This window comes from Leptinotarsa decemlineata, unplaced genomic scaffold (genome assembly GCF_025532065.1).
Source record: "Leptinotarsa decemlineata unplaced genomic scaffold, Ldec_3_MD MMD2_tig00000090_RagTag_RagTag, whole genome shotgun sequence".
Taxonomy (NCBI): domain Eukaryota; kingdom Metazoa; phylum Arthropoda; class Insecta; order Coleoptera; family Chrysomelidae; genus Leptinotarsa; species Leptinotarsa decemlineata.
In genome coordinates this window covers 6,522,727-6,666,905 of record NW_027412541.1, presented here as the reverse complement: position 1 = coordinate 6,666,905, position 144,179 = coordinate 6,522,727, and the positions used below count along the sequence as shown (strand labels likewise).

Here is a 144,179-nt window from a genome sequence, read left to right as displayed (position 1 = left end):
TAGGTAAACAGAAGTACTTGTCGAATTCCAAAGTGAAGACAACGAGTATCAACCCATCCGAGAGGGCATTTTCGTCAGTGAGGTGAATATATATTTTATTTTAATTAACCGTAATTTCACTATATTTATGAATATGGATAATTTGAAATTTGACATTGAAAAAATTAATTTTTCTATAATTCAACAAAGTGAAGCTTTAGAGCAGAAACCTATAAACGCTCTGGTTATTGATAAAGAATATAAAATTGAAAAAATGTCAATGTATTCCACACGATATGGTAAATCAATTCAAGTAGTTTTATTGGATGAGGAAAGTGATACTCCTTTTAAAGCATGGCTTCCAAAACGTGTCACAGAGCAATTACCAGAAGACTTCATTCGTGAAGTGAATTCATCCAAAGCCAAATTCACACTTACTTATATGGGTCAAAGTTCGCAGGATTATCCTGGTGCTAAAACCCGATCATTGATGAAATTCAATGTTTTAGATTGAACATTTTGAAATTATGATTTTTTTTTGTAAATAGTGAAAATATGGTAGATTAATATAAAATATGTATCAACTTGGTCACTTCATAGACATAGTCAGATTTCAAGTGAGTATTTTTTTTTATATTATTTGCAAACTAATGAATGCCATTTATGAATTTCCAGAACTCACCATTCTATAAATATGTGGATGCAATATTCAGCCCAAGAGTGGCCGGAAGCAGTGGATTTGGATTCCGCCATAAGAAAAATGGCTTGGGAGATGGCTGATCTGAGTTTTGATGCTCTACATTCATCAAATTATGATTTGAGTGTATGTTACGATGCTGAAGAGGTGCGAAAACTTTTGGAGCTTAGTGAGAAGTATGAACTCGGTGTGGCATTGTGTCATAAATATTCATATGGGAGTAGAAATTTGGATGAGTTCTGTGAGTTAATAATTGAAGCAGACTTGAAACATTTTCTTCAAGACATATGCACCTACCTACCGCAAAATATCATAGAGAAATATCAATTGGAACCACAGAGTCCCAACCCGCAACTGGAAGAAGCGATAAATGATGGTGTTGTAAATATTTGAAATCTGTTGTATATGTTTGTGAATAAAATAATGTTTCAATCCATATTTGTTTGTATCTAATTGTTTGGTGAATAAAAGATATAACATAATTATTGAGTGTTTTATTATTCATCAATATCGAATATTTCATAGCATATTACATGTCAATCTTATTACAATCCAGTTTGAACGGAGCCATTAAGAGCATTATATGATAGAACAGCATCGTGGAGGATGAGTGCATATACTTTGGTGTTTGCTGGAAACTTCACCTTGCGTGTTTCGAATTCTATTTTGATGTCGACAGTGGATGACTTCATAGCTTCGGGTTGATGGGAGCAGTCGATAATGAATAGTGGGTTGTTGCGAAAGCTACCAATATCCATCATCGGTTCACTCATAGTTTTATAATAGTAGCTACGTTGGAAGTTTTCATATGCATAGTAAGCTGATGAGTCTAACTTCTTGTCGAAATCCAGATTCCAACGCTCATATGGGTATACTTCAGAGTTCAGAGATAGTCGAATATTATTAATATTCACATGTGTGAATTTCGTTACATCTTTTGATATATTTTCGGATTGGTCGGTGTTTTGAAAGCCGATGATGATATATCGTGGTCTTTCGAGGCTGCTGGTTGTCTTCACCGCCCATATATCCGAGGATGTATCACGAAGTGTGGGTAATTCATAAAGGTCCCACATACGATAAGCCACCTTCACTTTAGCATTATTACCATTTTTATTTATGCGATTCAATAGTTTCAGTTTCTGTCGATCTTCCGGCACAATGTGCCTGATTCTCCATTCTATTTTATTGATTTCCAAATCTGCATCGACTTCCCCAATGAATGAATTTTTGAATGAGCGAGCTATAATCAAAATGAGCTCCTGCTTCACATTCATTATCCCCTTATTGTAATCTTCAGCAAAACCCATGAGATACTTCAAGGGTAATTTACCACTAAATACATTGCTAACGGGATCGAATATATCTTGTTTATTCACATCGAGTCCCCATCCTATCGGTAGTAGCGAATTTGCATGCGTTTTTCCGAATGATATCATCGTTTTCATTGTGGTAGTTATGCCGGGTTTTCGAACAACAACCACTTGCTCACCACCCATTTCATAGCGAATTTCGTCGAAGAGAAAGGCGAGAGCATTATTGGATAGGTAGCACCGCTTTGTGGCATCAGATGGTGTGAACTTCCCCTCGATATAAATGTAACTATCTGCAATATCGAGTATGAGATCTTGATAATTGATTGGAATTCGTATTTCATCTGAATTTTTGTAATATGGTGAACCATACGGCTTATATGTATGCTCATGAAGGCTGATGAGAGAATGGTCGAACATGGGCTCCTCGAACACTTCCAATTTATCACTTGTGGTGATTGTCGCCATGTTATTACTATTTTTTATATCGCACCTTCAAGCCAATAGATTTGAGAAAGTTCAGGCTACTAGCACTTATTCTATATCTTGACCGTTTGGCAGATATACGTGGAATGAATCGACTGCTGGATTTTCGCTTCTTTAAATGCACATGATCATAGCCTCCACCAAATACATTATGCTGACTCAACTGCTGCCGCTGCGGCAATCGCTGACTATTGAAGCACAACCTCATTTTTAGAAACGATAATCGCAGAATTTATAGTTCCATCAATGAATATCACCTGCTCAGCGTTAGGAAGTAACAAATACTGAGTAACAATTTGATCAACTTCAGCTTTATATTGACTTTTTTCACAGATGATCATCGCTCACCATCGTTTTTGCTCGATCGTTTGAATGCTTATCGAGGGTTGTTTTTTCAAATCAGATTGCAGCGATTTGATATCCTTATCCATATGCTCATACTTTTTTACAAATTCTACTAATTTCAGTCCAAGCGTAATGAGATCTTCTCTCACTGATACGGAATATTTTTCTACTCCATCTAATTTCAAATTAATTTTGTCAATATCAGTATCTAATTCTCCTCTCATCTTTGAGATGTAAAAACCGACATATCCTCGATTAACACAATCCGTACTCTCTTCAGGCTCTGCTATATTTTTCAAACGTTTATTTTCCATATCAAAGTTTCCATCGGTTGTTAATTTGAAACCAACTCCAGGCTGCCCACGCAAAACAGTATTTGAAACTGCCTTACTTCTGCGACCAAACTTATCGATGCTTCCTTTACTCATTTTCTTTATGATACACTAATGACAGTCATCGATGTTCTGAATCAACGTATGAGAAACGATGATTGTTACTAATGACTGTCGTCGATGTTGTGAATAAATATATGAGAAATGATGATTATTATAGCTTTATCAATTCCAATTTGACTATTATTTTTTCACCATTGAAATTGATCAGATTACCATTATCATCCAATATGCGAAGAGTGATATTGTCGAGGTACTGACGACCACCAGGTCGGATTGGCATATAAATAATATTTTGTGGCTCCTTGGTGAGTTTGTAACCGGGCTCTACATCAATATCAAATTCAAAGATGCTATGGATTTCATCGCCATTCGAATATGCTCCAGCTGTGACATTACAATCCACACGAATAATCCTCACCTTATTGATATTCACGGGCAATGTTGATTCATGTATTTCACCACAATTGAAAACATTGTCATCGAACCCTAGAAGTTCAGCAATGCTGTTTTCATGTTTGAGATGAATGTAATATTTCGATCGCATTTCACATTTCAGAGTGTTGTTGTTTGCACGTAGGAGAAATACTTCGTCGATATTTTCTTCAATTCCATTTTCTAGTTGCACTTCTTTGGATTTCATGAATCTTTGAATCACCTTATTAATTTCATCAATTTCATATGCCCCAGGTGGAATTTTTATAATAGTGGGGGGTGAGATAATTGTCTTCGAATAGCCGATAACATTATTCTTAGCATCTACATTGAATATGGAATTGTAGGAGTAGAAACCATGTAATCCCAGACCATAATTACTATTGGTATCCAATTCGATGGGTGGGTAGAAGTTGGCACTCAACTCGCTAGAGAATCCCGACAATGAAAACGTGCGTGACATGACTGACGAATTTTCGATGATTCATGTCTTTTTATTGCTGACAGCAGAAATTGTGGACCAATCGTCGCTTTTTCGGTGGTCTATCCATATCATTATGTGTGACTACATTCACATCATTCACTTTACAATAACAACAAAAAATTTTTCTTGTAGGTGGACCATCATTCATATCGGAATTACTACTGCTACCGCTGGAATCATTGTAATGCTCTTGACAGTACTGATACTTCAAGACATCAATATCATTTTGTAGGTTTTGTGGTAACTTATCCCATACAGATGCAATTTCATGTGATGCACACCCAATCAACACCTCTTTCGGCATATCAGCGAGTTGTTCTTTACTCATTTTTTGTAAAGTGCGTACTCTGGAATATGCGATCAATGAATGACTCATCCTCTTGATACTCTCCCTATCCTGTACTGGTGTTAACTCCATGTCTTGTTCTGAAGAAACTTCAAACACAAATGGCCACACCATACTGTGTTGAATCGTTGTTCACGCTTATAGTTATATGTGATAGTATTGATAGGATTCGAACCCATATAAAAATAGTGAATCAGTTCTTTGGGAGGGGGTAAATCGCCAAAACTATCAAAATATTTTATCGAAGTTCCCCTTTTTCTATATGCTACCCAATGTGTCCCTTGACCATGTCGACTATCCAAATTTACTATGGCAGATTCATATCGGAGTGGTCCTGATTTTGGTAAATCGTCACGCATATATACCCCCCGAAAATATGGAATCGTCATTTTCTTAGCGTAATAGTTGAGGTCGATATTGGAGAGAGCTTTTTTAGGTAGCAAATTTATGAGTTTTTTGAATTTTGAGGTTTCAAATAGACTCCTAATCCTTTGCGGTAAGGCTTCAAGTAGATACCACTTCCTTGTTTACCTATAGCAATTGCCTCCATGTGTTTATTATGGCGATTTGTCTCACTCAACTGCTCCCTACTCGCTTTTGCTGCTTGAACTGCTTTCGTTATACCAGCAGTAGCACCGGCTAAACTACCTAGTGCTGATAAACCAGCAAAAATTGGAATGAGTGGTAGTATTCCACCAATTTTAGGAATCGGTATGATTCGCGGTGTGCGAATTTTCTTTTTCCCACCTGCAGCCCTCATATATTTGCGTGCTGCTTTGAGTGCAATTTCAGCTGCTCTTTTAGAATTTTTGACAACAAATTCACTTCCACCCGCTTTGTGTAGAACATCACGCACTTTCTGAACGATCCCAGAACCAAAAGCTATCACCTTAGAAGCTTTCAATATTTTTTTAACTTTTTTTTTCTTAATAGAACGCTTTTTCTTCGGAATGTGTGACTGCTTGGGAGATGAGTCACAACCCATACCAAATCGGCGTTTCCCTTTCATTATATTCGTAACTAGCCAAGCAGCTCCTTTTTCTCCAATAGTAGCGTCTTTTGCTTTGACACGATTCCAAGCACTTTCTGCAAGCTCCTTATCCGCTATGTGTCTAGCTGCAAGATTATCAGGGTTCTGTGAATATGCAATATCGTGTTTTTTGCATGCAAAATCCAGCTGATTGACACCCGAATCACCTCTCAACAATCTTTTCTGCAATTTGGTGCCCGGACCGCAATACTGATAGCCAGGTAAGTGTAATTCAAATGGTAGATTATTGATGAGGGAATTGATCAATCCTCTACCAGTTTTATTTGAATGCAATTCAGTAGATCTGCATCGACTCATAACCCTTATTTAAATAAAGGAATCGATGTGGAACCCTGCTTATATAGTCTCCAACTGTCATACAATGCGCATATTGAAGCAGAAGCAGCAATTTTCCATCGATAATTTCGATGAAAAAGTGGGTGGTGGATCGGGAAGCGGTGTCAAACAACGTCACGGATCTTTACTTCCACTTTCTATTCGCGGCCTGATTATTGGACCTTCTAACTGTGGCAAGACAAATGTTATGATTTCTTTGCTAACGCATCCTTTAGGATTACGATTCGCAAATGTTTATCTTTATTCAAAGTCTCTTTATCAACCTAAATACGAGTATTTACGTGAAGTATTATCTCCAATCGAAGGGTTGGGTTTTTACACTTTTGCCAATAATGCAGGTGAAATAGTAGAGCCTTCAGACGCCAAACCTGATTCGATATTCATTTTTGATGATGTTATGTGCGAGAAACAGGATGTTATACGATCATATTTCAGTATGGGTCGTCATAAAAATGTGGATTGTTTCTATTTAGCCCAAACATATTCACGAGTTCCGAAACAATTGATACGAGATAATGCAAATTTTATCGTAATGTTCAAACAAGATGATATGAATCTCAATCATATTTTTTCCGACCATGTATCACCAGATGTAACATATAAGCAATTTCAAGATATGTGTGCGAGATGTTGGGAAGATAAATATGGATTTTTAGTAATTGATAAGGATCGAGAAGTGGTAAATGGACGTTATCGAAAAGGATTCGACGCTTTCATATATCCTTGACGTTCTTGAAGAATTGAATCACTTGAGTGCTAGATAGTGGAGATAACACTTCATTATACAAATTCTTGGAGTGAATTATGGAGGGAAAAAATGATGATGAAATATGTTTAAAAAGAAAGTTAATTGATGCAACGGATGCCGTTCGGAAGAAATTCAATTATATCAAAAGTAGTCGTCTAGGTGATCAATCAGCACTCGAGAGGATCTATGAGCCAATAATAACACCTTTGAAAGTAATATCTGCCAATACTGAAGGAGCATCTCAAATGAATCAAGTGATGCAGAAAACAAAGCCTGCTACACCATTAACAGCCAAAACTATAATTGAAAGTGAGTGGAAACCGAAATTTGAAGGGGCTTCCTCGAAGGATCTTCAAACCTCTCAATTGACAACTTTAGATTCACAATCACCTAATGTATTCGATGATGGTGATGAAGTACAAAAGCATATAAAAAAGTTACTATCAGGAAATCCCTCTTACGATACAGTCTTTGGAGTACACATGAACACTGAAACGGGAAATTTACAAATGGGAGTAGCTGATGTGGAATTTATCGATGAGAAAATTGTGTTTATGAAAAATGGTAAAACTATTGGCTCTTATCAGGGCACTCCAAAACTATATAACTTGATATTCATGAAAGTACCATCGAGAAATATCCCCTCTTCCGATATGACCACATATGGTGATATACTCAAATTAACAAAGGCTGCATATAAATACAATGAGAGAAAACAAGGTCTTCTATCGAATAATTGGAAGAAATATAGAGAAATAATCCTACCATTATTATCCAATGGAAACCCTAGTAGAGAAGGTGCTGGCATGATCAAAATACCCACCCAGAAAAAATATATCAGAAATAAGCATACAGATTATGTTTATTGGAATGAACTCGAAGAATTGATTGATCGCCTTCGACTACTTTGGAGTTCACGACTGGCTGGACATACCGGACATGATAATGAAATATTAGCCATAATTGAGGAATTACGTGAAGAAGGATTAGTCTATTGACCGCAATATCATGAACATGATGTGTGAAACTGGCTCAGTCGATCACAAACGATCTAACTATGCATACCACAATTGATAAATTTGGTCGTAGAAGAGGTGGTGTTAGTAAACCAATAGTTGGAAGATCTGGTGTTGGATTCATTCTCACACCAAATGGTGATTATGATATTCAGAATAAGCGGTTTCAAAATGTTGGTGAACCTGTAGACAGTAAAGATTCTGTTACTAAAGGATATGTTGACGATCACATTAGAAAAGTCAATGAGACAACTCTGAAGTATTTCCAAGAATTCATTGCATCAACGCTACGTAACATCGGAAAACATATTGATTCAAAACATAATGAGGTGCAAATAATCATTGACAAAAATGCACTCATCACTTCTGCATTAGCTGATCAATTGAGTAATGTGGAAAAGCGAACTGACGTAATAGCTAAGTTGGTTGATACTTTTACTGAGCGAGTCATTGAAGTTTAATAGTCAATCGTTACACTTGCACCTGAACAGTAGAAAAGTGATTCCTCAATTTTATCATCTTGAAGAAGTCTTAGAGCAGTAATATGAGTAATGCAAAATGGCAGGTTGTGAAAGAAATACACAAGCCGGCGCGTCGAAATTTCCCCCGTCGGAAGACAATAATAAAGGGTTTTTCTGACTTGTGGCAGATGGATTTGATGGAAATGCAACCATATTCTAAAGAAAATGAGGGATGTAGGTACATCCTTATAGTTATCAACTGTTATTCAAAGTTTGTATGGTCAAGGCCGTTGAAGAATAAAACTGGTGATTCAGTTACTGCAGCTATGGCAAGCGTGTTGAAAGATGCTAAATATACTCCAAAAAATTTACAATCTGATCATGGTACTGAGTTCTATAATTCGAAATTCTCATCGTTAATGAAGAAACACAGCATCAATCATTACTCAACATTCAGCACAAAAAAAGCTGCAATTGCAGAACGAGTAATCAGAACATTGAAGAGTTGGCTTTATAAGGAGTTTTCACTTCAAGGTCATTACAAGTGGTTGAACATTCTTCCTAGAATTACTCGTCAGTATAACAACAAAGTTCATCGTACGATTGGTATGAAACCTGCAGATGTGAAACAGTCTACTAAATTGTCAATGTATGCCGAATCTAAGAGTCCACATGTGAAACGTAAAAAAAATACGTTTAAGATTGGGGATAGTGTTCGAATCAGCAAATATAAAAATGCATTCGATAAAGGTTATACAGCAAATTTTACAGCTGAAATATTCAAAGTTGTGAAAGTTAATAATACAGAACCTATAACTTATGCATTAGAAGATGTGAATGGGCAACCAATCAAAGGCTGTTTTTATGGGCTGGAGTTGAATAAAACGAAAGATCCCAATACGTATTTGGTGGAGCGAGTTTTAAAAAGAAAAGGACATCGCCTCTATGTAAAGTGGCTGGGGTTCTCTGAAGATCACAACTCATGGATCGATGAAAATTCTTTAGTGTAATGACATTATCATGATTGTACTCAATATTAGATAAAAAATAAAAAAATAGTGTATTAAAATTGTTTTATTTATTAAAAACTAAATAGAATAATAACCTTAGAAATGATGCAAGTAATATGTAAACTATTGGTTTTATTTTTCATAAATTCAACATATTGAAATCACTTCAAGATGTGTATGTTAGCATAAGATTTCCATGAATCCTCCGTCTCTCTATCCGCTCTTCATGGGTTAGACACCAGCACTCTCGAAAGTGGACATCTCTGTTGGGGTGAAATTGGCCGACATTCTCACACAATTGCCAATCATTTCTACAAGCACTGCATAAATTGTTCCAACAATCCACACTATATTCACCACATTGTAGACATCGCTGGACTAATGTATCGCAAGTCGCTACACAATTTATGCATATATTCCTTGAAATGCCCATATTATTACACATAATCTCTTTCGAACATTCTCTGCACTGCTGGCGGTAGTCACTTACTTCTAGAGTTGAACCATTTATCCTCTTCCGAAGTGGGTCTGGATTCCTTGCCACAACACATCTACGACACAGGCCGGTACATGGGTTGATATATGTTTCAGGCCAATACCCATGGCAGTTGTAACACACTATATGTTTGCCAATTTTGATTGGAAAGCCGCGTATTGTCGGTTTTGTATCCCACTCTTTAGGGAAAGACATATTCACTGATAGATGTACAAATATTCAATCGATGAATTTAACTACACTCTCACGCTCCCATGTTTCCCTCTTATAAACAGGTACCGTGAAGAGTGGGGTAGAGTGGAGGGAGCTACCACCACCACTGTCAAAAATCATATAAAAATCGGTGAGTGATTGTAAACTTCAGTCAGTATTCAAGTATCACCACAAGAATACATTAATATGTCTGCCCAGAGAGCTGCTGTGTTAGCATTATTATCTCAGAGAGATATTAATAACCATGAGCTGGTGGAAGAGTTTGAAGACGTTGGACAGATAGTGGGTGTTGACGAAGAAAATGATGGTGGAGATATGCAGTATGAGGTGAATGAGCAAGGTGCAGAAGGTGGCTTAAATATCGAAGACGATGAGGCAATTGAGCAAGGTGTTGGGGATTTAGACATTGATGATGATGAAGAAGGTCTTGTTGAAGAAGAAGATGAAGGTATCGCAACAGATTCGACTCACGAGACTGACGACAGCGGAGTAGTTATTGGCAATGTTGAGTGGTTGAATATCACTGAGACATTGGATGATCCGTTAGATTTGTATTGTGTAACGGATAGCCATGTTAGGATCAAAACGATTGACGGTGAAATAGAGAAGTTGTGTTGGTGTTGCTTCCGCTTTTATTCTGTGCGGAATAACAATGGAGGGTATTATGAGCACGTCGACATTCATTACACCGTCCGCTTCATGGAGATGGGGCAAACATGGTGTAAAGCATGTGATAGGCCTTTGACCAACTTTAGGAGAATAGCCGTCTGTATCATATGTAACAACACCCCACCTCTGGAGATGTAACCGTGGACCTTCGGGTCAACAAAAAAAACAGCCCTTTTCAGGGCTACATTATTTAAACAAAGAGTAGATATCTCATAATGAGATTGCAACAACACCCCATCTGCGGAGCAGTTACCGTGGACTTTCGGGTCAACAAAAATACAGCTCTTTTCAGAGCTACAAACAAAGTGTAGATATCTAATAATAAGATTGATCACTCAGTCAAAGAAATAGAATATTTTGAGTGTCACATAATCATACGAAGAGTAGTTTGTAATATATGGATATACCTCTAAAATGTACATCCATATACATATGAGGTATGCACAAATGTGTTATAGAATATGTAAGTTCTCTGAATATCTTATCTTTGTAAAATAAATCACATTGAAAAATGATTGTTTAAGCGTCCGAGTGGATTTGAATCTGTTTGATAACATACTAGCTCTCTCTTATCTGAACAATTGCAGAATTCATGTCAAGATTTGGAAATATAATTTTCATAAGACAATATTTCAAATTCGAGGGGTGTTTATTCAGAGTAGTCAATAAGAGTAATTGGTATTGTAATTCAGAATATTTATTTCAAAGGTGGAAAGGAGAGAGGGAGGTAGACACTGCCCCAACCACGCAGTGTCTCGTGTACACCAACCAAACAAAATGTGTACTCCGAGGAAGGATAAAGGATGGGTGAAATAGGGAAAAAAATAGGGAAAAAAAGGAAAGGATTACAAGTCGTCGTCGTCGTCGCTGTCATCGGGTCGGGGGAAGTACTGCCACATCACCGAACCCTCAGAAAACGCCATTTCCTCCGCAAATGCGTCGTCGTCCCAGAGATCGTCATCATCATCATCCGAGCTGCAAGAGTCTTCGGAGTGGTCTTCGGTACTGGTCACATGCAGTACCTGGACCGAAGATGTGGAAGGGTGATGAGGCGTGGTGGTTGAATCGGCCTCCATATCTGGATTCTCCATATCGGAATCCTCCAACTGAAGATCCGGGAGTGGCGCTGTAGGTTCTTCCGCCTGGGGTCCGGTCGTGGAATCGGCTTCCTGGTATGTTGACATGCTGACGATAGCTACTCAACTGAAGATTACATTGAGGAACTCCTACATTTATACTCTTGCACAGGAGGGGGTATAGTGGGAGGCGGAGTGGGGGGGAGGTGGGGGTCGCAAAAAACGCGCCCCGGATGCAAGTGGTGGATGTTGAGCGCCCCAGGCCGCGAAGCGGCCTGCTGAGCGATCGCTTCACGATCGCGAAGCGATCGCTTCGCGATCGCCTATACAACCTTTCCCTTCGTTACTTATCCGAATATACATTGCTTGAAATTTCTTTATGATACGAATTTTTATCAACATTATTGAAATAATGTTCCAAAGATATTCAAAGATAATGATTAACTGTTTCCATTTTCTAATTAGTTCATTTTATAGCGAAACAACTAACGTTTCACCGCAAGGGTGTACCGATATAGCCCTATTTTTTTCACTACTACCAAATAGAGTGGTTAGGTTGAATGCTGCCCCATCCACGCAGCATTCCGTGTGCACCAACCAGGTACTATGTGCACTCCGAGGAAAACCTAACCTAACCTACCTGATCATCATCATCATCATCTATAATGATGATGTCAGGTTCGGGAGAATCAACCACCACGATGATATTTGGTGGAGCGATTTGATTATCTTCGAGCCACAGTTGATCCACAAGTTCTGGGCTGGCAAATTCATCATGTTCAAATTCATCTTCGTCTGAGGTTACATCTTGTTCTTCATTCAGCTCTATTGTTGTATCTGAATACCCATCGAATTCATCATCGGGAGATGTTGAATCAACTACAGCAACTTGAATGTCACCATAGGACCAATTCTCTGGTGGGGCAAAATGAGGTTCACTGGTGGAATCAGCTTCCCGAATAATTGGTGTTGCTTGATTCATGATGAACGAACAAGTTGAAGAATATTGAGAATACAATCTTATTTATATGATTTGAAGAAAGTGGGGTAGAGTAAGGGAGGGGGAATATGTGAAAAATAAAGACCCACTAGGTTATTTATTCAAGTATTGATGTGAGAATTGGGGAATAAATCCAATATAATATTCATTAGATTCATGATTTCATTTTTACACATTCACATAAATGAAATTTGTTTGAATAATGTTGAGAGAAGTAATGATGAGAGAAGTGTCAAAAGTTTTGGAATTATACTCAGAGCATTACTAGAATCACTTTTATTTATTCTCTAGAAAAAATAACTATTTTACAATTCACACACTTTCAAATGATGGAAATTCTATACAATTATTCTATTTAACTAATTTTATTCTATATACTACATGTGACTAGAAAATGACTAGAATGAAGGAATAAATACTGCCCCAACCACGCAGTATTTTGTGTGCAACAACCAAAATAGATATGCACTCCAATATTCCTTATTTTATTTTTTCATTCATAACATTCATAACCTTAAAATTAACATGCAAGTTTTCATTATATTCCTAAAATTACAATTTTTTTATTCTAAACATACATCTAACTTAAACTAAACAAAAATATATTTACAAAAGGGGTTAGGTATTAAGGAACCCCTGGCACATGGCATCCCATTCCTGAACAAGAGGTCCATATTTTTGGATGTAAGCCAAACTCTTTCCTTGTTGCGAATCTTCTTCTTGAAGTTTCGCCCTAAGCATAGAGAGTCGCTTCTCTAATTCCAGTTTCTGGGCCTCGATGGTGGAAATATCCGCCATCAAGGCCCTTTTTCTGGAATCAGAACCATCCACAACCTTCTTTTCCCTCAAATATCTCTTTTTCACAGACTGTGCATAGGTAATAGACTCTTTGAGTTTATTACCCTCTACCACAGTCTGTGAAAGGACATTTTCCGGGCGAACCTCTTGTTCGGAATGCTCAACACGTACCTGGGGGGTGACTGGAGGGGGTGACGCATTCCGATGGACCTGGGGGGTGACTGGAGGGGGTGACGCATCCCGATGGACCTGGGCGACGACTTCCACCAAGTTCTGCACCTCCATCACTGGAAGGGGTGCTGTAGGCCAACCACCGTAAGGTGAGTTCTTTTCACACTTTTTGCGAAAAGCACTCAACTTACCACCCCTCCCACCTTTGGCTTTGGATGCCTTCACAGGTGCGGACTTCTTCACAGGTGCGGACTTCTTCACAGGTGCGGACTTCTTCATCTTCTTGGCCCTCTTCACCGGTTTCTCGAACTCATCCCCTGAATCGATGGGGGATAATGGTTCGATGGGCGATAAGAAGCTTTGAAGATGCGATAAATCCGCCAGAGACTCGTCCAGGTCCGGGTTGTAGACATTCAGTAAATCTTCAATTTGGGGTGCTGACGAAGAAGTTGGTCCACTGAATGTCGACAAAGTTGGTGGGGGGTCAATCTCCTCCTCCTCGGGGGTTGGTTTGAAGTCCTCGAAAAAGAACTTCAAGTCAGGAGCCGCCACTTCCTGGGTGGAAGTCATCCCCGGTGGTGGAATGGGAGCCGCCACTTCCTGGGTGGAAGTCATCCCCGGTGGTGGAATGGGAGCTGCAGCTGGTGTTGCAGCTGGTGGTTGTACCATGATGTCCTGTAGGACAACCACCCTCCTCCGCTCTACATCCTCCAATTGTCTCTCACTGAGAGTGGTAATCGGGGTCATCAGAGCATTCCTCAGAAAAGACATGATTCTAGAAAGAGAAAATGAAAATATTAGACAATATAATATAAATAGTATGGAAGTGTGTACTTACATCAAGCTGCTTGGAATTTTCAACTAAGTTGGCTGGCAGGTATCTCAGGTTGGCTGCTTCTTTCGAAGGAAGACTGCAATCGAATGATGAACTGTGGCCTCCTCCTCATGTTTTATAGCCGTATGCTCCCTACCACTTCGGGTGGGAATGGGAGTGGGGGTGGAAGTGGGGTAGGATAATTCGTTTGAAATATTCGACAAGTATGAATTTTACAATTTGTTGAACAAACCAGGTAATGAGTGAAAAAATTCAATTACTCGATTGCTCTTCCAATAAGGCAATGAGTAAATTTAATTTCTTGTCACTTATACTGTTTTCATCTTTCAGTACATTCAAAAGAATTCTTAAATTTTGTTCGGAACTTGTCTGATAGAATTCAATATCGTTGTGGCCCCAAGGTAATGTCTTGGTGGTATTAGGAATGATGAATCGCTTATCATCATTATGTGATAGCGCGACTTTATTGCACATCAACGTGTAAATATCATGTAAATCACTCCTGAATACATTCATCTTTCTAAATATTATACCGCCTGTTTCAACAATCCTAATGTAATCTTCAATTGAAATTTGATTTTTTATAACGGATTTTTTAATACCTTTTGCTTTCTTTATTTCATCAGACACACTTTGTACATGATATGCTTTCGCACCGGTGCCATGGAAACTGATGATGGGATCACTCGGAAGTTCATCCTTCATATTTCCAATCACCGATTTGCTAACTGGCACATTGAATTTATTACCCAACCTATAGTTAGAAGTGTCAAATTTGTCAACATTTGCAATCATAAAATTATAAAAATTATCCGTCATTATTTTCAGTATCAAAGAATCCGTATCGGTATAGAGAAGAGAAGCTTGTGGTCCGTAATGTTTTTTGATGACATCATAGAAAAAATCATAAATGACTGTTTTCGACATATCCAATATACTGAACCCCAAGTACAATGGTTTATTATAACAAACCTTAACTTTATCCATATGTATGACGACAAAGTCTTCCGAAAATATGGATAATGTTTTGAAATTGGGACGAGCTATCAAAGCATTGGCACCCATACCTCTTCTTATGGATTCCCAATGTGTGACAATTCGAATGTCTCTTCTATTGTTTACATTTTCCATCGTTTTGCCAAATATGGAATTTATATTCAATTTGAAGTAACCCTTCTCAAACTTATTGGTAGCCTTATTTCTCAAATTTGTATTTAAATCGATATATTTTTTCAGCCACGGTGACTGATTGAATCTGAGAATTCTATGAGTTTTCATCACCATCAAACCATTACGGACCGCTTGTTTCAAATTCCTATAATGAACGATATATTTCTTTTTATCATTCAAATTAGGAATAAGTTTGGGTATTTTGGACTTTGAACCAGGTGGTATAATACTTTCAACCAAAAATGGTAAATCCGAATGTAGATCGTGTAACTCGACAGGATAATGCACATCTACTTCAAGTATGTATCCTTGGGGGCTATCATCTGGAATACTATTGATATCCAACTGACATATTTCACTGGCGGTCAACCAAGTGAACCCACCAAAAGGTAATGATTGAGACATGCTATGACCATACAGATTTGTTGCATCCAAATACATTATGAAAGATGAAGGTTCTTCGGGATTATAATTTGGAAGAAACTGATTGTTTGCAATATGCTTTCTCTCCGAACACTGGCTTACACCACCACGTATACCGTTTTGGAGAAAATGCACCATATCGATATCAGTTAATAATTCCAAGTTGACACCCGTATACTTCAACATAGCATCCCAAGAAAGACCTGGAGAAGTGAAATAGTGAGCAGGATCCAATTTATATGTATCTAAACTCATATTTCTAAAATTTTCAAAAATATCGCACAACAGTAGAACATCAGATTTTAGGTATATGTCAGAATATTCACCCAAATCTTGACAATTGAATGTGTTCCATACCTGCTTTACTCTATCATAATCCTCATCAGAAACATGTTTTTCATTTAATTTATCATAAAAGTCCACCTTTGATGGTATACTAGAATAATTTAATTTATCTAAAGAATCGATAAAACTGTACGGAAAAACACCTTTCTGCCTCATAAGTTTGAATTTATCCTGTTCCGGAAAATATTTTCTTGTTTCCACAAAATGTTTTTCATCTAAATTGTCACCTAACTCTTGAAGGGAAGCAGCCATAAATTTAAAACTATCGATGAACCTTAATTTCAAAAACTTATTTTTCGTCACTCCATTGTGATCTACTATTCTCTCCATAATTATATGTTTCGTGAAGGAAACATACTTTTCTTTAGTTTGAGCAATGACATCAACTTTTGTTTTGTTTGTGCATAACTCTTTTATGAACAAATGACAGTCATACCCACTGAGATTATGAAAAATTATGGGTATAAAGTTGGGCAATTTGAAATTGAGGTTACAAATACTATGTGCAGCTCCATTTCTTTTTTTCCCCGTTAGATGGCAGTGGTCACGCACCTTAATATCACCATCACCAAATGGTTCTCCACATATACCACATGTGGCGGCAATATTGAAATCATGCTCTTCCTCATCAGTCAATGGACTCATTGGAATGACTTTCTTCAAATATTTGTGATAAATATTGGTGACATCAGCCTCCAAGTTTGACACAAACACTTTAGCTGCATCAGCACCTCTATATAGTACAAATTTAGATATAGAATCATCAAAAGAGCACTTTATGAGGTAAGAAAAAGCATATGGTTCATGAAGATATGTTCGATTTGTATAAGAGTTAGCAGGATTTGGCTCATTAGTATGCACTGGTTTCAGAATAGATTCGAAATCAGCATATACAACGAATGGAACCCTCAACTGTTTCTCGATATTTTCAAATTTCAAAATATTCTCAGGTACCCTTTTACCAAATTTATCAACCCTGAAATTTGTGGATGGTGTCGTTGTCGATATGTGATTACAATCATTCAACTGATGTCGCAATAAAGTTCGTTCATTATCAAAGTACAATAAACAACCATCACAAAAATACTTTTTATGACCACGGGCAGATATTTGTGATGATACTAGTCTCGATAAATCCTTAATCCAACAATAATGACTATTACCAGAATCATCTGTAATAATCAACAGATTAACATGACTATTTAATCTACGTTTAGAATAGTGTAACGGACCCACAACTTCATATTCAATTCTACCATTTTTAAAAACATTTTCCAACCCATAAACATTGATAGAGCAATCGTTCATAACCTCAAACTTAGGAATATCTTTCAACTTAACTGGAAATTCCATACCTGCTACATTCAAGACGGTTGAGAAGTGGGGATATGATGAAATTTCATTAAGTTTCTGACTGGCAGGGTATAAAGCTGAAGTCACAGCCCACGCAAAGCAGCACTGATCTTGATTAAGAACATTCACCACACTTTTCTTCAATTCGATGAACCTTGGCAATTTGATGTATGAAGACCCTCCGAAGGGGCTATACTTGTTGATATTCACCTCCAAGTACAAAATTTTCTCAATGGTCCAACCTGAAAATATAGGTTTTCTCTATAAGTCCATCATCATCAACATTTTGACTAGATCACATACCTGAATCCCGATCTTGAAATTCCGCTGCTTTAACAGTTAAACTATCTGCAAAACTGCTATAAACCACATCCAAATCATTCGATTGATCAATTACTTCATTGGGACTATTAAATGATTTGATGTCTGAAAGATCCTTAGTTTGCAGACTGTACCGCCCAAACACTTCCATGTTCACTTTCATGCATTTATGGATATCCAACACTTCTTCGAGTAGTTTCACTACTTTCTGCTTAATTTCATTGAAGAATGTTGGGTAATCCATGTGGTGGTTTTCACTGTCCACTCGGTAGCTCACAATTCGACACTTGAAAGCTGTATTGACAATTTTCACACCTTCCCCATATTGAACACATGCATTTGTTCTGTGCTGCAACGTCCTCCGATGTACATTCATCTGATCGCTTGCAATAGTCAAATTGCAGCAAACGCATGTTTGCAGTGTTGGAAGTGCTGGGGGTGTCAACCGTTGCCTCTTCGATGTTGGAGGTCCATCACCATTTGCGGGTGTGCAGGAATCCCGCTGATGACGACGTAGGTTGTCACTACGAGTGAAACTTTTTTTACAATCAACGCACGAATACATCTTGTATATAGAAATATATACCGTACGATAAGGAGAATTTGAAATGAGTGAAACGTTCACACCACACTCCTTATAAAAGCCCAACTCCTCCCCCCCACCATAACCCAAATGAGAGCTACAAGGTCAACATTCAATGCCACAGAGCAAGCTCAAGGTAGTCGAAGTGACGAACGTCAATGTCAAACCCCACACTCAAGGTCAAACACCGCAACGCCTAATCCCACTGTATATTCTGTACACGTCACGATTTCATTCAAGGTCAACATGCAATGCCACAGAGCAAGCTCAAGGTAGTCGAAGTGTCGAACGTCAAGGTCAAACCCCACACTCAAGGTAAAACACCGCATTCAATCTCATACTATGTGTACGACGTTCAAGGTTAGGTGACGTCATACGATATTCTGAACTTATATAGGAATTACCAACAAGGGAGTGGACAACGCCGAACGCCCACTGTTCAAGGTTATATTCTGTACACGTCACGATTTCATTCAAGGTCAACATTCAATGCCATGGAGCAAGCTCAAGGTAGTCGAAGTGTCGAACGTCAAGGTCAAACCCCACACTCAAGGTCAAACACCGCATTCAAGCTCATACTACGTGTACGACGTTCAAGGTTAGGTGACGTCATTCAAGGTCGTGTGACGTCTCAAGGTCAAAAGGGGTGGGGGGAGGCGTTCAGTCGGCATTAGCACCCTACTGCAACAGCTCTCATACTGGCACTACAAGGAAAGACCTCCGAAATTTTGCAAAATATTCTAGTGAATAGGCAGAAGAATTTTGAAGCAGTCGTTTGGGGCTGAAATCAAAAGATTGGTAAGACTCGCTTACCCAGAAGCACCTGATAACTCCACCCACTGGATTAGCTGCAGCAGTCATTGAGGGTGGTACGTCATAAATAATTGAATGAAGCCATCACTTATGCCCTAGAATTTGAAGCTGATAAGAATGCTTCACGACAACAACGGAAAGTTCTAGTGAGGGTCATCAATGAAAAGGAAGACGAAGGAATAGGTCGACTCATGGTGGGTCTTGAAGAACCCTTTAAGAAATATTTGATAAATGGAACTGCAACCAAAGCAAGAGGATGGCCTCAATGTTATAACTGCGACAGAGAAGGACATTTAAGGCGAAACTGTCTATCTCATTCAACATCCAACGAAAGAAAAGACTGGCGTTCGAAATCACCTGAACTGGAGCGTCGTGGTTTGGAAAAACCAAATTCAGTCTGCGTTAAGAGAAGTAGGTACATTGACTGCTGCATCCCAAGTCTCCAGGTATTCGATTTCCACGACAGGACGCAGCAGTAACATATCAGTTGTCGACGGATTTCTGAATAGTTACCAAAAGAAAAAAACTCCCACCAGACGTGATGAGGTAGCGGGCAGAGACTCCTTCGTGGACAGCTCTGATAGGGAGATAAGCTCCCCTACCTCCTGCCGCTTCGGGTTCCATCTGATCCGGAGGGTAGTAACCTGTAAGGGTCCCTTGTCTAGGGATACGTACAGACAATTTGAAGAATTACCTGACCATGGTGTGGTACGGTCGTTAACAGCCTCTGATGGTGACACTACCTTCATGATGAGGCAAGAGATCATCGTAGCGCAGAAGGAGGATCTCGTCTTGAAAACTGTATGAGAATGGTTTGACAAAGGAGTGAAGCTGGACTGACAAGAGATTTCCAAGCACGGTCAACAGGAAAAGGGCTACTGGCTTCAATGGGACTCATAAGCATTCGCGATGACCCACTTACTCGGAAATGGGAAAACCCGGATGGAGGAACCCACAAATACCAGATAATTTTTCCAAAGTCAACAGGAAAAGGGCTACTGGCTTCAATGGGACTCATAAGCATTCGCGATGACCCACTTACTCGGAAATGGGAAAACCCGGATGGAGGAACCCACAAATACCAGATAATTTTTCCAAAGTCAACAGGAAAAGGGCTACTGGCTTCAATGGGACTCATAAGCATTCGAGATGACCCACTTACTCGGAAATGGGAAAACCCGGATGGAGGAACCCACAAATACCAGATAATTTTTCCAAAGACGTGTATCCCGAGTATCCTTGAACAGTTCCATGATGGTCGCACTAGAGAGCATTTCGGAGTGAATATAACTCTAGCGAGAGTGCGCGATAGGTACTATTGGGTCAATTTCCACCGAGACTTGGCAAAGTGGTGTGAGCGCTGTGACCTGTGCTCTTCGAGAAAGGGCCCGAAGACAAGACAAAGAGAAAAGTTGAAGCAGTACCTCAGTGGGAGCCTTTTCGAAAGAATCGCAGTCGACATTCTGGGACCTCTCCTTATCACCACATCCGGTAACAAGTACCTTATGGTTGTGATGGACTACTTTTCCAAATGGCCTGAAGTAGTAGCCTTACCCAACCAAGAGGCTAAAACGGTGACAGAAGCCCTGTTGCAAAACGTAATTGCCAGACACGGAGTGGGTACCCTAATAACTACACGCGAATCGGGGGCGCAAATTCTAATAGGATTTATGGGGAGAAATGATGACTCTGTTGGGAATAGAGAAGACAAGAACATAATCGAGAGGCATAATCGCACCATCAATAACTACCTGTCGATGTTTGTTTCCGAAAAACAAAGAGACCGGGAACAATCTGTTGTACAGAATTCAATTGTCACCCAGAAGCAAGCCTGAAGTTGTCCACATAGAGAGGCTGATTTCGAAAATGGGTCGTGTCCTAAGGGAAGGGGGTAGTGTTGTAAATCACGCCCTAAAGAAAATAACTCCGGCCGCCACTGGTAGCCCTACACCAATCGTGACGTAGCTAAGAGAGATGTAGTCAGATGTAGTCACGGGGAAAAACGTAACAATATTTATATTTCAACAACCTTCGAGTCACCCAGGACTCTTAATACATATCAATACTCCGGGTACGTGTACTTGTGTGTTACAATATGAATATAATAATGGGGTTTTATATACTTCTAGAACAATATTTGGCAATCAATTTGATGAACTGAATTTTGATAAACATGTTTTGAATGCCATGAAATTGTCCAGAATCAATTTGCATATTTGAAATTACTATTATTACCGCTGAGGCTTCGTAGAAGCCCTATCTTTTTGTATTGTTTAGAATTTTTGTTTCAAAAAAAATGCAATAGATTTTGCGAATAAAAATGCCTATTTCCTCAATTCGAGTTATATTTCTGTACACATAGTTTTATTTCGATTCCTTAGTAATTTCGGAGCTTGATTTTATCTCATTTCCAATCACTGCATTCCATTTTCAACTGTACTTCGTAATTATTATTTCAGATCGTAATTTCCAATTAGAATATAATCATATCAGAGTAAATACTCGAAATTAATCATGTTATGTTCATTAATTTGAGTGACCTATCATTTGCATCATATACGTTCATTCAGAATAATTATATTTTTATCTTAATTTCATTCACAATTCCACTGTAAATGCCTGCCTCTTTCGATGGCATCAAACATTTAAAACTGGTTTGTGGCCATGCGGCAAACAAGTAGTAGTGATAAAGAGTCTTTTTTTTCAATCTTTGTAGTGAGCTTTGCTTCCCAGGATATACTGAGAATATTCAGTACAGATACCCTTGCCTGAAGTATAGAGATTGATTTTTGGGTAAGAAAGGTTTCAGCTTTACTATTCTCAATCTTTATACAAAAAATGTGGGAATGTTCCAAAGAAAGAAAGGAAGGAATCAATTTGAAAAAATTAACTCTATACAGAAATGCGTAGATCATACAAAAAAGTAACTTTCAGACACAAACTGGAAGATAAAACCCTCTCCAAAGAGCTATTTTCATATAAACATTGAATAACACGAAAGAAAAATACTTTCGAAACAAATACTTTTATATGAACGCTGAATTATACGAAATATACTTTTTTCTATTCCGTTTTCATTCCAAACATTCCGTAACAAAAAGTCGTAATTTTATGAACAAACTTAGTGTTTTTTCTATAATGTTATTCGTATTTAGCACTGACGAGCCGATAAGGGAAGTGTCTTACAACGAAACATCGGATGTCTACCAGTGAGGATGAGAGTGTTCCATATTGGGTGAAATTTTACGTCTTTCATTTATTATATTGTGTAGGAATCCTGTGAATGATATCTGATCAAAAATTAATCTCTCCTAAAAATATACCCTTACAATCTCTCCATATCAAGTACATCTTCAAACATTGCTTCTGGTACCATTTTCAAACGTCTTCTGATTTAGACATTGCCTACCTCAGGATTGCACTCTAAGGAACAACTTTGTAATAAAAACTGAATAATAATAATAATACTCACCGCAGTCGACCGAGTGTTCGAACGGATATATGAGCCTTGCGCTACCCGATAAAATAATGAGATGCATTGAACAACTGATACCACTTTGATACCATTTGACTTTAATAATAATGAGCATGAGCTCATCTTGCATTTGATTAGATGTCTTGCGGTAAACGACAAAATAGTGAGATGCATTGAACAACTGTTACCACTCTGGCGAACTCGATACACCATAACATCTGGTCAAGCCAGAGTCCAAATAGGGTGGGTCACTTTCAGAAGTGGGGTGTATTTCAGGGCGATTCCCTCAGTGCTCTTCTCTTCTGCATCTCACTATTGCCATTATCCATTGCGCTCAGAAATACCCGAGGGTATAACTGTGGCACCCCCGGAGGCACAAGGTCACCCATTTGTTTTATATGGATGATCTTAAACTTTATGTCTCTGGAGAGAAGGATCTCCATCAGACACATACTATCGGTATGAAATTTGATATAGACAAATGTGCAATGGTCCATCTCAAAAGAGGAGAATGCGAGGACTATGGAGAAGATTTGCAGCTCGTAAATGGAAGCATCCTACACCATCTCCGCGGCAAGTACCAGCATAAACTTCGACAGATCTGGTCATCGGATCTGTCGGGGAAGAACAAAGTTGCTGCAACAAATATGTTTGCCGTTCCAATCTTACTATATTCGTTTGGAGTAGTGAAGTAGACTTGGGAGGAGCTGTATTAACTCGACGTTAAGACCCGAAAAATGATGCATCTCTATAGGAGTTTGCATCCCAAATAGTCCGTCCCACGGTTGTACTTCCCCGGACAACAGGAAGGCCATGGACTTTTGAGTTTGGAGTGTCTACATGACAGAATGGTACTGGATATAGTCTGTAAAATCGTCAGGAGTTCGGATCCCCTTCTCTGCATGGTCCATGACCATGAGAGAGCAGGAATTGGAGCATTTTTCTTTAGGGCAGCTGCCCGAGCAGCTGATCAACTCGGTTTAGTTTTCGACACTGAACGAGGTGACCACAACTCTGTCACCGAGGGGGAACCCGTTCAACAAAAATCTGATATAGAAGCCGCGGAAAAGCTACGGAAACACAAGGATGAGCCAATGCATGGAGTCTTCTTCAATAACATTGGAGACCTTGGCTTGTCAAAGCGCCTGACGTTTACTTTCCTCAGGTCGAGTGAGTTGAAGTCGAAAACTGAGGAGTTCATCATGGCTTGCCAGGATGGTATCTTCAACACCTTAGTCTACCGTAGTCGCGTGATGGCTATAGAGGTTCCTGACACAAGGTGCAGGGCCTGCTGCGAGGCGCCCGAGGTCATAATGCACTTGCCACCAGCATGTCCAACATATGCGGTCTCGGCCTATATCCATCGACATAACGCGGCCCTATGAGAGCTATATTACCATCTGCGGCCCTCTTACGGTATTGACGAGACACCAGTGTTGCTCTACGCTCCGAGGGATATTGAATCCGTTGTGGGGAATGAGAAGTGTCGAATTTATTGGAACTATTCGTTCCCCACCCTCAGGCTCATGCAAGCTAATAAGCCTGATGTACTCCTTCTCGATCACCAGAGCAAGACGATATTTGTAGTGGAGTTTTCAGCTCCTGGCGAGACGAATATCGTGCGAAAAGAGGAGGAAAAACGGATAAAATATCAATATTTTCTCTTCGAACTCCGCAAACTCTGTCAATATGGTTGTTCCTTGGTGGAATGATGCCCTCTTTACTCTAGAATCTTGAAACCATACCGGCCTGTCGCACTAAGGCAGAAATTCTAGCCGGACAGATGCAGAAGGCTGTCATTCTTGGCTCACTGCGCTTGCTCAGGGCACATGATTTTTGGACCCAATGATCACTTATCCCACGGTGTGGGGAGTGGTCGTTGATTGATAATGCTGGCACGCCCTACCGTATGTATCTGGTCTTCGGGGGATAGGGCCTGACCAGCGCAAACTACGGTAAAAAAATAATAATTATAATAATAATTATTTATTCTCCTCTTGTTTTACATTATTGTACATACACATGACACATTGCAGGAGATTTAACTCAAACTTTCATTGTGACAACTGTGACTATTTTGACAACTACAACTAAAACAACTTTTCTTTGAACATCAACATCACTAAATTTCATCGACACAGGAATAAGATGTCAAAAAGCGATGTTAATAAAACAATAATACTGTGGTATTTTCAGCCGTTTACATTAAACTTATCATATACAAGAAATAGAGTTTTGTAATATACTTATAATATGTAGGAAATAATGAAGTTTTGTGAAAGATGTAAAATCAATGTACAGAATTAACAGTCATTGAATCACTATAAATTAGATTCAGTGATGGTTAGGTGAATTCATTATTATATAAATTATATATTGACATTTATAGAAAGAATATAGAATAAAGAAAATACTTTTGTCTAGTTTCTACTGCGTTTATTTATTCGTTACGACCGGTTTCGGCTTATAAGGCCATTTTCAAGTAACTACCACAAATTGACAAGTTACGTCTTAAATAGTGTGGACAGGTTGAATACGAAAAAGAAATATGGATGTTAACGGAATTAATGTTCAAAATGTTCACCGTGAACGTTTTGGCAACATCCTAATCTCAAATGAAACTGTCTTCTAACATTATTAAACATATCAGGCGTGACCGGCCTAATCGCAAGCGTTATTCGTTCTTTTAAGTCATTCAAATCTAAATATTCAGCTTTGTACACATTGTTCTTTACATATCCCCATAAAAAGAAATCTAATGATGAAAGATCAGGTGATCGCGCTGGCCATTCAATCGATCCTCGTCTCCCTATCCACCGACTGAGAAATGTTGTATCGAGGTATTGCCGCACATTAACTTGGTAATATGGTGGTGCTCCATCCTGCTGAAACCATAACGTGATCACTGGAAGTTGAGGGTTTCCTGGATCAGGATATAAATTTGCTAAACTTGGAATGATATCATTTTGAAGTAGTGCTAAATAACTCTTGCCATTCAAGTTGCCCTCAATGAAAAAGGGATCAATGATATGTTTCCTACAATCCCTGCCCAAACATTAACCTTTATTGCGTGTATTCTTCTCTCATCTAGTAAATATTTTCCGTTGACCAGTAGCGACAATTTTGCCGATTAGCATGACCTTTAAGAGACAAAGTACTCTCATCAGAAAATATAACGTCTCCTAATTGAATGATATTGTTATCCAACATGTCCATCGTTTGCTTGCAAAAATAAGTTTTTCTATTTTTCTGAGAAAGTATAATTTTATAGGCATGCATTTTATTTTCTTTTCATATATTTACTATCGATGTATGGCTAACATTGAATGTAGTGAATGCCTGTCTATTCGATGCTTGTGGCTTTTCCTCAAAATCAAGCATCACATGACCAAGCTCGCGAAACTGCTTCTCAATTTTTCTTATTGCTCATTGAAATATAGATGGTAAGTTAGTAGATTTCTCATGAAATAGTCAAGCTACTTCCTGTTGTGTTCGGGTTTCATCTCTATAACCAATCATTTATAAAACTGTTATTTTATGCATTTCCGTTAATCTAACCATTTGTCAGACTTGAAGTTAACGAACTTCAAACTTAAATTAAAATACTGACAACTAATGTAGTAACATATACAACAAGTTGAGAAGGCGTTTTAAACTAACGTTGCCACAGAAATTATTCACAGTTTTTAAAGGATATCATCAAAAAAGAACATTGCTATGGTTTTTGTTATTTTTTTATCATCAACATGAAATAAGTTTTGAGTATGTTTCAAGAAGTTTTCAGTGTATTTTATCGAATTTCGGTAACCTCATGATTTTAATTTATTTTATCTTTATTGTTGCAATAAACTTGAAAGCAATAACACTTTTGAATGGAGAATGAAGAGACCTTTCAAACGATATATCAGAAGCCTATACTTCCCATTTTTTTTAATCATATACCGTAACCGAAATAATGAATTTTCTCCATTTGACTTGTACACACTGTGTAGAAAAGCAAAGGTTTGATTTTTTTTTCACAATCAATTCCCCCTCTGAATAAAGTTCTAAAATCTGCGTTGTCGTTCACATATTTTTACAGATTTCATTCAATTATATGATGTAAATTTTAGTAGGTAGGTAGGAAACTATTAAAAAAATTCACTATGATCCCTTGTCACTTTTGCATTGTAATCAAAATACAATAGGAGGATTTTGAATAGGACTACAGATGTTGCATTGTCCCACTGTTAACGATATTCCCTACTCTCGTAAAAACACTCTCTTCATATCATAGTAGTCGACAAAGCGGAGAATTGAAAAAAGTACCAAAGAGAAACTTGCAACCCCAGAAAATTTCTTTATTTCTTTGGTGGAAGCGGGACATAATGATATAATTGTATCCAAGTAATGTAAACAGAATTTTAATTTAAGTTATTTAGCAAATTATATCTAGGCAGTGAAAATGGTAGCCGTTGTTTTCAAAATGAATTTTATGAATGACCGTTCAATATTATCTATTATACAAATTGGTGGTGGAATTAAAGAAGGATCATAGAAGGCATCTCTTCGTAACAGTTGCATTCTTCAAAACAATATGAGCATATTGAAAAAAACCGCCGCGACACGTGTTTAGAGCATTCTGCCTGAGGAAGCGTGTTTTTGTAAAACCTTATAACACTCTGGGTATTCTGTAATAAAAGTCCAATATTTCTTCAGTTGTTTATGAGGTGAACAGTTCCTGTAAGCATTAGGTCCGCAAAGGCTTCATTTTTGAGATACAGGATGTTGAAAATTTATTTTTATTTTGGTTTTTCGTAAATAAATTTTGAAATAATGTCGATATAATGAAATTGGTATTTGGAGACTTTTCAATATGAGAAATTCAAATTTAGTTTCAGTTTGGCACTTAATTGTAGGGGGCGTCACCTACAGGTCTTGGTCTTTTTTGGGGAGTCACAACTTTGTCGTGCAAGTATGTATCACATTTTCTAGAAGTGAATTCGATTCCTCTATTATTTTTACGTGAAAAAAATATGTCTGTCAAAATTATCTACAAGCAGCCATTTTGGAGATATTTTAATTTCAATTAATCGATGCATACGCTTGTCAAAAAATAAAAAAATTCTTCAGAAACATTTCAAATGCTAATTCTTAATTAACAATGAATAACTGAACACTAGATATAAATCTAATTCAAAAACATAATAACCCATAACTTACATAGGATAAATAATTCTTTATTCATGATGAATTTTTACTCATATTTATACATTTTACTTTATTCAACGAACCAATGTATAAAGTATTTCTGTTTATGTCTATATGTGAATACATTAAGCAATCTAGTCATCGACTAGATTGAAAAAATATAATTATTCAATTTGTCAGTTGACAGTCTCGCTTAATCACTACACATGTAAGTGTGGCATTGACATTCAAACGATAAAATTCTTTTACAGTGTTTATTAATCATCGTGAAAGTTGAATACATTTTATGATAAAGAACAAACCGTTACACTTTCTTCGTAATATCAAAATAAATATTAGGCCCACTATCAGCTCGGTACATACCAGAAACCATTTCTCAACCGTTACTTTGGAAAGAAAAAGTTCGAGTTTTAATGATGCAGTCACTCAACCAAAAAAACTGACGGCTACCATTCTTCGACAATCTTCAGTGTTTGTAGTTTACTAGCACAAGAGATCAAGTTAACTAGTTCATCTTCTGCACCGTGTGGTTTCCAATGAAGCATTTCTAAACGTTTCCCATTCACAAATATGTGTACATAGTAACTTCAGATGAGTTGAATTCGATCTATAAAATGTTGGTGGATATCATAAAAGTTCGTTCGATATTTTGAGTGAGTGCGGAAAATGAAATTGTTCCTTTGGGTTGTATTGTTTTTGGTTTTTGGGGGTGAGTTTTGAAAAAAAATCAATTTTTTACCTTCTTTTTAGGCAATTCATTTTGCAAACATACATAGTGAAATCCCCTTTCAGTGTTTTAGTAAATTTCGATCAACCATAAAAAAATCATAATTTAATTTAAAATCATTACATGTTTTTATTGAAATGGGTAAACTTTCAGTTAAGGTTAATTTTTGGGAAAGAAAGATTTTGGTCTTGTACTCGTCCATCTTTATACAGAAAATTGTGGGAATCTTCCAAAGAAGATTTTTATTTTAAAGTTCTGATGGTGTATAGAAGGAATACTAAACAACAGAAATAAAAGTAATACTTCATTGCAGCCAACATAAAGAACGATATGATATTATTATTTATTATTTATTTATTTACGGAATTGCCATTTGAAGATAAACATATAAATAGTGTGAGAAAAAATAAACATCAGAATAAATCGAATGAATCAATATAGATCAGTTGAATGAAACAAAATCTAAAATACACTACTATTAGCGAGATTTTAAAAATTTCAATAATGATCTCTTCAAGGTTGATTTGATAAGAACACCTTTTCATGATATTTTTAGTTTACAGGACATTGATGAAAAAGTCAATCATCTCTTCTCCCTAATTTTGTCATTATTCAACGAATATTCCCCTGTAAAAGTGGCTCATATGACTAAAAAACATGCTCCTTGGCCATGATGCTAAAAGAAAGAGAATCTGCACTAATCAAGTATGAAGAAATAAAATCACCTGCTGATCACCTGATGATTGGTTTCGGTCCTTGAGTTACGTACCTTACTCTTGCTTTTATCAGAAAGGAAAAAAAGCATTTAACGATAGACTTTTTTGTAGCCATGATTCTGAACATTTATGGACTGAGTTAAGGAAAATTAACAATAAAAGTAAAAATATTGACCTACCAATTAGTCTCCACAAACCTGAACATGTGAATGATTATTTCATTTCAGTCGTTTGCCGGTAACAAAAAAAAACATCTTGACAATTTTTTTAGGCTGAACATAGTACTATGCACATGCTAATTTAAACATAGAATACCACACTGAAAATTCGTTTTTCATCCACATTTTCATTTGAATGGTCAAATAATTGAATTGTTTTCATCTTTAGGTATTTTTCATTTCTCAAAAAGATTGGATAATTTTCTACGTAGCATCTGGAGATATTTGTCTTATAATTAATCAGTCAAATTATGGTTTTTTATTTTATGGTAATTCATGATCACTTTAATGAAATGAATGAAAACCCCATTATCAAGTATAAAACTGAAATCTGAAGTTTGAAACCTCGGTTATATAGAATTTTCAGGTATGCTGCATGGACAGGTATTTGAAAGACAGGATGCCAACTTTAAAATTCCACATTGAAAATTCTAGGGGTTTTTAAACTTATAAGTTCAAGAGAGGAGACCTACATAAATCGAGTTACTCGTTTATGGGTATATATTTCTGGTTTTCAATTGATTTGTTTGGCCTCCAACAAATTGTACATTTTTTGTCCAAAAAGACGTGTTCGCTCAGTCTTGTGTCAACATTTCTACCGGTTTGGCCTGTATATACTGCAGAGTATTTGCCACACTCTATTCTACATACCTATACCTGTTTTTTTCATTCTATCCCGTTTGGGTTTTGCATTAAACCTAAGTTATTATTATATACTTGTGAAAGCTGTTGATATTTTGTATTTAGAGAAATAATTTTGAATATTTTCTGTAAGTTTGCCTGAGTAATTGATGCTACTGAAAAAGATAGGATCTTTCATATAAAGAAATTTCATTGGAGCATCCCTTGTTAAGATACAGCCCCTTAAAGCGGGTACATAAAATTTGCATAACAATTTTTTTCACAAGCACTAAAAAAGTTACGATATTGAAATTGACCTATCGTTTTGTACTACTAAAAAGACAGCCAGAAATTTATTTGGTTTACCCCATGGTCGTAAGGGGTGGAAAATGCAATCCCTAAAATGTATTTCCAATGTAAATTTTTGTCACCATTTAAAAATTTTTTTCCGATAGCCTGTTTCATTCTAAACAAAAAATGTCTCTTGGGTTTTTTGCCCAAAATAAACCAGTTCGCAGCAAAAAATTGTCAGTTTGTGAATTTTTGAAATTGAATTAATAGTAATTGTTCTGTTCTTAATTTGTAACTTTAATAATTCACTTGTTATTAAAATGGAATACACAAATGAGGAAATAGCTGATATGCATTACGTTTACGGTCTGTCGCACGGGAATGGGTTAGAAGCTTCTAGAAGATATGCTGAAATGTATCCTCAACGGCAGCATCCTTCACATAGAATATTTGCTCGACTTCATCAACGATTACGAGAATATGGTTCATTCGACGAAAGAACGCAGGATTGTGGTCGCCATCGAAAAGTACGAACACCACAACTTGAGGAAGCAGTACTTAATTTGATTGAAGAACAACCTACTACCAGTACTAAAAAGATTGCTTTCCAGCTAAATGTTGATCATATGACGGTATTTCAAATTTTGAAGGAACAACTCTTATACCCTTACCATCTGCAACGAGTACAGGCACTGTTACCGCGAGACTTTCCGAACCGTCTTGAATTCTGCAATTGGATGCTGGAAATGATTAGAAGAAATTGTGACTTTCTAAAGACGATAAAAATCACAGACGAATCTAGTTTTTTTCGGGACAATATTATTAATTTTCATAATTACCACATATGGGCTGATGAAAACCCTCACGCTATTATCGAAACTAACCATCGAGAACAGTTTTCTCTTAACGTGAGGCTCGGTGTTATTGGGGATGATTTAATTGGGCCTCATTTTCTACCTCCTCGATTAAATGGTGAGGCATATGTTCAATTTTTAAGAGATGTGCATCCAGTACTGCTGGAGGAAGTTCCTTTGGGCGTCAGAAGAGATATGTTTTTTGTGCATGATGGAGCTCCCGCCAATTTTTGTCGAGTATCACGTCAGCATTTAACTGAAACATATGCAAATCAGTGGATAGGTCAAGGAGGACCACAGAACTAGCCCGCTCGATCCCCGGATCTCAATCCTCTCGATTTCTCTATTTGGGACCATTTACAGCATTTGGTTTATCGTACTCCTATTCTCGATGTAGATGACTTAAGAAACCGCATCATCGATGCGTGCAGGGTAATCAGAGAGACTCCAGGAATATTTGAGCGAATACTTGGCTCAATGCGCCGACGTCTAGACGCATGCGTAATGTCTGAAGGTAGACATATTGAACATTTACTATGATTTCTACATGTTGTGTGTTTTGTTATTAATAAATTAGTTTCGTTTATTACCCTTTAATCGTTTAATGCAGGTACTAACTACAAAATAACAATAAATCCAGTTCGCATTTATGACGATGTATCTCTGTAGTTGTTCGTAAAATAATTTTTTGCTGCGAACTGGTTTATTTTGGACAAAAAACCTAAGAGACATTTTTTGTTTAGAATAAAACAGGCTATCGGAAAAAGATGTTTAAATGGTAAACAAATAATAAGACAAAAAGTTACATTGGAAATAAATTTTAGGGGTTGCGTGTTCCACCCCTTACAACCATGCGGTAAACCAAATAAATTACTGGCTAAGTGTCTTTTTGGTAGTATAAAACGTCAGGGTAATTTCAATATTGTAACTTTTTCAGTGCTTGTGAAAAAAATTGTTATACAAATTTTATGAACCCCCTTTAAGGGGCTGTATCTTAACAAGGGATGATCCAATGAAGTTTCTTTATATGAAAGATTCTATCTTTTTTTCGATGAGGAATCACCTCTTTGAATGTTTTACACTTATTCAGTTACACCCTGTATGTTGAAGACGAAAAAACTAAAACTTTGTTAATACTCACACAGTCTATTCGTTTATAAACAAGTCATGAACAAATGGTGCTGAAAATGTTTTGTTCAACTTACCGAATGTCTTCATTCAATACAAAAACGGGAACATGATAATATATATGAAAAAAAATTATAACAATACGTCGATTATTCAATTTTTGTTATTATAAAAAATAATAAACAACATATTAACATTTTTCTAACTTTTATAAAGTGATCTGACAGTTGTCGTTCGTATGGGGGCGACAGCTGATTAACGGAAAAACAGATTTTAAATAGACAGAACAGATTTAAACAGACAGATCTAATTAACTTGTGATGCACTGTTTGATGTAGTAATGAATATTACGAGAGTTTTTTCCCAACACCAAATCGTTATTTTAACACCTCAACACGTGTTTCGATTACCAAGTGATCATCTTCAAGAGGAAGATTAAACTAATCATACTTACAAAGCTATCCTCATAGCTTTACTTGTATGGCATTCCAATGCCATACAAGTATACCATACATAGGTACAAGTATCTACCTGTTCTAGGTACCTGCGACTTAAGTGTCTTAAATTAATTTTACAATGTGTCCTTATGTAATAGTCAGGTGAATCTAATGATTGAAATATTATAAGCTATATAAAATTAATTTCACAATATTGCCCTATCTACTTGTCTTAAATTAATTTTACAATTTGTTCGTATGTAATAATATATTACATAATAATATATTACCTACACAAGAATACATTGTAAAATCAATTTAAGACAATATTGTTAAATTAATTTTATAAGCTTATAATATTTCAATCGTTAGATTCACCTAACCATTACATAAGGACACATTGTAAAATTAATTTAAGACACTCAAGACGCAGATACCTAGAACAGGTAGATACCTGTATCTATGTATGGTATACCTGTATGGTATAAATGAGGATAGCTTTGTAAGTATGATTAGTTTTTAATCTTCCTCTTGAAGTTGATCACTCGGTGATCGAAACACGTGTCGAGGTGTTAAAATAACAATTTGCTGTTGGGAAAAAACTCTAGTAATATTGATCTAATTGAGTACACTGATAAAAAGAGATCCACGAAGCGAAACATTTTTTGTATTCAAAATAGACTCTGATTTTTATAAATTTCAAAATTAATATTTAATAAATGAAAAACAAAAAAATTGTGTCGTACTCGCTTTAGATGCCGCATCCCCAAATTTACTCACGGAGGCCTATTTTGACGTTAAATTAAAATTATAAAGAATACAGATAGAGTTTCGGGAGGTGGGACTTTTTTTGGAAGCTTCCTCTTCTTTTTGGGCCCTTTTTTTATTTATCAATTCCGTATATTTTTTAAAATAGTTGCAAAAACCTAGATACCCCTTTTCACATCTCAATTTGTTTATAACTATTGCAATTTTGTATGTACATTTGTATGTACAGTAATACTCTATATAGTATTTCCAGCCTGCTATATTTTTTTCTATAATAATGTACATTTTCAAAATTCAACACTACTATTAAATTTGTGAATTTTTTCCAGAAACTTCAGGAGGAGTATGGAATATTTGGGACATACGATACTGGAGATGTATTTTGAAAAAATCATATCAGTGTCCAGATAATGATATACGATTTTATTTATACACAAGGTGAGAATAAGGTATGAATAGTAGGCTTGGCGCAGTTGTTGTTTTTTAAGAGTGATTCAAAACTTATTCTTTGGCCGTTACCTAAATCTAAGTTATCGTCAACTGTCTGTAAAACTTTTTCTGCCCAATCTTGTTTTCCGAACTTTTAACGATCTTGATCTGAATAGGTATTCTTTCGATATATTGAAATTTCAGAAAACACTTCATTGCGGGATTTACACTAAACAGTTAAACAAAAACGCAACTCGTGTTTCGCCATGCAATGGCTTCTTCGGGCGTGTCTTTACATGTAAACACGTGTTGCGTTTTTGTAAAACTGTTTAGTGAAAATCTCGCAACAATAAAGTGTTTTTTGAATACGTTAGTTATGGATTTTCATCAAGTATCGGCCAATTCCATCATATATTGAAAATTCTAAAACGTTTCAAACCTTTGTCGATCAATAGAGAGCAACGTTTGAGTGATCACGAGTGTGAGCCTCGATCATCCAATGGACATTTTCCCGATATCCATCCAAAGAGGAAGTGTATTTGTCAATTTTTTCTCAACAAATGATCCCGCTGGAACTCATCCTCCACTCTTCACAGAGCCACCAGACCTATATCATTTTAGGAAAGCTAATATTTTGAAAATGAATACAGTAATGAGTACTCAAAACTGGATGCTTACTTGACACTTTCAAACTGGCGTCCTCAATAAATTTCAGAGATCAAAATTCTAAAGCCAGATACCCGAATAAAATTCTTTTTCAGAAACTACACCTCACGATTTGATCTCCACAAACTTTATTTGAAAAATATAATCACAACATGTTTCGCTAGCACAATAGCTTTCTCAAGTGTATGAAAACCACTGTGCTAGCGAAACATGTGATTATATTTTTCAAACAAAGTTTGTGGAGACCAAATCGTGAGGTGTAGTTTTTGAAATTACTAGGTATGGATCTTCATCAAGTAACGGCCGAATCAATCAGTAAATATAATTCAATCTATTCTCTGGATATTCTGAGGATAATGTCGTTTCTCAATAACAGTGACCTGCAGTTAAGATATTAACCGACCAAAAAGTGTTCACAGATTTGAAATCTACAAGAAAAACAAAAGAAAATTATATACTAGGACCGAAATATTAGGATAAGTTAGTTGGATAGAGCTGAATAATATCAAAAAATATGATGAATAATCGGTGAAGAAGACGCCAATTCGCAAAAAAAACAAATTATTGTGAACCGAAAACTGAAATGAATTGATGAATGATGACTGATGAATATTGATACATAATGAACATCCATATCGAAACTTACAAATGATACTAAATCAAAATATGAGTTAAAATATGAAAAATGTCAAATAATAAAGACCAATAACAAAACATTTTCAAATACTGAGAATTGAAAAACAAATGTTCAATTCAAACTAGTTCAAGACGTTTAGATTGTCGGTATCCACAATCATTCTAATTCTTTAAACATTTTAAATATAAAAAAACAAGAAAATTGTTTTTCTGAAAATTATTCATTTTGAAGACAACAAATTAATAAATTTTTTTGATATTCACACAGTTTATTTGTTTATGAACAATTCAGAAATGAATGGCACTGAAAATGTTTTGTTCAACATTCAATACAAAAACGGGAACTTGATAATATATATAAAAAACTCCAAATCAAAATATGGGTTGAAATATGAAAAATGTCAAATAATAATAATAAAAACTAATAACTAAACATTTTCTAATACTGAAAATTGAAACAAAAAGATTTCAAACCAAACTAGTTCATGACGTTCAGATAGTCGATATCCTCAATCATTCTAGGGTGATAACTGATAGTTTCACTTCACTTTCACTTCAAGGGGGAAAGGAAAACACCCAAGTGGGCTCACTCTGCTTTCCCCGCTATTTCGAATTTTCAGGTTTCTCCTCTCTAGGTATTTCTCAAGTTCGCCAATTCAGACTTTCGACGTCCCCTTGGTTTCACTTATATGGGACTTACCGCACTTGCAGGGTATCTGGTATATGTAGAGTAAGGAGGGTGAGTGTAGACTCACAGCACTTAGCATGTGACCTATAGTACATCGTCCCGAGGAGTTTTCCTCCTAGGTCATCGTCCATTCTGTCCTTTCCAGGAAGGTGAATAGGTCACTAGGAGACATCTCTTTTATATTGGCAGGTGTAAGCCAGCGGTATTACTGTCGTTGCGCGCTTCTTATCTTCCTCTGCAGTTCGATGACCTCGTATGTCACGTTGTCGCACTTGTGCCACTGATAGTTGTTCGTTCTCCCCCTTGTTACCTTCGCCATGGACATCACATTGAACTCCCATTCAAACTATTCAATCCCGAGTAACAAGTCTGCTTGATTCTGTAAAAACCATCTGGGAGAATCACTACTAATGGTAGTAGTCTTTCAATGTCAACGGTCAATGGTTCACTCCGTGAAGTTGGCTCGTTGTGCCAGATTAAATAGTTGATCACCAAGCAGGCGCATTTCTGTCTCTTCTATAGTTTGGGGCAGAGCCGTTTGTTTCTTTGGGATTAGTAAAACTCATAGTATCCACTCGTTAGCTCCACTCGGCAGCTAGTAATCTGCAGGCGTTTTCTCAGTAACTCTTACCGTTCCCTGGTCTCCCCAACGGATGAGACTCTTTCTTTGAAGTGTAATGGTCTCATAGTTTGCACCACTGTTCATGTTTTAGCAATAGTATCTCTAGCAAACTTGTGACGGGGGCCTAATGATAGCGAAGTGTCCTTCTGCTCGACTTCTATTGAGTTGGTCCAGCATTTTCGAGGTGTTCTCTTGGCATGAGCAGATAGTGCACGTCCGTTGCGTTGTTCAGACATTCCTACTTGAAACGCAAAAGACCATTGTGAAGGAATGCTCACTGAACTCATTGAGCTCTGGCAACTGCCCATACTTGAAGACTCGTCGCCAATAAGATCGAATTCCGATGTTGAGTCATCTTCGAACTACTTAAGATTAAGCTTCCTTTCAACTTGCTAGTTAAGTGTCTTTTCTCTTACAGGCTCACGTCTTCTTTCCGCGGTCGGCGATCTGATGTTGACCAACTGCATCCTTTCTCAGATACTGGCGATCTATGCCTTCTCCCAGATGTTATTTTTCCTCAACAGACTGATCTGCTTTGGTGTAACTTTGCTTTGCTGCAAATGATGGATCCCTTCTTCTAAAAAATTGTTTGTACGACAGTTGAACTTCAACGTTGCTTCTTCTGACACGGTTACTTTTCTCGACTGCATTTTTTTTCAGGAGCAGTTATCGCAAACTGAAAGTAGTATATACCATTGAGTGTCGGCCTAGCTTCAGAACTGCATCTGGGTTTCCTTCAACCTGTTGAAGGAGGCCTGTCAACAAATTATTTTGAGGCTTGAGGATTGTCCACATTAATCAGCCTTCTGACTTGTCAGTTTTTTTAAACCTGCAGAAAACACTGCAGCCTCGTAGGTTTATTGTGGTTTTTCTTCCATCTTTCAATGATACGAGTATTGTTACGTTTTTACCCGTGGGTTGATCAATAATTGATTAGACTGAATAATCAAACTTATCTTTATTACAACAAACAATTTAACTGAAAACTTCAACTATTATTTGAATGTCTATTGCCTTAATAGATCACTTCGCGTACCGTACTGTAACATCTACTTGATTGACTGTGTACTTTACTATCTCGATATACCCGCCACTAACGTTTAAATATCGTAATCGAAATCGTAGAATTTTCGCCAAAGTTCTTGCTGCTTCTCGAGCGGCAGGGAATATTGGGCAGTCCTGTGCTCTTAGCTACGTCACGTTTGGTTTATGGTTACCAGTGGCGGCCGGCGTTACTTTCTTTCGGACATGATCTACAGCAATATCAATGATTCAAGCAATCTTATTCCCTGTGTTTGTACATAATAGCGGTCATCCATGAATTGCATGCTTCATATAACCCAGTGCCTAACATTTGCATAATACATGACAAGCTGCCTCTGTTCCCTTCTTGTCTTGCCTGTAGCTGAAGTCTCCATTATACAGCCTTATTTTGTGTCTCTAAATCGAGTGGAAAGTTTGTTTTTCAGACATTTTTCATTTAGGAAGGTTTTACCATGTGCATTCCCAAGTGCATTTTCTCAATACTGTTTTTGTTTCTTATTAACCAACTAATCTTGAACTCGACCGCTTTAACTTTATTGATTCCAACTCGAACTTCATTCCTCACCTCAAATTTTTCACTATCCACTTATGCGGTTATTTCTATAAATGGATCATTACTTTTCAATCGTTTCTCCACAAAACTATCACTTGTTCCACCACTAATACCAATGTTTCATATATTCGTATGTTTGTAAAAAACATATGGTAAACCAATTAAGATTTAATGACATAATTTTAGTATTCAAATAACACATCTTCAATAACACTAAATATAAATTATGTATTTGTTTTACTTGTTCACTGTCGCTCTTTGCTTTCCTAAACTGATCCGCGTTCTGAATTGATCTATTCTTCCACTTCAGCTCAATGCTCTTGTATTGAATGTTTTTTTCAGTTTCCATAAATATAACTTTTTGAGATTTGTTCGAGTTAAGAGGTAATTTTATAAGAGTCAAAACCTCTTCAAGGTATGTAACTTTGGATTTCTCGAGAATTCGATATCTTTTATATACTCCGATTTATATTTGATCTCCATTCGAAATTCGTAATTTTTTATAATACCATTCATTTTTAATAATATTATCGTTTTTTTTTCAGAGAAACTGGAACCACAAGACTGAGAATAGATATAAGAAATGTGCATTCGTTAGAGTATTCAGGATATAATCCAAAGAGGAAAAATGTAATAATAATTCATGGATTCAATGGAACTGAAAGTAAATCACCCATCACTATAATAAGAGGAGGTGAGACAACTAATAATGAATTTGAAAACAATTATTAATTTAGAACAGCTCCTGATGATAACTTTTGATTCGCTACCTTTTCTGCATAAATTGGGTTGACTCGTATTATTTTCGAATGAATCGTAAGAAATGCTATCCAATAATATTAAGTTTTATATTATTCGTTTGTCTGAAAAAGCCATTATGAATCATTATAACTATAAAAAAAATAGTACTCACGCTGAATTAGATTTTTTGAACAAAAGCAAAGAAGAACAGATCTCGAAATGTGACAATTTCGGTTGATCGTTTTTGACCTTTCCAATACGTTTCAAACCATCAGAAACCGCATGTGACCTGACGTCTAGTTCTTCCGGTATCTCTCGCGCCGTTTGTGATGGGTTAGACTCCACCAGGGTCATCAAATCCTCTTCCTGGATTACTCCGGATGCCAAGGCATCATACTCCTTCAGTATCATTTTCCTGTTTATTATATTCCTAAGCTCAGAAAAGAAGAAGCTGTGAACCTCAACCGCATATGGAATTCCATTCTAATGAGTTTAAGAATAGCAAACAGCATGACCCCAGGTAGAAAAGGTCGACGAAAATTATTGACAATTTACCTAATCCAGGTACAGGTATGAGCACACTAAATTATCCGAATCATCATAAATACGCTTTACGCAACCGTAATATCAAGTTATCAGAGATAAACTCAGGATGTATAAACCTCTGAGGAATTCCAAATATGGGAACATTTGGTCTGTGGTGTTGTTACTACCAGAAAGCTGCCCAAATCAGTAAAATATCTGGTTGATCGAATTTAATAATCATATCCAAATAAAAAGAACTTTCTTGATTTATTTTATTTCTTGTGTTAGGGTACGGGCCGAAAGTATAACCAGAATCCTGGTTGTGCAGTCTAAAACTAACTGCCTCTGTTAAATTCCTGAAAAAGTGGTGGCATTTAGATTATGGTCATTTTTCATGTTGATGTGTTCTGGAAGTTACAACTATCTCATAGTATTTTTGATAACTGATAATCAAAACTTCCGGTGAGTACCAGTAATTGGTTACTTTTTGACCATACCTGTGGTACGATGTTCAAAATCGATATATATACATGAAGGGTAAACTGAACTCAATAACGGAATAACCAATTTGGTAGCGGTTTTCATTATATTGCAAGCTTCACTTGGCATTTAGAGTGTGTTTATTCCATATGATATAAATTATAAATAAAAAAGTTATGTCAATCTGGTCAAAAATCTGTTTGAAAATTAATTAATATCTAGTGAAAAAAATTTAAACTGCAACCTTTTATTTAACAGTTTTAAAAAACAAAATGTACTTCAAATCAAATGACACCGATCACAATTACACAATTAATCGTGAGATTTCCCTATTTTATAAAAATATTTTCTACTTTGAATTTCTTATAACCAGATCAAGTTATATATCGTACCTATTCCTATTTATCCGCACAAGTGAACCTCGCGACAAACTTCAATAACATATAAATTGTGTGATGTAATAAATGCTGAGTTTGATTCAACTTGAAGTTCATCTATCTTTTTTATTTGAAAGCTTGTACTCAAAAATGTATCTTCTTTTTATTATCAATCTCCAGACATATTTCTCGGTGTGTTCATTCCATTTGATGCATCATTGGTGCATTGTAGGTTCACACAACATTTGTTTGAGCACTACTAAACTATCCCTAGCCCTTGCCTAGTTATAACCCTTTAAAATTGGTTTGGTGGCCATCTTGTTTTGCGCCATTATGAACTGTTTTCCATTGAACCTCTTCTTTTGATATGTGAGTAGGATGCATGAATAAACATAGTTCAACATCTTTGGGAGTTCGCCATATTGGATTTAGAGTTACGCCTTTATTTTCCATATTCTTTTCAGCAAACCTTTCTTTTTGATACCCATTACGCCTGTCATCTTGGTCGGTCCGCCATATTGGATGCAGAATTGCGTTACATAGTCATATATCGCCATCCAAACTAAACGTGTATGCAGCTCAATCAGTCGAGGATAACTAATTCAAATTTCAGTTACAAGATTTGACCCGTACCTACTAACATACAAAACATTGCGAATTGAATTAAAATACAAATATAAAATACAATTAAAACACTGTTGATTTGGCTAAACTTTGGTTAACGATATTCAGTTTGTAAGTCGAGTTTCTTATCCATCAAAGATAAGCAAATACACACATCGGAAAAGTCTAGGGATATTTTTATAACATACTGAATATCATAAAAATAAATGCATGAGGTCGTTTAATTTCGATTAAATTGGTACACTCGACCACCCTGTAGATTTCTATGGGTTGAACAAAGCCTGCAAAAACGGTAACTAATCTTTTATCAAGTTTTTTACAAACTGTAGGTTTTCGGCTAAAATGAATAATCTGAAAGTGTCGAGTTTGTATATTCTATGCAGTTCTTGCTCAGCAATTAAACTGGAAATATTGTGCTTTAACATGGAACGCCATCACTTACCGTTGGCTGAGATGAATAGAGCTGTAGGGCTTCTTCAAGGTGGCATGCGACAAAATGATGTAGCTCTTCGTTTGGGGGTCTCCCAAAGTGTTATCAGTCGATTGTGGCGGCGTTTCCGTGAAACTGGCAGTCTAGCCGAACAACATCCAGGGCGAGGACGCGCTACAACTGCAGTTCAAGACCGATTTTTGGTCTTAACCGCAAGAAGACAACCGACAATCACAGCACCTGAGTTGGTTAACGTGTTGCAGCAGACGCACCAGGTAACCATCGGTAGTGATACTGTCAGAAATCGACTGCATGAAGCAGATCTCCACAACCGAAGGCCACTTAGATGTCCACCTTTGTCGAGAGGCAATCGCGGTAGAAGATTAGAGTGGTGTCAAGAACATCAAAACTGGGATGCAAATGATTGGGCCACAGTTTTGTTTACAGACGGATCCAGATTTGGATTTCATCCAGATTCTCGTCGAGTAAGACTGTGGAGACGACCTGGAAATAATGAACGTTTGAGACACGTCCAGGAAGTCCACACATACAGAGGTGGTACAGTAATGCTATGGGGCGGAATCATGATCGGCGGCAGAACCAATCTCGTTTTTCCAAATCGCTCCCTTACAGCTCGACAGTACCTCGACACCATTCTTCTACCTATCGTCCGTCCGTTTGCTGGTGCTGTTGGTGAAAACTTCCACCTAATGCACGATAATGCTCGTCTACATGTCGCGCGTCTAGTGACTGACTGGCTCACCAACGAAGGAGTTGATGTATTGCCATGGCCGGCACAATCACCGGACCTGAATCCCATCGTGCATGTCTGGGACATGCTTCAACGAAGAATTACTCCGCATATGGGAAACATTCACACAAAGTTTCAGTTGAGAGAGCTTTTAATCGCTGAATGGGCAAATGTACCTCAACAAGACATTGACAATCTCATTTTGTCGATGCACGATAGATGTAGGGCCGTAATAAACCAGCATGGAGGCCATACTTTGTACTGATTCTAATTTTTTTGTATTATGATTTTTTTTCGGGGTGCCAAAAAAGAGCCATATTTTTTTTTTTTAGTTTTGCTTATATGCGCACTCAGTATTTTTGACCATTTAATAAATTTTGCTGTAAGTTACATTCGTTTAATAATCACCCGTCAACTTTTTTTCCCTAAAGCGATCTAAAAAAAATTATTGCCATTTTAAAAAATATCCCTAGACTTTTCCGATGTGTGTACATCATAAGAACAGAAGTCCACGCGAATGGAGTCGCAGGCGACTTAACTTTTTTAATAATTTGTGGATTGTCGACTTTTCGAAATTTGTTAGATCGGGATCATCGTTTACAACTTTCAAAACTAAATATATTGTTGGCATTTCGTTTCGAAAAAAAATTATGTATTTTCTTGCTAATAGCATTTATATTAAAATCGTCTACCTTATCAATAATTTTTTTTTTCGTGAGGGATATGGTTTTGGAGCCGAAAAAGAATTGTTTTGTTTAAATTGTCTCATAGATCTATAGACACTTGAAGGAGACACTCCAGCAATATTTCCTATTTTTCTCAATAAAGGATTTGCTTCAATTTGATTTTTGTAAATGTTCATAATTACATTTTTTCATTAATATTAAGAGATTTTTTGGGTTTTTTTAGGTGGAGTGTAGGGACACAAATTCGCAGTTTCTTCAGCCGTGTCAGTATACTTGACAATTAAAAAAAAACTTTTAAAAATCGTATACTTACACATCACAGGCATTAAAATGTAACTGACCACTCCGACACTGTAGGGATATACCTAAAACAATGAATTCCGTCAGCCAATTGCAGTTAAATCTGATTGGTCAGTCTAAGGAGGCTTGTTTATTTTACCCAATAGACAATAGTGATCATGCTTTAATCACGCATCTATCGTTGTTTGAGTTTCTCTGTTTGTTGGATGGACAGAGTTCAGTTATTTATTGATCAGACTCTTCGGAATAATATGCAGTAACTTTTAGGGGTGAAATAACCGGTTTATTTCACTTTAACAGATTGTCTATCAACTTGAGCTTTGTTAATTTTTTAGATTGTGGGAGGTTCGAAAACCCAGAAAAATTTAAAAAAACACTCGAATATTTTATAACTTCTGCTATGTTATATTACGACCTCAGGTTCGTAACGATAGTTTCGTGGAGATTGTGGACGGTTAACATTCCAAAAAAACATCAAGAAACACTCTTCCAGAACAAATACCTTTCAAAGTAGATTCAAAATGTGTAACTTAGACTCCCAATATTTTTCAGCGTATCTTTCAAGAAACGATTACAACATCTTCACCGTTGATTGGGAACCTTTAACTAGATTTCCATGCTACTTGTCCGCACTTTCAAACACCCGACTCGTTGGGCAGTGCACTGCAAAACTATATGCCTTCATAATGGATAATGGGGGAGACGCCACTGAAACTACCTGTGTGGGGCATTCACTCGGAGCCCATATATGCGGCATGGTCAGTAATCATCTGGATGTAAAGCAACACAAAATAGTGGGTGAGTCATTTGAACCTGATACGGGATATGTCATAGAAAACGCGAGAAAAATTGTTGGTGTTGCATTACATCTCCTTTATTGGAGGCCCATACCGTACACCCCAATGGAACTAGCCGATACTTGATGAAAATCTATAACGTATTCAAGTAAACTTTATAGTGATATTTTCAATGAAATACATGCATTCTTATATCCATGGTTCATATTCATTTTCCTTGTTATTTAAGAGTGAGCCGCACTTTCAAAACCGAGAATTTTGTTGAAGTTTTCAAGACAATTCCTGCAAAAATTACCTAATATTTCAAAAATGCAAATGCTCTGTGATAGGTGAGATGAATGTTTAGTGCAAAGAGTCAATGGGATTCCACAAAATCGATTATAGGTCGGTAAATTACAGGACAAAATTGATGAATTTAAGACACAAAAAATAAACCTTTTTTTATTTCACTCAATTTTAAAGAGTTTTTGCTCAAGTATTAATCGATTCCTGCAAACAGAATTGAAAAATATTGAATAACTTCTCCATGAAAGAAAGGACTTATATGGTGTGTATTGCACGTGTTAAAACTTTCACGCTCACGCTTTTAATTTTAATTATACTTCAAAATAAAACCTCAGTGATTTCTGAAAGTTACAAATTACGGTGCGTGTTCAAGTTCAAGAGTCGTATACAAGCAGTATACCAAACTATGAACTGAATCGAAAATAATACTATTAGATTTTTATTTACAATTGCAAAATCAGCTTCTCAATTTCTGTTCCCAATTTCTGCATTGTACAGTCTTACTTTCTTCTTCATTTCGAAGTTTATAATAAGTTAACGAAAATGCGACATTTTGTTCATAGGGTATTAATGCAAGGTGAATAAACGATGCTTGGTTAACGATAGCTGCTTCCGTATTTGAGTTAGAAAAAAAATTGTGAGCCGTCACGCGACGCCTGGCAGATGTGAAACATCAATAATAATATTTTATGACCCCTGTGATGATCATTGGGTACTGGTATAAAAAATATATAATTGAAAAATACGTGAAAAAAATTTAATGTGGCAAATCATCTAAGGGACAATTTGTTCAGGCCAATATCAACTATCTACACTGTAGGTTAATGGATTGACACCCATCGGAAAACAACTACTTCCCTGACTAATACAACGAAGAGCGTTGGATCATATCCGACACGTGTCAGTGCAGGATTCTTCACTGAAGTTATTCCTGCATATACTGTTGACGATACAACTGCCGTAATAGATTTTCAACTATTGGAACTTACATGCAGACCGGTTTCGGGCTGTTTGGCCACTCATCAGTGTAATGTAGTGTATATCATCAACACAAACAGCGGCGGACTTACCCATTGCGAGGCCCCGGGCGGCAGGTCTTTGTGAGGCCCTTTGCCTCTCGTGAAAAGTATGTGATGCGAAAGTAGATTTGAACCAGACCGTCTGGTTGTTTGGTTTAGGTATTTGTCATGTCTAACGAAATGACGATAAATGCTATAGATATACAAATAAATAAAATTTGAGTTTTAAAATATTTTATTTTGAAATATTTCCAAATTAATAAATACAGAAATTAAAATTGATGTTTGCGTCTTTTCCTAAGACTTAAATCTTTAATTAAAGCACAATAATCTAACGAATGAGCTACGTCATTTTCGATTGAAAGAATAGCAAGGGCTGAAAGCCGTTCGTGTGTCATCGAATTCCTCAAATATGTTTTGATAATTTTAAGCCTCAAAAAACTCCACTCAGCAGACGCAACTGTTACAGGTGTGGTGGCAATAATTCTCAGGACTATCTCGATAGTCGGGTAAACTTCGGTTAACTTTTTTCTATTATGTATTTCAGCACAGAGATAATGTCGTCGTTTTCTTCATATACGTGAATAAACATACTTAGTTCTTCGTACAATTCATCTCCATCAATATCACATGATTCCCCTACTGTCATAGATATTTGCAAGTCGTTGCATTTTTTCGAAAGTCCACTATCACTAATTTCCTCTAATCTTTTTATATTATACATGAAACCAAATATGCTCTCATGATGTTTAAGTGCCTCAAACCTAGGATGACAGCTTGCACGCACATTGTCGACAATTACATAAAAATAGTTCATTTTGAAATTATCTTCCGCATTCAATTCGTGACCTTCATCTTCTTCTTCATAATCAAAATGCTTTTTTTACGTCGTCTTCTGACTTCTGTGAACAGTCTGTCAATATAATTTTCTTCGGCTATTTATCTCGCTGATACAAGAGATAACTGAAAACCATTTTTTCGATAATTATCGACCCAATTTGTGAATGCGTCTATGTGTTGTATAGCCACATCTAAGTGCATGTTTTCACTTTGCCACATTTTACTTATAACATTTGTCTTTGTAAGAATGTCATACCATATGACAAGTGAAACTACAAATTCGTAGGTAGTTATTTCCTTTCCTGTAGAATGGCATTCACTGACCAACTGGCAATCTGTTGTATTTTCTGATAATTCCTTTAAAGCATCACAAATATCACTTAGTTGGTATTTAACGGCCTTCACCGATGCTACCCTGCAATTCCATCTAGTTTCAGAAATTGGTTTTAGCGATAACGATTTCATATGAGCATTTAAAATAGCCCACCTCTGACTTGAGCCGAAGTGTACAACCTTTGTAGCAAACCAAAAAAAAATTTTGCTTGGACACAAGACGATGCTGCATCTCTTAAGATGAGATTCCAGCTATGACTCCCACAAGGTAAAAAATAAGCAAGTGGGTTGATTTCAAGAATACGTTTTTGGACCCCACTTTTCTCACCACGCATATTGGCACCATTATCATATCCTTGGCCTCTGCCGTTTTTCAATGATATACCTAACTGTTCTAATTCTGTGATTATATAATTAGTCAAACTCTCAGCTGTAGTTTTTTCGACGGCTAAGAAACCAATAAAATGTTCTTCAATTTCAGCTGTATTTCTAATAAAAAATTTATAATAATTGAAAGTTGCTCAACACGAGTACAATCAAGAATAATAGAGTAATATTTATTATTTATTATTTTTTTTTAACAATTTGAGTCTTCACGTGACTTGCCATTAATTGTATGAGCTCATTTTGAATATTTTTTCCAAGATAGTGATCATTGAATCGTCTTATCCTATATTTGTTTCAGGTGAAGTCTCAGCACTGGATCAAATCGTGATATTAACTTTACCAAATCTATAAAGTTGCCGCTTGTCTCACTCGAATCTGAGTCAGATGTTAACTTTTCTCTACGACCCCTGAAGGCCAAATTGTGAGATGCTAAAAAATTTACGATTGCGAGTAATCGTTCTAAAATATCTCTCCAACGTTGCCTTTCTTGTTCAATTTTTGACTGATGCAAGGAGTCAATAGTGGAACACCTTTTTAAACCATTCTCTAAATTAATTCATTTCAACATACAATCCTTGTGCTGTCGAGTAGATTCGTGAGACTTTAGGTAATCACCCAAGTGTTTCCAATCACATACTCCTTCACTTGATCCAATCTTTGTATTTTCTATCTCGAATATTCTACACGGAAAGCAGTAAACGGCATCCTTTATTTGTGAATAAATCATCCAACGCTTGTCAAGCTTTTCACCGTTAACTAATATCTTAATATAATGATATTCGCAGAATCGCCGTCCATTATCATTTACGGAAAATAAACCAACTTTAACCCGGGTTGGTCCTTTTATTGTAATCTCAGTTCGGTCTACATCAGTAATTGTTATGGGCCACAAACCGGGGTCATTTTGATGATTCAGATCTTCCATTCCAGCAGTCATGACTGTAGACATAGACTCGGGCTCAGATTCAGGTTCTTGACTAGATAGCGTTGACGGCGGCACTGCTGACCTAAGAGACAATGATGTAGTTAATTCATCATCATCCTCGCTGTTTTTACTTGATGACGGCGGCGGCACCCATGTTGATGTGGAAGGAATGCTTTCAGCTGGATGAGGATTAGAATCAGAGTCACTTTCAGTTAATAAATGTTTTGTAGAGGTTTCTGTTTCTTGATCATCACTTTTTATATATTTATATAAAGATCCACGTAGATTTTCTTGTACCTGCTTTCTTTTCATAGCTGGTTTCCTTTTTGAACTACCTGAATCAAATTTTCTAACGACATCACGATCACGCGAACTCATTTCGTAAAACACTCGTTTCTAACTATAAATGTATTTTTGAATAATTAACAAGTTGTAACAAAATATATAATCTAAGGAACTCGATTAATTGAACTAACTAACAGGAGGATATTATAACAACAAACTTTGTTTCCTACCAAACTGTTTCAGATAAACTATGGCAGATATTGAAATTGGTAATTTAAGGGCCTAGGTAAGATAAGTTCTGGGAAATATTTATATTGTAAAACTCATATAAATATCAGTTTATATTACTACATAATGAATTTTAGAATTATGTTTTGAATGAATGAATTAGTTAACTAACTTTATTTTATTCTGTATTTTTTTAAATTTACTTGGGTTGCTGCGCGAGGCCCCGGGCGATTGCCCCGTTCGCCACCCCCTAAGGCCGCCTCTGAACATAAAGTCGATGATATGTTCCAATAATTGAAATTCCATTGCGGCAGTTGTAAAGCCAACAGCATATCCAGGAATAACTTCTGAATCCTGCACTGACACTTGTCTGATATAATCCAACGCCCTTCGTGGTATTAACCAGGGAAATAGTTGTTTTCTGATAGGTATCAGTCCATTAACCTACAGTAGATGGAGTTGGGACTGGCCTGAACGAATTGTTCCTTTAGATGATTTGATTTATAGACAGTCTTCAAGTATGCCCACTGACTACAGGTGAAAAGTCTTAATGTGGCGTCAATATACTAGTAAACTCAAGAATCTCAACTAGTGTTTGTAATATTAGATATTAAATTATAAATATCAATAATAAATGTTTCAATATGAATTCCACCATCATTGGAAAATTAATTAATTTTTTTTTATGTTCCTGTTAATAACAAATAAGAAAAACATTCGTGAGCTACTCGCTTTAAACTGATTTTGAAATACAATTTAGGTCAGTCTTCAAGCAAGTGTTTACATTATTTTTTATAAAAATGAAATTAAAATTATTTAATAATTATTTTGAAAATACCAAGAGAGTAGATTTTATATTTACTGACCCTTGAGACAGACCAAATAAAAGCGGGCTTAATGCACACTTCAATTATAAAATACAACAGTATGCACTATAGTTATCCGAGCTCAGTGTGGCGAGAGAGAAAGCGTAAAGCGGAACCAGTGGGAAGAGAATCGCTCAGTCGCTTGCGCATGGCGACCCGTCAGCAATCGGTTTTACGTGCGGCAATAGATGTTTCACATGAAAATGTTTCAAATGAAAGTTGTATAGAGTACCTATTGGAAACTATGTTTAAAAAAACCACTATCAAGATAAATTTCGATTGAATTCGTGATTACTAAGAGTTAACGAATTATGTAACAGCTAATGTTAAGTCCAGTGGTGGTTCAGCTTTTAATGGTAGTCTTCGGGCCTGCTATGAAGGGGGCCCTATGTGTTGAGGACAATCGGTAAGCCGTGGCATGCACATACAAAATAATGATGTTGCGATACGGTAAACGAGGTTTTGCATAAAGCAATGCGTCGCACTAAAAAATATTTATAAGAAAAAAAAATGGGAAACCAATCGGTCGCTTTAGCGCAAATATTAGTAGGTACCATGTTCTTATGATAGTCAACATCGCGGATCTCAAGTTTTTTCCACATAATTTCAAAGAAATAGGAACCCATCCTTTACTTCCATCGCAATGCACAATGATTATTCGCGATCCTATGTTTGCAGGCATGTTGGGCGTACACATTATCGAACCATAAGTCCACCCTTAAGTAACTGTGTCGGTAGTATCATGCCAAGTTTCGCCCAAATAGAAAACTTGCCATTTTTCTTTTCTATATTTAGTTATTTGTTCTAAATATTTGGTACGCAATTCCAGGATTCTTTTGATTTCTATAACTGCTTGACGTTTGTTTATTATTTCGAATCTAAATTCTAGTTTCTATATCCAATTCTGAAGAGTTTTGTCACAGCAGCTCACGTTATGGCCGGGAGTATTCAATTTCTTCCTTATGATTTCAGTTGATCAGATGATCTCATTGCTTTTGTAGCAGTCGTATGTTGTTTTTTTCAATGATTTATTAGATGAATATCTAAAGGTTTTGGTAATCACATCGCGTCTTCCGTTCATAAGGTTTGTTTTCGACTATTTAACGTACAGTTGAGCAAAAAAAATTCAGTCAAATCTGATGGTGCTTGTAATAGGTAGTTACCTTCGAAACAAAACTTGAGATGTTGATTCTTATATACATTGAAACATACTCTCTATGTGTCAATATTCAAATGCATCCGAATATTATTCACTGGTATCTCTTTTTCGCATTGTTCACCATCGCTATTGGAATAACTAGACTGGAAAAAGTTTGCGTTGTTATCACACTCGTTATCACTATTAGTACTTGTCCAAGGACGCCACATTTTAAACAGATAACAAAAATTTTAAGTGATTATAACTGCACCAATATCGAATATCAACACTCAAATCGCGATCAGTTCCTGAACTGAACACCAAGGCGATAACCATCCCCGCATTCCCCGATTTCTATTCGTAACCGTGGCATGACTTCAAATTTAATTTTATGACTCTTCAGCCAATCATAAAACTCGGTTAGTAAAAATTATCCAATACGAGCCAATTCTACAGTCCACGCGAACTAGTTCACAGCCGATTCATTTCTATGTATTGTTTTTTTTTGCCTTTGAGAGAGCCGCTAACTTTAAATGTGCACGATATCGTTTACTTCGACTATAGGTAGCTATGTTTTCTTTCCTATATATTTACTTGGTTTTGGGGAAAGTGATGATTGCCTCCTTGAAACGTGGGCACTGAGGATTTTTCATAAGTTTTTCATAAGTTCATTGAAAGCTACCGCTTCGTTGATATCACTTACAATTTATTTCCCAAATATTTAGTTTACGTAACAGGGGATCTAAAGGATTTCCCAGACATAAAACTGCGGAAACTGTCTAACATTAAACACAAGAGTTCCATTGTTGTCTTCTCCCTTCTCAGTCTTCCAGATACCTTCTATTACAATTTACCTCAACATTACACCTATGAAATTCTCAAATTCTTCAAAAAGCATAAAGTAAACATTCAATTTCGCATACTCGGGAGTAACAAGCTTTGTTTTAGGATTAGACCCTGCCAGACCGCTTATAGATCGCTACTCAAATAAGAACTTCAAACTCACAAAGGATGATGCCCACCAGGTTCAGATAATACACACAAATGCAGGCTTCTTAGGAGAAGTCAATCAAGTAGGCCATGTGGATTTTTGTGTGAATGGAGGAAGATTTCAACCCAACTGTTATGGAACTAAATTACGTAATTATATATTTTATAAAAATTATTATTTATTAATTTCATATTTTATAATTTGTGGTTGGCAAAAGTACAAATTACACCGAAAATAATTGTTCCAAGTGGAGAACTAGTTGCAAAAATCGATCAAAATCAACGTATTGTTTTACAGAAATCAAAAGTGAAAACTATCGAAGAGAAATACATACATATAAGGAAATAAATATTTCCAAATTAATTTCGAAATATTAATCTCTCCCAACTACCTACACAGTAGGATCTGGTAAACGTCTGTCGGAAAACAACTACTTCTCTGGCTAATACTACTCTGGATATTGAATTATATTCAACATACATTTATGCAAGATTCGTCAAAGAGGCCAATCTCGCAGATGTTTCTCGTTCATCCAGCAGCAGGACCATGCTGAAATTATTCAAGTGGCTCAACTGTAGACCGCGGTTTCGAGGTATTACCTCTCGTCAGTACAGGAAGGATCCTACCCAGACAGTGTCTGAGACTCGATTAATTTCAACACGGCTCCGCTACATATATGAAACCTTCTTCTGAGAGAAAGATTGGTAACTAGTAACAACTCCATCTCGTGAACCGAAACCGCGATCTACTTCAGCATGGTCCTTTTGTTGGATGGACGAGTCCTAGGTAACCTAGCTTCTATGAGGAATCCTTGCATATATGTATGTTATATCTTGTTTTTCACAATTCACTTTTTTAAAAATTGGTTTATTACTTTATAAACACTTTATTACAATTTGAATATAACGTGAAAAACTTGGAACATTAACTGAATAAGTAATTGATATGAATCGTATATGAACTGTACTTGAGAATGATTTCTTGGTTAATGAACTGTACTACAGAATGGTTACTTGGTTAATGAACATCTTTCTGACCTCGCAGGGTCTATTTATATGTTTGGTATGAAAAACAATATTTGAACAGTGTCAGCAATTGCTTTGTCTGGAGCACAAGTGTTCATCTTGCTGATATCGCACAATTGGCACTTTTAGCAGGAAGCTGTTATCGCTTTGTAATTTAATACGTGTGAGACGCTAATTCGCATATAACAACTCCCCTTTTTTACAAAAAGTTGTTGCTTTTTGCTGCAACTTTTCACAAAACATTTTCCTTGTGGAAACTGGTGTTGAGTTGGATTTCCTCTTCTATAGGTTCCTGGAGGTTGATACTTGGTCTTCTCCTGGGGATGAATCTCGTTAAGATACGGGATGGTTGTCTGTCTGATCTTGGATGATCCGGGGGTGGTTGGTTCGAAGTGGATGTAATACCGATTCGTATTGGTCCTTTTCGTCTACATTTGCAAAAGATGTAAAGTATGATTAATACAATGATCAATGTTATAGTGCAATATGTGAACCATGATATGTGCTTGTTCACAAACGGCTCATTGATAAGTTTATCCAATTCTTCGGAATATTGGTTTAATTTATGTTGAGCGATGTTCAACTCGTCAACGTTGATTTTGTTGAGTTTCAGCGGTTTCAGTTCTGGAAGATGTCGTTTTTCAGGAAGATGATCGCAACAGCTGTATGGTATTCGAACGGCATAGTTTTTGTATGTGACGTTCTTATATCTATCGACGAAGTATTTGGAGTGAATTCTAGTGCTTCCAACGAATGAGCTGCATCCGGGTTGGAGTTTTAGCAGGGAATTGGTTTTGATCTAGGATTTGATTGGTCAAAAGTATATAGCATCTTTTCCAAAATTTTGTTGTTGTTATTTAAGGCAAATTCTATGGAGTCCAAGTCTTTGTAGACGAGAAGAGTCCATTTATCATTAGAAATTTTCAAAGTGCTTTCTTGGTGAAGAAAAATTCCTATTGTGTTATTAATGGGTTGAACGGAGTATTGGGAATGTGTTGTGTGTGTTGCTGAAATCAGCAGGAGAATCCTGAAAATGAAATCAATTTTCAGTACAAGGTCGTAGTCTGTCAAAATTCACTAGTGTTTTGTCTTGTCTTCCAATTAACTAGCATTGCTGAGTTTTGGTAGATTTCTATAATTTCGAATGGGCCATTGAATTTGTTTTCTAGTTTATTTTTCATTTGGGATTCTTTAACGTAAACATTGTCTCCTACCTTATACTCAGGTATATTTTGTGCAATGATTCTATCGAATCGAATTTTGGATTTTTCTTTTTGGTCTTGTGTTCTTTGACGAGCAATTTTATAATAATAAGAGATTTTATTATTTAAATCTCGCATGTACTTGGTTATGAGTTCTTTTTGGTTGTAAAGAATTTCGGGTGGTCTACTAGAGGTGTGTCCGAATAGTAGTTCGTAAGGGGTGAATCCGTGTGTTTTGTTTTTGGTGTTATTGTAACAAATTATTGCGTATGGTAAAATACCTAAGGGGTGTTCATCAGGGTTGTCGATTTTATTCATTCTTATCATTTCTAGAAGGGTTGCGTGAAAACGTTCTAAGGAACCGTTTGATTGCGGATGGTCCACACTAGAAAATGATTGTTTGATGTCATAAAGTGTACAAAGGTCTTTCAGTAGGGCGTTGTTGAATTCTCGACCGAAGTCACAATGAATTCTGAGTGGAGTTCCGTAGTGCTGAAAGTATAGCAGTAAAGTGTTTACTACTAATTTTGCTGATTTATTTTCAATTGGGTAAGTTTGGGTAAATTTGGTGAGTTCGTCTCGAATTGTAAGTATATAGTTTTTTGTGGGAATTTCAAGAATGTCAATGTTTATTCTCTCGAATGGTGTTTTCGGAGTTTCTGTAATGACAAAAGGGCTTTTAAGGTTTTGTCTGCGAATTTTTGCTTTTTTGCAAGTTTCGCAGTTCTTTACAAAATTTTCTACGTCTTTGATTAAATTTGGCCAGTTATATTTTTCTTTTACGCGTCTAACCGTTTCGTTAATTCCTCGATGTATATTATTTTTTCCTGAATGGCATTGGTCCATTACGATGGGAATTTGGTCTTCGTCGGGAGTTCTTGTTAGATTTTGGCATACTGTTATCTTAATTTCTTTTTCAGCGAAAATGAAATAAAGAATTTCCAAAATTGGTAAATCCAAATTATTTTCGACAAAGTACGTTTTGGAAATGTCTATTTCATCTGTCCATTTATAAAGAATGAAGAATAGAATTTCTACTGCTGAGGTATGATCGAAGGGTAGAGCAATTATGAAATATTTCCTGTCTTTAACGGTTTTACTTGAGAGAATATTGATTCTATCGTTGTAAAATTCGGCATTTTCTTCGAATTTGTCATGTATGATTTTATGATGAAGATCTTCTAATTTGTTTTGGCAGAAAAAAGTGAGGATGTATTTATGTGATTTGTCTAAAAGTTGCGAATTGTCAAATTAGATTTTTGAGTAGTCAATCAGGGATCGAGTTTCATATAAGTGACTGAAATTTTCGTATTCTTGTAAAATTTGTTCGAAGGGGGTTTCTTCGTGTTCTGGTGTTTCTTTGTTTTGTGTTTCTGTGTCTTGTGTTTCTGTGTCTTGTGTTTCTGTGTCTTGTGTTTCTGTATCTTGTGTTTCTGTGTCTGTTGGTTTGTTCGTTTCATCAATTTCGTTTGAAGCGAGTATCGTAAGTTTTCCGTGAAAATTTACACATTCTCTGAAGTGATTAATTTTGATCCGTGATAGGGCGTCGGCATTTTTGTTTATTTTGCCAGGTTTATACTCTATTTCGTAGTCGTACTCTTCTAATTTGAGTCTCCAACGTGCTAGCCTACTACCTGGGTCTTTTATTGAAAAAAGCCAAGTGAGGGGTCTATGGTCAGTGATGAGTTTGAACTTTCTTCCGAACAGGTATGGTCGAAAGTGTTTCACAGCCCATACAATCGCTAAAAGTTCTCTGTCAATCGTGGAGTACTTTGATTCAGCGTTGCATAGTGTTCTGGAGGCATATGCTATTGGAAGGTCTTTTCCTATCGGTCCTTGTGAAAGAACAGCTCCTATTGCAAATGCGCTAGCATCTGTCGTTAAGAGGAAAGGTTCTTCGAAGTTGGGATAAATCAAAATTGGTCTAGAAGTATGGGCTAATTTTAATTCGATGAATGATTTCAAGTCGAATTTAAATGGGGTATCTTTTTGTAATAATTTTGTGAGTGGTTTGGAAATTTTGGCAAAATTTGGTATGAAGCGTCGATAATAACCAGCTAAACCTAAAAAGGATTTGATTTCTTTTGGGTTTTTTGGTTGGGGGAATTCTTGGATGCATTCAACTTTGAAGGAGTTTGGTTTAACGCCGTTTTTCGTGATGACGTGTCCAAGATAAGCGACTTCTTTCCTTAAAAATTCGCATTTGTCAGGCTGAATTTTCAAGTTGGCTTTCCTTAGTCTTTTGAACACTTCCGTCAGTCTTGAAATATGTTCGTGGATCGTTGGTGAGTATATAATGATATCATCCATATATACAAGACAGCGCTCGTTTTGGATGCCAAGGAGGATGTTAACCATCACTCTTTGGAACGTGGATGGTGCGTTCATTAATCCAAAAGGCATACGGGCAAACTCATAGTGACCGTTCTCAACAGAGAAGGCTGTTTTTGGAACGTCTTTTGGGTCGATTTCGATCTGGTGAAATCCTGACGCAAGATCGAGGGTGGTAAAATACTGACATTTTCCAAGCTGATCTAGCAGGTCGGAAATGTTGAGTAACAGATATTTATCGGCTACTGACAGTTCGTTCAGTTTTCGATAGTCAATCACAACACGCCATTTGGGTTTTCCTGAAGCATCTAGCTTTTTCGGTACTACCCAAACAGGGGATGACCATGGGAATGTCGAATGTTGAATGATACCTTGATTAAGCATTTTGGAAATTTGGGTTTTGACTTCTTCTTTGTGAATATGAGGGTATCTGTAAGATTTTGTAAACACGGGTCTCGCATTGTTAGTTTCGATTGTGTGTTCAATTTCATTTGTGATTGTCGCCTTCAAGATAAAATATGTCAGAAAATTCTAGGCATAATTCGGTTATCATTTGTTCTTCTTCGTGGTTTAAATGGTCAAGTCTGAGTTGGTTTTTTATCTCTTGAGTTCTGTCAATTTGTTCTAAATCATCGTGAGAGGTGTTAAAGTTCAAAATTGATTCAAAGTCTGTTATTGGTTCGAGAATAAGGTCTGAAAAATCGATTGTTTTGGGAATTGCGTTGGCGTTTATGATGGATGTCAAAAACTCACCATTTTTGTCGATTTTTACTAAAGCATTTGGTATTCTGACTTTATCTTTTTCTTGCGCTAACAGTATAGCGTCGGTGTTTTTGAGGTTACTTTTGAGTTTGAATATTCTTTCTGTTCTGGGTTCAATTGAAATTTGGTTTGGTTTCGAATTCTCAGTTACTTCATTATCTATAACTTTGAACAAAAGAACTGTTTTGAAATTTGTAATTAATTGTTTGTTTTTAAGATCAATAATACAATTATAATGTTCCAGAAAATCGGATCCTAATAAACCATCGAATTCAATGTCAAGGTTGTGAACATAGACTTTGTGGGGATCATTATCTTTGAAATTGATCAGAGTCGATTCAGTGATTAAAATTTTTTGGTCCGTGATTCCCTGGACTATTACATTTTCTGGGAATCGGTGAAGGTATTTTTCACAAGTTTTTGGTTTGAATATCGAAATTGCTGCACCAGTATCTATTAAAATTTTGAAGGTATTTGAAAGGTTTTTGATGTAGTATAAGTTTTTTGAATTCATGGAGTGAAGTGAACTTACATGAAGCGTTGTTCCGGGAAGTTCAGATCGGGGTGATAATCTTCTAGGTTCATCGATTGGATTTGGGTTTGAATGTCCGATGTAATGTCTTGGGATTGACTGAAATCTGGAGGGTGATGTTGTGTTGGAACTGAAAGAAAATCCTGGTATTCTGAGATATTTGGATTGTTTATATATTGGTCGTGTTGGTCATTTTGGTCATATTGATCGTATTGATCATATTGGTTGTATTGATCGTATCGTTCAAGTTGTTCTTGCGGGCATTGACCATTATCAGTATAATAGTCATTTTCTTGGCTACTAGCTGTATAGTAGTTCTCATACTCTGTGTTATAATCTTGGAGAGGTTGTGATTCTTCATATTTAACGCAATGTGTTCTTTGTTGATTTGAGTTGGGGTTGCGTTGAATTACTGAGGGACGATTCTGGTTTTGGTTTTGGAAATTTGGCCTAGGTGGGGTATTTTGGAATTGCGGTCTTTGTTGATTGTTTTGAAATTGTGGTCTTTGTTGATTGAGGACGGTTTTGTTGGGGAAAATTTGGTTTCGGAAAGTTCGTATTTTGAAAGGAATTTGTGTTATTTGGTGGTGGTCGTTGTCTTTGGCGGCATTCGTTCGACAAATGACCAAAGCGTCCACAAAAGTTACACGTTCTTGAATACTGAGGTTGTTGGGGTCTTTTGGAAATATTGTTTTTCCGTTGGTTATGTTTGTCATGCTTTTGGTTTTCGAAATACGAAAGTTGGAGTTCTCTCCTGATTCGCATGTGTGCTTCGAGCATGTCTCTGGGGTTTCCAGCGCGTGTGATTTGTCCTAGTCTGGATTCAAGTCCGGTAAGTAGTGTTTTCAGTGTCATGGTTTCGATGAGTCTCGATTGAGCTGTTTTTTGATCGGCAGTGAGGGTAGATTTTTGAATACAAGCGTGCATTTTGGCGTTATGTACTTGTAATCTGTTGAAAAATATCAACGCGGTTTCATTTGATAGCTGTTTTAGTCTTTGCAGGTCTTGGATTAAGGAGGTGAGATCTCGGGTATCACCAAAGTTTAAATTCAGTAGGTGTCTGATCTCTTGATATATTTCGGGGTTTCGAGAGCTTATCAGTTGGGCAGCTCTTCCGCGAAGTTTGTTTTTAATGTGTATCGTCAAAAGATTTCTTTGATCGCGAGTTGACATTTGGTATGCACAATCGCAAGCATTTGTAAAGGTTGTTAGAAATATTTGGTCTCCTTCAAATTCAGGGACGATCGAAAATATTTCCGACAATTCATATGGTTCAATTTCGGGGATAGGTTCAGGGATTGGTTCAGGGGCATTTTCGTTGTCAGGCATATCGCTCAATTAATCGATTCACTGGACTATAATAAATCAATAATAGCAATACTCAATACCTCTGAGATAATCGAACAGTACGATTATTTTGATGATAATTGATCTGTGCAATTATCAACAATTGGTTTTACAATAAGCCAATAATCAATCTGTATGATTATTGCAATGAAATAAAATTCAATACAATAAACGAGATGAATCTTTGTTGACTTACAGTATTTGTTTCATGGGTGATTCGTCTTGTTCTCGAAGTTTTCCACCAGGGGCTTCACTAGGTGTTCCTTCCGTGGTTTTCTTCAAGTGATGACTCCTCGGGTTCTCTTGGTTCTCGCTTTCTCGAAGGGCTCGGTCCTTTGTTTCCTTGAAGGGCTTGGTTCTTTGATTCCTTGAAGGATTGGAATCCACCGCTGCCAGTTAGAATTTTCTTGTTCTTGCAATATTCAGGAATCCGCACGACTGCGCCAATTTGTTATATCTTGTTTTTCACAATTCACTTTTTTAAAAATTGGTTTATTTCTTTATAAACACTTTATTACAATTTGAATATAACGTGAAAAACTTGGAACATTAACTGAATAAGTAATTGATATGAATCATATATGAACTGTACTTGAGAATGATTTCTTGGTTAATGAACTGTACTAGAGAATGATTTCTAAGTTAATGAACTGTACTAGAGAATGGTTACTTGGTTAATGAACATCTTTCTGACCTCGCAGGGTCTATTTATATGTTTGGTATGAAAAACAATATTTGAACAGTGTCAGCAATTGCTTTGTCTGGAGCACAAGTGTTCATCTTGCTGATACTGCACAATTGGCACTTTTAGCAGGAAGCTGTTATCGTTTTGTAATTTAATACGTGTGAGACGCTAATTCGCATATAACATGTATGTCTTATATAATTCAATATCCAGCTTGGTATTAGCCGGGGAAGTAGTTGTTTTCTGACAGGCATTTACTAGAACCTATGGTGTAGGTAGTTGGGAGGGATGAATATTTCGAAATATATATTTTCGGGCCATGAATTTAATATTGTAAATCACATTTTATCATTTTCAAATCAAGATACCTGTATCAGCTTTGAAACAGTGTATGATCAAATTAATGAATTCCTTTCGAAATTATTTCCTGTATTATTTTACATAAAAGAGAAATAAAATAATATGAAACAACATGGGTCATTTGGTGATATTTTGCAAATAAAGTCTCGCTCATTTAAATATTCCTACTATAAAGAAAAACGCCAAAGAAGACGAAAATATAGAGGTCCCAGGTGATAACGAGAGTCAATCACGTTCAACATGATAAGTTAGAAGAGCGTGTTAGCAATGCGGTTGAATTGTAAAAATAATATGGCATAATAACAAATAAAAAATCGGATTAAAGAAAAAAACATGGCTGCCATCGAGATATACAGGGTGTTTCATCATTTAAGAAAAAACCATGACTTCAGTGTGTAGATAAAGGGAGTCTCAAAATACGCTATTTAAAAAAAACTTTCTGGCTCAAAATCCCACATCACTTAGCCGATTTCTGAAACAAATGTTCAAATTACACTTACCAACTATCAGCTGTCAGACATTTCCTGACTGCTATTGATAGTTTTGTATGTTGTTCGATGGAGAAAATATATTTTTTTATAACGAGAGATTATTATACGTGATATCTATTGGGTTGTTGCAAGAGTTTATTCCGTTCTAATGTCATGTTTTTTGTAGCTCCATATCTTAATAAATATTTATTCACCTGTGTCTTGGTATGTGCTGATTGATAGAGTATTTCGTACTCTATACATTGATGCTGTTCATTTTTTCCAAATTTTAATTTTTTGGCTCTTTTCAGTTTATTACTTACTATATGATGTCGTTAAGCGATTTTCGGAAAATTTTTCTCTACAAATTCAAATTGAACCAAAGCGCTGCCAAAACAGACTGAAAAATTAACCAGAACATTTTGTAATGATAGTGTTTGCGTTGGTTTGCGAAATTTCGTTACGGAGATTTTAGCCTAGAATATGAGTCCCGAAGTGGTCGACGTATAGTAATCCAGGATGAGGATTCTGGTGTAGACTGACCCATCACAAACGGGGAGTGGGATAGCGGAAGAACTAGGTATCAGCTCCTATGCGGTTTTTGATGGTTTCAAACGTATTGGAAAGGTAAAAAAACTCGAAAAGTGGGTGCCCCACGATTTGAACGATCGACAGAAATTGTCACGCAATCAAAACGATTCTTATTGGGTCAAATTATCAGGTGTGATGAAAAGTGGATCCTCTACGACAACAGGAGACGTTCAGGTCAGTGGTTGGACACCCAGGCACTTCCAAAAGGCAAAACCCACCAAAAAAGACCATGTTTTCTATAAGGTGGTCAACAGCTGGTGTGGTTCACTTTCTGCAACTGGGCCAAACCATCACAGCAGAATCCTAATTCGAGGAAATCGACGAAATAATGAAGTCCTATCCTGCTTAACGACAACGCCCGTCCGCACGTTTCACAAATTACTGTTCGAAAATTAAAGGAATTGAGCGTCGAAGTTCTGACTCACCCATCATACTCGCCAGACCTTGCGCCAATCAATTAACATATTTTCATGCACTTCGATAACTTTTTCACCAGTAGAACCTTCGCCAATCAAGACCAGGCACAAACGGCCTCCATCTGCTTCATCAAATCCCAAGCACGCAGTTTTTATGCCAACGGAATTAGTCGACTTGTGTTACGTTGGCAAAAGCTATTTATTTTGATTAAATTGAATAAGTATTCACTGAGATATTACAGTTTGAAGTAGATTCATTAAAACGGACTAAACTTTTGAAGAAATCCCTTCAGCAATATCGATTAAATACCTTGGTGTTACAATAGATTGACATATGAGATGGGACTTTCACATGAAACAGCTTCTCAAAAAATTATTATATACTTTGAGATGCAGTCCAACTTGGATGTGTCAAAAGGAGTAACAAAAATTCGATTCTACCTTACGCTAATCTTTACAAAAAATTACCAATAATAAATTCGAATATATCACTTGGAGTCAACTACTCCACCAGTTAACTCTGGTGGTTTACACATTCGATTAGCCTCGTCCCTCTCACTACCAGCTTTTTTTTCCTCTTATAACAGTTCTCCTCAAATGATCAACTCCATTCTTCCCAAATCTTTGTCTGAAATATTTGATGCGTATCTATTTCTTGGATGGTGAAAATAAATCGTTATCTCAAACGAAAAATACCCTTCTCGAAAATAAAAAGTGTCAGAAAGCCTGGGAATATTCAATGATTAACTTGGTTTATAATTAACTTCTTGAATCAGCTGAACATTCCGATATTCAAATGGCTAGACTCAAAGCTGTTATATCAAAAGAATCTGGTGCCTGGATACCCTCTTAGATGATACATCTTTTAGAATTTCGATAGGTTCGGTTGGGTGCCCCAATTTGTGTTAGTCATAAGTGTAGATGTGGCTCCGCTGATTTTCAAGACATCATTTCATTAATGATCTTATAAAAAGAGCTCTAGTCACTGCAGAAGTTCCTTCAGTTCTTGAACCCCTTGGTGTATGTCGAGATGATTGAAAGCGTCTAGACGGGATGAGTCTAATACCTTGGAAATTTGGGAAACCTCTGCTTTGGGACTTCACCAGCGTAGACACAGTTGTAGCTGCAAAGTCTAATTCCAATGGTGCAGCTGCTTTGATTGCAGAAAAATCAAAATTTCGGATGTACTCCACTTTGCTAAGTTCCTACTGTTTCTTTCCTGTTGCAATTGAAACCTGCGGTGTTTTTGGATCTCATGCTTCTAAATTGTTGGAAGGAATTGAAAAAAGAATGATGAACTGTACCGATGACAACCAAGCCTATTCATTTTTTATTCGAAAAATCAGTAACGCCATTCAAAGGGCATTGCCACATCAGTATTGGGTACTCTTTCGTCCTCCTTTCAAAAGATGAAATATTCCCGAACCCAAAAATCAAATCAAAATTTTCTGTGATTCATCCAAAATAGATTAAGTGAATCGACCATGTCCCGATTTTATTTGAAAACATTTGAACAAGTTCTGGAATTATCATTGTCTCACAAACTCGAAAAATCTACCATAAATCTATCCAATTAGACAAAATTAGACCAGCGATACATTCTAGTCAAAACCCTTGGGCTTAATGGGTTGAAAAATATTGGCAACATATGTTTCATGAAAAGTGTAATCCAATGTTTAACAAACACGAGATGGTCACTGGAATATTTGAAAAGGATGAATACATGAAATATATCAATACTAGTATTTCTAGTTTGGATGATGCTTTAACCAAAGCTTTCACAGGAGTTATTAAGGAATTGTGGTCAGAAGATTAATCTGTGGTCAACACAGTCTCCTTAAAAGTCAGATTCGGAGTTTTGCCCCCGATTCATGGGTTATGCGCATCAAGTCGCCCAAGAGTTTTCATGATGACATTAATAGAGTTAATGAGAAACCTTAACGGAGATTGACGAAAAATTGATCGACATCGAAAAACACAAGAGTCGTGGCTGAGATATTTTAGTAGATATAAATAACTCTCAACGTTGTAGATGATCTTGTTGGTCAATTAAAATTCACGATGAAGTTCACACACTGTGGACACTCATCAGTAACCTTCGATTCTTTCTGTGATTTTAGTAATTAATTTTAAAAGATTCTCTCTAACGGAAATATTCATAGGCAAGTTTAATGTTGCCATCGATGGATTAGATATAAGCAATTATACAGCAGACAATATGACTCCTCGTCGTTACAATCTACATGCACTTCCGAATCACAGTGGGTCTACTTAAAGCGGACATTACACAGCATACTGCAGACATCCCTACACTGGCACTTTGCTTGAATTCAATGATGATTCACACGTGTCACCAATTCCATCAAAATGGCCTGTGAGTGGAGAGGTATACGTCCTCTTTTATGAGAAGAAGGAAACGATTTCGCACCTTTGAGATACCTGAGAAGATTTTCATTTAGTGTTTTCAAATGTTATATTTGACTTATTAATGTTGTGAAATTATCAAATCAAAATATGCTTTATTATCCAAGATCTGAATATCTTATTGGCAAAGTCTAGTAAAGTAAAACGTGTATAAGGGACATTAAATTAACAAATATAAGCTAAAAAATAATACTTAGAGACAAGAGCAGAGTATATGCACAGAACAATATTAAGCCCAGCTGAACAGATACAAATATAAATACATGAATATTGAGTAAATGTAAATATATATATATATATATATATATATATATATATATATATATATATATATATATATAGCCATTTCTTATTATTTCAATAACTTGTTTACACAAAGCTACGTGCCAATTACTCGATAGAGCCTTGGTAAAATTCGTCCACACTATAATAGGGCCTCCCAACAAGAAATGAAATATACTACACATGTAAACCTAATACCAACGCAATATATAGCATTCAAAAGTTCAGTTGTGGAATTGGCCGCGGTGGTAGTGCGCCCGACTCACGATCGGAATACCGTGGGTTCGATTCCCGCCTAGACCAGATATTTTTCCAGAGAGAATTTATCTGGTTGAAGCTGGAATGATTCTGCAACCGTGTTAGGAATCATACGTTAAAAGGTAAGGCCTCGTTAGTCCTTAGCTCGCACAAGTTTCTCAACTTCTGAGAGTTGTCGTTCGTATGGGGGCGACAGCTTATTAACGGAAAAACAAATTTTAAATAGATTTTTTTTCAATTATCTACTGCTACGTGTTTGTATTATGCCTGAGAAAACTAGAGTTGAATATAGTACTATATATTTTTTTCCAACAGAAGTCTTCTTCAGAAATTTGTCAGTTTTTTGTGTGGTTTGATTATAATTACTGAATTTGCAGTGTGCTACTAGCAATGTTCAATCCGTTGTTGATTTCTATATATATGAATGTCTTTTGTATTTCAACTTTGTAGACTTTGTCAATAAAAATATCTCCTCAAGAGAATAAACTATATTTTGCATCAACTTTTCGAGTGGTTCATCTAAGATCTAGGACAGTGGTCGCCAACCTGTCGATCGCGAGCTACCGGTAGCTCGCGGAGGCAATTCTGGTAGCTCTCACAACGATTTTAATTTAAAAAATACAAACTGCAAAAATCAGAGAAGCTTCCGAAAATTCCACAAAAAAATCTAATTGTCATAATATTGAACATAAACAGCGGCAACGTTGCGGTGAGCGATCTGCCGCTGACGCCATCAAGCTAGAATCGGCTAGAACCGACCAGCCGGACCAGCGCGTTAGTGGATTGCTTTGAACGGGATAAATACGCACGGCGCGGCGACATTGCGCTTTTGACCCGTTTGTCCTTCTGGCAAACATCAGTTCAAAGGGTAAGGGAGCCAGGCTCCAACCTGAATAAATTCAAGATGACTTCCACATTGCGCTTAGTTTAAAACTGAACGCGTAACCAACGTCCAGCGGTTGGATTAGTAGAGAACAACAAAAATAATATTATGGCAAGCAGTTGTAAGAAGGTAAAGACATACCACTTTCATTCGGAATGGGAAGAACAATACTTTTTTACAGAAGTTAAAGATAAAAATGTGTGTTTGTTATGTAATACTTCGGTCTCCGTTGCTAAAAAAGGAAATATTGAGAGACATCATAAAACTGTACATTCTAATTTTGAAAAATCATTCCCACTACATTCTGCCGCCAGAAAGGAGAAACTGAAACAGTTAAAAAAGCAGTTAATTGGACAACAACCAATATTTTTAAGAACAAGAACAAAAACAAAGCTGCAACTGAAGCATCGTACCGTGTGTCCCAGATAATTGCACAAAAAAAGAAACCTTATGAAGACGGGGAAGTGATAAAACAGGCGTTTTTAGAAGCTGCTGATTCATTATTTGCCAACTTTAGAAATAAAGACGAGATAGTTTCAGCTATAAAATCTATGCAACTTTCTGCTAATACAGTGATGAGACGTGTAGAAGTAATGAGCAATGATATTTTTTTACAGTTAAGAACTGACTTAGATAACTGTGTTTATTTTTCACTTCAACTGGTTGAATCAATAGATGTCGTTGACACTGCCCAGATGGCCGTGTTCGTCAGGATGGTTTTTAGTGATTTTACGATTAAAGAAGATCTTTTGAAGTTCACTCCACTGAAAGGACACACTACTGGACATGAGTTGTTTTCTCATTTAAAAAATATTATTTCTTCCGAGAAAATTCCAATATCGAAAATGGTAGGCTTGACAACCGATGGCGCTCCAGCTATGATGGGTTGTGATAAGGGTCTGGTGGCGTTATGTCGTAAAGATGAAACTTTTCCGCAATTTCTCTGTTACCACTGCATTATCCATCAGCAAACATTATGTGGAAATTTCCTGAAACTAAACAACGTTATGAAACTGGTGGTAAAAATTGTAAACAAGATTAGAGCTCAAGCGTTACAAAGAAGATTATTCAGAACCTTGGCCGATGAAGTTGACTGTCAATACGGGGACCTACTCCTTCACTCTGAAGTCCGATGGTTAAGTAGAGGACGGGCGCTGAAACGTTTTAATGATATCCTATCTGGCATAGTTCAATTTTTCAAACAACGCGATGAACCGACTCCAGAACTAGAAAATTCAATCTGGCTTAGAGATTTTGGTTTTCTCGTTGACATTACAGAGAAATTAAACGAACTTAATTTGCAGCTTCAGGGGAGAGACAAAGAACTAGCGGAGATGATTTCTGATATAAAAGCATTTATCAAAAAGCTGGAGTTTTGGGAACAAAACCTAATTAACAGCGATGCCAAGCATTTTCCTATTCTTTCAGAAAAAATATCTCAAAATCCATTAGAACCCTATGACAACAAATATCATGTAGAAATAATTTCTACCCTGAAGAATAACTTCAAAAATCTATTTAAGGATTTCAATGAATTGGCTTTAGTAGCGCAGTTTGTTGTTTCACCCTTTATGGAAATTGATATCCAACAGTTTGCAACTTGTGTTATGCAGAACTTTGGCGAAGACATCGCTGCATCATAAATGGAAGTCATTGAGTTTCAAAATGATTTAGCCTTAAAATCGTGTCTCAAGTACTGAATGTATCTGGCCTATTGTAAGTAAAGACAAATATTCAGTTCTATGCCGTGTTGCCTTGAAAGTGAAAGCATTATTCAGTTCAACCTATTTGTGTGAATCTTCTTTTTCCAATATGAAGTTTATTAAGAATAAATATCGCAATCGACTTACAGATGAACATTTGAATAATTGTATTCGAAAGGCTGCATCAAATTATACTGCAAACATTAAAAAAAATTATCGATGAGTCTGAGTGTCAGCCTTCTCATTGAACGTGCTTTTTTATTTTTCAATGTTTATGTTCATGATAGTGTGTTACTTTTTTGTTGTTATTATCAACTATTTTTAAATCATACGTGACATGCCGTTGTGGCTGGATAAAAGTTTGTGTTTATTTTCAAACACCTTCATTTGATAGGTAGGAATGTAGCTATGAACAAGTACGTGCTAGTAATATTAGTTATTAGTTTATTATTAGTACCTATGTATTATATATTACCAGTTAAATAGTAAAATAAATACATATAATGATAAATTAACTGTAGATTATTTCATTTACGTTGCGTTACGTGGCTTCCGTGTGGGTAGCTCGATGTTTATTCCAAAATTTACAAAGTAGCTCAACACATTGAAGAGGTTGGCGACCACTGATCTAGGATATTTAAAAAATATTCATGTCAAAGTTAACAGGCAGGTCTTCTCGATGTTGGTTTCAATTTTCTAAATTTAAGATATGGGTGATAGACATCTTTGATGTACAGAAACTTCATTCCCTTCACAGTAGATTCTGAACGACACATCAGGAAATGTATCACATTTAGGGAAGTTCTAATGTTGGTCTCTCATGTAGTGGAATATAATTTCAGGTAGAGCACGATGTAGCCACTTCCAAAGTGCTTGTTACTTTGCCCAGACAGTCCGATATGGAAACTCAATCATAGGAAGGCCATGTATAGCTAGTTGCCCAAAGAAAACTTCAAATTGGGGTTATTTGCCAGGGAAACCTATACCTATGGGAGAAGATACACCATTCGGGTTCGTATACAATAATTATTATTTCCCAATCTAATACTTTATAATTTTCAGGATTCATGGAACTTTTTGTGTCCAGACCAATACTCACAAAGATTGTCCTTATTTTCAGTGATCCTCAACTTCTTATTTATTTATTTAATTAAATCCATTGAAAACGAAAAAGTTATGAGATAAATAAAGAAAATTTTATGAAAAATTAATTTATTGGTATCAAATATAAACAATTTTTGAACAGTCAACAAATCACTTCAAGTGAAACAATAACACAAAACATTTAATAAGGTAACTTCCTATATCAGAAAACATTTCAAGAGTTTGATACAAGTCAATAACTATTTACAAATCAGAACAGTCTCCTATAATGTCTTCCAGGTATTTCTTGATCTTGAGAAATTTCTTCTTAAACTCTAAACCACAGCCTTTGGATAATCGGAAGTCTAATAGAATTTTTCCATCCATATCGTAAATATTAGCCTTGAACGTCAGGGGATTTTTATGCTCATCCACTGTAGTTACAGATACCTGAAATAATTGATGAAGTTGTTTGAATACCACCACAAAGGAGAATAAAGTTACTGTTGAACATTTGAAACTCAAAACTGTTTCTCTGATTAATTCAGAAATTAAGGAATCTGAAAAATTATTGAAAATTGGCGTTCTTGAAACACATGCTTTTGTGGGACATGACTTCATAAATAAAAAAAAACAAAAAAAAAAGTGTTTAGAACTTTCCAACAAAGCGACTCAACTGCATGTATGAAACTTTGGTCTATTAGAAAAATTGTTAACTAGTTCCATTTCGTGAACAAAGCCCCAAAACCTATGTCAATACTCAAGCAGAGATAAAACCGTATCTGAAGACTGTATCGAGGAGAGATACATACATACTAGAAATGAATGTTTAAAAAAAATCCCGGAATATTCATCTGTCCCAACTACTTACACCGTAAGTTTTAGAAAATGCCTGCCGGAAAACAACTACTTCTGGCTAATACCACGCTGGATACTGAATTATATCCGACAGACATTTATGCAAAATACCTCGCAAAGGATTTAATTCACTTCATTTTTTACACCGTGTAAATAAAAGTTTATTATTAGAAATGTTTGTCTTGAAATTATTTAATTTTTTATTCATCACTGGAGATGTTTCTGAGTGTGTTCATTTCATTTAATGCATCATTGTTGCATGGTTGGTCCCTACAATATTTGTTTGAGCACCACCAAACCTTTCCTAACCTTTGCCGAGTTATAAGGCATTAAAATTGGTATATCGGACTTCATATCATGGGGGTGTGAAAATACAAAGTCTACCATCTTTGGAAATTCGCCAAATTGGATTCAAAGTGATATCATTTTATTTTTGGTATTCTTTTCAGCAAATTCTTTCATTTGATAGGCATATCATAGGATTCATAAAAAACAGGTACACCATCTGAGGGAGTCCACCATACTAGATTTATAGTGGAAAATAACTTGTAATTGTAAAAAAGGCTCCCTATAGTAATAGAGAGAGAGAGAGAAATACGTTTATTGTCCTAAGAAAGAGTTCTTGTTGACAAACGATTATGATTATGTCAAAGTAGTATGAAAGTAATTCCTAAAAGCCCATTTATATAAAATAGGGTGTCAAACACATTTTTACAAAACAAAATGAATGCTATACAATTTGAAATTCAAAAAATTTCCTTAAAAAAAATGCTATATTATAGTGACGACTACAGTAGTAAACTATAATTCATAAAAAGTGTTGTCATTGTAAAATTCACCTAAACTATAAAAGGCTTTATCAGTCAGAATGTCGCTTAATTTTTTCCTGAAAATAATCAAAGAATAACTCTTCAGGTATATGGGAATTTTGTTGTGGACAGCTCGCTTCTGTAAAACGTAAACAGTCTGCAGCATGATTTTGCTGCATACTCCCCAGAAGGCAATACCATATCTCATATGTGCATCCACAAAGGCAAAGTACGCAGATCTTGCAAAGGTTCTACCCAGTTCCTTCGAAACTGACTTCACTACGAAACAGCCAGATGCAAGTTTTTTATTCAACTTGATAATATGATCCTCAAATTTAAGCTTATTATCAATGTGAAGTCCTAAGAATTTGGTGGACAATTTCATTTCGAGAATCTTGTTATTCAAACTAAGAGGTGGGATTCACATTTGAAGGTGAGGAGATGGGTTTTATCAAAGTTTAAAGAAAGCTTATTTGAGATGCACCAGCTCTTAATTTTTTCCATGTCTACAGTGACATCTTGAGCCCTGCCACAGCAACGTTGTGTCGTCTGCAAATAATGTGATGCTAGCAGTCAGATCCAGTTGTGTTATATCGTTAATATATTCCATAGAAACAAGATGGGTCCTAGGATGGAACCTTGAGGGACACTTGCTTTGATTTCTCGTACATTTGAGTCGGTTGAGAGTCTTACAATGTAGTCAATTTTGAGCATTTCTATAAAACGTAAAAGCATCTCTTTGAAAAATCTTTCCCAATCCAAAAAATAAATATAAAAAAAGAAACTTTGGTTTACTAGAGGATTAAAAGTTTCATCAATAAATATGAGATCCCTGCATTATATCCGAAAATATTCAAAAAATGAAAGTTTCCTTAAATATTTCAATAAATACAGGAAAACATAGAAATGTGATAAGTGCTGCGAAAAAAAAATGTTATCAAAATAGACTTGATAATGCTGATAATAAAATGAAAGAAGGGTGGAATATAGTAAATAAATTAAGAGGAAAGCAATCTAAAGGAAAATTCACTAACACAGCAATAAGTCCCACAACATTAAACAACCACTATTGTTCAATAACCGCAAAATATGCAGTTGATACCGTCTCGAGCAACGACCCAATTAAATATTTGAAGGGAGTTCAAATAGGTCAAACATTTGATTTAATCCCCATTGACCTAGGTGAATTAAAAGAGTTTATTCGAGAAATTAGAAATAAAAGAACATCAGGTATTGATGAAATGTCTGTCAAAATCTTTGAGACACTGCCAGATTGTTTTGAAAGTTCTTGTCTCAATGATAAATGATTCCTTTGTGAATGGCTCATTTTCTGAATTTTCAAAAACTTCTGTAGTGATTCTGCTCTTCAAAGGTGGTGCCAGGGATGATCCAATAAACTACAGGCCTATATCACTTGTTCCGACCTTATAAAAAATTATTGAAAAAATCATAAAAAGGCGGCTAATTTACTTTCTCTATAATAATAACATATTGAGTCCACAGCAGTATGGGTTTCAAAACAACAAAAATACAAGTGATGCAATTTTCAACTTTCTGCATAAGATTTATAGTGATATGAAGTCTAACTTAAAATAACATACTGCCGTATAACGTGAATACAGACAACTATTTATATTAGTCCTCCAAACTTATTTAAAAAATCACATTGACTAAATATGTTCCAAGAGTTTTGTAAGTTTGATGAAAAATCAAATGTTTTCTAGAATGAATTGTTTCGGAAACTGAACTGTTATTTTTGATACAATCATAAACCTCTAGTTTCAAATATTCTTTTTTATGGAGATGCACTAATATTACAAGATTTTTATGAGGAAGGAGCGTTACGAATGTGGCGATTTACTTTGGATTTGAATTGCTGTAACTCATATTCATTTCAATAAACTCCCTAGAAGTCTATTCCACAATGTATAGCAGAGAAGTGGTGGCTATGTGGTGTGATGAATCTAACAAGATGATTCAACTTTATGTACTGTAATTAATTTAAAATAGTAAAATGAGAACCCTCGCTTTTCGAAGTTTTCAAATTTTTCAAGATATGATAAATAATAAAGGTAAACAGGTTTACGATTCAAACCCTTCACTTCCTTCCACCTTGAATTTCTTACAACTTTACTGTTTACTATTGGCTTATCTCTCACTTTGGAAAGATCCAAGCAGATTTCAGTAGTTTTAAAATAACCAGTAACTTTGATATTAGTTTCATATTTTTCGAACCTTTTTGAATTCTATGATCATCCATTTTCTTTGGTTAATGTTTCAATGCTTGTTATCATGTTATTTTGCAATCATATGAACTCAATCACTATTTTGGAGAGAAAGCTATTGACAAGATGGAAGTCAATTTATGATCGAATGTTCGGTTCAAGTATTTTCTTCAAGAAATGTAAGATGAGTTTCAATTGAAAATTTATTTATCCCGAATTTTGAGAAAACTTCAATATGCTTGCCCATAAATGAATTAGTCATGACATAACTTTGAATTGTGAAGCCACGTTCATGCAAATTTGTTATCAGGTTGTTGACAACCAGCAATCATAGTAAAGGTGATATATTTCTTTCCCTATTCTATAGCTAACCTAACCTAACCCTTTACATCAATGAAAACGCAATGAGCCATTTCTTAGCAATATCTTCACTGTGAGCACTGATTGTAGATTTGTGAGGATTTTTCCAAATTGCTGGCTATTTATCTATTGCAGACTCAATTCTTATGAGTACATAGTAATATGTAATTTTCTCCATTATTTCAGAAAAAAAATATGTGAGGTTCATAGGCTGTTAAGACTATGATTTGACCTATACTTGTCTCATAGTGTCTATAGTAAAGGACCTAGGATTTTGATATAGGCTGTTCACGTTAAGAGAATGACGTCATTTTTGGTAATTTTGTATATCCAACATAACAACGTTAAAATACACACTGAAATACGTTCAACAGAAATGAAACTAGTAACATTTCATTTTGTAAATTGCTCAACTGATAGTAAAATTTCAGACGTTGTCGAATAGAAAAAAAATCGAAAACTGTCAGTCTTTCTTTTCTTTTCAGAACTAATCATTTCTTTTGATAAGACCTGCGTATATTCAATATGTCTAAAGCATTGTCGAAATAGTACCAACAAATAACAAAATTAAGTAAGGATAATAGCAATAAAACATATCAACAGTACAAAAAAATTTGTAAGTTCGAAATAGTGCACATGTTGGCAACGCCGTAACGTGTCATCTTGTGACGTCATTCTCTCCTTAACGTGAACAACCTATACTTGGTTGTAGAGATGAGGAAAACGAAAACTTTCAATGGCCTATTTTATTCTTTGGATTATGAGGTTTTCTGTTAGCTGCGGTTTGTTTTCCCGATAGATTTCTACAAGCTGCAGTTCTACCATAACTATCATGGAGCTATCATAAAGTTCACTAATGATTTCTTTAGGAATGCTGATAACTCCCCATTAGTTTTTGACAGTCTGATATTATTCGAATTTTCTTTAGAAAGAACATCGAAGTATAAAAACAAAGTCAACATCATATAATTCACGATTATTAGGTTAGTTCCACTTAATTGAATCTATTAGGCATCTCTGTTATGCTGTAATGAATTATTTCAATTTTTTTAGTATATTACAATTATTTATTCTCCCATTATCTAGAAAGTGTGTGCATATTTCAAGTCCCTTATAAGTACTTGAATATTCAACTAGAGTCAAATAAGGCAACGATACTTTAAAATAGTTTCTTTGTCTTGAATTAAAGGCAGCCCTGGATGACTTACTGAACAAGATTGTATTTTTGAACATAAGGTAGATCGTTTCAAATATAAATAAATACATCATCATTATTATTCTATTATCTTATGAAAATATTCAACTCATATGGTTAAAATTATCTGATGAGAAAACAAAATATCTTTAAATAAACAACATTTTCTATAAACCAACTCATTGAAAAAACACATTTACAATATAAAATAAAAATATCAAAAGTTCTACTTACGGCACCCTTGAAAGCAGCATTCCATGTGTAATGCAATGAATCCAAAGCGGAGCACAAGCTCTCCAATGATTTTTCAAAATTGGTTTTTACATAGAATCTAGTCATTCTCTTGACCATATTATGGAAATTGTCTCTGGTAACAGGACTTTCAGTGAATTGTAACATAAGATCATCGTTGTGTGTGGGTTGTGAGAAGCATAGTTGGTTCTTTGTGGTATTTCGTAAGCAGTCTACAGCCTGCATTATAGACAAGCGAGTGTTACTGATAGTAGGCTGGGAAAGTGTAACAGTGGGTGTTTCTCGATTATGTCTTGTTTCTGATTCAACCATGGAGTTCCAACGTTTCGCAAGATTTTCTGATGTTCCGTCCACTTGGTCAGAAACTTTATCTAAAAGAATACAAATTCATCAATGGGGCACATCTTCAATAAGTCATTAAAAATAACCAATCAAAAATACATATACACTGATAATAGTTTCAGTAGCAGTGGTTATCAAATCAAATAAACATTATTGTCAAGGAAAAATAAACATATCAATCAATCATTCAATCAAAACTGTGCTTTATTGTCCAAGGACTAGTTCTTATTGACAAAGCAATGAGTGCAATAACTTGTGGTACAATCCATAGTATCATTTATATAAAAATCAAATGTAAATATGTATTGGTAAAATGTAAGTATATAGTTCAAAATAGAAAGTAAAATTTATATTTTTTCATAGACTTTTTTTGGGTATTTTTTACCTTCCACGATCTGAAAAATATAAAAATTATAATGAAGAACTTTATACAAGTGTAGAAAGGGCAAACTTTTTGGTTTTCCCCGATAAGTTACTACGTAAAATCAAAGTATTTGTCACAAAGAAAAATGTTCTATTTATCAGTAACTTGTCGTATTTAACAATTTTGCCTATCAAAAAAATTGATAAGAAATAATATAATACTTATCTTTACGTTTCGGAGGCCAAAAATTGCCTCCATCTTTAGAAATTGACAAAAAATTCAAAGATTTTTTTATTTCTTTTGATTATTTATTTCTCAACTTCTTCGACAGATGTCGACAGTAACTTATTGGGGTAAACTAAAAAGTTTGCCCTTTCTACACTCAATCAATCAATCAAACATTTATTGAATTGAAAAAACATAACATCATCATAAAATACTGGCTGATTCGAGGAGAAATTCGTCCACAGAGTAGTATGTTTTTTGCAATAGAAAAATCTTGAGCCGCCTTTTAAAGATATAGATATTTGAGGATTTAATGTCCTCACTAAGCTTATTATATAGCTTAACCCCAATGCACATGGGGTGATTCTTTGATACTGTCAATCTACTAGAAGGTTGATGTAGTTGAGAGTTATTTCCGGTGAAATGTTCAGGATTTGCTCATGACTCAAACTAGGCCTTGTTAATAAACTATAATGAATGAATAATGGCCTGCAGTGTTCACTTGAAGTGATGAAGTGCAGTGATGAAGTGAATAACAAAAACTTCATCAGCTTTAGCTGATAAGCCCCACTGTTCAAGACCATAGAAAATTGCTGACTGAATTAAACTGTGGTATAAAAGCTTGAGAACATCAAGAGAGACCGTTTTAACCGACGAACTAAATATATATGTTTTGAACTTCAGTTTGACACTATCAACATGGAACTTCCAGGTAAGTTTATTATCAATATCAACATCTAAGAATTTAGTACAATTAACTTGATGTAAAGTTTCATTATTTAATCTAACCAAATAGCTTTTATCAATTGTTGTATTTTTAGTAACAAAGTTGAGCATTTGAGATTTAGCAGAATTTAGCAGCAGGCCATTTATAGAACATCACTCAGGAATTTGAACAGTTACTTCATTTGCTTTGACAATTACTTCGGACATAGTTCCCGCAGATAGTAAGATGTTAGTCTCGTCCGCAAAAATAACAGTAATGAAAGCTTTTGAACAAAATTTCGGAAGATCATTTATAAATACCAAAAATAGTTCTCCATTATTATTTACATATTTTTCAGATTGTAAAAAATACCCAAAAATGACTTTCGTTGAAAATTTATCTATTAAAATAATTTTGGAATATAATTTAAAATAAAGGATAAAGAAAGGGAAACAATGAGTTCAGTACATTACAAATCAGTAAGGTTGGGTTAGATCGTTATGACACATGCAAAATGTAAGGCTTACATAAAATTAATAAAATAATAACACAGTAGTACTGTTTTATTGAGATCAGAAATTTTCATCATAGTATTCCTGCAGGTCGTAGTATGCTTTTGGCATGAGGAAGTCTTTTACTGCCTTTCTGAAGTGCTTAAGATTTTTCAATACTTTCATATATAACTGAATTTTTTGTAAGAGTTGACATGCTAAGATTGTTGCTTCAGGTGGTTACATAAGTGCGAGTCAAATTATTGCTTAAAGACTGTTTGTTATGATTCAAACCGACATTTTCCAAAATGAAAATACTGGTTATGGTAAGAATTTTTTGGGATACAAACAGCGGTCTACAGTGGTCTTTCGGCTTTGCCCTACACAAGTACCTCATGGCCCTCTTTCGTTGGACAAAAACAGATTGTAATAAATTCTGGCTACAGAAACCCCAGAAAGCTGTCATACCTACTATGAGATTTGATGAGGGAAAAATTTGTGTTCATAGCAATGATTGGATAAGCGCGTGAGTGTATCAAGGGTCGAAGTATCATCAAAATACTCCTGAATTGTATAATAGACCCCATTAACCATAAGCATTTTGACCACTGTTTTAAATCTATTGTACGCCACGATTTATTTAATTTGGACTGGCAGGTTATTGAATAGTTTATTACCATTGAAATTAATTGAATCTCTTAATAAAGAGCTCATGGAAGTAGGCAGTTCTATATTGCTATTGTGCCTCCAGGTATTGTAAGAAGAAGTGTGGATCACGCAAGACAAATGCTGTCTTTTATTGAAGAGATAGTTTCAAAAATGTATAAGGAGGCTATTGTTAAGATACCATGAGCTTTTGAAAGAGGTTTGCATGTAACCCGGGATGCAGCTTTGCACCTGTATCGGACAGCCCCTTTTTGTAAAAGATCTCTAGAGCAAACTCCACAAAAGGTTATTCCATATCTAATATGGGAATCTGTGAGAGCAAAATAGGCTGTTCTTGAATGGGCAAAGCCTAGTTCTGTAGAGGTGACGCTCAGCGCGTAGCAGCCTGAGGCAATCTTCCTACTTAGAGTTGTTTTATGGTCTTTGAACTTCAATTTATCATCGATATTCAGCCCAAGAAATTTATAAGTATGTATTCCTTCTAGGATTTCTTCACCAAAGCAGATTTCAGGTAAGGTGCAAAGAATAGTAAGAATGTTGGTTTTATTGGTATTGAATGATAACTTATTAGTCACATCATTCCTTTACTTTTTTGTTGTCTTCACAAATGGCCACATGCAGAACGGCATTATCCTTATTGTGCCATAATAAGGTGATGTCATCACCAAAGAGGATGATCATGGCATTTATATCTATAAGAGCTAAGTCATTTATATAGAGAAGAAATGAAGTTGGGCCAAGGATCGAGCCTTGAAGCACTCCACATTTAATGGACTGCTCAGAAGAACACTCAGTTGTTTATACTATTTGTCTGCGGCCCGATAAATATGATTGAAACCACTGAAGGGTGATGCCTCTGAAACCATACTTCTGTAATTTATTCAGAAGTATCTTGTTGTTTACACAGTTGAATGCCTTTGAAAGGTCAATTAGGTAGAGTTTCAAATATTTCAATAGAAATGTCATCTACACCCCTGCAATTCTTGTTTTTGATATCCTTGATAACTACTTTAAATTTCCCGGGGATTATTTCATAAAAAAACTATTAGATATGTCAACATTGCAAAGAAACTGCAAATGATTTAAAGATGACGATAAATTTCTAGTGAGTTTTTCACATATAGGGCATTAAAAATTATTAATTAAGTTGGGGTCTAAGCAAACCTCAATTGAGTTTATTTGCCTTGTAGTAGATATGTGTATCATGCTTCAAAATTCTTCTGTAACTGACCTGTACTTATTATAGTAATCAATAAGTGAAGTTTCTTGGCAGAGATTTTAGAACCTTCTTTTCGTATGTATATATATATATATATATATATATATATATATATATATATATATATATATATATATATATATATTGTCTTCAATCGGGACCGCCTGCCCGGTACTGACGATGCCCAATAGGCTGAAACAGCTGCCTACCGGTGGCTCTTAGATTGAAATCAATATGGGAGTGATCAGAATAGTGCTTATCTATTTATCTTTTGATTTTCATGAATTTATTTTCCAGCAGCTTGACTGCATTAACCTTTTTATGTTCTCTAATAGGGGAAAGTTATGTTTGTTTTGTATGGCGTGTATAACCCAAATACAGGCAAACTTACCTACAGTACCTGAAGTACCTGCACTAAGGCGTTCTGACCGCATAAAAGAACAAACAAGAGGATGAAACGTTCAGTTTGAGTAGAGCCTTGAAGATGACAGCACAACCAGCTATCTAATAAATTTACCAAAGTTTAACAGATAACAAAGAGTCTTTTTTTGTAACAGCCCTACCAATCTGAGTGCAACACCACAAAATAAAATGATCTTTGTATAAACTTCGATATACTGCCTAGAAAGTTTGAAAATTGATTGTATTGTACCAAGAAAATGGAACTACTTGATAACAATTAAAAACAATGTACAATTTATATCAACTATACTTGCTGACCAGCTCTTGCTAATATCTCCGATGAAATTATGCCTGGTGGAAGAACTGGTTTGCTACTTGCAAACTAAATAACTATCACAGTATTCATATGATCAGAATATCACATAATTGGAGGTTCAGTTGCACAATTTTCTTTTTTTAGGTTGGTATCTGGTTGGATGGAAGAGAAATTTCTGCCTTGATTTATACAAGTGATATAAAAACATAGAAAGTTTCATTTCTCTATTTTCATGATGATCTCCTACCACGTAGTAACGGCTACATCCATCAATAAATTGAAAAAAAAATTGGTGGTTGAAAAAGTCATCAGAGCAGTCAAAGAAATGCATTATAAATGTAACTGTAACATACCTCTTGTATTGAAGTTGTAGATATTTCTGGTTTTTATGCTTTGGTAATCTAGCTTTATGAATTTCTATAGAATCATATCGCTAATTTACCAAAGCACAACAGCCAGGTCTGAAGTCTTTCGGAGCCCTATATAAATTTACTATACCTTTTGATATACATACCAGATCCAAAGTTGAACCTCATCCATGGATGATTCTCAATCTGTGTTATAGTCAAGCGTTTCTTGTCATCAACATTCAAAATTTGCCTTGCCAAACTCAGAGCAGTATTACCAAGTTTAGACCACGGGGTTTCAGATAAATACATGTCTGTTTTCCATTTCATAAATTCTTTGTTTTTTTCACCTGGTTCTGACCAGGGAAGTTCTATAAAACAAAAATTTTGTGACGGTGTCATACAAAATAAATAATCACTCACCACCCGTTAGCATAGTTACAAACACTATTCCACAGCTCCATATATCGGCAGGTTGAGCTCTGTATGGCCTCAGTAAAACTTCAGGCGCTAAGTAAGGTTTAGTGCCACATCTGAAAATTATAAGTTGTTAGGGCAGTTCAATGTTCCAAAAGTAAATAACATCAAATTAAATTTTTCAACTGAACAATATGAAGAAAAATCGATTATTGTATTGACAGCAAGGAACAGCTAATGACAATTTGCAATTTTTTTGAATACAAAGTCTACAAAAATCACAATCAACTTCCTTAAGAAAACAATGATTACCAGATATACATAATATATTTGAATGCTGAATATTTGCTTTATTGCCATTTTTCGATTATACCAAGAAACTTCATATGACTAATATCCACAAGCCAAAATAAAAAAAAAATTGGTTATAATATGGTTACAAATATAATTTGATAACTACCACTGGCAATGTTCATTTTAAATAAAGTTTAATTTTCAAGTTACTATTAAATACAAGATCAAAAATAAAAAATGCAGTCAAACGTTTCCTAGAGAATATATTAAGTAGTTATTAGTAGAGAAGGTAGAGGAATTCATTCAAGAAGGTTCCATATCGGTACATGAAAAAATAAAACCAATTGAATTATTATTATTGAACTTCAATTTAGAAAATTAGCTTATTAAATGGGATATACGTTTATAGTAAAATAGCCAAATAGAAAACAATTCTTTATAAAGCTGATTATATAGCTTATTAACGGAAAAACAGATTTTAAACAGATATACAACTTTTTTTTTTAAATATTTTCAGTTCTTTTAGAACTAAGTGCTTTGGAAACTATGTGATGACGCTATTATTTTCGAAAGTCATCAAAGTTCTTCTACCTTTATTCCATAAGAAAAGATAACTGCAGTTTCTAATAATTCTAGCAAATATAAACAAATGATCTCAATATTATGGAACTTATTAAAAAGTCAGGGCTACAAATAACACTGTCCATTCCCTGGATACTAAGAAATATCTCCTGTACAATCTCTCTTAATCAAGATTTTTTTGTCAATAAATTATTCCAACGCTAAAATTCAAAATGTTTATATATGAGTGATAAACATAGTGGAAACACGAGCCTTCTGCTATAATCTGCAGCCTTTTAGATAAAAATTCAGTCAAGTTGTACCAAGGATGACTCACTTTTAGAACATACCATCTAAGGAATCATCAGAAAATTTTAACCATGAATATCAGAGACAGGTTAGGTTAGGTCCAAAGTGAGTGGGTCTATTCGACCCTCCACCGCAGCCTGCAAGGGTTTATTGTGGCTCACCTATTCACACTCGACCAAATAAACCCAGCTTCTTAACGAAGCCGATTAGTTTGTATGGTGAGTGGCCTTTCAAATCAGATGGCAAGAGTACGACTCTGCTGATCTCTAAAAACCTGATTCAGTCCCCAGCGGGGCAGGCACAAAGTATGTGCTCTGCTGTTTCATAATTTTCCAAACAGAGGCGACACACACTGTCTTTCGACAGATTAGTTTGTATGGTGAGTGGCCTTTCAAATCAGATGGCAAGAGTACGACTCTGCTGAACTCTAAAAACCTGCTTCGGTCCCCAGCGGGGCAGGCACAAAGTATGTGCTCTGCTGTTTCATAATTTTCCAAACAGAGGCGACATACACTGTCTTCCGACAGTTCGAGTCTCTGCATATGATGATTCAAATGACAGTGACCTGTAAGAAGGCCTGTTTAGACATCGTAGTTCATCTCCACTGTACTCCAACAATTGTTTTCTTGCCATCCAGGTGTTCAATCTTTTTTTGGCAAGGCCTAACTCCTTTGCAAGGGAGTCAGCAGCTTCATTGCCTTCCAGGCCAGTATGGCCAGGAATCCAGGCCAGAGACAATATGTTAAGTCTTCCTATAGAGGAGAGCCATTTTTGGCAATTGGCTACCAATTTATACGTTGCTTTTTAGGAGCCAAGAGCTTCCAACGCCACTGACTGTCCGCGAATATTTTTATTGACCCGTGTTTGAGGTTGGATTTTTCCAATCTCTCCGCACACAATTCACTAGCGTAAATTTCCGCTTGAAATACAGTCGCATAGGTTCCTAGGCAGGTTGATATCTCTGTCCTGGGTCTACGACAATATCAGATATAAACGAGGAGTCTAACGACAATCCGATTCAATATTGGTTGCAGAATGAACATTGTCTTTCTATCTCTATTCGCAATTTTCACTTCAAATAGATACCAGAGCCCATACCCTCTGTAACGGACCACCGCTGGGATGCTCCCTCAACTTTGATATTCCAACTCTGAGTTTTCTGTTGATACCATAGATGGCGTCTTCATAATGGGAGTCCTCATAGCCACCATTCACTTAGTGGTGTGGTTCTTGTTAGGGAAAGAAGAGTTCAAAATTTGCACTAATGATCCAACTGGTAACACCATTGAGATCTATTGTAAATCGAAATATGGCAAGGCAGCAATATGGTTATTAATTTCTTTCAATGATATCACTACCCCAATCTGAATCAGCATTTCTCCTTCTATGGGTCAATCTAGGGTTTCTTTTCAGGGACTTTCAAGCTTTTAACAGGGACTTCCAAACTTTGACAATTGATAATGGCCATCTTTTTAAAGCTACATCTGAATATTACTGGAGTTTTATCTCAACACCAAACCGTTATTTTAAAACCTCGACACGTGTTTCGATCACCAAGTGATCATCTTCAAGAGAAAGATTAAAGTAAATATATGTACAATGTTATCCTTATTTATACCATAGATACCTTTTCTAGGTGTCTGTGTCTTAAGAGTCTTGAATTAATTTCACAATGTTGCTTTGTCTACTAGTCTTGAATTAATTTTACAATGTGTCCTTATATAATAGTCAGGTAAATCTGATGATTAAAATATTATTTCAACAAGCTATATAGGTTTGGTCCACCAATGTTATTCATAATATTATTATCCCCGTCACCTCCTTTATGCAGTGGTGTGACTACTGATGTTGTCAAGAAGTACAGAAAAATACCCTGTTAGAAAAAAATCATTAATTTAACGAAACAGTACCTATGACGTTGGTTGTTAGGTTCTCGAAGATTCACATTGAGAGGTTATCCATTCTGGAAGTTGTTTTATTTTTGATGTTATTGATGGTTATCTCCTTAATAGTCATCTGCGTTATTGATCTTAATTGTTATATTTTCAACAATAAGACAAAAATAATCATTAATTGAATCAGACGATACTGAGGTTTCTATGGGTTTTTTATGTTGCTTTTGCTTATCAATTTGTTCACCTTATTTATTCTATCATTATAATACCTTTCTTTTGCTTTTTTTTATAAGCATTTTTCTATATTTGTTAATATAGTTGATTGTTAATTGCTCATTGACAAGATATTTCTTGATGCAGTGGAGTGATTACATATTTTTGGTGGAAATTCGTATATCTACAGAAAGCTACGGTTTTAAAAAAACACATAGTTCCATGTGAAAAGATTCGAATGGTTGTTGGCACATGAAAACAGGTTCTATAGAATATTGACACAATTTGATAAAACTTGCCATAATTTGTATAACTACATAATTTTCCAAATTAAACTTTTTTATTGTCTTACCTGTACCTCACCTGTACTCAAATTTAAAGTACTAATGATCGCGTCATAATCAGATAGATTACATGATATAACATAACATGATACCTCAACCTCTTCAAATGTACTGCAGAAGTAATTAATCATAGAATATGAATGGCTAGAACAACAGCTAACCGTCCAAGTACCACACACGTGGTTTTTTTTATTCATTTGGAAAAACGTCATCAGGAAGTTCATTCCACATAAACGCAGTTCTCCAAATGAGACAGTTCTTAAACAGTGAAGTTCGAGGTGTACTGAGTTGAATCTCTAACAGTTGTTTGTGAGTTTTATCGAAATTTGGATAATTTTTCTTTGTACACTGCCAATTCCAACTTTAGCTTTACCAACGGTTCCACTGGCTCACAGTTTTCCACGGAAAACTTTTCAAAAACCAAACAATAATTTATTTTACTGATGATAACATATTCATATCAGAATTTCGTTTGATTTTCAAACCCACTGATACTCTGAAATTTCCTATTTCTTTAATTAAAAAATGATTTGACAGTTTTTGTTTGATTTCTTAAATGAAATACAAAGTGTCAGATGTGCTTAAAAGATCTCATAGAAACTTCACTTGAACTTGCACATAAAACTGTGGATATAAAAATGTGTTGAAACATAAAAGTATAATAGTTCCAGTAAGATTTTTCCATGTCGTACAACTTCCAGATATTCAAGAAAAACTTAAAGCTTTAATATTCGGCCCATATCGGCTTTCGCGGTGATTGAACGAGAGTTAATCAATAATGAAAAGTGCAAGTTATTTGTTTGAGAATTATGACCTGGTATTAACCTCGATTTGTTAATAAATTAATTTTTCCTAATTTGAAGCTCATATGTAGTTACAAGAGATGTATATTGAAAAACCAACAATAAAAGTTACAATGAGTTCTAGTTTTGAAAATACCTAAGAAATAAACTCGTATATTTTCGTTTGCTAGTATCTTTGATTTTGGCGAGTGTTCCAAATAACATTCAATATTTCTCATGAACTTCGAACAAGCTAGGAAAACTAAATATGTTTACAGGTCAAAACATCAGTTCATTTTTCTTATACATTAATATTATTTCATACTTTGAAACTAGAGCTTAAAAACAAAACATTAATGCCTGCCTCAGTCTCATAAGTCTGGACGCCGCCCCCTATGTAGACGTCTTCTTTGGGACGGACAGAAAACTCAAGCATTTTTTAAAAATGTCCCCCCACGGTTTGTTGCGAAGCCAAACTTCAACATCAACTGCCGAATGAGAAATCGCTGTTTTTTTCTGCAACTTTCACTGCCAGGCAATTAGATTAATCTAATTGGTTGGTTTGAACCAGAAAAATGCAGCATCTTGGTCAGGGGAAACTTATAAGAACTTTTTTATTGTTTACTGAAATATGCGACTTCTCTTAGGAATAGAAAAAACAAAAGTGGAACTTTTAGTACAACCCTCGTTCCCACTGTCAATACATATACCACTGAGGATATCTGCCGCAGTAGCAGACGACACGTGTGGTACTAAAGGTTCCATTCAACCGTGGCCTATCAACCCGGATTTCGTTCTATCTAATCGTGATTTTCTGGCCGTGAAAGCCTAAGTTTTTTATATTCTCTCAGGAAATTCAGATCACCGTTGAATGAAAAAAAAAACATTTACAATTCGAGGTCACAACCACATCAGTTTTCTCAAACAATAACGCATACGCATATTATTAAGTCCTAATTACACCACAAGAGCAGAAATGGAGGGGGGTGGGGTTGGACATAAAGTTATTTTTTTCTTAAATCTCTGGAAGTTGTACGACTCGGAAAAATATCACTGGAAATAAAAGGTTTTTGGAGAAGTAGTTGTACATGAAAAGAGAAAAAATTGCTACATTCGAGAGATTATCTGGGTCGTTATAAAAAAATGATATAATATTTTAAAAAATACGATATATCAACATTATCGATCCAAAAATTGCTTCAAAAAGTACAGGTCTGTATTAAGCCTGTTTAACGAAAGTTATTTTTCTCATTGAATATTACAAAAAAAATTATTGTTATAGAATATTAATTCTTCTTCACGAAAATAAAAAATTAATAAAATTTAAAAACAAAATAACTTCAAAGAACAAGATGAATTAACATGTTGAGACTCATACATAATGAAAAAAATATCTGGTAGTATACTACTAAATGATATAAAGCCTACAAAAGTATATGCCTACAAAAATAAAGTGAAAAGTTGGTTAGTCACACATGATCAATATATTATCTGAGTTTTATTAAATTTGAGCTAATTTTTAATTCCGCGGTGACTTCATTATTGAAATTAATAAAAATTTCGTTCCTCTGTTGAAACCAGCATTACATTAGTACTACTTCCTATGGTTTTTTTGGATTAATTTTTATTATTATTATATTATTTGTTATATATTCTTATATTATTGTTATTATTCATCTTGAATAAACTTATAATATTTATATTAGGAATCGATTGTGATTAAATAATAACAATGACATATAAGAAAAAACAAAAAAACACTTTTCTAGATATTTTGTAAGCCATTTCACGACACTTTATGACATCAAGTAAAAAATCAGTGACTGTTCTCCATGATATAATACAGATTCAGTGAAAAGGTTGGTCAAATGTAATTTTATTAGCAGCAAAAGTCTAATAGTCTTGAATTGATATGGATTTGTTTCAAACTGATATTTGAAACCATATATCAACCATAAATTTTCAATTTATTTCAATTTTCAATTTATGGTTGATATATCAGAACTGAGAACCAATTTTTCTTCTTTCAAATATCAGTTTGAAACAAATCCATATTAAATCAACATATTACTAGTACTTGATGCTCTAGCTAACTTTAAATATTTAGGCCACAGTACTGCATTTTTCAAACTTATTTTTAACCCCAATCTGTAACTTTAGTAATATTTCAAATTAAATATATTAAACATGCCTGAGGAAGCTATTGTACAGTGAAACACTTATTTATCATGGATTTTCACTAACTTAATTCACGTGAAAATCGCCTCACATATTTCGGTTTGACTAAATAGAATAGAATAGAAAAAGCTACCTACTTTTTATCCAACAGTCTTTCTTTCCCTTTGAATCGGAACAGAGTTGCTAATCCGAAATCACTTATTTTAAGATTGCCATCACTATCGATGAGTAAATTTTCTGGTTTTATATCTCTATGTGCAATTCCTTTACTATGTAGGTAGCTGAGTCCAAATAAAAGCTGTTTCATGAAAGTTTGGGCCATTCCTGAAGGCATTCCAGTATCAGGTTCTGAGGAAAATAAGGTACATTTATTTGAAATACAATTCTATGAAATTTATTTATTTATTTATTTGCGGCATTGCCTAGTTTTACAAAATAATTAACAAATTTTCACGTCTGTACTATAATTATCAGCTAGATATAAAGAAAAGATATAAAAAAAATAAGAAAGGCAAAAATAAGCCGGTCAATCACAATTTTTTCAGTCTTTTCAAATGATTCCAAATTCTACCTACAGACTCATTCTGGCCATAGTAAGTGTGATAAAAGGGTACTTTGAAAAATGTCTGTGTTTCTTGTTCTCTTTGGATTCACATAAAGTTATAAGTTCAACAATTTCCGGAGAATCAACTGAATTGATTATTTTGTGAATTAGCGTAAGATCCGATTATAATCTTCCATGAGCCAGAGTATTCAAGTTGAGGTCGGTTCGACTTTGGTGATTTGTTCACTCACTCAATAAACCGATGAGGTTTTTATGTTTGACAAGTAATCAAATTCTGTTTATTTTTGCCAACTATTCAAAAAATCTCTAATAAATTAATAGTACATGAGCAAAATAAATAAAACAAACATTTCAGATAAATAATCCGTAGGAACACTCCCTCCTGGTGAGGAGCTCCTGTTATTCAACTAATAAATAATAATTCGTAGGAACATTTTCCTGGTGAAGAACTCCTGTTCTTCAACAATGTGATTCGTCAACGTCGAGAATGCACAACTTAGTCAAAGGTCTCCTAAATGTGCCCATGAACGTTTTAACATCTACCACTCGAAAGTAACCATCTTTTCCTTTATGAACCACTGTGACGATACCTTTTGGCCATGTGTTTCTCGAAAACTGGTTGTCAACTATCATAACCACATCACCAACCTTGGCTTTTCTTAGGGACGAAGAAAACCACTTAGTTCTCTTGGTTAAAACAGGTAGATATTCCTTTATCCATCGTCTCCAAAAATGATCCCAGAGAAGTTGAGATATTCGCCACTGTTTTATAGTAAATAAATCAGTTTCTTCGAAATCACCTGGGATCTGAGTTACACTTGATGTTCGCATTAAAAAGTGATTTGGTGTCAAGGCTCCACTGTCTGCTTGGTCGAGTGACACGTGAAGCAGTGGACGGCTGTTGACAATGGATTCGGCTTCTATTAATAAAGTCTGCAGAACTTCGTCTCGTGGAAATTTTTCTTTGAGAAAAACATATAAAGTAGTTTTGATGGATCTAATGAGTTTCTCCCAAGTTCCTCCCATATGTGGAGCGGAAGGGTGTATGAAATTGAATTCAAAGTTGTCAGTGGTTAAGTTAGAAATTAACTTATTCTGGTCCAAATCTTTTAAGGCTGTCTTAAGTTCATTTGCTGCTCCCCTCAGGTTCATGCCATTATCGGAAAATACTTTTTTGGGACATCCTCTACGACCAATGAGTCTTCTGATTGCCATTATTGCCGAATCTGTACTCAAAGAGTATGCCATTTCAAGATAAACTGCACGGGTGCTCATGCATGTAAACAGTACTCTGTATCTTTTATCATGTCTTCGGCCACCAGAAACATTCATAGGCCCAAAATAGTCCATTCCGACTATGGTGAAAGGTCGAAAGGTTATGCGCTGCTTTTAAGTGATACTGAAAAATCAGCAATTTCGTGAAGTAATTTGTTGGTTCGAGAATTATTGGAAATTTATAACTATAGAACTTCCCAAAAACGAACTTTCGGAACAATTCTAGAACATCATTTCAATGATGCTCCAGATATCCCTCCAATTTCAATTCCAAAGCGATGCTTCAAATTACTGACAACTTTATTCTCTGCTGAAATACCAATTGAAGATGAGATTATTAATACTCTTTATTCAGTAACTCAATATTTTTTAGTTTCAAAGGTACTATATAATTCAAAAACGTTCTAAAACAGTTCAACAAAAAATTATAGTGAATTGTTGAAGTGAATGATTGAAGTGAATACAAAATGTGAAGTGAATTCAGAGTGTTAATAAAACTGTACGAAAAAAATATTTTGATGAAATATTTTTGAAAACAAATCTTGATTAGATATCTAATTCTCGATTAATTCTAAAATATTAAACTTACAAAGAAAAAAACGATATTCCATATTATGAAAAGTCAACTACGAATTGAACATTTATTATAAAGAAGCAATGAACAATGTCTGATACAAAAGTCCATGAAATACAACAGTCAATGACTGTCCTCACTTGAAACGAATGAAGGTATATTTGCTTATGAAAGCATGTTCCTGAAAATATTTTCGCTCCAATACCTCACCATTCATGATACCCTTTAAATTCTTATAAAGTTTAATGTTAACCTCACGCTCTCTCCTTTCAACATGAAATGCAATACTGTTCATTGTAATAATAATAATACATAATAATAATTGTAATTTATTGAACAAAATTACAATTTTGCTCAACTGGCTCTCGACCGAAGTCATTCCGCCCTTGTAACAAACTTGCTTTGAAATAACATAGCTTATTTTATAATATCAAAAAAATATATGGATATAAAAATGAACAAACAAAATAATTCCATTGATAAAGTTGTGGTAATTTTCCTAACAGTGTTTCTGTTGAGTGTCAATGTTGTACTCTTGCATAGGGGTTTCTTGTCACAGCATACTTTCTAATGATTTCTACATTGTCGTCTTTTCTAGCAAACTTCTAAGTAAGTGACGGTAGTCTTTCCTCGATAGGGATATTACCAGTGAGTTGGTACAGCAGAGGAATTGGAGGGTTGTGTTTGGGGTTATTGTATTATTCAACAGAAAATCGGTGCTTTCTGATATAGTGGTGGAAGACATTCACCATATTCAATAGATGAAAGAAATAACGAGACTTTTCCCAGGGATATAATAGTGAATACAAATACGTGCGAAAAAAATTAGCAAACTAAAAGGAACTTTTGATATTGAATGGCTAACGTTGTAGTGAACTTCACAATTCGAAAAATAAATCGAAACTTAATGCTTCAATACTAATAATTTATTTCCCAAGAGATACAATATTGAATTGGAATAATCAAGAAAGAAAGAACATTCGATAATGATTAAACAAGTTCACATTCAGACCTTTGGAAAACAGACTTGCCATTAAAAATTCTAAACATATTAGAAATATTGTTTTCAATATTCTTGAGACATATTTTGAAAAGAAATCATCCGTTGAATAAACTTTTTGTAAGAAGATATTTTTGAGTCGCTTTTTTTAATTCAATTGGTCATTATTGAATGCAAGTAAGCCATTATTAGTAGGAGAGCAGAAATGTACTCTATTTTTACTGACTGGTAAATGAAAGTGATTTCGAGTACAAGTATTCGCTTAATGTATATAAGAATTCTTCACATAAACTATCCTTTTTCTTGATAATATAAAGACACAATTCAAAAATATATAAGGATGGAAGTGTCAAGATTTCATATTTGCTGAATATTTGCTCTCAATACTAGGCACATTCATGATGCACTTCATTTTTTTTTGCAGTGAAAAGTTCCTTAGACGTAATTGATTATCCCCAGAAACAAACGCCATAACGCATACGACTCTCTACTTGCGCGTAATACACCATCTGAAATTGAGAATGTATGAGAACCATTCTCAAATTTTTCATAAGATAGCACTGCAAATAAAGCGCTGATAATAGGGGAGCCCAAGCGGGGATTTCGGGATTTACTAAAGCGCGGCAGATTAATATACAGGGGGATACCTTGTACCCGGTTAAGTACCTCCACCAAATATGAACCCCATATTTGGTGGAGGCCGCCTTTGAGGGATAAAGGATCAGATTAGTAAAAAAAATTGATCATCAGAAATTCTCGAGCGCGTCAGATTAAGGAAGGGCGAGTTAATTACCTGCTAAAAAGTGTATATTCCAGTAATCTGACAATTTGAGAGCGACGTAAAGAAAGGGGAGAACAGCAAAGTTGTAAAAAAATAACGTCATTTCGACATTCTCCAGCGTGGCTAATTTTTTTTTATTTTGAAGGAAATAATTCAAGGATAACGAAAAATATATAATCTGACGATTTCCGCAAGCCGAAATAACAGCAGCTGTGTGATACCTATATTTCCCTCTCCGAGTTTCTATTCCTCTATTCTCTATTCACTTTTTCTCTATCTATTACTTTCTCACTCCGTCCCCACTCTGAATTCAGTTGCCATGACGCCATCACAGCTGATCACAGAGACTCGTTCGTGATGAAGATGATTAATTAAGCAATTAACTGATGGATGTAGCCATTACGTACGTGGTAGGAAATCATAATGAAGAAAAGAGAAATTAAACTTTCTATGTTTTTTACCACTTTTTTTTCATAATAAAGTAGCTCCTGACTCAGTTAATCAGATGTTCCTTACAACGCAAGTAGATCAACGTAATCATGAACATAGCCATCTATCGAGAAACATTGAAATGTGGGAATTGAATAAGGCCTTGAAACACACACATAACAACTCGTATCTCATAATTTTAAAACTCTCTTACGTGAACCTACTAGGGTTACCGGATACTCCGCCACATGTATTGATAACATATGCGTAAATTTCAACAGCTACATAGACTTTGGAATCATCAGAGAGGAAATATCAGATCATTTCGGGCAATTTATCAGTGTTAAAATAAATACAGATTCTGTTTGGGACAACAAAGAGTTTAAAAAAATCAGGCAAATAAGTGAAATGGGCATAGCAGAGTTCAAACATCATATGAACAAAATAGATTGGACACAATTTTACTTATCTGACAATCCAAATATCTTAGCTAAATTTTTGTGTGATAACATAACGTATGCGATTGAAGTAGCATTTCCTCTAAAAAAAAGAAAATCAAAAAATTCATAAACCAAAGTGGTTCACAGACGATCTAAAAAAATGAGAAATGAAGTGAAACAAAAAAATTACATTTATAAAATGACGGGGAATCCAGAATCAAAACTCTTATATTTTAGCAAAAAAAAAACTACAGAAAAAAATAAACAAATCTAAAATAGAGGTGTATTATAATAGTGTCCTCACAAATAGTAAAAATGTTTCAAAAACTGCCTGGAAAATAGTAAATGAGATCAGAGGGAAATCCACTTTCAGTAGTGAAAGCACGTGCTTTACTGCGAATGAATTCAGTGAATATAGTGCCACAATGGTTGATAATATTATTAAAACAATACCTCCCACCGATCTGAGAGGCGAGGAACTTTTGAAAATCAATGTAAAAACCTCGGTATTCCTGAGACCCACAAACGAGAACGAAATTTTAACACTTTTGAGAACCTTAAAAAATAGTAGTAGTATGGATGCATATAATATCAGTTCGAAAATAATAAAACTCGTTCCTGCAATTTTAGCAGAACCTCTTACACATCTGATAAATATCTGCCTGGTAAAGAGAAAGTTTCCATCACACTTAAAACTGGGGAGAGCAACCCCTATTCTAAAGAAAGGTGATGCTAATAATTGTGGCAACTACATATTTATGACAATAACTCCTATAATCTCAAAAATAATAGAAGCTATTATCAAGGACAGAATAACCAATTTTTTAGAAAAGGGAAAACTCCTAGATGATCATCAGTATGGTTTTCGTTCTCTCAGATCAACCTCTCAAGCTGTCACTGATATAGTGCACACGATAGTCAAAAATCAAGATGTAGGGATACATACACATGCAATCTCATGTGACCTGTCAAAGGCATTTGATAGTGTTTCTCATGATATTTTGTTAAAAAAACTCCACAAATATGGAATACGTGGAACAGCATTAAATCTCATCGAGTCATACCTAAAAGACAGACAGCAATCAATATATATCACTAAATAATAAGACATCAAAAACTATAGAAGTCAAACATGGGGTGCCTCAGGGCTCAGTGCTAGGTCCCCTATTAATCATCGTTTACATAAACGACTTACCAACATTTATTGATACTGCTGATGTTTTTATGTATGCAGATGACTCTACTCTTTTGTTATAGGACAAAAACTTAAGCGCAATAGAACGTAAGTCAGAGGAAACATTATTGTAAATGGAAAACTTTTCAAATTCAAACGTTATGTCCCTAAGCAAAAATAAAACAAAGAACATCACATTCACGAAAAACAGTTGAGCTATTGGGTTTTCATGTTGATGCTCAACTGAATTGGAAAATACATATAAATGAAATTCAAAAAAAGCTATCCAAGGCTATATTTGTTTTGAGAAATCTAAGGAAAGTACTATCTAGCGAAGTATTGAAGACTGTTTACTATGATATGGTACATTGCCATCTTGTATATGGGGTTCTATTGTGGGGAACAAGCCCGGCTTGTCGTCAACTATTGGTGAGCCAAAAAAAAATTATAAGAACCATGGCCAATTTGGCAACAGAGCACACGCCAAGCCAATTTCTATTGAAATGAAAATCTTGACATTACCTTGTATATATCACTCACTCTCAAATATCCGTCTCAAAACAGATATATCGAAACTCAGTACTCGTAGAATTCATGCAGATATTATATTCCTCCATAAGTTGTTCAGTTCAAAAATTGATTGTTCAACTCTTCTTTCTGAAATTAAACTTCACGTACCTCCTAGAAGGACACGGAACAATCAAATGTTTGCAATCAACTTCCACAGGTGTAATTATGGTAAAAATTCTCCACTTTCTAGAATAGTTTCTAATGGAAATTAAGGTTGATCTTGACTTATTTTATATTCCTGAATGTTCTCTTAGAAATAGATTGAAAAATATTTAACTGTAAATCACAGGAATAAGTGCTCAAATATTCAAATATTTTTATTCTTAGGTTATTAGTATAATTAAAGTTAGATTAGTATTAGTGTTTACTTCCTAAAATGTATTGAATTCGTGTATACAAATTGGGGTTACCCGTAGATAAATAAATAAATAAATATATAATGGAGGCAATTCTATGGATACATCAAAATAAAAATAAATATATTTTGGGAACAGATCTTCATGGACATGATACACGAAATAAAAATCAATATAGAATGTCAAAAGTAAATAAGGAAAAAGCAAAAATACAAACTGAATATTTGCCAATGAAACTGTACAACCAAATACCAGTGGAATGGAAGTATTACACAACTAAAAAATTGAAATACTAACTAAAACAACCAATGCTGCTGAATCCACTATATGATATAAATGAAATTTTTCTTCATTCATGGGTCTAAATACTTATATTTTTGAATGTCAAGAGTGTGGACTACATATTTTGTGATAACTGCTCATATATGTATAAATGTGACTGATTTTATATATATGTAAATATCGAATTTTTCATATACTAACATATTTTTTTATTATTAAATACTTTTTGTAGTTTGTGACATATCTAAACAACAAACAGTTGTGTGACTACTGTAACATACTGTTTTTCTGTGAAAATTTTTAAAGGTGAATAAATATCTTATCTCATCTTATCTTATCTTATCTTATCATTAACATCACATGTTTTCTTGCTTTTACAAAGTTTTGTGTGATGTGATGATCCTAAACAACTGAAACATACTTTATTTTCTTTCATCCAGTCCCAACATTTCTCAACTTCTAATTTTTTTAAGTTGTGGCACTTCTCTACTTTACGTCCGTCTTTCTTGCAGAATTTACATCTGAATGTTGGTTTATCTGGTTGAATGGATGTGGTACACACCTATCTCTTTTTTTATCCAGTTCTCTTTCAGGAACAACGTACATTATGGCCTCACTTATTTTTTCAAGCCAAAGAGAAAATTCTACAATTGTGACAGACTTTTTCAGACGTTTCAGTTCCACTATTTGTTTTCCCCAATCTAATTTTAAATTTGAGGTCAATTTGATCACTGCGTCGTTCAAAAGGTTTATATTCAACAAATATTCAACACGTTTTAAACTTTGCACAGTAACTACCAGTCTACCAGTCATCTAATTTATCCATTTCTTAATGTGAAGCAAAATAGTCTCTTCCAAGCACCATTCACAAAGATTTATTCAAACAAAAACAGTATAATGAGAGACAGTCCAGGTGTCAAGCCTAAGGAGAAAGCCTCATATGTCCCTGGCCCCAAACTAGTCAAATTTATTCCATATTATCTAGGTGTCTATAGAATTTTCAAATGGTTTAGGATTTCAATCAAAAGTTTATAATCACCAATTTGCTGAAAAAGTTCTCCTCCAGCTGCATATTCCAAGAAAATATATTCCTTGAGAGGCTCCTGTCTACGTCCATAATATTTGATAATATTTTCGTGGTCCAACATTTTGTGAATCGTAACTTCTCTATTAATATTTGAGGAAGCATTTTTATATTTTCTGTGATTGATTATTTTACAAGCAATCTTCTCTTCAGTTTTTTTGTGGATCAGAAGCTTAACCCTACAAATTAAATGTTTTATATAATCATCTCTCTATTACCTTTTAATCAAAAACATACTCTCCATAAGCCCCTTCTCCTAAAGTTGTGTCATAACACAGCCAGTCTTCTACAAAAGCTGTCGTCTGCATTTTTATGTATCAAAAATATTCAAAAAGGACTAGCAAATAACTATATGAAACAACGAAAAACGAAACAGAATTATTTTAAAAAACGTGGGCTTTGTGTCAGGAAACAAATGAAAACATGAAAAATTCTAAGGACAAGAATACTTGCTAAAAATCACAGATTTGGAAATATTATAATGTAGAAACATAACTAAAAATAAACATAAAAAATTATTCCGACATGTTGATTTCGAGTATATGAAATTCGTTTTTGTTTGCCCTTTGCCCGAAATCGATTTTGGAATTTAGGACCTGCGATTTTTCACAGGGAGATGCAAATAATGTTGGTATGACGGAATAGTCACAGTATAACTAAAACCAGTAGAGTCATTCTTATCCAGTGGAATGGAAAGATATTTGTGTCTCACAGTATTATTTTTCTAGGACTACTGCGCGTCCATAATTATCCGCCACGAGTGGATTTGTCAGCGTTTGACATTTCATACACTGCTCAACAAATGAATAATGAACAGTCAAACAAATTTCATGGAAAATTAAATGGGTGTTTAGTAGTAAAGTAGAATATTATTAAACGCTTTGCATTTTCAATTCAAATTGTTCCACGTTTTCACTAGCTCCTTCTCTGTTTGATTCAAATTTTGAAATCGATTTGAAAATAAGTTACCGAGGAGCTAAAGGGACTTGCAACTTCGAACATAGCTCGGAACTGGATACAATGCAATATTTTTCCATACTGTATAAATAATATAAAACATAAAATCGAACAGTGTTCGAAAAGTGTGTCGGAGAGTTTCTAAGAAATGAAAACAATTGGTTTGCTTGTCCAACCCAGCCGATCCAAAAACATTGAAACATACATGTACGCAGGTGCATGGTTATCTCAACTAATAATAATGATTAATGTTTACTTTAAAAAGTGCTACGATTATTCGAATAAAAAACAATTACAACATTCAATAAATGACGTAGCACAAAATGATATTTCAAAAACTTATATTTTAGAAAATCCTCAACACAATATAGAGTTCTAGATCTACAAGTATCTTTTTGCTGTTTCTTTTTTAATTGATTGCTACTAGTAGAACGTCTTACAAGTACTGGTAACTTGTTGTGAAATTTCATTGCCTTATAATAGGGAGATTTTTCAGTAAGTCTCAATCTCAGAGTTTATCTTTTGTTACTCTGAGGTCTCAATGTATGATATGGAGGTCATGTCTCCTAGTGTTGAATTCGTGTTCTGTGGCATTTAGATTAAAACGTTTTCTAGTTTTAAACAAATACATCAAACATTCAAAAATGTACAGAGCATAAACAGTCATGATCATCATTCTTGAAAACTGTTCGACAAGAGTCCTTATAATATTTGTAATTGATTATTCTCATTTAAAACTATATATGACACTATAATACAAGAAATATTTTTTTTTTTTTTTAGTATTCGATACATGCTTTTTCACTAAATCTTTGATTGCGTTAAAAAAATAATTAAATGATCCCATATGAAAAATAAACTGATAATCTGACTTTTGTTGGAAATGAGTATTGGCACATTCTTTGTTTGGTTAATGACATATCCAGAAAATTTGCTACAAATAAGAACAAAACAATTCAATTAAATTGATCATTCATTTGCTTATTGAGCCCTGTATGAAAATAAACAATATGTATCTGCTACAATTACACCTCTTGAATACATTGAAAAATATGAGTACATAATATTACATTTCCATATACAATAAATGGACCTAGTTGTTGCATAATATTGCATAAAGAAAATAACTTGTTAAAGAATAATCAACAAATGAATTGATACTCATTATAATACCTCAACTATAAATATTAATGTAATGGACACGAAAAAAAAATTTATAGATGATGCAAATTCAGTAGTTTTTGATTTATTTTTTAATTTTTTTACCAGCATTTTAACTGTTGGTCTATTAACTTCATGGAAAAAATATACGAACTCCCAGCACAAACAACGATAACCAATAATCCATTGGAAAATTCTTACAAGGGTGAAGAAATGTGATTGTTGAACATTGCTCTTTTATAATTTTTCCAACATTTTGCATCACCGAACGTTGTGGAAAGAGATGACTGAAATTATTCTCTAAACGACCAAGTGACAGCGGAACCCGACAAGGCTGAAAATAGTTTAGGAGTAATGTTTTGAGACAGTTATCCATCCTGTCTTTAAAAAAATTTTTGTGTGATGCTTCGAAAAGTTATAGAAACGATAATTATACTATCTATCAAATATTTTAGCTAATCGGCTGAGTACACAGACATTTCGGTAATTACCTGCCCCTTTATAAAAATGAATATCTAGAGTCCTTCAAAATTGATGAGAACTTATCTGACAAAAATAATCATTGATTATATGAGCTAGAGGCAAACTCATCGTTACCTTGACAAATCATAAATATTTTCCACATATACCAACTACTGATGCATGCTTACACATCGTCTTTATTATATATTTCTCAAAAATAGTTTAATTTTGGAACATCAAACCCACACTTCAAAATCACCGAGCTAGATGTAACGTCCTTCTCCTTATGCATAAGATATGTCTCTAATTGAAACATATTGCAATAAAACTGAATAATTACAGATTTGATAAATCAACAAATGATAACTAATTCTGACTCCTTTAATAGTTAATAAGAGGAAAACACATCTATTTTTCAATTGGGAATAAAATCATCTAACAAATACCAAAAACTATGCTAACTCTTTTATTTTACAATTATATACAACAAAGAATTCGATTACACATATACAAAAACTGTTCCAAGACTTCCACTGAAGACAATATAAAATATTTCAATATAGTCGTAGTAAAACTTCTCAATTACCTACATAAATAATCAAATAGGATGTTGAGCTGCTTTTAAATTTTTGAAAAATGCCATGAATTTAAAACCAGGTCTGTCAGCCTCATCTTCAGGAAAAATGTATTTTTTCATGTATTGTGTATGCCTTATAGGTATAATTCTTTAGTCTGGTCTTTGGGTATGTGATCAAGCGCATATTTGTAGATTACCTTCGCTCTTCCATGCTCTTTCTGATTTTCTTAGAATTTAGCAAAAGTAATATACAAATTTTCGTCCAAATGATCGTCACCACAAAACAAAACAGCGCGTTCAAAGATTTGGCGAGCAGAATGAATAAAACCGTGTTTCTCCTCAAATTTTGCATACTTAATCCAGTGTTTCACTTCTGGGTGAGTCATAACAAACCTTTTATATATTTGTTTAGCTCTATCAATTTCTTCATACCGAAGTTCAAAATTGATGTAAGTTTGCCATGCCTACTCATCAGGTTGCCACTCCATCCAACGTTCAAAGACAGCACGGGCTCCAGGTACATTTTTCAACATTTCCTCCATATAAGTGTATTTGTACCAAAAAGTATCGATCTCAGGTAATATCGTAACAGCTCGATCCCACAAATTTCTTGCATGGTTTACCTAAAAAACAGGTAATTAACAGAAATATAATTTTTTACAATCAGAAATTTGAAATTGTGAACTAGGCATGTTCTGCTAACATCAAATAATTTCACTGATGCTTCAAAAACATTTTCGTGTTGAAGTATATTCTAAAATATAACTGTTTTAGAATACTCCCATTATTTTTTAGAGGCTCTAGAAACTCTTGTCATAATAATGCTGCAATTATCTTCCATTATAAAAAAATTATATTTCTATAGACACTTTTAAGATTCATTACACTAAAAAATAACATCAAGAGACAATGGATGAAAGAAAAATAAGAAGACCTCTCAACTGTATACAGAAAAGGATCAGTCTGAAAGTTGTGCAAGAACTTATGGGGGTGGGTCTTAGTAAAGCTAAATGTGTATTTCAAGTAAAGTATGACCAGTGTGGAGATTACAAACAATTACTTCCACAACTAATACCGATTTCCATACTGAATCTCGTCCATTTACTTCTTTAGTTCACATGTATGAATATAAATGAAAATTATTAAAATACCTTTATTATTAATATTATTTTTAGAAGTTATATCTATTAGAGGAAGTTATTGCAGATATTTCTCGTTCGTCCAAAGGCAGGACGTCACAGAAATCAATTTAATGATCACCTGCAGACTGGGGACAATGCCAGTTGATCCTCAGGGATCGATATAGGGACCACGGCTTCCTCTAATATTAGCGAATGATTCAATGAAATATCTTCATGACCTCGAAATAGTACATGTATTTGCATATCTGAGTTAATATACACCTATTCAATATTAATCTGTCTGTTTAAAAAAAAATCTGTTTGAAATCTGTTTTTTCCGTTAATCAGCTGTCGCCCCCATACGAACGACAACTCTCAGAAGCTGAGAAATTTGTGCGAGCTAAGGACTAACGAGGTCTTACCTTTTAACGTGTGATTCCTAACACGGTTGCAGAATCATCCCAGATTCAACCAGATAAATTCTCTCGAGAAAAATATCTGGTCGAGGCAGTAATCGAACCCACGGTCTTCCGATCGTGAGTCGGGCGCACTACCACCGCGGCCAATCATTCTGATTAATAAGTCTTTGAATGTTAACAAATACTTCAAAAAAGTGCTATAGAGGTTTAAGGTATGAAAATATTGCGTTCATGTCCAGTGAATGTAGTGATTCTAATATAATATTACCTGTCGATTTTTCATTTCCATTTCTGTGTATTTGAATCATATTAGGACTCTCTGATGATCCACGTCTAAAGCTCTCTCCCAAACTGATCTTGCACGATGTTGCCTGTGGAGCATATGTCTGTGTCTCTCGACAAATCCACAATTAAACCACTCAAAGGATAGGAAATTCCAAAACATTGTTTCAAATTCGGCTTTTCCATCAACATATGTATAGGGACCACGTTCAGTAATAATGTCATTCCAGCAAATCATTATAGAAACATCATTACTAAAAATTTTCCCGTCATTCCCTGTCATTATTTTCCGTACCTTACATGTATATTTTTTCTGGTATTATTTTTTATCATTATTATGTTTTGAGTGGCGTAGAAATCACATAGATTGTATTTTTATCGATTATGGATTTTAAGAAAAAACCATGTCTGACTATAATTATTGCATTGATTATGAACCGTTTTGTTAAATGTCGTTAATAGATGAAGAAATGGTTAAAAAACGTGAAAATTTAGTGTAACTAAAGGAAATAAGTGATACGAAGGAAGTGAGCAATTATAAAAATTATTTTCGTATGAACGAAGACATTTTCAATAAATTATTGTGAATGATCCAACTAATTCTAACACAAAAAATACGGTTATGCCGAACAGTTACCAATTAAATGAAAGATTGGCTTTAACTCTAAGATGTCACCGGCCTGAATAAGTACAGTTTTTTTTGAAATCTTGAACTGAGTAATGATAAAATAATGATGCCCTCGCTTAACACGATTATTATTAATGACAGTATCTTCTTCCCCTGATAAGAATAATTCCCCAAAATTAAAATATCCGGATTCGCTTCATTACCGTTTCAATACTTGCGATCATTCCAGTTTTTTTATTTTAACGCGTTCATTATTGTCATTATTTTCAGGTAATGACATCATTACTGAACGTGTAATGGACACATGGGTTTGTGTAGTGCCGTCATCGGTAGAAACTTTTTCCTATAGAGGTCGCAGTCATATTTGTTTCGGATCCCTAATCCAAAAAATACTTTTTGAGAACTGCTGACGAGCTCATTTGTAAATAAAAACAAAAACACAAAATTTCTTCGTTTTGTTCGTAGAGACAACCCACGTGTTGCAAGTACAAAAAATTCTACAACGCCAAGTCCTAATACTGCGTCATTGCATTTATTCTAAAAATGTGCGTAATTCTTAATATTGATTGGGTAATTTAAAATAGTTCCAACTTTGACGTACAATAGTGTTCATTTTGCGACTATTTTGTGAAACTATATATTTCTATTCTGTAAAATTTTAGATTCAAAATGAATCATCTGATGCAAAAACTAGGTTATTTTATGAATTTCGCCAGGCCAGTTGAAGAAAAAGTAATGAAAGTATCCAAATACGAAATATATTTTGAGCAGATGTACAAAATTCTGAATTGGGAAGACAATACACTCACCCTCATAGTATTTTTGGCGTTCAACCTGGTGTTTTGGTAAATCGCAAAACTGCTAGTGACTGTGCGTTTTTAATGTAATTTTTTCATAGGATTATAGTTAATTGGGAGATAAAATTATTTGGCTTGCTATTCACCACTTTTTTGGTATGGTTCATCTGGAATTCCTTTTTTGAAGCAAAGGATTTTTCATTTTACGAAGCAAAATATAAAGAAGCCTTTGATGAAGTATGCATGTACATATGTGAAGTTAGTACCAATATGAGGATTCTAAGAAGAGACAGCCCTTTAGTGGTAGGTTATTAATTGAATATTCATTTCAGCTTCAGCATTTTCCATTTTAATCTGAAAGGTACAAAGCTTTAAAGATCAAAGAAAAATCATATGATTAATAGAAAAAATAATGATCCCCATTTATTGTTCTGAGCCATTCGCCTGATTGGAGACACAAACAGTACTTGCAACTTTGATAGTCTGGAAGAAAGGTTGGAGATTTGTCACTCTGCTATAGATACTTTCAGGAGAGGTGTTCAAGTGACTGGTGCATTTGATTTCACCAAGAGCGGTGCACACTAGAAATATGCGACGGATTGTGACTGCTCATCGTTTTGAGGTTCAACTCAGTACACCTTGAACTTCACTGTTTAAGAACTCTTTTATTTTGAGAACTGCATTTATGTGGAATAAACTTTCTGAGAAGGTTTTTCCAAATAAAATAATTCTCCAGCGATTAAAATCCAACGTGACTCCCTACTTTCACACAGGCACTCCTCTTAGAGCGCCTTGAGGATTTTCCTGTAGTGCTTGTGTTTTCTCCTTGAAAAAAACTAATAATGATTATGTTTTAACCAGTACACATTTTAAAGTTGTCCCAAATTTGAAATTATCAGAGAAATGGCTTTGACCGCCAATTACTTATAAAAAAATTATTGCAGACAAAAGTATGTTTCTTATATTGTTTGAAAATGAAATCATTCAGAATAACTCAACTGTTAGGCCAGAAAATAATGGAAAACGAAAATATACAGTTATGATATTTATTCATCCTTGAAGTTATTAACAACTTATGTTAATTTAAGCAATATAAAAGCAAAGCATTAAAAAATCCAAATCTAGCAATAGTTGGCTATAAAAATAGAAACATTGTCGTGAACTATAGCAACAGGAACCCACTCAGTTCAGATGGTCTGAGAGAAATACTAAATGTTCATATGTTTATGGTATGGTAAATGATTGAATGGTTTCATTCCCTTGAATTTGGGCAATTGTTGAAATTTGATAGTAATTCTTGCATGATTTCCTTTAAGGAGTACTAAATAATTTCCTCATCACTATTTTTGTGAGCAAAACCATGTCTATATCAACAGCATTGATAAAGACGTGGTTAGATGGCTACAGACAAGACTAATATACAGCACGCAGGGCATACAATTCTCTATTCTTGTCATAATGTGCCTCATTAATTTTTTTGCACCACTTCAAGTTGGTATTTACGTAAAAGCCAGTCTCACACAACTTGTGTTTACCAGTGCAGTTCCATTGATTTGTAAGAGAAGTGATTGCTTACCAAATCATTTTTCAAGAGATACTTTTTGTTCGAGTTTACAGTTGGATTGTTCATTCCACATCATTTTAAGATCTGGCATATTGACTCTACGCTGAGACAGCGAAAATACTGAGAGCATTTTAATAACCTGTGAAATAGGTTTGCAAATCATTAATAAACAAGAGAAAAATCAGCGGACCTTACCCAGAGCTCCAAAGAACCCAAGGACCTAACTTTCTAACTCATGATAGACCAATGATAGATCAAACATCAGTCTATCTGAAAGAAAGCCAATGATCTATTCTTAAAAACCGCTCTAAAGTCTAGATTATATAATTTACTTTCAGTTATTTCTACAATCGAATGCCTGTGACAGATTAAAGAACATCACTTCCTATTAAATTGTTCAAGTATTTTTTTTTAAGTTTGTTAACATTTTTTTGAAAATGAACTTTCATTATGATAGCCAAAAAACAAATTCAGATATTTGTGGTAGTTAGGTTTAGGGGCATATTTAGACTTTTCTGAAACCAGCTACTTTTAATGTTCCAAATTAACGTTTTTTTTATTAACTAGAAAACCGAACATTTTGACATAATTATTGTTTAATTTCCAGCATTAAACATTGTGAATCCATTTCATTCATCAGATTTCATAGCAGAAATTTCCTAGTTTTAGATCTGTTCCCCTTTATCTATTCATACTATTCATTTAATTATTGTTTTAGTTTTGCAGTGCAATGTGTATGATTTGTCTGTTATTGATTTGCTTATCAAGAACTGTATCCGGATATATAATAGCCTATCTCTTATTGCTGGCTATATTCTTTGTGCCATTAGGATTCAAATTTTTACCAGACGATTATTCTGAAGCTATTATGAAGTTGGTGAAGTCCATTGTCAATGTTAACGGATATGTAGAAGTGGTAGCAGAAGAAGAACTTATACCTTTCATTACTAGAAAAGATTTTGGCAACAAGGATAATGACTTGGATAGTTTGTTGACTGACAAAACACTTGGTAAGTTTTTTTTGGTTTCTCATTAAATTTCAAACATTTCCATTTTGAAGAATTAGCTTGGGAATGGATAAAAAATAAATATATGATAGTTACGAAAAAAGTTAATCCATACATTCTGTGTCAATTTTTGGTTTAATGAATCTAAATCATCGTCCAATACAAACATCTCTGTATTAAAAAAGGATACCAATACGAGGTACCTTAATTGATGTGTGCTATTGACTCTAAAAGAAGGTTTACACAGAATATTACTGGAGTTTTTTCCCAACACCAAACCATTATTTTAACACCTCGACACGTGTTTCGATCACCAAGTGATCATCTTCAATAGGAAGATCCAACTTTGGTCTTCCTCTTGAAGATAATCACTTGGTGATCGAAACACGTCGAGGTATTGAAATAATGGTTTGGTGTTTGGAAAAAACTCCACTAATATTCATTGCTACACCAAAGGTTCCAAAGAGTGAATCAAAAGGTTTATACAGCATAGTGAAATGGAATAGATGAGTTTATTTCGGTTCACCTAATCAAATTGAACAAAATTACTACATGAAATAATCTTTGAACAGGAGTTTTCTAGTAGATACTGAATATATGTATACACCATAGAAAATGACAGAAAAAATAACAAAAACAGTTTGTATTTACATAGCACAATACAACACTTTACAAATACAGCCAAAAATAATTTATTTTAAAAATTTCCAATATTGATTACTTAAAGTGTATTGAGAGTTAGACATAAGTCGAATGAACGGGATGAACAGTGGTCTGTAAGAATCTCGTGGCTTTGCTTTAGATTAGATTAGATTTTTTATTGGTCAAGTTATTACACCTTAGTGCTATGACAAGTCAATAATATATAAAATACGGAAAAGGAGTAGGTAGTACATAAAAATTGTATATGATACAAGCACAAAATAAAGTAAATATATAAATGTAAAAATAAAAATACATAGAGACAGTACCCACATTGACGATAGTCACTCTGTAAAGCTGAAGTCAGACGCATCAGAGTCATTCTCTGAGAGATTTTTTTTTCAGTTTCCATTTGAAATTAGCGAGAGTTGCATTTTTCATTGATTGGGGCAGTGAGTTGTACAATCATATGTATGGGTTACATCTCCTTGTTATTTCTAGTCTTTGGTTTAGGACTCTAATATTATCCTTGTTCCTACTATTATACGAATGGTTGTTACCGTTTGTAGTTAACTTTTGTAAATTTTCTTGAATGTGTATCAAATTGCAGTATATTACACTTTATGGCAGAGTTAATATATTGAACTAAATAAACCAATTCTTAAAGCTCTCCATTTGACCTATTCCAGCTAAAGCTCAGAGTGAAAACGTATAGCTCTTTTCTGTATAAATGAAATTGATTGCAATTTTGTCACAGTACATGCACCCCAGAAAGAAATTACATATCGTAGGTGAGGTTCTATGAGAGAGTGATATGTAACTTTGGCAGCAGCAAATCCTAACTCACAAAATGTCAGCCTCACAGCGTAAGACCCAGAGGACAACTTTGATTTGAGAATCCTTATATTGTCTTCAAATTTCAAATCACCGTCAATGATTTGTCCCAGAATTTTAGTTGATGGTTTATTCACAACAAAGATGTCAACTTGTAAATTGCTAATGAACCATTTGAAGCAAATTACCTTCGTTTTAGATATATTAAAACTGAGGAGATTTGCATCACACCATCTTTTTATTTTGCTTATATCACAATTTATTATTGTTTCAATTTCAGAGAGATTTTGATCATGCTGTAAAATTTTAGTGTCGTCAGCGAATAGTGTGAATTTACCTCAATGGATGTCAGATCATTTATATGCAGAAGGAATAATAGTGGACCAAGGACTGAGCTTTAAGGAACTCCACAATTTATTTTTCCTTTCTCAGAATAACTGGTCGTTTTAACAATTTGACTACGCCCAGTTAAATAGAATTGAAACTAATTGAGACTTAAGCTTCTCATTTGATACTGTTGTAGTTTCCGAAGCAGTGTACTATGAATAACACAGTCAAACGCCTTAGATACGTCACAGAACACAGCAGCTGCAATCTCTGCAAATTTGTTTTATAGACTGTACAGTAATGAAAAAATGGCATCTTGTGTATTTTTTCTACTCTGGAATCCAAACTGACGTTTGTTTATTATCTGGTTTTTCTCTAGAAAATCCACTAGTCTTCTCTTGGCTAGTTTTTCTATAATTTTTGTGAGTGTTATTATTAAGGAGATAGGTCGGAAGTTAGAAGAGATCAATATCTCCACCTTTATGAAGAGGAATCACAATAGAGGTTTTGAGAAAATTTGGAAAAACTTATTCTTCAAATGAGGTATTTATTAAATCAACTAGAACTAATGAAGCATTGTCTGGCAGATTTTCGAAAATATTCAAGGAAATTTCGTCAATTCTTGAAGTGTTTTTGTTTCTCATCTCCCTATAAAGACTCCTTTCAATTCAGAGAGAATAAAATTATCTGCTATACTAATATCAATTAAATTATCTAATGGATCATACGGAATGTGAATATTTTCAAATAGTTTTTCTCCAATTAGGCAAAAATAGTTATTGAAATCGATGGATGATAATGGTATGTCCAATTTATGCTTTCACTCTTTCCTCTGAGATCATTGATTATCTTCCATGTTTCTTTTGACTTATTGCTTGCTTTGTTTATTCTGTTTGTAAAATAGAGAGTTTTAGCTGTTTTAATGGTGTTTCTGTAAATTCTGCGGCAGTGGTGCGAATATTGTGAACTTTCTAATGTGTTATACGCAACGAAGATTTGCTTGTAAACACCTTTATACCCTTTGTTATCCACTCTCATTTATCATTATTTTTTATTTTATTTTTTAAATTGGAAACTTATTATTAAATGTAAACGATAACATGGTATAGTATTCTAGAAAAGGATCTTCAGATAATAGAATTTGATTCCAGTCCATTAAAAGGCAGAAATCGTAGAACCTTTTATAATTTGTAGCACAGTACAGTCTTCAATATTTGAATTTAGAACAACTTTCGTTGTTATAGTCAGATTCAACATTATAGTGAATGACTTCTTGGTCTGACAAACTTGAGGGTGATACCTCGCAAAACACACTGTCAGTATTCAGGTTAGTACATAGATGGATTTTGAATATTGTGTCATTCAAGTGGATGGCGGAACATGCATCGCCAAACTGAACTCTCTAAAAGACTCAATAGGGAAATTGTGTCTTTTAAGTTGACATCTTCATAATCCGTGTTAGGAATCACACGTTAAAAAGTAAGACCTCGTTAATCCTTAGCTCGCACAAGTTTCGGCTTCTGAGGGTTGTCGTTCGTAGGGGTGCTGGTTAACGGAAAAACAGATTCAACAGATTTTTTTTAATATTCAGATCTGTCAATATGATACTTGCAAATGTATTACTCATGCACTGACTAATATATTTGGATCTGACGAAGGTGATCTATATATGCAAAGTATATACAATTTTAATTTATCACAAAGGCACATGGATAACTCAAATGACTTTTCCATTGAATATTTGTTATATTTATCAACTTCACGAATTTTAGTTGTTTGAGCAGTGAGTTATTAACCAAAAATTACAAGTTCCCCATATGGTGAATTTCTGCAAAACAAAGAGACCACACTACAATTTGGTAGATGCATGTTTTCATTTGGATTTAACAAATATTCCGTTATAAGGATGATGCCTGGAAAATGCAAGCTCTCTAATAAAATATACAATTCAGAATACTTATTTCTGGACGATTGAATATTGAACAATATCAGACTTAGCGAATAAGGTGATTATTATAATATGATCTTCGTAACCAACGTTAATACGCTAATACTATGTTTTTGTTTGATCTTACTAAGCTGAATATGCTACAAAAACTTCAAAATCGTGGCATGAGAATAATTCTGAGAACTAATCGTCTCACCCCCATAAGATCTATGTTAGCAACGCTTAATTGGTTCTCAGTCGAAAAAAGAATGTATTATTTCACAATGATTTTTGTATATAAAATATTGAATAACCTGGCTCCTGTTTACTTTCATACATTCATAATATTGAATAGAGACATTCACACTTATAACACTCGGGGTAAAAATGACATTCACATTAGCAGCACTGCTTATCTCAGTACTATGAACTCTTTATTTTTTAAAGGTTTACAAGAATTAAATAAACTACCAGACTTCATTAAAACATCATCATCGTTGAATTTGTTTAAAAACAATTGAAAGAACTTATTAAGATGAAATAGATATCGTACTGAAAGCAATTCTTGTAATTTTTGTAATTCTACTAATTGTATTAATTCTATTTTTAAAATTGTGATTTTCGTATATTATTGTTGTATTGTATTTCTTTTTTTGTGTTTGTCTAATGTTGTATATATACACCGTTGATTTAATTGGGATATATATGTATATTAGGGTTACCTATTTTAAATAAAGATCTATCTATCTATCAAATCAAATCAAAATACACTTTATTGTCCGAAATTATGCATCGTATTGACAAAGTCCAAGAAATACAATGTTATTATATAAAAAGTACAAAAAAAGTATAAATGCAGATAAAAAATTTCCAAAAATGTGTAAATGTAAATATAAAAAAAGTTACGAAAATGTTTAGGTAAAATACCAACATGTATAAAGTTGCGGTAGATTCAAACTGTAATAAATGAAATTAAAAATAATTATGAATTTCTGATTTGTTTCCTAGTGAAATATGAATCAAATATAGATGGTAATGAAACAAATTTAATTAAATATAATAAATGAATATGAGTTAATAAACGATTTAGTTTATATCTCATTCTAATCAATGGCAATTAACTATGAAAAATTTACTATTCATTTCATGTTTAAAGCATACATATGAATATTCATTTATTTTTTGCACTGTTAAAAATTCACTTTCCTCGAAGCATATATCCATTTCTTACATCTAACCTCATTAATATGAGGTTTTATAAATTGTATAAAAACACGTTTTCTTCCAGATATCGATTATTCGACGTACAATTTGCAAAACACCATTGCTTTTTTGTCATTATACTAGCACAAAATAATTTTTTATATCAGACTAGTACTATGTTGCTGTATCGCTGCTGTTCCAATGTTTTGACAGAATCAGAATCGACGAACTTGGGCGTGCGCAGCATTATAGAACAGTGCTTTCAAAAAAAGGTTCTACAGCGCCATCTAGTGGCGAGTTACAGAAAAAATGATATCCTAAAAACCTTCTCCATGAAAAATTACTTATACATGTCAAGTTTCACCACGATCGGTTGAGCGATGTAGAAGTTTATCACTTACCAACTAACCAACAAACATCCATTTATATATAGTAGATTTATATTTTTAAATAATAAATTAATATTACGTAAATAACACTGTTTTACATGTGAATAGTTTATGTTTGTCCCTACTACTAGTGCTGCCTCTCGTGACACGTTCGCTGTACTATTCTCAGGAAAAAGGCTCATTTTTCTATATTTATTGTTATTTTCTTCGTCACCCGCGAGCAACGCCGCGGATAAAAGCTAGTTGCTAATATATTGATAAAAGGATTTGCTAAAATACTATTCCAAACTATAATAGGATCTATCAACAAGTAGGTTCTTCACCGCCTTTTTGAAATGAATGTTTCTTGAATTTGCAGATCTCATTTCTAATGGTAAAAGATTGAACAATTCACCACCATTATATTATATGGAATCCTTGATTAAATTCGAAGTTGAGATGGGAAGTCTAAAGGTATAATTGCTATTACGAGTAGTATAAGGAGTAGAAGCAAAGTTGAACTTCGATTTATGTTTATAAATAAAGCAAATCCTCTCTAAGATAACAAGAGCGATGACTGTTAACACTTTATTGGCAGTGAAAAAATTCCTGCACGATTCTCTGGGTTTGTCTTTACAAGAGACATCTTAGTGCCTTCTTCTGTAATATCAATACAGAAGAGAGTAGGGATGAGTTGCATGCTCCCCAAAAAGGTATTCCATAACGTAGTCAAGATTCAATAAGTGCATGGTAAACGGTCTTTGCGACATGGAAACCCAACTCATTTGAAACCACTCTAACTGCATAACATCCGGAGGAGATCTTACTCTTCAGTTATTTAAGGTGTTCATAAAATTTCAGACTATTATCAATGAATACACCGAGAAACTTTGTGTTTAATTTATTTTGTAATATGGCAGCGTCAATTGAAATTTCATCAAGCGAACATTAGAATGATTATTATATTCGTTTTGGATGCATTAAGAGAGAGTAAAATTTCATAGCACCAGCTCTTCACTTTCTTCAAGTCGGATGATATTTTTTCATTCAGTTCCACGCGAATAGAGTGAAACTACCAGATATCTTAATCATAGATATGTCATTCAAATATAGCAGAAACAGAATATGGCCTAACGCAGAACCCTGTGGTACACCAGATTCAATGGCCCTGTTCTTCGAGAGTTCCGTTGTCCTCACCATTTTACTCAGACCTGAAAGGTACGATTCGATCTAAGTGTTCGTTACACCTATTTATGATTTTTTTTTTAATAAAATTTTATGATTGACGCAATCAAACTCCTTTGAAATATCGCAAAAAATTGCGGCGGCTACTCCACCAGCATTCAATTCAGAGTAAATATCATACAAAAAAGAGAAGATAGCATCATTTGTATATTTTTCCTCCTGAAACCCAAACTGGTTTTTGTTTATAATGCAGTGCAGTTTTAAGAATTCATCTAAACGTACTTTGACTAATTTCTCAATAATTTTTGCTTAAGTCGGTATTTAGGAAGTAGGACGCAGATTGGAGGGATTATCTAAATCATCACCTTTATGACAAGGGAAGTCTTCAGGGAAGAAGGAAATGAGCCAGTTCTGAATGAGGTATTAATAAGGGTGGTTAAAGTTTCTAGAGCATTGAGTGGTAAATTCAAAAGAATCTTAACAGAAATATCATATCCGGCTGTGTTTTTGTTTTTAATGTCATGAAGTGTTTTGAACAATTCATTAAGGTCAGTGTCATATAAAATAAGACTGTAATGAATTTTTATATTTTCTAAGTTTATCAATGGATCATATGAAGCATGAATTGTGTTACTCAACTGTTTAGCAAACTCAACTGTTTGAAAAATATTTTTAGTCAATTCTGCAAGTTCTGTATTTGGACTAAATATTTCTTCTACGCGGTATTTGTTTTCATCCACAACCTTTTTCAGAACAGATGGGAACTGAGTTCCCAAATATAAAAAGAACTTTCTAAGACTCGAAATATTTGCTACTTTTTTCAGAGAACGAAAAATAAACACTGATAAACACAAATAATGTTGCGTATTTGCAACTACTTCAATAGATTTAGTTGAGAGAACAGTAGAATTTATATTCGAATCGGGAACTCGCGACAAATATTCGGACCAACAAAAACTATCAGAGAGGAACTCCAGGTAGGTCCCTTTTAGCTGCGGTGGATCTATTTTGGAACCGAATGCTTAACAATTCAGAATTACTATACAAGAGTATATTGAGAGGCGATAGAAATTCATAAATATAGAGACGTATAGCTACCTGTTTTAAATTGCACACACATCAGGACGTTTAATCCAACCAACAGGAACATAGCCACTCTCACCACTGGCACTGATAGAACAAAACCTGACATATGACATATTCCAATAATGTAGCATCCGCTGTGGGGACAACTAGAGCAAGCACTTGTCTGTTGCCTAAGAGCCTTTAATGATATCTACCGCAATAGTAGGCGAAACGCCAGGTATAAAAACCTGCAAGTCACTGGCAACAAACCTATATTCAGACTATCATTGTAAGAAACGGATTAGTTAATTGATTTTAAAAAGGGTTGATTTCTCAGAGATTCACTTCGGAAAGTAGCTATAATTAACGGAACATCAAATATTAGGTTGTTTAAAAAGGTTTGTTCGTTTTAATGTCATATGTTTTTGTAGCTCCATATCTCAATAAATATTATTTATTTTATTGTGTCGTCGTATATACTCATTTTAATTTTTTGACTATTTTCAGCTTATTACCATATAATATCAAACGATTTTCGACCAAATCTACGAATTCAAATAATTATTCACTGAGACATTACAGTTTAAAGTAGATTCATAGAAACGAATAAAACTTTTGAAACAACCTAATATTGAGTACCACTTCTGGATGTTTTGTTCTTATATTCTGATCAACTACTACAATTTAGTGCTAGTTGTGTAACTGACTCCTTGAGGAAATTGAGTCAATTTGTCTTCATAACCCGTGCGATGAAAAGACATTAATCGGTGTATTTGCATTACTCACAAATTTTCAGCATTATTTTATTTATCAAATTTCCCATATATGGTATCAAGCAAAATTAATTATCGTGTAGTTTTCACTTCATAGGCTCAAAGCCATTTTATAGATAATTGGTGCGTGCCTCAAAGATTCACCAAAAAACTGTTTATATTTAGAAAACAAATAGAAAAGGGAAAATTTTCAGAAAAAACAATTTTTTGGGAAAAAACAACTTTTTTGCTTTCTACTTCTCCATCATTAAACAAAAAATGTGGGAAACTTACAAAGAAAAGAAGATAGAAAATATATATGATAAAAATGTTCAATTGAAAATAATTGTTTCGAAAGGACTTTTACTTTTTGTGTAATTCGATGTTCATCTGAAAGTAGTTGTTTCAAAAGGGTGTTTTCTTTCAGTTTATATCTGAAAGAATATTATTTTCAGGATCAACATATCTTTTAAGAGTTTCTATCGTAGTTTTTTTCTTCCGTTTTTTTTTAAGATGAGAAAGAAGTAGAAAGCAAAAAAGGTTTTTTTCCCACAAATCAAATAGGCCGCTCCCTTAGGCACTTTTTAACTGTAATACATACCTATTTCATGAACTACTGAAATTATTCCGGTATCTTTTTTTTAGATTCAGTATCAAATTCATTAGTGAGTGGCATCAGTGCTATGCCTTCCTACTTAGATGTCGCAGAAATCCAGAGAGACATAGAAGAAGATGACTTGATACCTGCTCAAGACATTATTGGTAGTCGACTGAACAATTCTGGTGACTTATCAAGTGACTCAGATTCTGATCACAAAAATATCAACTTTGAGTCATCACAGTTTGATGAGGATAGTTCTTCAGAAGACGAAAAGTTAATTGGGAAAGGTTTGCAGTTCAGTGCAGATGTGGACAATGACAACAAATTAACTACAAATTTTGATCTCACTGGAATGCTATCAAACGTTGCTTCAGTAGGATCGGCACTAGTAGCAAATGTACTGAAATCAGGTGTTCCTACTTCAACTGTAGAGCGAAAGACTAGTGGTAGCGATAGTGACTTCGAATTTATTAATTACGAGGACCTACAGTAGGACATTTTCAATGTTTTTTTAATGATATTAACAGATGTGATACGATTTAGTTTTTTAGACAATTTTTATTTATTATACATTTACTCTTAATATAGAATACAATGTGTGGAACATCTAACTGTGTTGATGTTGAAATTGTCACTTAATAAATGAACATCAGTAAGTATTTGATTGTTTGACTCAAACTTTTTTTCATTCATCTGAGTGGTCTTTGCAAGTTTGGAGTGTTGAGGTTTTCTTACTATTATTTTCTATAATTATTGGAATGAATTCAAATGAAGTCGAAGCTCATACAGGACACCAATCGAACACTATTGTGTATAGTAAGTTTCAGCTCCCAATTCATGCAGAATTTTGAATCTCTTACTTTTCATTTGTCCTGTAACTTATGTGTCTGTTTTGAATTTTCTGTATACTTTGTATATTTACGAAGTCTTCGTCATAATAATATCACTTTTCATTTCAATTAAATCTAGTATCAAATTTTCTTTCGACGTCATTCCATTGCGCGAGTTGACATCGTTATGACGTTACCCGTTTTCTTCCAGCTGAAAGGCTAATGTATTCGATTCAATTGGTGAAACACCAAACACGATTCTTTTCAAGAAGGCCAAGGTTAAAGGACACAATTTTGGATTTGAATTCTTAATAATAATAATAATAGGTCTTTATTCCCAGAATGAAACAATTAATAAGTGTAAACATTTACTGAAACTGAAAAGGCTGAAGATCAGTTGGTTGCATCAAAAGATGCACCTTCCTGTTGTAGTTGATAATTGCCCTTCCTGAATTGAGTGGAAATAATATTCTAGCTATCTTGGAAATTCCAGTTTTTTGCTTTGAGAAAGCTCCAGAAATTTAATAGTTCTCTGGCTAGCTCTTTTTGTGTTGGGTTTGCTTTCATTAAAATATATTTTTATGGTTCTAGGATGACGTGAGACGAATAGGTAGTTTATTTTGGGAAAAGTGAAACTAATCACCTCACCATCGCATAGGCTAATAAGTTCAACTCGGCTAGAAGTACAGATCTTTTCTTTTATTTAATGGTGAAGAATCGTCCTTGGTGATGTACAATTGGATAGTATGCTACATTAATATTTCTGTCATGCGGCGAGAACCAATAAGGACAGATTAATGATGAATTTCAACTTATGTTTTTTGAACCGAAATACTATATTTCCATTTTTTATTAAAAAAACTAAGTGAAGTTTTCGATATAATTGTCTAAAAAAATCATGATTATGATGCAATAATGTTGTGACATTATTGCAGGTAAACAATTTAATTTATGATGTAATTTTATCTAGCAAAATTAAGTTCTCAGTCTTCCTCAAAATATGTTCTACTTCCATATCCTTTATTTGGTATAATTTTAAATATGCAGGTATGAATTTCACCTGATTACTGTTTATGGTCGGTCGGTAGCCAAGCGGTTCGGCGTGGGTGCTTTGTTCACTCACTCGAATTGACTGCCGTGTTGATCGGTGGTTCAAGCCCTAGTCTGAACGATCGATCTTCACTTGCTATCGTCCAACCCGTGTTAGGAATCACACGTTAAAACATAAGACCTCGTTAATCCTTAGCTCGCACAAGTTTCGACTTTTGAGGGTTGTCGTTCGTAGGGGTGCGACAGCTGGTTAACGGAAAAACAGATTTTAAACAGATTTTTTTAAACTTAACGACCAAACTCCACAGAATACATTCCCATCAATTTGTCCCATTCAATCTCCCAGCTTTATAAATGATGGCTACCAGTATTTCCCACAAAGTTGGGTGACGCCCACTACAATGTTATTTAAATTTGATGAAGAGAATGTTTTAACGAATCCATAGTGCTCTCTGGCCAAAAGCTGTCATTCGCAAATAAATGTGCAAGACATTAATGAATTATCAATAATTTACTTTTATAAGTTTGGTCATTCATTGTGTTTAAATATTAATACATTTTCCAACCTTGTTCTTAGTTAATGTTACTGAAAAAATGATAAAACAAATATGCAGGATTTACATCAAACACTTTTATGATACACATCAAGTTCTTTGGAAAATAACAGATACAACATAATACCATAGCAGTTTATTCATATCATTTAACTGAGTAATAGAAGTAATTCCCTACCAGGATGATGTTTTTAAAACCTCATTATACCGTAGTCGCGAGATAGGTATAGGCCGCGAATTGCCCGAGACCCTAAGCAAATGCTGTCGGTTTGTCCAGCTTATAAGGCCTCTCGACATAACGCGGTACTCTTACGGTATTGACGAGACAACGGTGTTATATTCTAGATAATTTATTGGAACTACTCATTCTCACTCCTTGCTAATAAGCCTGTATAGTCGTCCTCGACCAAAGTAAAACGATATTCTTCATGGGGTTTTCAGCTCCTTGTGGGGCGAATAATCGTTCAAAAAGAGGTGAAAAAACTGATGAAATTTGAAATTTTCTCTTTGAACACCGCAGACTATTCAAACCTCTCTATTAAAATGGTTATTCTGATTGTTGGAATGATGGCTTTCCTATTCTAGAATTTCAAGATTATCTTTGCCAAAAAATTCAGAAGACCTTTTCTTGGTTCATTGCTTCTTATTCTCAGGGCACATGATTCTCAGATGCAATGTTCGCTTACATCACGGTGTAGGTAGTAGTCATTGGCTAGTGATGCTGGCGTAACGTCCGAATGCGTTGGGACTTCTGGAATAGGGCCCGATCGGCACAACTTCTTAGGAAAGTAATAATAATAAAATTCGAATGATGTTTGTTCAGAACATAACTGACCTTAGTGGAATGATGCCCTCCCCTAATCTCAAAAATTAACCGACTTACCACAATGCGGCAGAAATCCTGACTGGGCAAATGTAGAACACTGTCAATCTTGGCTCACTGTATTTATTCAGAGCACACAATTATCAGGACAATGATTACTCACCTAACGGCATGAGGAAATGTATTCAATCGTTAGTTACGGAGTTTGAAAAAATCAGTACTATTTTCAGTTTCTATTTTTTTTTGTCTGCATCCACGATCTAGAAAAGTAATTTATTTTTGGCATGTCGAAAATTACTCTCTAGTAATGAATGTTTGTTTATTAAAAACTGAGAAAGAGAAAAAGTATTCAGGGTATAGTAACCATTTCAACGCTTAAAAAAACAACATATTTTTATCATTATTTTCCCCTATGACCAAATTTATGGTCGTCCTATTGAGAGGAAATCGACGATATGTACTGAATATTGCATCAGCAGAAGCCGGTAGTGGTCAACAGAAGAGGCTGATCCTGCTCCACGACAACGCCCGTCCGCACGTTTCACAATTCACCGACCGAAAATTAAACGAATTGAGCGTCAAAGTTCTGCGTCACCCACCATACTCCCCAGACTCCTCGCCAACCCCTTTTCAAACACTTCGATAATTTTGTCACCGGTAGAACCTTCGCCAGTCAGGACCTTCGTCAACTTCATGGAATCCCGAGCTGCCTAATTTCATGCTGACGGATTTAATCGATTGTATTACATTAGCAAAATTTCACTGATACAAATGGCGCTTATTTCGAATGAATTAAATAAGTATTCACAGAGATATTACAGTTTAAAGTAGACTCATAAAAACGGACAAAACTTTTGAAACCCAAATATAGTATTGCATGCTTCAACACGCTTGAACACGTTTAACTGATGCAAGCGGTTTTTTAGTACAAATTCTCATGTTTTTAATATCAAACCGATATGGTTCGTCAATGACAATTAATTTGGGTGAATTTTTCGGTTTCCAAATAATTCAATTAAATTTTTCTAATACAATGATTACTCCCTGATGATTAATTTTTGGAATCCACGTAATTTAACACAATGCTATGTTGGAAAGTTTGGGAGGCAGAAGATTTGTAATTATTTTTAACTACACTACTGGAATAATTGGTTATGTCCGTTGATATCGATTGGTTTTCGAATTGTGTGTGTGTATAGCATTATTTCTGGGGAACTCGATATTCATTTATTTCTTTCTTCTTGAAATACACTGTTTTTTGCAAGTCACTGTTGATACTGTTACAGCTGTTTCATAGTACATATGTACACGAATGGAAAATAATTCGATTTTATTTCGCATTTTCAAACCGATATTTCAAATAGTGAATTTGAAAATTATTAAATGATATTTCGATTAAAAATTCTCATTTCATTATTCTATTTCATTCATTCATCACATATTACATTAGTTGTAACATTATTATTTCCTGCAATTTTTGAATTAATATTTGTCACAGAATCATATTTCAAGTATCATTTTGGGTCATTGCAATGATTTTAAATCATCTTTGAGAATTATCGATTTAGAAATTGTTTGTGTGATAATTCATGGAAATGAATAATTTTTCTTATGAATTGGAATACTGTTTTCCAATTAAGGCTTTTTGACACAACTCAATGTTCCTATAATGTAAGTAATGTTTTTTATTCAATTACTTTTTGATAAACTAGTTGAAACAAAATTCATTTAGAAATGCATATTTAAATTTGAAGCAGTTGTTTTTATTTGTCACTGATTTTGTTGTGTATTGCACTTTGATTCTATATTTCACTTAGTTTTATTTATTTTTCAATAAATCAATTAAAATTCACCTTATTTATTGTTTATTCCCCAACACCACAATACACAACATAAGTAATCCTCTCGCTGCCAAGCTAAATAGAACATTTTGATTTTATCAGTTCTTAAGGGGTGTTTTCCTCAAAGAATCCTAGTAAGTCAACGGAGTTCGTGGCAATACATTTTAAAACAATATTTTGAACTGAGTTTTCTGTATCTAGATGGAGATTTGAGCTATCAAGGTTTTTTCTTTGTTATGTGTTTGTTGGTTTAAATAAGAACGTTGTAGTGGTTTCAATATTTTTGTTGCAAAAGAAAAAAATTGTGGCAAGTAAAATCTAACGAGCAGCACCAAAATAACAATTCACAGACAACCAGTAACTCATATTATTATGAAATTACATTATGAAATTATATAATAAATAAATAATTCTTTCCTAAAGAAGGAAAATTACCGGAATCAGGATAAGTTGATAAAAAATCAATTTGACTATACCACCCTGAAAAGCTCAATTCCGTTTGCAACAAATGCAAGTTACACTTATTTCAGTAAATGCAGCTTTCTGTTGTGAAGTGAAAAAAAAATCGAATCGATGGTATCGGTTTTTTTTATTGATTATTTTTGCTGTCCCGATTCCAAACATAAAATACTTTGAAATAAACCTGTGTGAGTCACTATACCAGGCAACACACATCAAAAAAGTTTTCATAACTGTTAACATAATTAAATTATGTGGTCCACTAAATTTGCAACAAATGGGAAACTTTTTTATTATCGATTTCTCAGAAAATTTTATTCTTGACAAAAGTTGGTGCATGTTCCAAAACTATACCAAGTGTACCTGAAATGGCTTTATGACAAACACCATACAGGATAGGCCAAAAAATATAAAGTTCGTTCAAGAGTATAGTACCCTTATTTCAAAAAATATAGAAATATGTTGAAGAGAAAAGATGCTTAGAATTAAAAGTTATGTTCAGATACGAAGTCATGGCATGCTATTCGATTTTTTTTTCTTTTGGAAAATTTTGAATTACCCCCGTATGATACATATTTTTACTATTTTGATTTAATATGTATTTGAAGTAGCCACAATCAAATCAGTTTGGAGTATTTTTTATCAAATTAAAGTGTATTTTTAAAATTTGCTTGGATTTGTATTTCTTTAGGTGACCGTCAATTTCATGTTTATTGCAATGATATTTAACAGAACTCTAGAATAAAACAAATACTCTCTTTAACGAGGCAAATACTTTACTAACTAAATGTTCATATGAATAAACTGTCAATAAAAGTATAAAATTTATTTTATTCTGACAACAATGCCTCAACTAGAACAGATATTAAAAAACAATCCAAAATGTATCGCGGATAGCCATGAATAAAAAACACATACGCCCTAAAACAATACTGTAGTTTGATAGTGTGGCTTCTCAAAACTTGCCTGTAAAATGTTTTCATATTTGTCCTTAATTAAAAATGCCTCGCCCAGTATTATTAACGTTAACTGAAAAGGCAGTTGAGGCAGCGTACGGCAGTTTTAATCTGTGTTGATGGTTATAAAACAATGCGCGAAGCTGCAAATATTTTCAACGAGCGGCATCCAGACAATCAAATTTGCTATTCAAGTGTAAGTAGAATTTTAAAGAATTTCAAACAGACCGGCTCACTAGAATATAAACATAGTACGAAACCTGTATGCACAGAAGAAAACCAGCTTGACCTACTTCAAGCAGTAGTAGAAAATCCTAGAAGGTCCACCCAAGAAATTAGTGATTATACCGGCATAAAAAAAACTTCTGTGAAGCGTATTCTCAAGAAACATAAGTACCATGCTTACAAACCTACATTCATTTGTACATTTCAAAAAAGAGCCTATGATTTGAGATATGATTTTTCCATGTGGATTCAGAGGGAAATAGAAGAACAATGAGATTTTCATCGATGTATTCTGTTTGGAGATGAATCTACTTTTACAACAAATGGGGTTCTATCATCACAAAATTGCAGATGGTGGTCAGATGTCAACCCAAATTTTATTATTGACAACAAAAATCAATACTATCAGAAAACAAACGTTCGGTGTGGCATATTAAATGATAAATTACTAGGTCCGTTTTTTTTTTCGCGAGAATTTGAATGGTGACAGGTACTTGAACTTTTTGGAAACTGAAATAGGAGAGTTTTTGGATGATATGGTATTAGAAGAATGGCAAAAGTTATGGTTCCAACATGACGGATGTCCTGCAAATTCTACTAGAAATGTTTCTCAGTGGCTGAATAGGACATTTCGTAATAAATGGTTAGGACGAAATACCGATCCTCGATGGCCTCCTCGTTCTCCAGACCTTACATCTCTAGATTATTTCTTATGGGGATAGTTAAAACAAAATGTCTACAGAGATCGCCCCTTTTATAATGTTGATGAGCTTGAAACTTCAATACGAGTTAATTGCAGAAATATTCCCGCTAATGTGTTGCGATCTACATTAAACGAATTTTATGAGCGAACAATTATAGATGCATCGAAAGAGGTGGACATACAGAGACGCTTCGATAATTTTCATTGTTAGCACCTGTCAAGTTGTTAAGTTACCTACTGTATTTTTCTGTACTATCGCTTATTGGTTCTGTTTTGTTCATGGCTATCCGCAGTAGATTTTGACAGTTTATTCATATGAACATTATACTTAGTAAAGTATTTGCCTCGTGAAAAAGAGTATTTGTTTTATTCTAGAGTTCTGTTAAATATGGTTGCAACAAACATGAAGTTGACGGTCACCTAAAAAATACAAATCCAAATAAATTTTACAAATACACTTCAATTTGATAAAAAATACTCCAAACTGATTTGATTGTGGCTACTTCAAATACATATTAAATCAAAATAGTAAAAATATGTATCATACGGGGGTAATTCAAAAGTTTTCAAAAGAAAAAAATAAGTCGAATAGCAGGCCATGACTTCGTATCTGAACATAATTTTTAATTCTAAGCAACTTTTCTCTTCAACATATTTTTATATTTTTTGAAATAAGGGTACTTTACTCTTGAACGAACTTTATATTTTTTGGCCTATCCTGTATGGTGTTTGTCATAAAGCCATTTCAGGTAGGTACACTTGGTATAGTTTTGGAACATGCACCAACTTTTGTCAAGAATAAAATTTTCTGAGAAATCGATAATAAAAAAGTTTCCCATTTGTTTTGCACACTAAGTAGACCACACTGTATATGTTCCAAAAGACATCTGCCCCACTTTCATCCACATACAGTGAAAAGAATGATATTGGACATATCCATATTAACATTACAGAATGACAGGTAATCATAAATTAACATATTATTTACAACTAAATTGGTGGATGTTGCCGTTACTACGTGGTAGGAAATCATAATGAAGAAAAGAGAATTGAAATTTTCTATGATAACATTACAAGCGATTCTTTCCATCCAGACAGTCATAAATTAGCAGCCTAGATAATAACATTATCCTAAGGTGGGTTAAAGGGCACGACAGGGCTGACTCTTTAGCCAAGGAAGCGGCTGGACTAAGGATTTTAGGACCCAGTGTCACCTACGGCCTGATGACTTCGACAATTGCGGAACTAGCCAAATATTACACCCATGATCATTCCTTGAAGAGATGGGATGGAATCAAAGGATGCAATCTTGCCAGGATCACCTTGGACGACCCTGGGAACCTGGCGCCGAAGAAATATCTGGCGATGACCAGGAAAAATCTACGCCTTACAGTAGGATTTCTGACTGGCCACTGCCAACTAAGGAAACACCTCCATAATATGGGGCTAGTGGACACACCTCTATGCAGGATGTGTGAACAGGAAGATGAGACTGTCAGGCATGTCCTGTGCGAGTGCCCGGAGTTATCGTCAATAAGAGAGTGTGTTCGGCGATTCTTGGCCTACACCTGCCGATATAAAGGAGATGTCTCCCAGTGACCTGTCCACCTTCCTGGAAAGGACAGGATGGACGATGACCTAGGAGGACAACTCCTCGGGAGGATGTACAATGGGTCACTCACCCTTCCTACTCTACAGATACAGAAATTAACAGCCTACAATTCAATGTTGCACAGAGCATTCTCACTGCCTTTGTCTGCTAACAATCTAGCTAGGGGAATTGATATAATTACACAGATAGGTCATAATAATGGTTTCAACGCAGATACTATCCAGAAGTTAGTCAGAAAACAAAACTTACAGATTAATATACCCTCAGGTCAAACAACCAGAAATGGGTATTTTGGAAAAAGAACAGAGATAAATGCAGGTTTCTTCAGAAAAAACAATGTGGAAGTGACATTCAGACCACATGCCAGGTTATCTGATTTCCTTTACAATGCCAAAGATAAGGTGGACAAGTTGGAGAAATCTGGAGTTTATAAGCTCAAGTGTCCGGGGTGTAATAGTTTTTATATAGGACAATGTGGTCGAAATTTTCAAAAACGGTATGGTGAACATGAAAGGTCCTTCAGACTGGAAAAAAATGATTCGACGTTTTCAAACCATTCCTTGGCAGCAACCACAAGTTCCCGAATCTAAACGATACGGAAATTTTGCACTATGCAAGGAAGGGAAAGAAACTCAATTATTTAGAATCCTTGGAAATTCGCAAGCATAAAAATTGCGGGTGCAACCTGTTAAATGATCAAATCGATTTAGTTTTCTAAACGGTTTTCAAATTAGCACATCCGCTTTGTAAATTGAGGTACTCAATCAAGCCAAGTACCTATATTATTACCTACAGGGATGCTATATAAAGGCTAATGTACTAAACCATTGTTAGTTTAATGTATAAGTTTGAAAATGTCCTTATAGGACGAAACTGCAGTAACGTTAGTTTCAAATAAAAGTGGTAAAAAACATAGAACGTTTCAATTCTCTTTTTTTTATATTTACAACTCACACCTTCAAACCAATTACAATTGACCAGATTCATATCTCACTACCTCGTGGCTTAATGAGCAAATTCATATAACTTTGTAGTTTTCTTTCAATTATTTTTAATGACAAGTACCTAAGCCTTGAGAATTTGCTACATCAAAATATGTTAAACATTAAACTTAATCAACGAAGTGACAGTTCGTTTAAGAATATGTGGTTACTTAAGAAAAACAAGAATAAAAACTTGATTCAGGCAAGTGAATACGAGTGAACACCACTAGAAATGTGTCAAAAAAATTGGTATTTATTTTAAAGGTCGTCACTTGATAACAAAATGAAGGGTAATTAGAAACTTGAATATCTTCTTTTCACGTAATTTTGAATGCAGCCGATTCCATTCCTTCTTGTGTTAAAATAATACATTTTCTTGTTTCTTAATATTCATAGTGATTTGATATATACAACCTTAATCATTTATTAGAATGGAAGCACCTTTATAAAAAATATTTTTCAACTTCTGGATTCTTTTTTTCATAAGTCTATTAGCAACCCAAATTGTATGAATGATTTTTCATTTTCTGGTGCAATTTTTTTTTTCAATATCAAACACGGAAAAAAATCTTATCACACCACTGGACTTATGTAGTTTTGAAGTGGTCAATATTACCTCAAAATGTGTTCCCACCAATCCGATTAATCCACTAGATTCATCAGGTTTTGGTTTGTCACTATTCAGAATTCTATCGAAACATATTCATTGAATAAGTTATAAGTAAAAAAAGTTTTTCCATCACAATCGCACACTGCGGAAATTCATTTATCAATCAAATTCAGTTTTAGAATTTGGTGGCGTTAGTGACATTTTGAATATCATGTTATTTTACGATGCAAATAGGAAGGTTTTTTGGTAATTATGATTCTATGGAACAAACAAGCAGCATGAAAAAAATCTTCTCTTCTCCATATATTCAACCATCCAACAGTACCTAATTAGTTTATGTGAAATTCCTTTACTTCCACGAACACCATATATGTCTTTTGACTTATATATGGTACATATTAGGGCTGTAAATGCAGTCGGCACAAGTGAAAAGAGACAATAAGTACTAACGATTCACACAGAAGTAGTTTTATATCCGTTGTTGAAAAATGTCCGACTCCCTATATTTTTAGGGAACTTTACATCACGAAGTGTGTCATTTGGTGTGCACTCAGTGCCTCTGTGAATTGAATACCAAAATTCATTGGATCTCTTTATTTCATCAAGAGTGCCGTGAATCGAGTTATTTCTGAAATTTCATTCATGGTTCTAATACAACGGACTTGTTACTATTCGGTTGAACGTTAGAAAAAATAAATGTATTACAATTCAACATTATCATGGTGTGCAGGCTTTCACGTCCTTAGGATTGAAATAATTTTTATGTTTATGTATTTCTATGGTCTCTCTGGTAAAACCGGAGGGTATTATTCGCAACTATTCAGAGAGATCATAAAAATACATGGGCGTTTTGAAAACATATTTTTCAATTTCGTATGAGCCAAGAACTTTTGGCAAATTACCCCCTACTTGGATAATTGTTTTCCCTTTACCAAGATTTTCATGTGCAACACTTACAACTGACAGCATGAAGCTGAAACTCATTATACACTTTAGGACTATTAGGTATCATATGACCCCCAAAAATTTAGTATAAGCTTTTGTTCTATTAATCTGAGGAACACACCTATTACTGTTACATGATTTGGAAAAGAAACTACTTTCAACATGAAATTCCAATAGATCCAGAATTACCAAGATAAAGTAAAGTAATTCCCTGATGAAATTCGAATATGGGACGAAATATATCTCTAACTTTTATATGCTACATTTATACTGGATCCCCGGATATTAAAGAATATTATACATGTTTTTGACAATTTCACTCCTTCATCTCAGACTTCCAACGCAACCTCAATGTGGCAAAAACTGTATGTATCTCTCCTTGACACAGTCATTAAGCTTATTTGATTTCTTTCTAGAGTAGAGTTTTCACAATCGTAACAGGAATATTAGAAAGCAAATTTCCTATTTGTGGCAGACATTTTCTACCTATTGAGTCACATACAAATTTTTGGAAATGTATCGTAGCCGGCTTTCTCTGGAGAATATTTGAAAATATTATAAACGTCCCTTAAAACTTTGTCCAATAGGAAACCAGAATGCAAAAACGTCAAACACTCCCTATGACACTCCTCAAGACAGTTCATTCATGGTTGCCGTTTTTACAACTAGATATAATATTGAAGGATGAGAAAGAAAAATGTAAAATCGCAGTATCTTACAAATTTGAATATTATTGATGTCAACACCAATATTATAAATACAAAAATCAAAATATTTTAAAATTTTCGGCAGAGTGGAAATTTCCTGATTTCTGAATATTAGGAACCTAAGTTTCTGACTTATCCTTGAATTTGACAGTAATGACACTTCCAGAAGGGATATTTGATTTTTGGATTCTGCTCTATAACAACTCAATGAAAAAATAAGTTTTAAAAGCATCGCCAATTTTTTTTTCAATTTATATTACTCAATTTTGCTATCACAAAGTTCATTCTCAATGTTTTTCTTGAAGCTGGTTTTCGGTAACTCGTCTGTCGATAATTTTTCAATCCTTTTTGGTAGGATTAATTCAAATGCTTCTTTAAAGGTATTTCCTTCGCTCACTCTCAATAAAATTTCGAATACTGAAAAAGAAAAGGTTTAAAAAATAATAACAATAAAATGAAAGAAGTATTACCTTGATTTATTGTCAAAACTTTTCTATGTTTCATCCAGAAATATTCTTCAATTGGAAGTTTTGCATGAACTACTCCCTGCTCTACAGCTTTATTGTAGCATATACCCTGAAAAAAAATGTTTTAGTACTTAGAAAAAAAAAAAGGAAAATATTGAGAAAGAAATTTCATAAAAAAAAAATTGTGTGAATCTTGGATTGTGAACTTTCAATCTAATCTTTAATAAATATTTCATTATAATTTCTAATATGGAAACAACAACAAACGAAACTTTTGAAGAATAATCGACTCATCAGTCAATATATTTTCAATTTGAAAATTAAATATTATTTTATTATGAAACAGTAATTTTAATATTCTTATTTTCATCCAATTTGTCAACACTGCATTCACATATTTCAAGAGTGTGTGTGCTGGTTTAATACATTTCAACTAGACACCAGGTCAAGACAGAAATGCCAAAGAGTATTGCCTCATTTGTTTATAAGTTACACAAATTGCAAAATAATTGAAGTAAACTCCTGTATTCATAAACATATTTTTCAATTATATAAAGTGGACAGATTTCTTGAATGCTATTGAACAATACCAATAATTAAAAGTCATGTGTTGTGCCAATATGTAAAAGCACAACCACCAATGAACCGGAAAATATATTTTTTGTGATTCCAATGGATGTCCAAATGTGAAAGACATAGATGAAAGCTATGAAGTTATTGAATGAAGTTCGAGCTAAAAGCAAAGTATTTTGTTGTGAAGATTATTTTGCTGTAAGTACAATGATAATCTATCGTGTACATAAGTAGGTATATCTATATCGTAACCCTCTTGTAGTTTGCATTTGTTTGGTATACCTAAATATGTAGGTACTTTAGTCTATACTAGCCAGTGCCTGTTGCTCTGCGTGCATGTTAATGTAACTTATAGTATTTTTTCTTGTTTCAGTTTGAGAATGATTTGGAGATCTGTTAAATATAAACTGGTTGAGACCAGAATTAAACTTGAAAAGGATATAGTTTCTCACAAATTTAAATGTCAACAAGAAAATAATGATGAACCCAAAAGATCTGCAGTACAGAAACAGAAATAGTATTGTTGAAGTATTTGTTGCTTGCTGTGAAGACAAAACAATAATTAAAGATTCGTCAAGTTTTGGAAATAACGAGCAATATTTGGAATTATCAAAAAAAGGGCAGTGCAAGTAAAACTGAAAAATAAAGTTCTCCATATATCAACAATAACAGAAGAAAAATATTTTCAGAAAGTCATGAATATAACATCTTGTGTGAAAGAAGACACAGTATCAGTTCGTAGTATGGTCGACAGATTTTCTGACGCCTCCACAGATGAAATGTAACGGGTGATTTTTTAAGAGCTTGAGAACTTTTTAAAAAAAAAAACGCATAAAATTTGCAAAATCTTATCGGTTCTTTATTTGAAACGTTAGATTGGTCCATGACATTTACTTTTTGAAGATAATTTCATTTAAATGTTGACCGCGGCTGCGTCTTAGGTGGTCCATTCGGAAAGTCCAATTTTGGGCAACTTTTTCGAGCATTTCGGCCGGAATTTCTTCGGAAATGTTGTCTTCCAAAGCTGGAATAGTTGCTGGCTTATTTCTGTAGACTTTAGACTTGACGTAGCCCCACAAAAAATAGTCTAAAGGCGTCAAATCGCATGATCTTGGTGGCCAACTTACCGGTCCATTTCTTGAGATGAATTGTTCTCCGAAGTTTTCCCTCAAAATGGCCATAGAATCGCGAGCTGTGTGGCATGTAGCGCCATCTTGTTGAAACCACATGTCAACCAAGTTCAGTTCTTCCATTTTTGGCAACAAAAAGTTTGTTAGCATCGAACGATAGCGATCGCCATTCACCGTAGCGTTGCGTCCAACAGCATCTTTGAAAAAATACGGTCCAATGATTCCACCAGCGTACAAACCACACCAAACAGTGCATTTTTCGGGATGCATGGGCAGTTCTTGAACGGCTTCTGGATGCTCTTCACTCCAAATTCGGCAATTTTGCTTATTTACGTAGCCATTCAACCAGAAATGAGCCTCATCGCTGAACAAAATTTGTCGATAAAAAAGCGGATTTTCTGCCAACTTTTCTAGGGCCCATTCACTGAAAATTCGACGTTGTGGCAGATCATTCGGCTTCAGTTCTTGCAGGAGCTGTATTTTATACGGTTTTACACCAAGATCTTTGCGTAAAATCTTCCATGTGGTCGAATAACACAAACCCAATTGCTGCGAACGGCGACGAATCGACATTTCACGGTCTTCAGCAACACTCTCAATATTCTCTTCTGTACGCATTCGTGTGGTTGGTTTAATGTCCAATAAAGTAAACTGAGTGCGAAACTTGGTCACAATCGCTTTAATTGTTTGCTCACTTGGTCGATTATGTAGACCATAAATCGGGCGTAAAGCGTGAAACACATTTCGAACCGAACACTGATTTTGGTAATAAAATTCAATGATTTGCAAGCGTTGCTCGTTAGTAAGTCTATTCATGATGAAATGTCAAAGCATACTGAGCATCTTTCTCTTTGCACCATGTCTGAAATCCCGCGTGATCTGTCAAATACTAATGCATGAAAATCCTAACCTCAAAAAAATCACCCGTTAGAATCCTGATCAATATTCAAATACTTTAGATATGGATAACTCAGAATGCAAAAAAACTTTTTTTGGAACTATTTACAAAAAGCTGCATATCTAGAGAGCCACAACTATTACCAAGTTCACCTAAAGAATAGTACATTCAGGCCTTTGACATAGGTGTTTCTGTCCCAGCTATAGCCTCTGAACTGAAATCACTTTATAGTTTCTCCATCTATAGCTGATATACAGTTTAATCTATCTATTCCATTTAGAAAAAACTATACTCAGGTTCAAAGCATTGTCAAATGTTTTGAGATTCAGATTGAGTAGCTTGTTAATGCTATAAAGAAAGCTCTCATGTGGTCTTATTACAAAGCCTGTATGTGACACAAATATTTGATATAAATAACACCCGATGGGCAGATCAACTTGATCACACTCTCGTTCCATTTATGAGATCCCCTTGAATAGACTCATTTTTGAAGAGCTTTGTATATTATGATCGTTTTTTTCACGGGTGCATTTTATAAAAATCAAAACAAAGGAGATTTATAGACAAAGTACTCTAAAAAACAAATCATGGATATTAGTTGAAGATATTGAATTGTAATGAAATTAATTACTTTTTGTGAATTATGGTCGACTAGCCCGCCAATAATATACACCTTATTTTGTTCAAGTTGTGTAAGTACATTCTCACTTTCACTGCTCAAATAAATAAGATCGTTCTTCGGGAATACTTTTATATAATCTTCTTTATGAAAGTTGATATCCCAATTTTCAAACCCGTGATGTTTGGCCATTTCCTTTTCACTTCTTCCATTGAAATTGCTCAAATGAAGCTGCATTGGGGCCTTGGATCTTCTATTTTCTGTATATACACGTAATATCTGTTTCACTGTTTTAGCCATGTCCTAGAATAGAAATATTGATGGAAGAAGGTATATAAGAAAATGGCACCTTTGGAAAATAGAATAAGCACTTAACAGAAACTTTCACAAATGTACCTATTTGTGAAGTAAGAAATATTCAATGATCTAATTGCAAGTATATAATTACCTTATCAATCATTAGATCATCAAAACCAAGATCGATACAAATATGAATTTTACACGGGCTGTCTTTCATTTTAAACATTTTGAGCTCTTTACGACTGGGGCCTAGATCTATATTGTTTAGTTTGGCATGAATTCGTTTCTGCTTAAGTTTCAAACGTTCCTTGAGCCGTTTTTCCTTTTTAACCTCCTCCCATTTCATACACTTTTGGTATTTTTTCATTTGCCTTTTACTCAGTTTTGAAACTTCTACACCATTGAAATATTTCTTTTCTTTTTCATTATCATCGGGTTCTTGTTCTAATTTTTTAGCGACCTCATTGTTTTCTTCATCAGAAATGAAACATAAACTTTCATTTTGATTTGTTTTCTTACAGCTGTTATTTTCCAATATTTCATCAGAATTTCGTTTGTGACCTTTATCATCAGGCATGGTTCTGATACTAGTGCTAGTATTAATACTAGTTACAACCAACACTAACTTTGATGATTCATTTCGGTGTAAGTAAATCAAGGAGTATTATTTGTATAATTGATTTGTTTATAAATGAGTGTAAGTCACCGACATAACGTGTAGGTTCCCATTTCTGTGGTTATGTTTTATTTTGGCGTGTATCAGTGTTGCCAACTGGATCAAACTGGAACTGTCAGGAATGAAATCGAATCGTAGTCACTTTCAACCACCGATGCCACCGACATAACCTGTTCTGTTTTTTTTTCGTTAATCAGCTGTCGCCCCCATACGAACGACAACTCTCAGAAGCCCTAATAATTCTCATAATATACAAATACTGCATGCCTCTCTTAGCATCCCTCCTTCAACCATTCAGCCTCTTACCTTCCACGATATATTTTTCAAACATATATCACCATCTAATATACAAACCATATCCAAATTCCTGATTGCATCCAACATAAAGCTGTAGTGATCAAGACAGAACTAATACTTGTGTGCATGCAGTGCTTCGCCAATCATGACCTGATCGTAGTGTCCATACACGTAACCGTAGTGTCCATACACGTAACCGTAGTGCATCACCTCACATTAGTGCTTACACTCTAATGCAGACGGACATTGCTTGTTAACTGACCTCAAACTACAGTCGAACTTTGTTATAGCGCAAAACCAAGTGGGGTTTGGGTCCAACTCAGATCCACTTTAGTGTGGGCTCCACCTGTAGTAGCAACATGATCCTGGAACCCCTGGCTGGATAGCCCTGGCAGCTGAAGCCATTAATGGGAAAAGAAGAAGAAGAAGACAACTCTCAGAAGTTGAGAAACTTATACGAGCTAAGGACTAACGAGGTCTTACCTTTTAACGTGTGATTCCTAACACGGTTGCAGAACCATCCCAGCTTCAACCAGATAAATTCTTTCGAGAAAAATATCTGGTCGAGGCGGGAATCAAACCTACGGCCTACTCTGTCTATTTTCTCTTCAAAGAATGATATCATTTTTGGATAATTCATTGAAAATCGGGTTCAGTCTGGGTTTATTCAACATTAAACTATTCTTATGACAATTGCTGAGCATCAGAACCTCTTTAGTGTCTGTAACAATTGAAACAATATTGGTTCAAAAAGACAACAGGTACATATACGAACTAAAATACTTCAAAAGGCTCAACATAAGAAATAATAGTGCTAACGTTCATTATTTTATTTCTGACCGGGATATTATAAGCTTATATCGTCATAGTTACGCTATCAATAAAGAGGGTCATAACTCCCTTGGGACATTATAGATTTTATAATTCCCTCTACCTTTCACAAGTAAAAATAAATAGAAATGAAAACTGAACCATATTTTATTTATTCACGTCATTACAAATAATAAATGTACAATTTTGAAATGTTCCCTGAAAATTACTTCCGCCACTGGAAACAATTTCTTCTTTTGTATGGCTGGAGCTTCTGTTCACTACAGTCGAGGTACCTGACTCTTCTGATGACAAAGTAGACAACATACGCGCCGTTTTATTTCTCAATTCGATGCTATCCTCCAAATACCCCTCCGCCACCGTGGAACTTTTCCAACCTCCGTGTCTTTTTAAGTTAGTCATAGTTGCTCCTGCATTGGCTAGAGCAGTAGCAGAAGTGCGACGAAGGCAATGTCCCGTATAGGAAGATGAGTTTGGCAATCCTAAATACATTGCGATTTTGCTGGGGATTTTCCCAAACATGTTTTTTCCAATTGGCTGAGATGTACATTTATTTTGTCGGAAGCTCAAAAAAAATCGTTCAATACCTTTAGGACGCAAAGACATATAAAGTCTTAATAAAGGCAAAGCGGAGAACTCTTTTTCATCCACAACTGTAAATTTCTTCGATACACCAGTTTTACTTTCCGGTACGTTCACTACCATAACGGAATCCCGGTCCTCTATATCCGATATCTTCATATTCAAAAGTTCCTGACTTCTGCATCCTCCAAAATAACCCATAATCAAAACAACCTATAACAAAAAAAAAAAGGAAATAAATACACACAAAAAGGAAAATAAGAAAAAAATTACCTTATGCAATAAATGAATATCATATAGGAGCGTCCTTTAGGAATCTGATAACATCTTTAGGAGATAAAACAGCAGACTTTTTCGGCTTATAACTCTTACTCTTCCGTTTCAAAAAAGCCTGTAGTTCATTGAACTTGGTGATATCTCGTTTCTCATGTATAGTCACCATCGATTTTAGCATTGACCATTTAGTCAATAAACACAATTACTACCAAATCTACCGAAAAACATAGAAAATTCCTTACCAGTTCTTGAAAATATGCCAGAAATACAGTTTCAGTGACAACTTTTGGCATAATATTTTTCCGTGTCAGCCAGTCCAGATATATCTTGTATTCTTTTTGGTATACGGCTTCACTTTTCGATGGAATTAATGATTCTCTTGCTTGTTCAGCTTTTTTCAAAATATCCTCCATTATATTTGGGGTAGAAAACACGTTTTCACCGCAAACACAGCTTGATAACAAAGTTCTGTTTATAAACAAGTAACATAGCAACAACCTAGCAACAAGAAAACTCTACTATAATCAACGGTACCTGATTCAAATATACCGTGAAGGTAATGAATTGGTACATTTTTCCGTTTCAAAAATGAACAAAATTTTATTGAAATCGGTCAGAAATAAAATTATCTATGTACAACGGGAATTAATGAGCCTTAATAACCTCAGGCAATTGCTGTCCCTCGGGCCAGAGGCCCTCGGGACGCAAACTTTGCCATCGGTAATTAAGGCCCTCCTAATTCCCTTGATACATAAATAACTATTATATGACCTGCTTCAAACATTATGTATCATAGGATTGAGGAAAACATTGCTCATCGCTCATTGCCGTCGCAGTCACAAAACATCCAAATATTCGTAGTTTCATATATCTGAGAAACTCGACCTGCAAGAATTTTCGCCGGCCTATAAGGTTCATTTGTAATTTTACGAGAAATGTTTTTTCATGCACGAAGGTTGAGGGTTGAATTTTTTTGTCGAAAATGATTTTTCTAGTCGAGATTCTTGTCTGGAAGACCCGACCTGCAAATATTTCTGCAGAGGTGCAAAATTTATTTTCAATTTTATGAGAATTGTGAAATTCTTAGGTGGAAGTTGAAAATTTATTTGTCGATCTGGTCGAGATTCATATCTGGGATACGAGATACCCAGCCTGCAAGAAATTCTGCCTTCCTACAATATTACAAGAGCAATGTTTACTGAGAACAATATGCTAACCTGCAGACCTGTAAAATAGTCAAACTCTACACTTTGCAATATGGTCACGAAGGCGACTGGAAAATTCCGCAACAAAATATTGAAAATACTCCACAAAGAAACTGCATGAGAATACATGACCAAGCGAACGATATGGAACCTCATGGGTGTCGCCGTCGCGTTGAAGAAGCTTTGCAACATTTGGTTTTCGATATTAATCTCATGTAGAATAATCTTTATTTATTTAATTTTTTTACATTTTATGAAGTTAAATTTTTATTTTATTTCATGTATCTCATTTACTTGATGATAAATCATTCAAATGAAATATGAAAAGTTTAATTTTGAATTGAACCTAAAAAAAATGTGATATCATACTTTTGTCTGCTCTGAGAATCGAACATTACCGCCATTTCCAGTTCATCATCATTTTTGGTATAATACATATGCCAACAAGATCCAAAATAGCTTGCGGATGATATATTGCGATAGCGTTCCATTGTTAACCACAGCAAAGCACCACGACAGAAATTTTGTTTCAATGAGAACGTGAACTAGCGCTAGCGACCAGACATTCGGGATACTCAGCGAAACAGTACAGTATACTTAGGCTAAGAGGCGACGATAACGATACTCTACGATACCGTATATATTGCAAAATACTGGCATGTCACCGTATTGGTCGTGTATTAACCTTGAACAGTTGAAAACCGCGACATGTGGCACCTCAGCACTGTACGTTGCACAAGTGACGTAATATCTCTATACGTTCCGCAAGTGACGTCACATATCTGTACCAGTGTATCAGTAGCATTGTATGTCGTGACCGGGCTTCCGTACTTCTCTTTCTCTATAGATTTTTCTTGGCTTTTGCTTCCGTACGGCGCATTTAGGCACCCGGGCTTCCGTACTTCAACCTAGGCAAAGTATACAACACCGGAGCGATTTTCTTAGACATCTCCAAGGCGTTTGACAGAGTCTGGCATGATGGACTTCTGGCCAAAATGATCAACTTTGGCTACACGAAACCAATGGTAAGACAAATCGAGTCTTTTCTGGTTGACAGGCGATGCCGCTGCAGGGTAGAACAAAAACTCTCAACGATGCGATTACTGGAAGCAGAGGTCCCACAAGGTGCAGTCCATTCGCCACACCTCTTCTTGTTATACACAGCAAACGTGCGCAAGCCATAGAACAACTTTAACAAGTTGGCGCTCTGCTGGCGAGATCAACAAGCCAAGTTACTTGAAGCAACAAGCAGATAGATTAGAGGAGTGGGCCAACCTGTGGAAGATCAGTATAAACCCTGAAAGGAGTCAGGAAATACTGTTCACCCGGAGGATGGTACACCCGGAAGGAAATGTCATCTTCAACGGACAGGAGATTCCGAGGACCAACGAAGCTAGACACTTTGGGGTCAACCTAGACGAAACATTAACGTTCAGATCTCACGTACGGCAGAGAATAGGAATGGTGAGATCTGCCCGACAAAACCTATTGCCAATAATAGGTCGAAGAAGCAACATGAGACTGAAAGTGAAGCTGCTGATGATAAAGACCGTATTGTCAGATTTACCTGCAGGTTGTCACGCTGCCCGTATCGAAACAAAATTCTGCTAGTAGGTTTTAGCTAGAATGTCCTTGTAACTTGATTCCTGTTCTCTGAGGAAGATTGAACAACGAATTTTTTGATATAATTCAATGCCCGTCATGTCACTAGAAAGGGAAGTAGTTGACTACTAGACTAGAAATGGGTGAAACATCGGTCGGCAACAACTATTGTTTCTGAAAGATTTCCCAAAAGATATGTAGCTAACGAATCAATAAACCCAACCAAAGGTGCATGGAGACACTGTAAATTTACAAATATATCCTGGTTAGAATATGGTCTTTCCCAAATTCTAAACATACATTGTACTTTTCCTTATCTCAACATTTTTCATTTTTATGATTCCACAAGCGAAACGTCGTCAGTCTGATCACTGTCAATTCACGGTGCATCCAAAAACTATTTACTATGATTAGATCATGCGCGCTGTTATTTATTACCAAAAAGTGGTAATAGTCGACTACTGGGTCTTTTAGCATTATACTTGTGGTCATGTGGTACCGACCCATCTCTAGTTTTTAGGTTATATTGCTTATTTATGTTGATCTGTTGGCATTCAAATATTTTAACTCATATATACTTTCAAGTAAAATGCCGAATTGGAATCAAATACAGTCTCAACTGAGGCATCCTGCTAACCCAGTAGTCTTCTTTGATATTTCTGTAGGCACTACTGTGAGTTCATCACTAGTAAATATAATATAAAATGTTCATTGTCAATATTTTTTAGGAAATCGGAAGAATGATATTTGAGTTATTTGCCGATGTTGTTCCTAAATCAAGTGAAAATTTCAGGCAATTCTGTACAGGAGAGTTTCGAAAAGATGGTGTTCCATTGGGATACAAAGGTGCAAGTTTTCACAGAGTAATCAAAGACTTTATGATACAAGGTGGTGACTTTGTGAATGTAAGATAATGAAAGTTAGTACTGAAATCATTCATAATTGGACAATTTCACAGGGTGATGGAACTGGAGTTATGAGTATATACGGAGGAGGCACATTTACCGATGAAAACTTTTTACTAAAACATGATACTCCAGGATTGTTATCTATGGCAAATAGTGGAAAAGATACAAACGGTTGTCAGTTCTTCATTACATGTGCAAAGTGCAACTTTCTAGATGGTAAACATGTAGTTTTTGGAAGAGTGATTGATGGACTTCTTGTGATGAGAAAAATCGAAAATGTTCCAACTGGTCCCAATAATAAACCAAAAATACCTGTTACAATTGTACAATGTGGACAAATGTGAAATAGGAAATTCAATCAAATTGTGCTTTTTTTAAGTAAATGAAGATATCTTAGTTCGGGGTTGTTTTATACCGGTTTTACTTGATCTGAATATAGTGAAGAATTGATCTGACTGATTTTCAAGGAGGCTCATGATCTTAGGCTGTGATATAATTGGAGTTACATGCAAATCAGTTTTCAACACTTCTATGCAACACTACAATCCCTAAATAACTTGGTTCAGTACTCTATTTTTTCATTTCGGTTCAGCTTAGTATAAGGAATGAATGTTTCTCATAAATTTCAAGTTATATGTTATGTCTCATATTGGAGGTACCATTGTTGCAAGGTGTTGGTACAAATGTCAAAGTGACATTCTGTATAGGCATTATTAGGAATAATTACATTTGTTAATTTAATAAAAATTATTTAAAAACCAAAATTTCTGTATTTGAAAGATGATACAGATTTCAATCATTTGATATGTGTTTGAGATAAAATTGGCCCACAAAATAATTTATTGAAATCCTCCTCCCTTGAAGTGAGATTAACTTTAGGTGTCTTCAATGAATTAAGTGAATAAATAGTGTTGTATGCAATAGATTATTTTTGTTTCTACAATACAGGGTAATTCAAATTCGGCTACAGGAGATATGTCGAAGCTTAAATTTGGGCAAAGTTGTGTTTTTTATGCTTGACAAAATACTGTTTGAAACTTGGAAAATTCTGAGTAGGAAATAACTGAACAACGGAATTTTCGTTTTCATTTTTTTTCTATCGTTATTTGATAACCAAAAACACATTTTCATTGATACTTTTTTTCAGCTACACGTTTTCATGTTCAGAATTACTATCCAATGTTTCGTCTTCTGGCAATCATTTTTTTTCTACCATGAGCGCCATATTTTTTTTTCATACAGAAAAATAGTGCTTCTTATTTTGATTTCATTGAGGTATAATTTGTTATGATTTGCTCTTCTGAAACCACAGGTATTAAAAAAAAACAACTTCATCTGAGACGGTCATGACTCCATCGAACAGTTTTGTTTAAAGAACACTAGTTTGCACAAATACTTCAGTCGAAATGTCCTCATTCTCAAATGAAGAAAAACGAGATATGTTGAAACTTTGTTATAAATTTGATAGGACTAGTACGAAAACAGCACAAATTTATTTTGAATTATATCTGGAAAGACAACAGCCGGATAGAACATTTGGAATTTTGGACAAACACTTGGCTGAGTACTGTATCTACGTTTCATAATCCAAGAATGAAGTATGAAAGCAGAATAGAACAAAATACTAGAAATAACTTATTAGCCGAGGTAAAATAATTTTTCTTTCTATATTCGAAGAAGTATAATTGTTTTTGGTAATAAAGTCAAATATACCCATACTAATCAAATCAAAATCAACATAATCTTGCGGATTTACACCCTCTAAATAAACTTTTTTGTCTAGACTGAAATACAGCTTGTCAAATCTAGGAAGAGACTTGAAAATTCTCCCTCTCTCGCTCTTATAGTTTTCTTACGAACGCACATCTAGCGGGCAGGACCATAACGGAATTCAGAAAGCTCTTCCTACATTTGACAAGCTGTAACTATTATTGTTTTTGTCACTGTCACCTTGTAAAATTCATTTCACTTCATTTAGATGAATGTTTTTCTGTTAGTTTGTAATTTGCAACCAATTGTATTCAGTTTTCACATTATTAAGTACTTCAAGTTTATGTGAAGTGACGGCTACTGATGAATAGCACTAAAGATTGTTCTTAAAAAAATTAGGTTTCTGAAATATAGATTTTGTATTAAACCTTTAAAAAGTTTGACAATCCAATTGTGATACCACAACCATTTAATCTTCAAGAGGAAGTTTACATCTTCCTCTTGAAGATGATTACTTGGTGATCAAAACACGTGTAGAGGTATTAAAGTATCGGTTCGGCCATTCTGAACATCTTTTGGACTCCTTTATTCAATAAAAAATTTTTATTGTTCATATTAAAAAAAATTGAGTAAGTGAATATAAATAAATGAAATTTTTGTGGTTACAATTACTAAAACTTGATAAAATTTGTAAAATATCAGTTTTTCGTATAGTATACCTATGATAAAAAATGTAGTGAAATGTTGAAACATTTCATATAAATGAAAAAATACAGGGTGTTCCATTTGAAAAAATTGAATTGTCTGTATGAAAATGAATGAAATTTGATCGGTTTTACCGAGCACCCTTATATTGTTTCCGAAAGTTATTCCAGAATTTATCATATGAGTGTTGACTAACTATTCCTAAAAAAATCCACTTAATTGCTGTGGATATGTGGGTGGTGAATTAACAAAATAGGTTTTTCTGGAATGACTTGGCAATGCCGCAATGGAACTTCGAAAACAAAAATTCCTTAGAGAGCTAAAAAAAATATGGAATCGAATTCATATACTGCGTGTTCTATTTGAAAAAAATATAACTTTGGTTGGTCACGCTCGGCTGAATCACCCAGTATGAAAGAAAATAATTTTGAAAGATATTATTTATTGAAATGGCTGCAAAAAAATTGAACACTTCGAAAAATTGTTTCTTCTGATAGCAATGGACCGAGGGAATCTTGTTGACTCACCCTGTATATGAGACCTGTCACCAAACTGTGTATTCTTTCAGTCAGGAGATGGTACACTCACCTTGCAAAGTCTGCTTGTGGGTGGAGAATGTTACTCATTCCAATTTGTATTCACTTATTAATTAATTGTATAATTTTTTTGATAAATATCATAGGTTGTCAGAATTAGACAGATGAAAAAAATAACTGTTGAGCCAAGACTAAATTCGAAATTGTTTGAATTCGTATTTGAATTGCTTAAGTATTTTACAAATTGAATCATACATAGAGTTTTTTTTTTTTTTTTTCTGATTGATTCGGCCGTTACTTGATGAAGATCCATAGTAATTTCACAAACTACACTTAAACGATTTGATCTCCACTAACTTTATTGAACATAATCATAACATGTTTCGCTAAAACATTAGCTTTTTCAAATGATTAATACATCCAAGCATCCTTACATTCATATTTATATACTACAGGTAACCACAATCGAGACTACCTGTAAGAAATTACCTGAATCTCTACATCACATACCTGCTCGATTATGCTTACCTAAAGCAAATTGCCTACCATCTACATCAATAATAATTCTTTATGGGTTTTTAAGAAAACAAGTTCAATAATGGTGATCTATTCAAATCTAATTGGTCATTCATTAGAATATTTGAATTTTTAAGTTTATTAATTTCCATTGCTTCTAAATGATTCAGTTTGAAACCTTTATTTTCAATGTGCAAAATTTCGAATTCTTCATTAAAGATGTGATTTTCTTCTAGAAGATGATTTGAACGTATTCAAATCATCTTCTAGAAGAAAATCACATCTTTAATGAAGAATTCGAAATTTTGCACATTGAAAATAAAGGTTTCAAACTGAATCATTTAGAAGCAATGGAAATTAATAAACTTAAAAATTCAAATATTCTAATGAATGACCAATTAGATTTGAATAGATCACCATTATTGAACTTGTTTTCTTAAAAACCCATAAAGAATTATTATTGATGTAGATGGTAGGCAATTTGCTTTAGGTAAGCATAATCGAGCAGGTATGTGATGTAGAGATTCAGGTAATTTCTTACAGGTAGTCTCGATTGTGGTTACCTGTAGTATATAAATATGAATGTAAGGATGCTTGGATGTATTAATCATTTGAAAAAGCTAATGTTTTAGCGAAACATGTTATGATTATGTTCAATAAAGTTAGTGGAGATCAAATCGTTTAAGTGTAGTTTGTGAAACATACATAGAGTGTTGCATTTTGAATAAAATATTTGGTATTGGCCACTATGACATGATACACATTGCCCCAAAATGTTTCTATTGAAAAAATGCACAAGCAAAAATACCAATCAAATCCATGCAGTTGAACATGCCCCCATTTATATATTGACTTCATTCCATTTGGCTGATACATACGGTATTATGGTGGTAAAGTACTAGAGAGAACTTGTAAGTGACTAGGGTAGAGGTGGTCATAAATAACAAGGCAAAATTATAAAAATATACTCCTAAAAGTAACTTGTGAGCGAAAAAGACAGTTACAAAAAATTATTCAACACATACAATTCTAGTCAAATTTTACAATTCCTAACATATTTCTTTATTTTGTCATTGTAGGATTTCTCAATAGCTGCCACCTAAAAAAATGAATGAAATTAAATATGGGAAAACAGTTTCTTTATATTTGTTACCTCAGAATCAATAGCCTTCATTTTGAATAAGATACCATCACAACTTCTTTTGTTTGCTGTTTCTATTTTCAAACAATTGTTAACAAACTCTTGAGCCCATGACTTCCAATTTTCAGAATTTTTCTAAAACAAAACAAAAAAATAATCATAACAATCATATCAAGAATAATCATCAACAATTTCACCTGAATTTTTTTCAAATCGTGCTTTTGGTTTTGAGAATACTGACATACTCGTCATTATAACTGATAACTATAACAATGTTTGTGAAACCAAATGGTATTTCAGTGTTTTGTTTTCAACTTCTCCGCTTGACAGGTGGAATTGGCCCTACGACCGAAACCGAATACAGTTTCGGTTTCGGTCGTAGTTTCGACAGGTTTGCTGCCGAAACCGAATCTAAACCGAAACCAGTTTTTTTGCCGAAACTCGACCGAAACCGAACTTTCGGTCGGACACTAAACATTTCATCTAATCAGTTAATCATGCTTTGTATATATTGTTCTCTTTCTTTTTTATTTTTGTTGAATGATATGTTGTCAAGCACTTTTGTCTACTGATTGTTCTTAGTTGAGTGGAAGAAAAGCTATACTAAACTCCGCCAAGTGAATAAAGACCCTTCATTATTATTATCATTTCAGACATTCTATAATGCAATGGAAATTGTATCTTGAGGTTATTGAAATTCATTTATTCATTCTTTCATGAAAAACTTGTATCTTCCAAACAAAAATGTATATACTGTATATTGCTAATGATGAAAACTAGCCGTTTTTTAGTTTTCACCACTTAAGATTTGAAAGTTCTTGAATATACCATTCATTTCCAGAAAAAAAGTTATACATAATAATAGGTGTCTTCTGATGAGTTAATCATAATTTTCACTTTTTCATTTGGTTGGATTATAATAAAATTTCAAAGCAAATTTGTATGATACAGAAATACTGCCGGTACAGATCAGTGTAAAGTTCCATTCGACTGAAAAGGTTGGTGATCAATTGCATATCTTAATATCAAGTACCTTATTTTCTTCTCTGAACATGTTTTCAATGATTTTTTCCCTTTGATTTGCTCGAGTTTTGTAATTTTTGAATTCGTTTCTCATATTATCAAGTTGCTTGATCAGATCTTCTCTGTCTCCTTCAAGTGCATTGATTTTCACTGTACATTCATTAACTATAGTAGCTATATATTCTCGGAATTTATTTTCTTGATTTTTAACAATCTCGGCTTGTTCTTTGTATAATTCATTACTTGAAGTGCACATCTTCTTGTACTTTTTTTCAATCTCTTTAAGCTTCTTAAAATATTCTTCCTGAATTTCTTCTCTAAGTCTGATCTCTATTGTCAAAATATCTACAGCTGAAAAAAGTTGAAGAATCATTATTTACTTTTGACGAATCAATAACCGCATAAATAAAATAGTTATTGAGTGAAGAAAATTGAGGTAAAAATAAATTAAAGTCCATTCTAGTATGGGAGGCGAAAACTTAAATTTTAGGAGTTGAAATTAGTATTTCATGATTTATTTTTTAAAATAAAACCATTAATTTTTATATTTTTTCATTTTAAACCTAAAAAATCCTATAGTCAACCGAAAATATCCAAGTAAAAGAAATAATTTTTCCTAAATCGCCAGGCGGTTTTTTAATTTGCCAACAAAGCAAAACATCTTTTTCAAATCGTCGATTGTTTATTAAAATTTTGAGCTGAAACCTTTGAAAAATGAAAATCAATAAACGAATCAATTGTAAATCCTTGCAATGTGAGGGGTTACAAAAATAAGCAAAATCAATTTGTTTTTCAATAGTTTTGAGTAATATTTCTAGAATTAATTCTTCAAAGATATAGCCGAAAATCAATATTAAAAATTACTAATAAAATTTTAACTATAACTCAAGAAAATAAAGCAAGAAAATCCTGTTGCATTCAGTTTTCTGTGTAATATTTTCTTCATTTCATTTCTTTGCTGCTAGCGCAAAAATGGTTAAGTCACATTTCCCGCATAAATAGTCGGCATAGGTTGTTATTTATGCTAGATTTTACTCAACTTACAATAGTTGTTTGTATGGTATGGTATATGTGTGTATGCGCGCGCGCGTGTGTACATGAGCGCATTTATATGTTGTATGTTTGCATTTATGTATGTACGACAAATCACAAAAGATATCAGGCAATTTTTTATGCATCCTCATGATATGATAAGATATTTATTCACCTTCAAAATTTCTGGATCTAGTGTCATCAATATGACACTAGATCCAGAAATCTTCTTGTGCCTGCTGTGCACAGAACTAACATATACCAAAAAAGTCATTTATATTTGGGATGCAAAGTTTTTAATCACCTTGATATCTCTATCCAAACATCTCCAAATATTAATATTTTTAAATCTAGACTCAAAGCATTTCTTATTGAGAAGAACTGTTACAGTATTAGTGAATTTATGACATAATACTATATTATATGAAGATGTTTTCTTGTTGACAATTCAAGTGTTATATTTATGCTGTTGTTTTTCAACTGACAGTTGTCATTCGTACTATGACACTTTTAACTTTTTTCTACTATGTTCTTGTTGTGTCTTTTTTAATTAAGTCGGTAGGTTCTATGAATTTTTTATATTTCTATATAATTATATATTTTACTTCTTTTATATTAATAACTTATGACTGTGTTCATAACATTTAAATTTGTGTGTGTTGTCAACATTGACAACACACACTGTAGGATGAACAGTAGTTGTTTGGAAATACATACTAATTTTGCGATTCAAAAGTAACTGGAGAAGGACGCTTATTAAAATTGAGTATTATTTTATACTTTTTTGTTAACATGGTATTTAGTAAAATTTTTCTTCATAACCCACTACGCAACCAAAATTTTTTTCTAATTCCATAGTGAAATGAGAATTGTGTTTTATTGAAATTTTTACTGCATACCGATTTTTCAGTTGCGTTTACTTTTATGAGATTTATATTCACAATATATATTAAAATAGTTTTATAGTAACGCGTCCCCTGCGAATCCTTTCAAAATACAAAACTGTATGTGAATGGTATGAGATCTGAATGTGGAAAAAAACCTACCCTGATTATCTTCAACATTCAAACTTCTTTGTTGGTCTATTTCTTGGAGTTCCCTCTCGAGATTTCTTCTCACATTTTTTTCAGTTACATCAGCTTCTTGGTTTTGCAAATTGAAAATATTCTTTTTTGCAGTTTCAAGTTCCAAGTTTGTGTGTTCAAGAAGTTGTAACAATTCATTTTTGGTATCTGCAGCTAGCTTCAGAGCAGCATCTTTGGATGAAAGTTGGCCCTTTAGTTCAAATATTTCGGTCTCAGAGTTTTTCAAAGAATGACGTAAGTCTTCAATGAGCTTTTCTTTATCCTTCACTGTTGCTGTTATTTCTTGAAGTTCTATCTTTACACTTTCCAGAATTTTTTCAGTGTCCTCTAATCGATTTTTATAGTTAGTAACCTGAGACTGGTAAGTGCATTTTTCTCCATCACTGAGTGTTTTGAAATTAGTTAGTTCTTCAACAGTTTCTTCCAACATTTTTAATTTATTTTGTAAATCATGGTTTTCAGCTTTCATGTTTTCGTCATGTTCTTTGTGTTGACTAATCAGTCTCGAGTTCTCATTTAACAATTTATCGATGTACTGCTTCAAACTGTCTATTTCGGATGCGGAATCATCCAAATCTTTTTGAAGCTTTTTCAAGTGATTGTCGAAATCATTTCTTTCTTTATCACTTTTCAATTTCAGAAGATCAAGTTCTGTTCTTATATCTTTTTCAGCATTTTTTTCGGACTTCTGGATTTTCTGAACAAGTGACAGTCGCCTTTCTTCAGACCGATTCAACTTTTCTTCGAGTTCTTTAATTTTTTTCTCTGCTTCTTTTAAATCTTCAGTCATTTTTTCCAGTTGCGGTAAATTATATTTGTGAGAAAATTTCTCAATGTCATTACGAGTTTGAGATAACATTTCTTCCATTTTCTCCAACAAGTTCCGATTTGTAGAATTCAATGTCAAAATTTGTTGATTTTTGTCTTCTATTGTTCTTCTATAGTTCTGGAGATCAGTTTGCATTACAAGCAAACTTTTTGTGTGGTCTTTATTATCTGAAAGGTAAAATTCAATTTTAAAACCTTATAGAATGAAAATATGAAAAGCTCATGTTGATAATCAAATAAATACGACCTAGAATTTCACCTTCATTTAATTAAAACAAGTTTTAATCCTGTAGGAATGTATTAACAATTTTATATAATGGTGAACATAAGACATTTGAGTAAAATAAGGCCATGATAGTATTGTGTATAGCCATTTCTTCAAAATAAAAAATGTATCTCCGGCCGTGAAAATTTACATTCTTTGAGAAAATATACACAGTTATTTATTGTGTATATTTTTGACCTTTCCCCCATAAATAGAATAATATTTAATATTTGTAGTCGTATTATATGCTGTAAACGTCTCAAAAATAGGGCAACTATAATCAACACTTAATAGTTCACCTCCTGGTAATACCAACTTGGATTGCACTGAATTCATTATTGACACAAGTCAAAAGAAATTAGAACCATTACAGTTTGAGACGAGATTTTCATATTGAATACAGGTTTTGAAAGGATTGTTTTCCGAAACGTTGACCACCGAATAAAGCTAAGTATCAATATTTAATTTTTTTTTTAATTTGTAGGCAAAATTTATGAATTCAAGTTACTGACTAATCTGACTTTCTAGTAGTTGATATTACGCCGTAACTTTTCGGGGTGAACTTTTCAGTTTGCCCTTTACTACACTTCAGCAGATTCTCTATTAATTTGGCTTTAATTTTTAGATTGTGGAAGGTTATAAACCCCAAAAAAACAGTATAAAATATTGAGTCCACCACAAAAAAAATGTCGTTTAAAGAATATGAA

At 34.5% G+C, this 144,179-nt stretch overlaps 7 protein-coding genes and 1 long non-coding RNA gene across 10 annotated transcripts in view; 3 read left to right on the top strand and 5 right to left on the bottom strand.

Annotated features, from left to right (window-relative positions):
* Nucleotides 1-13,171: 13,171 nt before the first annotated feature.
* LOC141481216 (uncharacterized) lies at nucleotides 13,172-15,698 on the bottom strand. Its single transcript, XM_074172413.1, has 2 exons — nucleotides 14,361-15,698; nucleotides 13,172-14,297 (listed from the first exon to the last, which is right to left on the bottom strand). Exon 2 carries the CDS (start codon nucleotides 14,291-14,293, stop codon nucleotides 13,172-13,174), a length of 1,122 nt encoding a protein of 373 aa, XP_074028514.1. The 5' UTR covers nucleotides 14,294-14,297; nucleotides 14,361-15,698.
* Nucleotides 15,699-28,236: 12,538 nt separating this feature from the next.
* Nucleotides 28,237-67,901, top strand: LOC111513533 (phospholipase A1). Its single transcript, XM_074172418.1, has 7 exons — nucleotides 28,237-28,739; nucleotides 34,120-34,228; nucleotides 38,974-39,122; nucleotides 43,895-44,140; nucleotides 51,394-51,585; nucleotides 67,550-67,718; nucleotides 67,770-67,901. The coding sequence occupies exons 1-7, from the start codon at nucleotides 28,697-28,699 to the stop codon at nucleotides 67,828-67,830; spliced, it is 969 nt and encodes a 322-aa protein (XP_074028519.1). The 5' UTR covers nucleotides 28,237-28,696; the 3' UTR covers nucleotides 67,831-67,901.
* A 1-nt stretch (nucleotide 67,902) lies between these two features.
* grp (serine/threonine-protein kinase grp) lies at nucleotides 67,903-94,744 on the bottom strand. Its single transcript, XM_074172417.1, has 7 exons — nucleotides 94,328-94,744; nucleotides 94,046-94,269; nucleotides 85,698-85,908; nucleotides 78,991-79,100; nucleotides 78,735-78,938; nucleotides 73,472-73,860; nucleotides 67,903-68,240 (listed from the first exon to the last, which is right to left on the bottom strand). Exons 1-7 carry the CDS (start codon nucleotides 94,396-94,398, stop codon nucleotides 68,055-68,057), a joined length of 1,395 nt encoding a protein of 464 aa, XP_074028518.1. The 5' UTR covers nucleotides 94,399-94,744; the 3' UTR covers nucleotides 67,903-68,054.
* A 5,353-nt stretch (nucleotides 94,745-100,097) lies between these two features.
* On the top strand, nucleotides 100,098-112,628 carry LOC111513534 (uncharacterized). Of its 2 annotated transcripts, none has more exons than XM_074172414.1 (5): nucleotides 100,098-100,242; nucleotides 100,360-100,542; nucleotides 100,596-100,797; nucleotides 102,777-103,068; nucleotides 112,014-112,628. In XM_074172414.1, the coding sequence occupies exons 2-5, from the start codon at nucleotides 100,367-100,369 to the stop codon at nucleotides 112,460-112,462; spliced, it is 1,119 nt and encodes a 372-aa protein (XP_074028515.1). In that variant the 5' UTR covers nucleotides 100,098-100,242; nucleotides 100,360-100,366; the 3' UTR covers nucleotides 112,463-112,628. The 2 variants fall into 2 exon arrangements, with proteins under 2 accessions (XP_074028515.1, XP_074028517.1); XM_074172416.1 differs by having other exon boundaries at nucleotides 100,126-100,267.
* An 11,641-nt stretch (nucleotides 112,629-124,269) lies between these two features.
* LOC111513676 (uncharacterized) lies at nucleotides 124,270-129,028 on the bottom strand. 2 transcript variants are annotated; one of them, XM_023169900.2, is made up of 4 exons: nucleotides 128,403-129,028; nucleotides 128,009-128,257; nucleotides 124,738-124,843; nucleotides 124,270-124,684 (listed from the first exon to the last, which is right to left on the bottom strand). In XM_023169900.2, the coding sequence occupies exons 1-4, from the start codon at nucleotides 128,829-128,831 to the stop codon at nucleotides 124,524-124,526; spliced, it is 945 nt and encodes a 314-aa protein (XP_023025668.2). In that variant the 5' UTR covers nucleotides 128,832-129,028; the 3' UTR covers nucleotides 124,270-124,523. The 2 variants fall into 2 exon arrangements, with proteins under 2 accessions (XP_023025668.2, XP_023025667.2); XM_023169899.2 differs by having other exon boundaries at nucleotides 127,967-128,257; nucleotides 128,403-129,026.
* A 1,159-nt stretch (nucleotides 129,029-130,187) lies between these two features.
* LOC141481215 (uncharacterized) lies at nucleotides 130,188-131,685 on the bottom strand. The gene is made up of 2 exons (XR_012464817.1): nucleotides 130,914-131,685; nucleotides 130,188-130,853 (listed from the first exon to the last, which is right to left on the bottom strand). It is a non-coding gene; the product is annotated as an uncharacterized lncRNA (long non-coding RNA).
* Nucleotides 131,686-134,150: 2,465 nt separating this feature from the next.
* LOC111513677 (peptidyl-prolyl cis-trans isomerase H) lies at nucleotides 134,151-135,027 on the top strand. The gene is made up of 3 exons (XM_023169901.2): nucleotides 134,151-134,396; nucleotides 134,452-134,628; nucleotides 134,682-135,027. The coding sequence occupies exons 1-3, from the start codon at nucleotides 134,313-134,315 to the stop codon at nucleotides 134,973-134,975; spliced, it is 555 nt and encodes a 184-aa protein (XP_023025669.1). The 5' UTR covers nucleotides 134,151-134,312; the 3' UTR covers nucleotides 134,976-135,027.
* Nucleotides 135,028-139,049: 4,022 nt separating this feature from the next.
* The window catches only part of LOC111513673 (uncharacterized), an 18,425-nt gene continuing 13,295 nt past the window's right edge, over nucleotides 139,050-144,179 (bottom strand). The window contains exons 9-12 of the mRNA XM_074172412.1: nucleotides 142,341-143,375; nucleotides 140,273-140,613; nucleotides 139,252-139,374; nucleotides 139,050-139,197 (exon numbers count right to left, since the gene is read on the bottom strand). Of these exons, the coding sequence (XP_074028513.1) occupies nucleotides 139,132-139,197; nucleotides 139,252-139,374; nucleotides 140,273-140,613; nucleotides 142,341-143,375 (1,565 nt within the window). The 3' untranslated portion in view covers nucleotides 139,050-139,131. The remainder of the gene's footprint in view (nucleotides 139,198-139,251; nucleotides 139,375-140,272; nucleotides 140,614-142,340; nucleotides 143,376-144,179) is intronic.

Bases quoted from the DNA above. Each gene is read 5' to 3' on its own strand.
- LOC141481216 (XM_074172413.1), bottom strand. From the start codon at position 14,293: ATGTCTTTTCTGAGGAATGCTCTGATGACCCCGATTACCACTCTCAGT.
- LOC111513533 (XM_074172418.1), top strand. From the start codon at position 28,697: ATGAAATTGTTCCTTTGGGTTGTATTGTTTTTGGTTTTTGGGG. The intron at 34,229-38,973 runs GTGAGAATAAGG...TTTTTTTTTCAG, and splicing joins CGATTTTATTTATACACAAG to AGAAACTGGAACCACAAGAC. The intron at 67,719-67,769 runs GTTCGTATACAA...TATAATTTTCAG, and splicing joins GGAGAAGATACACCATTCGG to GATTCATGGAACTTTTTGTG.
- grp (XM_074172417.1), bottom strand. From the start codon at position 94,398: ATGCAGACGACAGCTTTTGTAGAAGACTGGCTGTGTTATGACACAACT. The intron at 85,909-94,045 runs GTGATTATAAAC...TATTTTCCTCAG, and splicing joins AGAACTTTTTCAGCAAATTG to AACCTGATACTGGAATGCCT. The intron at 78,939-78,990 runs GTGAGTGATTAT...TTTGTTTTATAG, and splicing joins TGTAACTATGCTAACGGGTG to AACTTCCCTGGTCAGAACCA.
- LOC111513534 (XM_074172414.1), top strand. From the start codon at position 100,367: ATGAATCATCTGATGCAAAAACTAGGTTATTTTATGAATTTCGCCAGG. The intron at 100,798-102,776 runs GTAGGTTATTAA...TTATTGTTTTAG, and splicing joins GAAGAGACAGCCCTTTAGTG to TTTTGCAGTGCAATGTGTAT. The intron at 103,069-112,013 runs GTAAGTTTTTTT...TCTTTTTTTTAG, and splicing joins GTTGACTGACAAAACACTTG to ATTCAGTATCAAATTCATTA.
- LOC111513676 (XM_023169899.2), bottom strand. From the start codon at position 128,831: ATGCCTGATGATAAAGGTCACAAACGAAATTCTGATGAAATATTGGAA. The intron at 128,258-128,402 runs GTAATTATATAC...TTTCTATTCTAG, and splicing joins ATGATCTAATGATTGATAAG to GACATGGCTAAAACAGTGAA. The intron at 124,844-127,966 runs GTAATTAATTTC...ATTTTTTTTCAG, and splicing joins TCGACCATAATTCACAAAAA to GGTATATGCTACAATAAAGC.
- LOC111513677 (XM_023169901.2), top strand. From the start codon at position 134,313: ATGCCGAATTGGAATCAAATACAGTCTCAACTGAGGCATCCTGCTAAC. The intron at 134,397-134,451 runs GTGAGTTCATCA...AATATTTTTTAG, and splicing joins ATATTTCTGTAGGCACTACT to GAAATCGGAAGAATGATATT. The intron at 134,629-134,681 runs GTAAGATAATGA...ACAATTTCACAG, and splicing joins AAGGTGGTGACTTTGTGAAT to GGTGATGGAACTGGAGTTAT.